Consider the following 119,837-nt stretch of genomic DNA (forward strand, 5'->3'; position numbering starts at 1 on the left):
ATGGCCCTACCTGGAGCCTCTGGCAGAAAGCACCAGGGGAGACTCGAGGTCGACCCCTAGGGTTTTGGAGTCGGGGATACAGAGGATCCGAGGCCTGCTATACTCCAACTGAAAAAGAGATATTGGCAGCATATGAAGGGGTTCGAGCTGCTTCGGAAGGGGTTGGTACTGAAGCACAACTCCTCTTGGCACCTCGACTGCCGGTGCTGGGCTGGATGTTCAAAGGGAGGGTCCCCTCTACACATCGTGCAACTGATGCTACGTGGAGTAAGTGGGTTGCACTGATCACACAACGGGCTCGGATAGGAAACCCCAATCGCCCAGGAATCTTGGAAGTGATCATGGACTGGCCAGAAGGCAAAGATTTCGGAATATCGCCAGAGGAGGAGGTGACACGTGCTGAGGAGGCCCCACTGTACAATAAATTACCAGAAAATGAGAAGCAATCCGCCCTGTTCACTGATGGGTCTTGTCATCTTCTGCGAAAGCATCGGAGATGCAAAGCTGCTGTATGGAGTCCTATACGACAAGTGGTAGAAACTGCTGAAGGAGATGGTGAATCGAGCCAATCTGCAGCAGTAAAAGCCATCCAGCTGGCTTTAGACATTGCTGAACGAGAAAAGTGGCCAGTGCTCTGTCTCTGTCCTGACTCATGGATGGTGGCCAATGCCCTGTGGGGGTGGCTACAGAAATGGAAGCAGAACAATTGGCAGCGCAGAGGCAAACCCATCTGGGCTGCCGCGTTGTGGCAAAACATTGCCGCCCGGGTAGAGAACCTGGTTGTAGAAGTACGTCACGTAGATGCTCACGTACCCGAGTCGGGCCACTGAGGAACATCAAAACACCCAGCAGGTGGATCAGGCCGCTAAGATTGAAGTGGCTCAGGTGGATCTGGACTGGCAACATAAGGGTGAATTATTTATAGCTCGGTGGGCCCATGACACCTCAGGCCATCAAGGAAGAGCTGCAACATATAGATGGGCTCGTGATCGAGGGGTGGACTTAACCATGGACGCTATTGCACAGGTTATCCATGAATGTGAAACATGCGCTGCAATTAAACAAGCCAAGTGGTTAAAGCCTCTGTGGTATGGAGGGCGATGGCTGAAATATAAATATGGGGAGGCCTGGCAGATCGATTATATCACGGTCCCACAAACCCGCCAAGGCAAGCGCTATGTGCTTACAATGGTGGAAGCAACCACCGGAGGGCTGGAAACATATCCTGTGCCCCATGCCACTGCCCAGAACACTATCCTGGGCCTTGAAAAGCAAGTCCTGTGGCGACATGGCACCCCAGAAAGAATTGAGTCAGACAACGGAACACATTTTCGAAACAGCCTCATAGACACGTGGGCCAAAGAGCATGGCATTGAGTGGGTATATCACATCCCCTATCATGCACCAGCCTCTGGGAAAATTGAACGATACAATGGACTGTTAAAGACCACACTGCGAGCAATGGGTGGTGGGACATTCAAACACTGGGATACACATTTAGCAAAGGCCACCTGGTTAGTCAACATTAGAGGATCTGTCAATCGAGCTGGCCCTGCCCAATCAAAACTTTTACACACTGTAGAAGGGGATAAGGTCCCTGTAGTGCACATAAAAAACATGCTGGGGAAGACAGTCTGGGTTACTCCTGCCTCAGGCAAAGGCAAGCCCATTCGTGGGATTGCTTTTGCTCAAGGACCCGGGTGCACTTGGTGGGTGATGCGAAAGGATGGGGAAGTCCGCTGCGTACCTCAAGGGGATTTGATTTGGGGTGAGAATAGCCAATGAACTGCATGGTATGGTGTTAATTGCTATGTAATACTGGATGTCATCACAACTATGGTTGCTATACGCCGTATCAACGGTATTTCAGTGAGAATCACCCAGTTTAATGAAGAATGAACTTTGATGAAACCAAGCAAAGTGCAGTGGTGATGGAACCAGAACTGGCTTCAGCGTGCAACAATCCAACAGCACGCACCCTCTCTCCTGCCCTGAAGGACGGTTATGGCAGATGGAGCCCAAAGCCATGGACTGAATGAACCCAACGGCCATTTTAGAGGGGTGGCCCATAGACCAAGGGAATGCTCTCTGTGTGTGTGTATCAAAAGGCAGGACAGGGGGTGGAGATTAATTGGAATGTATTGGAAAGGGTAGGACCTGGGCATGGCGTAGATGGTATAGAATAAGGGGTGGATACTGTCCTGGTTCCGGCCGGGATAGAGTTAATTTTCTTCCTAGTAGCTGGTACAGTGCTGCGGTTTGGATTTAGGATGAGAACAATGTGATAACACCCGGATGTTTTGGCTGTTGCCAAGCGGTGTTTACACCGGTCAAGGACTTTTCAGCTTCCCATGCTCTGCCGGGCGCACAAGAAGCTGGGAGGGGGCACAGCCAGACTGGCCCAAGGGCTATTCCATACCATATGGCGTCACGCCCAGTATAGAAACTGGGGGAGTTGGCCGGGGGCAGCGATCGCTGCTCGGGGACGGGCTGGGCATTGGTCGGCGGCTGGTGAGCGGTTGTATCAGTTTTTCCCTGGGTTTTTGTTTTTCTCTTGCTCCCTTGTTGTTTTCCTTCTCATTACAAATTATTATTATTATTTTGTTCCCATTATTAAACTGTTCTTATCTCAACCCCCAGTTTTCTTTTGCTCTTCCGATTCTCTCCCCCATCCCACCGGGGGGGAGCGAGTGAGCGGCTGGGTGGGGCTGAGTTGCTGGCTGGGGCTAAACCACGACGCGTGCACAAAGAACAGCAGGATTTACGCTAGCGCTTCTGCCGTTCTTTCCCGTTTCAACATTAGCAGCTTTCCCTGCACCGTTATACGTTTACCTCTTCCATTTCAAGTTAAGGTGGAGGAAAAAACCCCAAACCCCAGGACACGAGCGCCCCTCGCACGGCAGAGCGGCGTCACTGCCTGAGCACCCAGGGAAAGCCAGGCCAGGACCCCCCGCCAGGTCCCTGCCTGACCTCAGGGCAGGCACCCCACTCGCAGTGGCATTTTCAGAGGTGGGCATCAGCTCAGAGAGACCCAAACCCTGCGTTTTCCCAGCACAAAACTCCCCCGGGGTGCTGGGAGCCGTCGTCCCAACCCGGTAGCCACGCGCTGTTGGTAACACGCTGATCAGCCCTTACGGGCTGGGGGCAGCGCGGTCCCGACGGAGTCGAACACGAAGGAAGCCCCCGCCACGGATGTCCCGCGCCGGGGGGCTCAATCTGCCCGTTACCCGGGGACGTCGAGAGCTTGGCGCTGTCCCCCATGACACGCCGGTACAGCTCCCCCCGCCACGGCGTCCCCCTCAGGGAGGCCGTGAGGGTCGCTGGCTGCCCCCACACAGGCACCGCGGGCTCCTTCGCCGGTGGAGGCCCAGCGCCGCGGGGCAGCCGGGCTCCGGGGCCGCGCTGCTGCGGGCAGGGCCGGCGGAACACCCGCCCGGGGAGGAGCCCGTCTGGGGCTGCCTCGTAACAGGGCTGCGGCAGGAGGCCGCGGGCGAGCAGGGGACGGGCTGCGGCGACGGCCCCGCGCCAGGAGCCCTCCCCAGCGGGGATCGGGCCCCGCAGCCCCAGCCCCGCTCTGCCGCCAGCTCCCGCCGGGCCCCGCCGCCCGCCCGCCCCCGGCCCGGCCCGGCCTCTCTCCTGCCCCGGCGCTGCGTGGGGGAGGCGCGGGGCCGGCACCGACCCCCTGGGCCCCGGGGCAGCCTCGGGGCGGGGAACGGGGAGCGGCGGCCCCGGCCCCGGGCCGAGCCACCACACGGGGCCCCGCCCACCCGCTTCCGCCGGAAGCAGCAGGCCGCGTCCCGCGTTACCACGGCAACCGCGGCGGAAGGGGCGCGTTCTCCCCCCGTAAACATCCGCGTACGCACTTCCGGTGAAAGAGCCCCGCCTTCCTCGTGCCTGTGAGGCACGTCTCGGTCTCGTGACCCGGAAGTCGCGCCGCTGTCCCAGAACTCCCTGCGCCAGCGCCCGGTCTAAACCCCGCCCCGTCCCACGTGATGCCCGCCGGCCGCGCGATTGGCTGCTCTCACCGGCGGCGCCATTTTGTGGCGGCCGCGCTCCTCCGCCGGGCTGAGGCCTGCCCGCGGCCGCCCCCGCCATTGGCGCAGCGCCCCACGTGACCGCGGGGGCGCTCCGCCATTGGGCGCTGGCGCCACCGGCTCCGGGCCCGGCCTGGCCCGGCCGTGCCGGGGGGAGGCTCCGCTGTGGCGGCCGGGCCGGGCCCGGGGGCCCCGGGTGTCGGGGCCGGGAGCTCAGAGCTCGGCCCGGGGGGGTCACCGCCCGCGGGGGCCGTGCCCCGGCCCGCCCTCAGGGCGCCGGAGCAAAGGGGCCGGCTCCGCGGGGGAGGTGGGCCCCGGGCCCGACCGTTTACGCGCTCCCGTGTAATAACGCCCGGGAGATGTTTGTCTCCTCCGAGCTCCCACTGCAGCTTTCCTCGCCAGCCCGTCTCCTCCATCCCAGCGCACTCCTGCTGCTGACGGCTGGGTAAAGGTGGCACCTGGGGGGCGTCCCCCATCCCTGCAAACCTCCCAGACCGTAAGTGACGGAGCCCTTGCCCCTCTCGGGGTGCGTGACCCGGTGTGTGAAACGCCGGTGCTTGCTCAGGGTCAACATCTGTGACACAACCCACGTTTCCAGCCGTTGCACGTGTGAGCCTCTTCCACGGGGGCTCCGCAGCTCTCGGGATCTTGGACAATTCCCTTCGTAACAGCGCTTCGTGCTGTTCTGATCGCTCCCCAGTCGGGCACGGCCGCTTGGACAGCTGGCTCTCATGCCGTGTCATCTGCCCAGTCCTGCGACAGGAAAAGCTGGCAATGATATTTACATCTGTAGGCAGGACTGCACAGCTTCTGGCAGCCTTCCCAAGAGCTTCCTGATGTCATGAGGCTGAGGGACCCGGGGTTGTTCAGCCTGGAGAAAAGGAGGCTGAGGGGAGACCTCATCGCTCTCTACAGCTGCCTGAAAGGAGGGTGTAGAGAGGTGGAGTCGGTCTCTTCTCCCAGGTAACAAGTGACAGGACGAGAGGAAGTGGCCTCAAGTTGTACCAGGGGAGGTTTAGACTGGATATTAGGAAAAATGTCTTCACTGAAAGGGTTGCCAAGCGCTGGCACAGGCTGCCCAGGGCAGTGGTGGAGTCCCCATCCCTGGAGGGATTTAAAAGCCGTGTGGACGTGGTGCTCAGGCACATGGTGTAGTGGTGGGCTTGGCAGCGCTGGGTTAACGGTTGGACTCGATGATCTTAAAGGTCTTTTCCAACGTAAATTAAGTGAAGAATGAAATGAAACAATTCTATATGCAAACACCTTCTCACGACCTCGGTATCACAGTAACATTCATCATGTAAAAGGGCAAAGCGGGTGTTGGGATATTTGAGATTTTTGTTCAGCTTAAAAATCCCCCAGCCCTTCTCCACCTGTATGTTAACGTGAGGCAGATCCTCGGACAACAGGATCTCCCACAGCGTGACCTCCTTGTGCGCGGACCTCCCCGGCTTGGCAGGCAGGTCTTAGGCGCTGACAGCTCTGCAGCTGCCAGATCCCTCAGCACTGTAATGCCACAAAACCACCACCAAAATGGAGGATATTGGTTAAAGTCAGCTGGGCAGAGACAGTCTTGTCAGGTGGCACCTCAAGGTGTTCCTGTGCCTATGCTAGGAGTAATTCCCAAATGGCACTCACGGCAGGATTTACCTTACCCCCAGCTTTGCTATTCCCTTTTCCCTTCTGGGTTGTCCCCCTTTACCAGCCTCATCCCCTCCCAAATAAAAATGCCACTCTTCATTATTCTTTCACATTCACAGAATCACAGAGTCGTTTAGGTTGGAAAAGACCTTTAAGATCATCGAGTCCAACCGTTAACCCAGCGCTGCCAAGCCCACCACTACACCATGGCCCTGAGCACCACGCCTACACAGCTTTTAAATACCTCCAGGGATGGCGACTCCACCACTTCCCTGGGCAGCCTGTGCCAGTGCTGGACAACCCCTTCCGTGAAGTAAAATTTCCTAATATCCAGTCTAAACCTCCCCTGGCGCAACTTGAGGCCATTTCCTCTCGTCCTGTCACTTGTTACCTGGGAGAAGAGACCGACCCCACCTCGCTACAGCCTCCTTTCAGGCAGTTGTAGAGAGCGATGAGGTCTCCCCTCAGCCTCCTTTTCTCCAGGCTGAACAACCCCAGGTCCCTCAGCCGCTCCCCATCAGCCTTGTGCTCCAGACCCTTCCCCAGCTCCGTTGCCCTTCTCTGGACACGCTCCAGCCCCTCCATGTCTCTCTTGTGGTGAGGGGCCCAACACTGAACCCAGCATTCGAGGTGCGGCCTCACCAGTGCCGAGTACAGGGGCACGGTCACTGCCCTGCTCCTGCTGGCCACGCTATTGCTGATATAAAATATTACAAATTCATCCCAGTTTTGCTCTGCTTATACCCAATTTTGTTTTTTCTGATATTACCAGAGTAATCTCAGCCTTGTCTGGAATGAATGTTGTGGTTCCCTGGGCACTGTTGGTCGTGCAAGACTCCTCTCCAGAAGGTCCCAGTCCCCCCTTTCCTCACCCGGGGGGTTCCGCTCCCCCATGACCACTGGCAAAGCCCAGCCGCCCACACAGCACTGCCTGCTGCTGCTGCCCCTTCCCTTGCCGGCATCCTGCACATCCAGCAATTCCTCCTGGCACCTCCCGCGGTTGAATTCGGGGAGCTTCACCTCCTTGTCTGGGACCGGTCTTCTGCCAGCAGCCGTAACAGCGTCCCCGTTACAGAAATCTGCTGAACAGTGGTTTTTTTCAGTAGTTTTAGAAAGAGAACGCTGCAGGGTTCCACGCGGGACATCCCCGCCTGCTTTTATAAGTGATAGCTGCAAAACCTCATCAAAAAACAAAGTCCCCCTTCAACACTGTAGGAGATTAGTAACGCACCCTAAAAATCTCTCTCCATTCAGAATTCTTAAATTAACAGTAGGAAAACCCCAAAAGCCGGGCACGCTGCCTGCATCAGGCAGAGCGAAGCACTCAGCTGGGTCCGGTGCCCCGAAGACCCGGGGGGATTCCTCCCCGCCTGGGCCTGGTGAGCAGCTGCTCCTTTGTTTGCAAGCGCAGCCCGCACGCAGATGGACACACCACGGAGTGTGGCAACACGGACAATGATTTAAAACGGTTTAATGAGAAGACAGGAAAGACCGCAGTGATCAGGCACAGCCTGGCCAGAAAACATACCGACCAGCTGCCTGCTCACACGCGGCTGCCCGTCCTTCCACCTTCGCTCCGTTCTCCCGTGCTTCCTCCTTTATCCACACTGATCCTTCCCCTTCCCTTGGCCTTTTCCCTGAAGCCTCCCAGACAATCCCAGCTTCCCCAGCAGGCGCCGCATACCGAGTTTTATACCCACTAATCCGCCTCCCTACGCCTTTCACAGCGTTTCTTCGCTCAGACCACTTCAGTGTGTTTTGCTGCAGGGAGGAAGGTCCCAACTTCACCTCAACAGACGGAAGAGTCGCTGCTGACCTTCCGCTGACGATCAGCTGTCTATCTGAATGACGATGGGCCAGATATCCTTACGCTGAGAGTAGCCCCCGAGCTCAAAGTTCTGGCATACGGAGTCCAACATGTGGTCGACAGTCCGCATCACCATTTTATACGCATCATGCAGCGATACATAATTTGAATTAACGAGTTCGTGTCCTTCCACATTTTGCTTAGCGTCAGGGCTCTGGATCAGCCGTGCCCTCTGCGCCTCGGGGTGCGTCGCTTCCCTCTTCACCTCCGCAGCTGCATTTGAGGGTGGGGGTGCAGCCGTGGGTTCAAAAGACACCACAGGGGCGTGAAGTGCTTCTGACGTCCCCCCTTGGGACCCGCCCTCGCTCTGAGGCTGGGGGGGCACAGTCTGCTGCTTTGCAGGAGGACAAAATGCCCCACACGTTCCCTTCGTGGGGTCGTCTTCTGCCTCAGCAGGAGGGAGAGTCACTGGGACAGCGGGTTCAGAAAGACAGCCCGTGCTGGAGGAACCCTGGAGAAACTCCAGCCTCTTGCTGGCGCAAGGCTTGTAAAGCCACATCATTCGCTTGGCTTTCCTGATGATTCGCCCTATTTGGGATTTTCGCTTTGCCAGCCTGTGAAGCATGGCCCGAGCCTTCCCGTTAAGACGAACAATTTTATTAACTCTACGCTGATAACGAATCCTTTGCACGTGACAGTATTCGTGGTCCTTAAGTGCTGAGACACCAGCCGTGAGGTTCCTGCAGTAGTCGTGTTCGCTCAGAGGACACGGACATGGGATGCAGCGCAAGAGCTGTGTCTCACTCATCACACAGTAGCAGTGGTCTTTCAAAATACTCTCATTCAGATCCTCAACACACAGTTCCCTATTTCCCTGGAGAAATGTCACTTCTCCCAAGGTGCGTTGACTCTTTTGGGCACTCCTCTGAAACCCCTCCCTAGGGTCACCACGCAGACGCTCCTGAAGATCCGCCTTTTTGTTCTGCTGTTCCATCACTGGATGAAGCGGGAATCCTCTGCTTTGAGTTACATTTGCTGTGACCTCTCGTTCATCCTCTACTTCTCCTTCTTTCCCAGACCAGAAGACTGTCCGTGCCCGGCCTTGGCTTTCCACCAGCCCCACTCCTCTGCCAGCTGCCTCTGATGGCAACTCGCTCCTACCCCCGAGACACTTGAACTTGTTCAGCAGTCTTCTAGACCGGAGACGCCACTGCATGCAACGTCCTCCTGCCGAGAAAAGGTGGGGAAGAGTTTACCTTTTTCCTGGCTGGGGCACGGTGATGGGACAGGGAGAGGGGGACCGTGCTGAAAGGGGGGAGACGCTGACAGCCAGTAAGAAAAATCCATTCTCCTGAGTTCAGGGGCCACCTGGGCTCCACATGCCCAACCTCTGCCTGGATGGGCAGGACAGTCAAGCCCTGCCCGGGGATGCTGCCTGCACAGGGGTGGGAGAAGCCCTGGCAGCAATGACCAGGGGCAGCACAGGCGGCTGGGGACAGGGGTGGGGCTGGACCCCACCTCGGGCTCTTTGCTCCAGAGGCTGGTGGTGAGGAAGGGAGGGGACCAGGACTCACCTTGGCAGGGGGTCCGCGTCCTCTCCTCCAGCACACGGCGCCCGCCAGCACCAGGCCACCAGCCTGAGGGAGGCTCCTCCAGCCAGCTCACATCCCCGTTGTGTCCTGCATGGAACCAAATGGACGTCACCTTCCTGGCGGGGGAAGCCCTTCTGCTCCACAGCCACGGGGCCGGAGGAAGCCCTGTCCACCACCAGCAGCCAGAAAACCACAACACTGCTCACGGGGGACTGAAGAGGGGGAGGATTCTCCGTGGGACGCAGGGGACAAGCAACAGCAGATCAGCAACGTCTCTGCAGAGCTGCAGCCTTTGCGCGGGGAGACAGGCAGCCTCTGTTTCCCTCTGACATTGCTGCTGCCCTGCACGGGGAGGACTGCAGGGCCACAGGGAAATGGGGGAGATGCCTCAAAACAGGCAGCGAGGAGGGGGGGAGGAGGACAGGAGGGCAAGCGGGAACCCCAGAGACATGCTGGTCACAGCTACAGAGAAGGGGAGCTTGGGGTGGCCTTTGGAACATGCCACCACTCCCTGTCAAAGTAAGTGGTCCTACAGGGGTTGGATTGTTCCTGCTCACCTGGAGAGGGGCTGTCAGGTCCATCCCACCTCACTGGGCTCTGTGGTGTGCACACCCATGGCTCTTCCCCACGCTCCATCCGGTATAAAATGTCAGGTTTGGGGCCTGGGTAACCTGGGGGGTGGAGCAGAGCGTGTTGTTCTAACACAAACTGTAGGAATAAATTGTTAACATGAGAAAATAATGGTCTTCTCTGTGACACTCCAAGCTGCACTTCACCGTGACCAGAAGAGCCCAAGCAGAAACAACATCGAAAAGTAGAAAAAAGCAAGAGAGACATCAGAGCTGCTGCCAGAGATTAATTTATTCACAAGGACAACAGCAGAGCCCTGATGGGAGTATGGGAACCGACTCCCAACTCCGTTGACAGGCTTTCCCAGCGAGGGATTACCTGCCGCTCTTCCTAGGAGCAGCTCCTGGGCGTGGGACGTCCTCCCAGGTGCCGGGCTCAGACCCTTTATGCAGGTAATCAGAGATCTCCGTCCTGTCCTGGTGGCAGCGGGCAAGTCCTCTGAAGGGACCTCGCTGGTTCAGGGAGCTCTGCTGTCCTCCGACAAGTCCGCTCCCCTGCACCTTGCCTGGTATGTGCTACTCCTGCCCCGCTACAGCTTGAGCACCCAGGGGAGGGGACAGAGTCGTTGGCCGATGGCCAGGAACCCCTGACAGGTCCCTGCCTGACCTCAGGGCAGGCAGCTCACCGGCGGTTACATTTTCGGAGGCGGCCATCAGCTCAGAGAGACCCAAATCCTGCGTTTGGGTCTCCCAAAGAGTCTGCAGGACACCCAGGACCGCAGGCACTCGGAGCAGTTATCCTGACCCTGCGGCCACAGTTCAAAAGACGCGGATCAGCCCCTTAAAGCGCTGGAAGCAGCACAGTTCTGATGGATTCAAATACGACGGAAGGCCCCCTGCCCCTGCCGTGCCCCCCTGGAGTTAAAACTGCAGGTTTACCCAGGGATGTCAAGAGCTTGTAGTTGTCCAGCATGACGCTGCGGTACAGCTCCCTCTGCCCCTCCACAATGGCGTCCCACTCTGCGCGGCTCAGATAGACAGCGATGTCCTCAAAGGTCACCGGTTCCTGCCACACAAGGATTGCACCCTCGTTCACGCGTGGAGTGGAGCGTGACCGTGGCGCAGTCAGAGCCGCGGGGAAGAAGCATTTCATTTAGGTTTTCTTTCCCAGGTGCTATTTCCACCCGCGGGAGAGCTACCAAAATGTGAGATTTAGAGTGCCGATGGCCAGCGCTTCCCCAGGAGGCCGTGCACCCGGGGGGGGGGAATTATGGATCTTCAGAGAACGCCATCTTGGTGAGACGTTGCCTGGAGCTCAGCTCTGAGCCTTTCAGGGCAGCCCACGGTGACCCCACACGGCCCATCCCACCGACGCCCCAGGGATAACTGCCATCGGGCAGGCAGGAAGGGGCTCTGGCTTCTCTCAGCCACGTGGCTGTCGAAGGAGAGGTATGACAGGGACGGGTGGAGGGGGGCCATGTCACGGCGGGGGAGCCCTGCAGAGGGTTGGGGGGCACCGGGGGCTGCAGGGGGCAATGCCATGGAGGGACCGGAGCAGAAATGTCATGGGGGGCTGGGAGGGGGGTAATTTGGTAATTTCAGAGAGATCCGAGCTGGCGGCTGCTGAGGGGGAGCAGCAGGAACCGCCCCGGAGAGGCGCGAGGGGGGCGGGGGGCTGCGCAGAGCAGGGCATCGAGGGGCCCGGTGGCGGGGAGGGCAGGGCGGGCCGGGCCACCCTCCCTCCGCCAGCGCCCGGCTCCTACCTGCGTCTGCCCTGCCATGGTGCCCGGGGGAGGCCCTGCCGGGGGCCCGCTCCCCTCCGGGGGGGGGATCCGCTCCCCGCCGGGCCGCCGCGTGGGGCCTCAGAGCGGTGCTTCCGGTGCTACGGCGGCCGCAGGCTCCGTGCCGGAAGTAGGCCGCGTGACGTGACGCCCCAGAAGCGGCCGCGCGATTTCCGCGCGGGCATCCTCTCCCGCCGTCGCTCCCCCACGCACTTCCGGCCGGAGCCCCGCCTCTCCCGGAAGTGGCCAGCGCCGACCGGAAGTGTGCCCGGTGTGCACGTGACCCGCCGCTGCTCCCCAAAGGGGCGGGGCCGGGCCGCGCTCCACGTGATGAGCGCGGTGATGTCGGCGCCGCCATTTTGAGCACCGCCCCCCCCCACGTGATCGGCAGCGGCGCCGCCATTGGTCCGTCGGGGCGGCCGCGGGGTGGTGGTGGTGTGGGACGACTTCCGGTGCGGCCTCCTCAGCCGCGGTGCCGCCCGGTTTTTACTTCAGTGCTAATTATTTAGCGGTCATAGTCGTTATTAGCAATGCTGTTCTGTGGTCACGACTGCCAATTATTGCTTTATGGTGAACACCCTCAGTCAGTCTGCAGACCACTCCAAGCTGGGCGGGAGTGCTGATCTGCTGGGGGGCAGGAAGCTCTGCAGAGGGACCTGGACAGGCTGGATCCATGGGTTGGGCCAATTGTATGAGGTTCAACAAGGCTCAGTGCCGGGTCCTGCACTTGGGTCACAACAACCCCCTGCAACGCTACAGGCTTGGGGAAGAGTGGCTGGAAAGCTGCCCAGCGGAGAAGGATCTGAGGGTGTTGGTCGACAGCCGGCTGAATATGAGCCGGCAGTGTGCCCAGGTGGCCAAGAAGGCCAATGGCATCCTGGCTTGTATCAGCAATAGCGTGGCCAGCAGGAGCAGGGCAGTGATCGTGTCCCCGTACTCGGCACTGGTGAGGCCGCACCTCGAATGCTGGGTTCAGTGTTGGGCCCCTCACCACAAGAGAGACATTGAGGGGCTGGAGCGTGTCCAGAGAAGGGCAACGGAGCTGGGGAAGGGTCTGGAGCACAAGGCTGGTGGGGAGCGGCTGAGGGACCTGGGGTGGCTTAGCCTGGAGGCTAAACAACCAGCGCCCAGGAAGGTGGGCATGGCTCCCAAGCACAACCGCTGCGTGCAGTTGCACCCCGGCAAGGCCAGGGAGGTGCAGGGGCTCACCCTGACCCACTGCCAGCGCCCGCTGAGCCACAGCAATGCTTTCGCCTTAAAAAAACCCCATTGACAGGGCCACCCCGCCTGTAATCATAGAATCGCAGAATCATTTAGGTTGGAAAAGACCCTTAAGACCACCGAGTCCAACCATTAACCCAGCGCTGCCAAGCCCACCGCTACACCACAGCCCTGAGCACCACGTCCACACGGCTTTTAAATACCTCCAGGGATGGGGACTCCACCACTGCCCTGGGCAGCCTGTGCCAGTGCTTGGCGACCCTTTCGCTGATGAAATTTTTCCTAATCTCCAATCGAACCCTCCCCGGCGCAACTTGAGGCCATTTCCTCTCGTCCTATCACTTGTTACCTGGGAGAAGAGACCGACCCCACCTCTCCACACCCTCCTTTCAGGCAGTTGTAGAGAGCGATGAGGTCTCCCCTCAGCCTCCTTTTCTCCAGGCTGAACAACCCCAGGTCCCTCAGCCGCTCCCCACATGAACACAGAACTCTTTGCCTCCTCCTCCTCCTTTGCCAGGATTTCCGGCTATTTTTCAGGTAAAGTTTACCTGGGCTGCAGAGCTCTCCCGTGCAGGGATGGTTTTGCAGCATCTGCTGGTTACGCAGAGGCAGTGGAAAGGCTCCAGTCACCCTCCCACTCCCTCTGCTCTGGGAACTGGGCCGTGTTCTCTGCTTACGCCTTACGACAGCTGTCCTGGTTTTGGCCACGATAGAGTTAATTTTCTTCCTAGTAGCTGGTACAGTGCTGCGGTTTGGATTTAGGATGAGAACAATGTGATAACACACGGATGTTTTAGTTGTTGCTAATTACTGCTTACACCAGTCAAGGACTTTTCAGCTTCCCATGCTCTGCCGGGCGCACAAGAAGCTGGGAGGGGGCACAGCCAGACTGGCCCAAGGGCTATTCCATACCATATGGCGTCACGCCCAGTATAGAAACTGGGGAAGAGGAGGGAAGTGGGGGGGACATTCGGAGTGATGGCGTTTGTCTTCCCAAGTCACTGTTACGCATGATGGAGCCCTGCTGTCCTGGAGATGGCTGAACCCCTGCCTGCCCCTGGGAAGGAGCGAATGAATTCCTTGTTTTGCTTTGTTTGCGTGCGCGGCTTTTGCTTTTCCTATTGAACTTTATCTCAACCCACGAGTGTTCTCACTTTTACCCTTCCGATCCTCTCCCCGATCCCACCAGGGGGGAGCGAGCGAGCGGCTGGGTGGGGCTGAGTTGAGGGTTGGGGTTAAACCACGACAACAGCTCTGTCTGCGCCATAGCCCCCGCTGCACAGCTCCTCTTTACCCCGTCCCAGCAGGACCCTGACTGGGCGCCGGTGGCGGGAGACTGGAGCATCCCCGCGGTGCCGAGCTCCGTCCCTGGCTCCCCGGGGGATGGTGTTTAATGGCTGCACCCCCTTCTTTCCATCTGCGCCCCACTCGGCCCCGTCCTTGGGTCCCCCAATAGCACGATTGCCACCAGCTCTGCCTTCAGGGAGCAGCCACTAGATGGACCTCAGGATTCAGTGTTTTCACCTGGGAAATGAGAGCGTTTTTGAGCGTTTTTGAGCCTTACCGGAGGTGCAGCTACTTCATGAAGAGCCTTTATATTTTGGTGTGTGGAGACCCAACCTGGCAACTTTGAAGCCAAAACTTGTTCTCGTAAAAGCCTCTTGGGTCTGATGAACCAGGAAAACTGGCAGCCCTGCTCTTGTGCGGAGGAGGAAGACAGAGCTGATGGGTTGGCTGTGGGCATGGAGCAGCAGGGAGAAGAAGTACCCAACTAAAACGCATCCCGTAGGGAGGAGGTGATATTTTTCTCTCCTTGCCCATTTCTGTCATTATTGTGCAGTTTCTGCTTTGAAGAGCAGAACCGGCTCCTCAGTGACAGCCGATACAAGGCTGTTTGTTCAGCACAGCTGATTTGCAATTCAGAGAAATCTCTTCCCGCACACGGTCTCTCTGACATGCCCTGCCGCACTTCACAGGCAACGGTTAAACTCCAGCTGCTGTATCTGGAGAAGAAAAACCATAACCATCAGAAGCTGCAAAATTCAAACTCCAGGACAAAGTGCACGGGTGCCTTTGGTAAATTGTTTTAAATTCTGCTACTGTTATTCCAGGGGGAGGGGAAAAAAAAAAAAAGATTGTTGTACCTGCTTTTAGGGTGTGGGTTATGATTTTCATGAATAAGGAGTAGTGGCTTGGCCAATATTTCTTTCCAAATGAGAACTGAAACTCAACAGAGATGGAAATTTTGATTGCATTTCCGTAGCGGTAGTTTAACAAACTCCTCGTTTTCAAGTTTGTCTGTGCTGGTAGTACACACGCGTCATTAGAGGAACATTAACTTCTCATGGTTATCTGCACCCTACGAATATCTGGGTCAAAGGAATGCGAAAGCAGTGCTCTGTCCTGCCTGGCTGTTTTTAGAAGGAAATGCCTTTATTTTAACTCCAATGAAGTTTTAAAAGCTATTTTCCTCTAAACTTGTCACGAGTCTTTCGCATACTTTCTGATTATTTAAGCCATTTTTAATTCTTTGCTTATTTTGCAGAAGGGAAATTAGAATAGAAACAGAGTAGAATAGAGTAGAGTAGAGTAGTTCCGTTGGAAGGGACCTACCACGATCATCTCGTCCAACTGCCTGGCCACTTCAGGGCTGCCCGTACCTTGCAGGATTTAGAAATGTCCCAGTTTTTTGTTTTAATTATGGTTTGTTCTGTCCGTTAGTTTTACGATGGCGTCCCCCCGTTGTGACGAGGGCTGTAGCTGGTTCCTTATACCACTGGTTTTCACTGTGATGCTGAGCCCCGGGAGGCTCAGGCGGAGGGCGATGGGTCCCCGCTCCCCAGGGCGCTCAGCGGGGACTGCGCTGGGGGTGTCCTGGGCCACAGGCAGGGGAAGGGCATCCTCCCTCTCGGAGGGCTGCGGGCTGTTTAGGGAGGGCGAGCCAGAGGTGAGGAAGGGGAGCTGCCCTCTGGGCAAAAGCCGAGGTTATCTGTGCTGCCCTTCGCCTGCACTGAGCTTCGTTATCTGCAGTAACGAGCTCGCTGCATCCACGGGAAAAGCCTATTCACGGCACCTTTGGGAGAGGGCTCACACCCTGGGCTGGTTTCCTGCCGAGCCACCGGGCTGGACTTTCCCCGGCTCAGGAGACGTCTCCAGCGCAGGCATCAAGCACCCCAGTGCTGTTCCCAGAGCCGCCGCGGCCGCTGGCCCCAGCCACGGCCCCGCACAGACCCATCGCTCGCCCACTCTGCCGCGGATCCCTCCGGAAGGACCCCCCCTCCTGTATCCTGGTGCTTTGCTGATGCTCTCGGCTCTGCGGAGCCTTTTGCTGACCCTCAAGGCATCTGTGGCTCTGGCGAGGTTGCTGTAATGAAACTGCGTTGCCCAGGGAACCCGGATGAGCTGGGAGGAGGTGGCTGTTGTCTCCCATGCCCGTGCCCCTGGGACCAGCACTGCAGGGCAGAGCTGAAAGCCCCGAGCCAGCAAGGAGAGACCCCGGTGCCACAGGCATTGATGCAGAGGCCCTGCCGGAGCGCCCGGGCTGTCTGCGTGGGTCTTCCCTCATCTCAGCGACCTGGGGAGGAAAACAAAATGTCCCCTGCCCGGCTGACCCCAGCTGCAGCTCCCTGATGGACACCGGCCGCTGGGGAAGGGTGACCGGTCCCAGCGCCGTGCCCCGGGGCAGGCACCGCTTTGGCCTGAGGAACAGCGCGGCTCCCACAGCCGCCCTCGCGTGCCTGGCCTGGCGGCGAAGGGCTTTCACCATCTCTTCTCTCCCCAGCCAGCCCTCGTGTCTCCATCGCACGTGACAAGCAAGCGTTCGGTGGCTTCGCCAAGAGCGGTGGCAGCAGCGGCTGCATGGAGAGCAGTAAATCGGCGTGCCCGGGGCTGCGCGTGGCACTGCGGTAGGACGGTGCCAGGCCAGGAATGGTGGGTTTGAAGTATTTTAGTTTATAATCTCCCTTGGAAATACGTGGTAATTACACGAGGACTCCCTGGGCTGGAGAGCGGCACGTGTCCGTGGAGCAGAGCGCTCCGTGTGCCAGACGGACGTGGACACGCCGGAGCGAAGGGCTGCAAAGACGACTGGGGCGTGGAAGCATCTGACAGGCGGGGAGAGGCTGGGAGAGCTGGAGAAGAGGAGGCTGAGGGGAATCCTGTCCTCACCTGACGGAGAACAAGTGGTGCCCAGTGCCGGGACGAGAGGGGATGGGCCCAAACGGAAACGTGAAATTCCATTTAAACATCAGGAAACTTTTTTGCTGTGAGGGTGAGTGAGTGCTGGCCCAGGCTGCCCAGAGAGGTGGTGGAGTCTCCATCCCTGGAGGTGTCCAGAACCCATCTGGACACGGTCCTGGGCTACCAGCTCTGGGGGACCCTGCTTGAGCAGGGCTTGGACCGGACGATCTCCAGAGGTCCCCGCCAGCCTCAATGTTCCTGTGACTCCGTGATTCATCCATACCGCAAAATACGGAAATCAGGAAAAATAAGGACAATCAGGGAAAACAGAGCAAGGACAAAGAGAATTATCCCGCCACCCACAATTATCCTGCATGGCGTAGCTCTGGACCGCTCCCTCATTTTCCTCTCTGCTTTGTACCTCCCCATGTGATACTCCACTTTCTCTTCCGTTAAACTGGGCTCCAGGTACATGTCGTTGCTGTACCACTTGCCCCCGTTCTCCCGCACCATGCGGTAGACCATCCCCATCAGCTTGGTGACCTGCTGGTCCCGTTCAGCACCGACCGCTCTGTTGTTGAAGCCGCAGTACCTGCTCCCGCACTGCAGGATCAGGTCCTGGAGCTCTCCGTTGCTGCAATACCGCAGGTAATCGTGCAGTGGCCTCCCCGCCAGGTCTTCTGCGTGGGTGAGTACGACGATCGTGTGCCTCAAAACGTCAACTCCAAAAATGTCCTGCAGTCTCTGCACGGCCTCCTTGTCCTCCTCGACGAATTGGCCCAGCTTGGTTACCAGCAGCAGCGCGTGGGGGCCGGGGGAGGACAGCCTGACGCAACGAGTAATTTCTTTGTACACCTCGCTGATGGCAGCTCTTGGATCAAAAATATCGGCCGTGTCAATGACCATGATGTCCTCACCGTCGCAGCGCCCTTGTGCTTGCGCGCAGCTCACGGTCACCGGCGTGGTCGCGAGCTTGGACTTGAACACGCGTTCTCCGAGGAGGGTGTTCCCGGTGGTGCTCTTCCCTGCCCCGCTCTTCCCAACCAGGAGGAGCCTCATCCCCGAGCCCCTGCCGTCCCCGGGCGGCACGGGGATGGGAGCGTGCTGGATGGCCACGGCCACGCTGCACAGACAAAAGCAGACGCGCGCGTCTCCCGTTAGCACCACGGTGCTGCCTGCGCCGCGTCCCTGGGGTGTCCGCGTGGGCTGTCCCCCCCGGGAGACCCTCCCCAGGGCTGCCTGGAGGGGCCGCGGACACCAGTAACATCCCCCAGGCACCCCCTCTCGCACAGCCTGCTCCCCCCGCGTCTTCCTGCCTGCGAAACAGGCACCGCGCCGGCTTTGTGCAGGCAGGATTTCAGCAGGGAGAAACCGGCTCCCTCCCTGCACGGCTCTTCTGGCTGCCCGGGCACGCCTGGACTCCCTTCCTCCCCGCAAAAAAGCTTCCAGCCAGCGTAAAGCCTCGCACGTCTCCCTCCCCTGCCCCTCCAGCCCGGTACCTTTGCGCTGCCTGGCTGGAGCCAGCGCCGAGGCTGGAGTTCCCCGGTGCAGCCGCAGAGCTCGTCCCGTCGCCTCGTGCCTCTCCGCCAGCGCACGGAGCGAGGCCGGATGGGGTCTTGCTCTGCCCGTGGGAGCGAGGCTTGGCCCAGGGCTCGGGCTCCTTCCTGGGCGAGCGGGCAGAGGGCTGGGGGGTGGCGGAGACCATGTCCCCTTGGAGCCGCCGGGAAGTGCCCGTGCGCGGCGACGGCAGCGGCAGCCTGCAGCAACGTCCTCGCACCGCAGCTGGGGCGGCACGCAGACCCTTCGTGGTGGCACCGGCTCCTCCTGCACGGGGCTGCCGAAATGCTGCCGGGGCTGCGGGAAGACGGGCCTTAAAAAGGCAGGGCCGGAGCATGTGGCAGACGCGGGGGAAGGCTCACCAGCCACCCCCTTCCTGCCTGCCCCTCGCCTGTCGTGACCACAAACCTCCGGCCCGCGGCCGCACGTCCGACGTTACCGTTAGAAGCAAAAGCAGCGGGGCGGGCAGGACCGGTGTGCCCCGCTGTCCTGGCTCGCTCCTGGCACCTCTGCACGCCGCCGTCGGTGCCCGTGCCGTGCTCCCGGTGCCGCCGTCGGCACTGGCCCCAGCCCCAGCCCAGCACACGCCGCAGCAGCTCCTGGGTGCGGCCCGGGCTGGCTGAGGCCACCGCGGCCCCGCTGTCCTCGGAGCCGTACCCCAAGGGACGGGCTGCTCCGGCATGGCGCCCCAAGGGAGGGATGCTCGGTGCCGTGCCCTGGTGCCCACAGGGGCGGGAGGGGACAGGGGACACGCCGCTTCGGGACCTTCGCTTCGGGAGCGGTTTGGGTCAGCGGAAAGCAGGCCGGGTGGAAAGAGCAGCCCGTGACGGTGCTCCCACGGGGCTGCCCCACCGGAGCTGCTCCGGCTCGAGTTCCCCGTGGGTCCTGCACGTCCCTGGGGGGTGAGCGGTGCTGCCGTGGGGCCGGGGCGGCTCTGCAGCCGCACGGGGCTGTGCCACTCCAGCACGGCTCTGCCGGGCAGCCGCCGCGTGGGCTGACGTCTCCCCAGCGAGCCGTTTCCCACCGTGGAGGAGATGTGCTCCGGGGTCCCTGGATGCCGCTCTCCGTTCACGGGGTCTCGCGTGTCCCGGCCCCCCCCGCCTGCGGCTCCGCTGGCCCGGCAGGATGTGGGTGTCCCGGCCAGGTGCAGCAAAAGCACCGAACCACACAAAAATGGGGAAGAGGCCGAGTTTCAGCCCCTGTTACTGGAAATGAAGGGGGTGGGAAGGAGAAAGCAAGACCTTGCCCACGCGTGGGATCCCAGCGCGGCCGAGCTGGGGCGGCGATGTCACGTCGGCGGGGCAGGTGTCCCGTCCTGTGACACCGGGGTTTTCCCCCGAAACCTCCCTGGGGTCTCAGATGTTTGTGACTTCTGCAGCCGGGGGATCTTCCCCTGTTCCCATCCCGGCAGGCGTGACCCACCCGTCCTGCCTCTCCGTGGCCCCCCCGGCCCCCGTGGCTCGCTGGGACCTGCCGCGGGGACGTGGATGCTTGAAGGTACCAGGACACGCTGGCACCATCCCTGGGCCCCGGTGCCTGCCCGGGCCCGCTCTCCAGCCACCCCTGTTACCTGCTCGACTCCGGTACCCGACAGCCCCGGTACCCGACAGCCCCGGTACCCGTCTGCCGGGGCACCGCGGGCCCGGGGAGGCAGCACTGGCTGCAGACCCCCGGAGCGGAGCCGCAGCACTCAGCGTCGGCACGGGGAACGGCAGGGCTGGGACACAGGGACATCGGGACCCGGGACGTCGGGACACCACGCGTCAGGGACATCGGGAGCTGGGACACGAGGACATCAGGACCTGGGACATGGGGATGTCGGGACACAGGGTGTTGGGGACATGGGGACGCAGGGACGTGGGGACCCAGGGACCTCAGAGACGAAGGGATCCAGGGACTAAGGGATCCCAAGGATCCCGCAGCTCCAGAGATCAAGGGCCACACGGTCCCAGGGACCCAGAGATCCCAGGGACGCCAGGGACGCCAGGGCCCCCAGGACACGGGGCTGCCCCCCGACACGCGCACAACCCTGGGTGCCGGTGCTGCTGCGGTGGTTTTACCCGCCGGCGAGGGCAGAGCCCGGCAGCAACGAGGGACAGGGCAGGGACGGGAGGCACCGGGCTGGGGCTGTGCTGGGACGGCGACCATGCTGCCTGGGTTTGTGGGGCAGAGACAACCGTAGGGCACCGGGACGTGCCACAAAGGAAGCCTTGTGCCCGCTGCAGCCCAGGCGCCGGCAGCAGAGCTTTGGCCACGCTCCCCACACCGGTGGCAAACGCCCCGTGCCTGCCCCGTAAGCCGCGCTGGGACCCCCCTCTGGCACGTTATCCTCGAAACGCCAGTGACAAGCGGTGTTCCAGGCAGCGCCAAGCACGAGGAGGATTTCCTGGGTGCTCAGGGCCGGCAGCACCCGCAGCGGGGTGCGGCAGGGGCCGGCGGCAGTGCCCGAGCTTGCAGCACAGCCCAGGCTCACCACGCTGGCCAGCAGCCCCGGCCGTGGAGCGGTCCCCAAGCTCGCGTACGGCTTGCGTTGGGGGTTTCCCTGTTCCCGGCCACCGCTCGCCCCAGTTACAGCCCTCCCTTGGGACGGCGGAGGTGCAGCACACGCTCTGCCGATCCCCGGTGCGGGATCCGGCCGAGCCCCGTGGCAGCCACAGCCGGTGAGCCGGGCAAGGAGAGGCTGGGGTGGGCGCCGGCGAGGGGCTCGCTGAGGAGGGCGAGCCGGGGTCTGGCTCCGGCACTGTCCCCCCAGTGACGTGGGGCCTTTGGCAGCCTGGAGAGCGCGGAAAAGCCAACGGGAGACGGGAGCAAACTGCGCTGCGGCCGGCACAAGGCTCAAACACCGGCTCACGAGAGGGAAACCCCCCTCCAAGCCGTGTCGGTGAGGAAGGAGCCGCGTGGAGCCGGTGGCTTGCAGAGCGAGGCCAGGCGGCCCGTCGCTCACCGGCAGGTAACGGTGCGGAGCTGGTCACGCCGGTGCCTGAGCAGCTCCGTCCTTGGCAAGGGGTGGCCTCGATGCGCCCGAGCAGTGGCTACGGCTGCTCCCCGGGCCCCCAGCCCCAGCAGAGGTGCCCCCGCTGCCCTGCAACGCCCGGAGCCTTCACTCCAGCGTGGTTCCCGGCTCGACCGCACATCGTGAACCACAAACACGGAATATAACTTGAGCTTTCTGCTAAATACGCGTTCTCGTGGTTGCATTTGCTCTCCCGGAGATCCCGGCTGGGTCAGAGCACTGGTGGGAGGGCTGGCGCAGCCCCCCCAGCTCTGCTCCGTGCGCCCAGCCCGGGGACGGGCTGACCTGGGGGTGCAGGGACCTGGAGGGGCTCCCCGCGCTCCAGAAGCTCCCAGCGAGATGGAGACGCGGGATTTTCCGAGCTTAATTCATTTAATGATACACATCAAAGTACCTGCATTTCCACACAGCAGCGGCAAAGGAAGCGGCGGGGGGACGGGGCAGCGCGGGGGGTCCCTGTGCGGGCACCCGCACGGGGCTTCGCTTCTTGTCTGAGGGTACCGGAGCTGAGGGGAAGCTCGCGGGCAGCGCGGCGCCGGCCGGCAACCCGCAGCCGCGGGGGCCGAGCCCGGCCGGTGGCCGACGCCGAGACGACCCCGTGCAGAGCGACGCGTTTGGGGGAAAAACATCCCTGGGTTTGGAAAATGCATTTCTGCTGCTCCGGCTCATTGTTACCCACATGGAGCATCCTGCCCGGGGACGGGCGGCGCTGCCGGCGCCGCCGCCGGTGTGGGACGAAGGCCGGAGCGTCGCGAAGTGCCACGCGTCCGCCCCGCGGGAACGCTCACCCCGGACGCTTGTCCTGGAGCCCACGGCTGGCCCACGGCATCGCAGGAGGGGTGACAGGAGGGTGCGGGCAGCTCTGCGGGAGGGAGCCCCGGCCCCCACCTCCCTCAGGATTCGGCAGCGGCTGGGACACTGCTGTCACCAGGAGCCGGGACCGTGCCACGTGCCGGTCCCCGCCGGTGCGGCAGAGAAGGACAGTTTTCCCGTCCCGGCTGCGGCTCGCCTCTCCCAGCCAGGCTCTGGCTCTCGGCCGCGGTTCGGCGCCAGCACATCTCCGGAGCGGAGCCTTCCCACCTGCCGGGTGCTCGCCGTCCTCCCCGCTGCCCCAACCCCGCACCTTCCTGGCTGGGTGCTCCCCGCCGCCTCAGGGCTCTCCTTCGGCTCCTCGCCGCCGGCACCGCGCCGGGACCTCTCCGCTGCCTGGGCCGGGGGTCTCCGCCTCGCCGCAGCGGGGTGCAGCCCCCCGCCTCGCCGCGGTCCCTCCTCTGTGCCGGAGCTGCCGCCGCCGGTGGGGAAGCAGCCTCCACCCTCGAGCTTTGTGTTTCGTTTTATTTTATTCTTATGTCGTGTGATTTCTGTGCCGGCGGGGGCTCTCCGCACAGCCGGGGCGAGCCGCTGCCTCCTCCTCTCCGTGTCCCCCTCCCTGGCAGCGCGGCGGTGCGGCTCCTTCCCTGCAAAACGCGACGTGTGGCCGGCGGCTGCTGGGGTCCGGCTCCGCTCTGGCATTCGCAGCCGTCATTCCCTGGGCGAGCAAGCACAGCAGAGGTTACCCCGCGCCGGCACCCGGCACAGCGGCCACGTGGGGAAGGCGAGTGGGTTCACCGCGCCGGACCGCGGCCGCGCCGGACCGCGGCCACGCCAGCCCGGGCAGGGGAGGGGAACGCGTGGGGATGCCCTGGGGAAACGTCCCTCCTCCTCCTCCTCCTCCTCCTCCTCCTCCATGGTCTCTTGCCCCAGCCCAGGGGGTTTAAGCCGCGGCACAAGGCTGCGCTGCCGTGGCGCCGGGCGAAGGGGAGGAAGGGCTCCCGGGGAACCACGCGGGCTGCGCGAGGCTCCTCCTGGCGCGGGGGACGGGAGGGCCGGAGGCTCCTGGTGCTGTCGGGACCGGCCTCGTGACCGTCAGGAGAAAAAACCCAGCAGAAGGGCGAGGGGCGGGAAGCGGGCAAGGAGCACGGCCGGGGGGGTTCCCAGGCCAAGCCAGGGCTGCCGGTGCCCCGTCACGCCGGGCACGGCTGCCGGTGGCCGGGCTGGGCTGTGGGCCCCAAGCAGGCGTGCCGGCGGCTCCCTGTGCCGTGCCGATGTGGCCGTCCCATGCCCCAAAACCCGGGGGAAGCGTCTAGTGACCCCCAGCTCCCCAGGGACCGAACTCCCCGTTGCAGGAGGGAGGGCGAGCGGGGTGCCGGCCGCTCCCGCAGCGCCCTGGGGGGGAACCGGCTGCGGGGGCGGCGGGGGGAGAGCCCCGGCGGGGCAGCCCCAAAGGCAGGGGGGCGGCACGGGCACCGCCGGGACCCGTGGTTGGAGGGAGGCCGGCACGGGCAGGGGGTGCCGAGGCGCGGGGGTCTCACGTGAGGGCGGCCTCGGCCCTGTGGGCGCGCTGGTGTGCGGTGAGGTTGACCTTCTGGGCAAAGCTCTCGCCGCACTGGGCGCAGGCGAAGGGGGTCTCGCCGGCGTGGGTGCGCCGGTGGATCTTCAGGGAGCCCTTTTGGCTGAAGGTCTTGCCGCAGTCGGGGCAGGCGAAGGGCCGCTCCCCGCCGTGGCTGCGCTGGTGGGCGGCCAGGCTGCTCCTGCAGCTGAAGCCCTTCCCGCACCGGGCGCAGGCGAAGGGGCCGCCGGCTGCCTCATGCGGCTCCGGCGAGCGGCTGCCGCCGGGCTGGACCTCGGCGGCAGCGCCGGGCCGGTCCTCGGCGTGGGTGCGCTGGTGGTTGAGGAGGAAGCGCTGCTCGCGGAAGCGCTTCCCGCAGCGCTGGCAGGAGAAGGGCTTCTCGCCGCTGTGGATGCGCTGGTGGGTGAGCAGGTTCTGCTTGAGGCTGAAGCTCTTCTGGCAGACGCCGCACTGGTAGGGCCGCTCCCCGGTGTGGATGCGCTGGTGGATGATGAGGTTGTGCTTGAGGCTGAAGGCTTTGCCGCACTCGGCGCAGATGAAGGCGCGTTCCCCGGCGTGGTGCTTCTGGTGCCGGGCGAGGCTGGGCTGCTGGCCGAAGCATTCCCCGCAGAGGATGCACTTGAACTCCTTCTCCGCCTCCTCCTCCGCCTGGCTGTGGATCACCAGCGCCTTCTCGTCCCCCAGGCCCTCCTCGCCGCCCGGGAAGGCGAAGGGGTTCTCGCCCGCGGGCGAAGCCAGGTCCGTCATGGGCGCCCGCCGCCAGGCTCACGGCGCCCGCATCCCTGGGGAGCGCAGACGGGGACGGCTGCAGCTCCCGGCACCGGCCCCGGCGCCTCCGGGAACCGGTCGGACCGGGCTACGCCGGGACTGCCAGCACCCACCGACCCCCTGGGGTGCTCCCACCCCCCCCCCCCGCGTCCGTCTCCCGGGCCGGGGCAGCGGGGGCTCCCCGAGGGGGCCGCGCCAGCACGGGCGGGGAGCCCCGAGGACGAAGGTGCCGGGGCTCGGCCTCGACCGCAGCGGGAAGGCGGGCGCGGGCCGGGGCCTCGTGGGCCAGGGCTGGCAGCGGCCTCCCCGCGAGGCGGAGGCGGGGGGGGGGCAGCGGCCCACGGGCACGGAGCAGGGCCGGGCCCGGGGGGGCGGCGGGGACCCCCCCGCTGCGGCCCCGGGAGGGAGCCGGGCTGCGCCGCACTGCGCCGGGCCGGGCCGAGCCGCCGTTACCGGCACCGGGCTCCGCGGGGGCGGCCCGGGCCGCGCTGGGGCTCCCCCGGCGCATCCCGACCCGGCGGGTCCCGCTCCCTGCGCGGCGGGGCCGGGCCGGGCCGCAGCCGCCGCGGGCCCGGGCAGGGGCCGCCCGGGGCGCGGGGGGGGGGAGGTCCCCGGCCCCGCTCCCCACCCCCCCTTCTCCGTCCCCCTCCCGGGGCTGCCCCGCCCCCCCCGCCCCAGCGCGGCCCCCGGCGCTGACCTGCCCCGAGCCGCCGCCGCGCCGCGTCCCGCCGGCCCCGCCCGGCCCCGCCCGCTGACGCACCGGCGCCCGTCACCGCGGCCTTGCGGCGGCTGCGCCCGGGAAGGGGCCGGAGGGCGGCGGAGCCGGGCCCGGCAGCAGCGTCCCCGTCCTCCCCCCCTTCCCCGGGCTGGGGCCCGGCGCGACGGCCACCCGGCCGGGGGGACACCCTGCCCCCCCCCTCCCGGGACGCGTCCGTGTCGTCGTCGTCGTCGTCCCCCGCGCCCAGGATCGGGCACAAATTGCCCCAAAACCAGAGGAACCGGCCCGGCTGCCCGAGCCGGCGGGGCTGGCGGGACGGGGAGCACCGGGGGCCCAAACCGGAGGGGGCCCAAACCGGAGGGGCCCCGCACCGCGGCCCCCGCCGGGCCCCGGCGCTGCCGTCGCCGGATAAGAACGGCCAAAACCCCCGGGTCCTGCCCCGAGCGCCCCGTGCCCTCCCCGCCTTGAGCTCGCCCTGGGCTGGGACCTGGGTGCCCCCGGCCGGGGCGGCCGGGGCCAGGGGCGCTCAGCCGCGTGCCTGGCCGGCGGCACGCGGTGCCCCCGGCGTGCTGAGCACACGGGCCGTGAGCCCGCGGGTGACTCCGGCAGGCGGCAAGGCTGCCGAGCGCCCACACCGCGGTTTGGGGCCGTTTGCACGGGGAGGAGCCCCCCTCGCGCTGGCCGGGCTCCCTGGGTGCACGTGGCACTGCCGCCACGGCCGGGCGACCCTTGTCCGGCACGTGGCATGGCCGGTGTGGCCGCCTCCGGGGCCAGGACACTCCGGCGGTGCTGAGTCACCCTGGCCCATGTGGGAGCAGCGGCTTCCTCCAGGCTGTGGGCTCGTGTGTGCCGGGCTGCCCGTGCCAGCGGGCAAGTGCCCACTGGTGGGACCGGGGGACCCCAGCGCAGCCCCCGGCGCAGGGACCAGTGCCAGAGTGAGCCACCAGCCGTCCCCGGGAGCGCCGGGGTGTGTTTTGGTGGCTGCGTGGCAGATGTGACAGTGACCCTGGCACAAAGCTGGCCGTGCCACCGGTCCTTGAACCGTCACGGCCGAGCCACGGGCTGGCTGTGACCACGGTGCTGTGGTGCCGGCGCCCACCACGCAGAGCCCGGGGCTGCCCTTGCCGGGTACCATGGTCGGGCACCGGGGGCCGTGCAGTGCCCGGCTTGGGGGCCGTGCTGGTGCTGAGCTCCCGCCGTGGATGGGGACGAGGCGTTTCTGCCCGTTGTGGTCCCACGGCATCCCCGGCTGCCGCAGCAGGCGGCCGGCACCGCCGAGAGCTCCTGCTTGGCACAAGCACCTCCAGGCCATGACCAACGCCAGCGCTGCGCAGACCCCGGTGTCCGGGAGAGGCTCGGCGGCCGCAGAGCGCCTTGGAGGGCACCGGGCCCAGCACCGGCTGCGTGGCACGGCTGGGACAGCCCGGGGCACCCGCCAGCCGTGCTCGGCGCAGCGGCTCTCTGCAGGCTGCAGCTTGCCGGTGCTCGGCAGCCGGGCAGCGCGCTTGGCTGGGATGCCCGTCGGCAGAGATCGGTATCGCTCCGTTGCCCGGACCTGCCGCGTCAGGGCCGGGCGATGCCAAAGCACCGGCCCCGTCCACGCCTGCCTTCCCAGAGCCTCTGCCGAAGCCAGGAGCTGGCAGGCGGGGCTGCCTGGGGGGCAACTGGGGACGTGTCCCCTTCCCAAGGGGACCGTGACCGTGGGGACCGGAGCCGGCCGGGTTTGACGTCGCAGGGCCGGGGGGGACAGCCGGGACGTGGCGGGGAAGCCGCAGAGCTGGCGTTGCTCCCTTCCTGGTGGGAGGTGGTGGAGCCGGGGGCCGCCGGGGGACAGGACAGGGGACATCTGTCCCCGAGCGGTGTCAGGGGGACGGCAAGGGGCCGCCTCAGCTGCGTGTCCTCACCGGAGCGCGGCAAGCGGCACGGCTGGGCGCAGCTCGTGGCAAAAGTGTCTGCGGCCCTGGGCGCGGGGGCCGGGGTCGTGCCGGTGCTGAGGGGCCGGGGAGGCCCATCCCCGCGGCAGGACCCGCGGCGCGGTCACTGCTCCGTCTGGAAACGCGCCCGTCTCCGCAGAAGGGCGAGGGCGTCCAGGCTCTCCGGGGACCGGCACCGGGGCGGCAGAGCCATCGCGATGCCGGCTGCGGCGGCACAGGGAGGAGCTGTTGGAAACGGCGGGATTCGTCACCGCTGCTGAACCGGAGCGGTCCCGGCGGCGGCTCTGGCACAGCCGCGGGGCCGGGCCGGGGGTGTTCGCCGGCCTGGGGAGGGTGTGCCCCTCCCCACGTCACCCTGAGCCGTGGATATACGTGGATGTTTAGGAATAAAATAGCAGGGGCGTAGGAGCTGTGAGCAGCCGGGGCGGGGGCGCGGTTGGGAACAGAAACCAGGGTACGGGGGTGCGAGCTGCGGAATCGTCGGGGTAGCGGAGGGTGCTCAGGCCGGGTGCGAGGGTGCGGCACGGCGGGCTTTACTAACAAGACGTTTCTCCTAAAAGAACGCGAAGCTGTAACGCTGCGACGAGCAAAACCGGGAAGGTTGCGGGAGAGCCGTAAGGGTAAAGGGACGCCCCCGCAGCCGTGAGAACAGGACCCGCAGTAACCGGGGGAAGGGGACGGCGGTGGGGGGGGATCGCGACCGCCGACCCAACCGGGGGGCGAAAGGGCTGCGTGTGCCCCCCCCCGGCTTGCGCGCGGTGAATGAGAACCACGCCGTGGCTTTAAATCGAGAGAAAATTCGGACGAACGGAAGACGAGGACGCTGAGCGAGCGCGGGGACGGTGCGTTCGGCAGGCGCGGTGCCCGAGCTTCACCGCAGAGCGGTGCGGTGGGGGCGCGCGGCTGGGGGAGATTTCTCGCCTCGCGCCCCGCGCGGGGTGAAACAGCGTCTCCTCTCCAAACCCCCGCTGCGCTTCGGGCGTTGTTTTACTCCGAGGCAACGCCCGCGTGCTCCCCAGGCGTTGTTCGGTGAAGGGTTTGGGCCAGGAGGACGTTTGGAGCCCGGAGCCGGTGACGTTGGCAAAGGGTTCCTTCCCCGGAGGGGTCCGGCGGTGGACGTCACCGGTGACGCCGCCCGACGCAGCCCCGCGCGGGAGCTCTCCCGTCCCCCGCGAACTCCCAGAGCCTCGGCCGCAGTGGCACGGCGGAGGCCCGACGCCCCCGATGGGCTTTTCCCCAGAGCCCGGCCGGCTCCCTGCCCGTCGGCAGGAGGGAGAGCCGGGATCAGCGCCGGCCCCGGTCCCTCGGCCACGCTGGTGGCCCCTGCGAGGCGGGGGGCTGGCGGCCGGCAGAGCCCCCGGCCGGGGCTGGACGGCTCCGCGGCCACCCCGACCCCAGCTGCAGGAGCGCTTCGGCGAGCGGCTTTGCCAGCAGCTCGACCACGAATTAAACCGCAACAAAACGAGAGGAGCAAAGCGGCCGTGGGGACGAACGACCGGCACGGTGGCCGGGGCTGGCCGGCGCGGCGGCTCCTCTGGGACCGTGGTCCACAGCGCCCCGCGACGCCGTCCCTGCCGTCACCCTCCCCGGTGCCGCGGCCGGCCCCAGCACGTGGCGCGCGCGCCAAGCCGCGGTGCCGCGCCAACCGGCAGGCGCCGAGACGCCGCCGGCTGAGCCAGGGGAGGAGGCGCGCGGCCCGGGGATGCGGCTCCTGCCCTGAAGAGCTCGGGGCTGAGCCAGAAATTCCCCGGCCTTCACCGGAGCCCAAGCTCGGGCCTGGATTTAAGCTCAAGGCAGAGCCCGGTGCCCCAGGCCGGGCTCAGGCCACGGCGCGGCCCCAGTGCTTCCCAGGACAGAGGAGGCAGGAGCCTGCTGTGAGAAAGCTTTTATTTTAAATAACCTCAAAAAAATAGAATTGCAAGGACCCGAAACGCTGCTGGAGCGGAGCGGGGGAGGAGGACGGCGCGTCCGCCCCGGGGGCAGCCGGCGAGGGGGGACGGGGGCAGACGCCCGCCCCAGCCTGCCAGACTCGGGGTGCCGGGACCCCTCTGCCAGGCGGCTCCCACCCGGCTGCTTCGTCGGCTCGGGGCGTCCTCACCCCGGCCGAAGCTCCAGTCGTGACTGTCCCGGCGTCCCCTCGGCTGCCGCCCCGGCCGCTGGCAGGTGCCAAACGCTGCACCCCTTAGGGTACACCCCCGAAACGGACGCGAGTAGCCGGGCACTGGCGGCACGGGGCTCCGGTAACACCATCCCGTGTTTCCAAGGAAGGGCTTTGCGCAGCGGCGGCAGCCGCGATGCTCCGCGGCCGAACGCGGCGAGACACGGCGCCGCGGCCGGGGCGACGGTTTCCCTCGGACGTGGCAGCCAAGATCCGTTTCCCCTTTCGGATAAGGCGCGCGCCGAAGCCGGGACGGCTTCCGGGCGCCCAGGTCCCCTTCCTAAAGCTCTGCCCCGCCGGCCCTTCCCCAGCTGCCTGACCGCGCAGCTCCCGGCGTCGCCTCCCGCTGCCACGGGTTCCGCCGCACCGCCGGGGAAGCGGAGACGACGGCAGGCGAGCCCCGGCGAGCGACCGGCACCTCCGCGCCGGCCGCCCGCCGCCGCCGGGGCAGGGAAAGGGACAGGCACCGCCACCGCGAGCTACCGCAACGGCTCCGGCAGACTACAGCCGCTCCTGCTCCCCCGGCGTGGCTGGGTTACCTGTTCAGGAGTGAATCGAGTACCAGAAAGAGGTGCGGGTCAGAAAGGTTATCCACAGAGCAAGCAGAGAAGCACAAGCTACACCCCCCCCGCCCTGCTCCTCCGGAGCGGAGGAGAGGCTTCTCCCGGGTCCCTTGCGGAAGCAGAGCTGAAGCCGAGGCGCTTCCGGGCCCTTTTCCCGGCTCTTGCCCGTTTTCCCGGCGCTCGCCCAGCTCCTCCGCTCCCCTCCCGCCGGGGCAGCCAAGGCCGGATCCCGCGCCGCTGGCCGGGGAGCGGCACCTCCCGCAGCTCGCTCCTCCCGCGCTGCGAAGCGCTTCCTCCTCCGCCCGGGGCCGGTGGGCGGCTGTCGGCCGGTCTCAGCTCTCCGTCCCAAACGCGGCCTCGCCGAACGACGTCCGGTCCGGCAGAGAAGGACGGAGGGTTCTGGGAGGAGCCCGAGGCCCGCGGAGGCCCCTCGCCGCCCCACGGCTGTCCCTGGGTCTGCGCGTCACCCAGCTGAACGCGGAGGCAGGAGCAGGCAGACGCGCCGCCGCCGGGCCTCGCTGCACGACGGAAGCGGATTTTAAGCCCGCAGACGCCGGCTGCCGAGCTCTTCCCGCTCCCCGCGGTCCGTGCAGCCGGGGCGGAAGCAATCGCCGCGGATCCGGGGCCCCATCGCTGCTCCTCGGCTCCAGCCCCGCTGAACAGTCGGGACGCCGACGAGGCAGAAAGCTCACCCGGCGCATCCGAGCCGGCCTCCTGCTTCGCCCCGTCCGCTGCCCGCCTGGGGGGGCCTCCGCTCCCAAATCCACCGCGCTCCTCCCGAGTCCCCCCCACCGCCGTGTCCCGGCTTTGCCTCGGCACCGTCCTCGTTTGGTCAGCGATCGGCCCCCGGCGCGAGCCGCCGCCTCTTTAGGTTTGGTGTCTTTTAGTGCAAGAGCGACGAGGTCCCGTCCCTCGCCCGGCGGCAGGTTTTCGGCAGCCCGCGCGGGCGTTACAAGCAGCTGGGGCACGGCGAGGGCTTCTCTTCGCCGTGCGCTCTCTCAGGCACTCTCGGGACGCGCTTCTCCTCGAAGCTTCTGCCGCAGCCGCCGTACTTGCACCAGAGCTCCGCTCGGCAGTCGGGCTGGGGCTTCAGGAGCAGCTGCCGCTGGCTCACGCAGTCGGCGCAGCAGCACTGCGGCGGCAGGCTCGGCGGCTTCGGGCTCAAGCCTTCCCCCGCCCCGGTGCACTTACAGGGGCACTGCCCCGCCGGTGCCTCCTGCGGGTGGTGGGAGCCGGAGACGAGGTGGTGGTCTTCCTGCATCAGCTGCAGGAGGATGTCTGCCGCCCCGGAGGGGCTCTCCGGCCCGGTGGGGGGCTGCGCCGCCGGCCGGAGCTCCTCCCGAGCCAGCGATCCGTGAGCGGCTCCGCGGGAGCAGGGGGGCAGCAGCACGCTGGGGGGCTCCGACCCCTTTCCCAGGGGAGCGCCGCCGGCATCCGGCTCCTCCCGGTGCGCCGGGCAGGTCCCCTCGCAGCAGGAGGGCGGGATGCCGCCGGCGTGCGTCCTGCGGTGCCGGAGGAGGTGGGCCTTCTGGCTGAAGCCCTTCCCGCACTCGGCGCAGCGGAACGGCCGCTCGCCGGTGTGGGTCCTCTGGTGAACGGCCAGATTCACCTTCTGCCGGAATCGCTTCCCGCATTCGGCGCAGGCGTGCGGCCGCTCCCCGGCGTGGCCCTGCCGGTGCAGCTGCAGCTCCCCGTGCTCCTCGAAGGCCTCCCCGCAGAGCGAGCAGGGGTAGGGGCTGCCGGGGTGGGTCTGCAGGCCGGGGGCCTGGCCCGGCTCGCCCTGGGGTCTCTCGGCCGCGTGCACGCGCTGGTGGACCCGCAGGGAGAGCTTGCTCTTGAAGCGCTTGGGACACTCCAGGCAGGTGAAGGGCTGCCGGCCGGTGTGGGTCTTCTGGTGGGCGATGAGGTTGGGCTTCTGGGCGAAGCGCTTGCCGCACTGGGCGCAGGCGAAGGGGCGCTCCCCCGTGTGCGTGCGGTAGTGGGTGACCAGGTTCCCCTTCTGGTTGAAGCGCCGGCCGCAGACGCCGCAGGTGAAGGGACGCTCGCCGGTGTGGATGCGCTGGTGGGTCACCAGGTTGGTCTTCAGGCTGAACCTCTTCCCGCAGACGTCGCAGCGGTAGGGCCCTCTGCCCCGGTGGTTTTGCCGGTGTTTTACCAAACGCTCGTACTGGGCGAAGCTTCTCCCGCACTCGGGGCACACCCAGGCCCTCCCCTCCGCCTGCTTCTCCTGGGGAGCTTTGGGGGACAGCTCGTCGCCGGAGCTCTTCTCGTGCTCGGGGCACGGGTAGGACTTCTGCCCGGCGTGGGTCTTCTGGTGGGCCACCAGGGAGAGCCACAGGCCGAAGCTGTTGCCGCACTGGTTACAGATGAAGGGCTTCTCCGCCCCGGCGGCGGCGGGCGCCGGCGCGGTCGCGTCCCCGAGGACAGGCTGCACCCCCAGGTGCCCCAGGAGGTGCGGGCCGTGGCTGAAGGCCGCCGCGCAGCCCCCGGCAGCCTCGGCGGCAGGGCCGTGCTGCGGCCGGAGGAGAGTCACCTTCTGGCAAAACCCCTCCCCGCACTGGACGCAGGGGAAGGTCTGCTCGCCCAGGGGGGCTTGCTGGTGCGGCAGGAGCGGCTCCTTCGGGGGGAAGCTCTTCTCCGTACACGAGTACAGCTCTTGGCCCTCGGGGATCTTCGGGACGGGCAGCGGCGGCACGGGGCTGAAGGGGGCCTCTTGCTCGGCAGCCCCGGGCGGGAGCAGGGTGGGCGCAGCCCCGTAGGGCAAGCCGGCGGCGGGGCTGCGGCCCGGGCAGCGCCGCTGGCGCGGGGCGTGAGTCTTCTGGTGGGCTTTGAGGGAGACTTTGTCCTTGAAGCACTTCTGGCACTGCCCGCAGGGGTAGGGACGGAGGTCGGTGTGGGTGCTCTGGTGCGTCACCAGGTTGGTTTTCTGGGTGAAGCGCTTGCCGCACTGAGTGCAGGCGAAGGGGCGCTCCCCCGTGTGCACGCGGTAGTGGGTCACCAAATTGGTCTTCTGGTTGAAGCTCCGGCCGCAGAGGAAGCAGGTGAAGGGACGCTCGCCGGTGTGGATGCGCCGGTGGGTGATGAGGTTGGGCTTCTGCCTGAAGCTCTTCCCGCACTCGGGGCAGACGAAGGGGGTGTCCTCCTGGTAACTCCGCTGCTGGGATCGCAGCTTCGGCTTGCCGGAAGCGCCGTCCTCCTGCTCGCCCCCCGCCAGCGCCTTCTCCCCGGCGGCGTGGATGCGCTGGTGGGCCAGGAGGTTGGCTTTCTGGCTGAAGCTCTTGCCGCACTGGGCGCAGGGGAAGGGGCGCTCCCCCGTGTGCACGCGGCGGTGGGTCAGGAGGTTGGGCCGCTGGCTGAAGCTCTTCCCGCAGTCCCCGCACCTGTAGGGTTTCTCTCCGGTGTGGATCCTCTCGTGCGTGATGAGGCTTTGCTTCTGCCGGAAACCTTTCCCGCACTGGGCGCAGCGGAACGGGCCGGCGCCGAGCTGCGGCACCCAGCAGGCCACCCGGCCGGAGAGCGGGCTGAGGCCGGCGGCGCCGTCTCTCTCCATGCCCGCCCGCTCGGGCGCACGCTGCCCGCCGTGAAACCAGCGGCTGGAACTGCTGGTGGCTGCGGGATACAGCTCCAGGGAGCCGGCAGCTCCCCCGGGCTTCTCCTCGGGCTGCTCGACTTTGTTCACTCGACCGGGCTCAACTAGATTTCAAAAAGATTCGAGACGTTAATTGCAGAGTCCTTCACAGAACCATACAGCATCTCGAGTTGGAAGGGACCCGCAAGGATCATCGCGGCCGCCCCCTGCTCCCCGCGGGACTGCCTGACGCTGAGGCGTTGCCGGTGTTTTACCGGTATACCGGTAAACCGGTATACCGGTATATCCTATACTTTAGGATACCTCCCTAAAGACTCAGCAGGATCGCAACCCTGCCCAGAGCCGGCTCCACCCCGGCTCACCCAGGCTGGCGCTGGCGGCAGCGGCGAGAGCAAAAACTTGCCCTTAACTGGCTCAAAATGGCTGCAAACTGGCCCAAAATGGCCGCAAACTGGCCCGAAAGGGCTGCAAACTGGCCCGAAAGGGCTGCAAACTGGCCCGAAAGGGCTGCAAACCAGTCTGAAATGGCCCTGAACTGGCCTGAAATAGCCACAGATTGGCAAGAAACAGCCACAAACTGGCCCAAAATGGCTGCAAACTGGCCTGGAATGGCCACAAACTGGCCCCAAATGGCCACAAACTGGTCTGAAATGGCCACAAACTGGCCCGGAATGGCTGCAAACTGGCCTGGAATGGCCACAAACTGGCCCAAAATGGCTGCAAACCGGCCTGAAATGGCCACAAACTGGCCCGAAATGGCTGCAAACCAGTCTGAAACAACTGCAAACTGGCCTGAAATGGCCACAAACTGGCCCAAAATGGCCCTGAACTGGCCTGGAATGGCCGCAAACCGGTCTGAAATGGCTGCAAACTGGCCCAAAATGGCTGCAAACTGGCCTGAAATGGCCACAAACTGGCCCGAAATGGCCCTGAACTGGGCTGAAACAGCTGCAAACTGGCCTGAAATGGCCGCAAACTGGGCTGAAACAGCTGCAAACTGGTCCGAAATGGCTGCAAACTGGCCCAAAATGGCTGCAAATCGGCCTGAAATGGCCGCAAACCAGTCCGAAATGGCCACAAACCAGTCTGAAACAACTGCAAACTGGCCTGAAATGGCCACAAACTGGCCCAAAATGGCCCTGAACTGGGCTGAAACAGCTGCAAACTGGCCTGAAATGGCCGCAAACTGGACCGAAATGGCTGCAAACTGGGCTGAAACAGCTGCAAACTGGTCCGAAATGGCCGCAAACTGGCCCGAAACAGCCGCAAACTGGCCCGAAACGGCCACAAACTGGGCTGAAACAGATGCAAACTGGTCCGAAATGGCCACAAACTGGCCCAAAACGGCTGCAAACTGGCCTGAAATGGCCACAAACTAGCCCAAAATGGCCACAAACCAGTCTGAAACAACTGCAAACTGGCCTGAAATGGCCACAAACTGGCCCAAAATGGCCCTGAACTGGCCTGAAACAGCCACAAACTGGCCTGGAATGGCCGCAAACCGGTCTGAAATGGCTGCAAACTGGCCCAAAATGGCTGCAAACTGGCCTGAAACGGCCACAAACTGGCCCGAAATGGCCCTGAACTGGGCTGAAACAGCTGCAAACTGGACCAAAATGGCCGCAAACTGGCCTGAAATGGCCGCAAATTGGCCTGAAATGGCCACAAACTGGCCCATAATGGCCACAAACTGGGCTGAAACAGATGCAAACTGGCCCGAAACGGCCGCAAACTGGCCCAAAATGGCCGCAAACTGTCCTGAAACAGCCACAAACTGGCCCAAAATGGCCGCAAAGTGGCCCAAAATGGCCACAAACTGGCCCAGAATGGCTGCAAATCGGCCTGAAATGGCCACAAACCAGCCTGAAACGGCCACAAACTGGCCCAAAATGGCCACAAACTGGCCTGAAACAGCTGCAAACTGGTCTGAAATGGCCACAAACTGGCCCGAAATGGCCACAAACTGGCCCAGAAGGGCTGCAAATCGGCCTGAAATGGCCGCAAACCAGCCTGAAACAGCCACAAACCGGCCTGAAATGTCTGCAAATCGCCCTGAAACGGCCACAAACTGGCAAGAAACAGCCACAAACTGGCCTGAAATGGCCGCAGACTGGCCTGAAACAGCCACAAACTGGCCCAAAATGGCCGCAAAGTGGCCCAAAATGGCTGCAAACTGGCCCGAAACGGCCACAAGAGGAACATCCTCCGGCGAGGCCGGTTTCCCACCGCTCCCCGGGGCGCGCGGAGCACCTACCGGCACAGGGGCTGACCAGGATCTTGCTCTCCTCCTGCATCTGCTGGCCTTCGGCGTACGGCTCCTCCGACTGCTTGACGCCGAACAAACCGCCGGGTTTGAAAAACCTGTAGCCTGGTTGAAGGGACAAGAGCCGGTCACCGTGAACCGCGTCGCGCCGCAAAACGCGCGTTCGGCGTCGACGTCGTTACGCCGGAGACGCCTGCGTTAATTCACAAATTAAGCGAAAATTAACGAAGCCTGGGGGCATCGCTTTCATCTATCTTAAGCTGCTGCTGCCTGAAGTGTAATTAAAGATAAAAGGCAACGCCGGCACCAGGCTCCGGCGTCCTGGCAAGGCGAAAGGTGGGAAGGAGCGGCGTTCCTCGGAAAACGACTCTTTCCGCAGCCTTTCGCACGCTCGCCTGGGATCCTCAAATCCGCGTAAGGCTTTTACGGTCGGATTTCAAAGGCTACCACGAAACCGCGAGCGGTTCCGACGCGAGCCTCCCGAGCAGAAGAGGAGTCGCCATCTTCAGCGGAGGAGCTCGGCCGGTGGAGCGGGGCGGGGGGCTTCCTCCCGGCGGTGCCGCGTTTGCATACATTTACATACGATCCTCGGTGTCACCCCCTGCGTCCCCCCGCCCCGCTCGAGAGGAGGCCGTTGCCGGCGGTCGGTCGGACTCGGCGTTACCGCGGGACCGACCGTGCTCCGGAGAACGCGCGAGCGCGTCCGCAAACCCCCCTCCCGCGCCGGCGAAGCCTGCCCGGCACGGTGCCGCTCGCCGACCTCGGCCGTCACCTGTGCAGGGGTCAGACGGGATCTCCGCGCCGACGGCATCCAGCTCGTGTCCGGCTCTCGGCACCTCGCTCAGCCTGGGGTAAGGGAGCAGGTTCAGGGCGTGGGCAGGCTGGTCCGGGAGAGAGGAGAAGCGTTTCAGCAGGCTGCCATCGCTTTTTTGGGGTTTGTTTCTTTGGGTTTTGGGCCAGCAGGAGCAGGGCAGTGACCGTGTCCCCGTACTCGGCACTGGTGAGGCCGCACCTCGAATGCTGGGTTCAGTGCTGGGCCCCTCACCACAAGAGAGACATGGAGGGGCTGGAGCGTGTCCAGAGAAGGGCAACGGAGCTGGGGAAGGGTCTGGAGCACAAGGCTGATGGGGAGCGGCTGAGGGACCTGGGGTTGTTGAGCCTGGAGAAAAGGAGGCTGAGGGGAGACCTCATCGCTCTCTGCAACTGCCTGAAAGGAGGGTGGAGAGAGGTGGGGTCGGTCTCTTCTCCCAAGTAACAAGTGATAGGACAAGAGGAAACGGCCTCAAGTTGTGCCAGGGGAGGGTTAGACTGGATATTGGGAAATTTTACTTCACTGAAAGGGTTGTCCAGCACTGGCACAGGCTGCCCAGGGAAGCGGTGGAGTCCCCGTCCCTGGAGGTATTTAAAAGCCGTGTGGACGTGGTGCTCGGGGCCGTGGTGTAGCGGTGGGCTTGGCAGCGCTGGGTTAACGGTTGGACTTGATGGTCTTAAGGGTCTTTTCCAACCTCATCGACTCTGCGCAGGACGGGCGGTGGGCTTTCGGATCAGCACCCGACGCCCACGGGCCACCAGCAGCGAGACCCCACGAGGCGCGCGCCCTGCCCAGGGGCGGTGGCGTGGCACGCCACCGCAAACGCCCCGGCCCTCAGAAAGCCCTCGCGGCCCCTCGGACCGGAACCGGAGAGCTCGGGGGCTCCTGGCCCCGCGGGATCGCCACCGAGGCGTTCTCCGTGGACTCCGGATCCGCGGCAGCACGGCCGGGAGAAATCCCAGGCCCTTTTCCCTGCGGAGGGCAGGGAAAGGCTGTTCCGGCACCGGAGGAGGTGGATGGAAGGGCCGGTCCCGCCCGGCAGACCGGGCGCAACGCCGGGCGCTGCCGCCCCCGCACCCCGGCCCGTGCCAAGAGGCAGCTCTGATCCATCGGGGAAGGAGCGGGAGCGGGGAGGTACGGGCAGAGCAGGCAGGCAGAGGCAGGAGGGCAGGGCAGGGGCTTGGGGTGACACCTCCTGCTTCGCCACCCACCGGTTTCGGCACGGGAAAGCCGCTTCTCCTCCGTGCCTCAGTTTCCCCATCAGAAACCCTCGAGGGGAGCTCGCGAAGGGCCGAAGCCACGCGCCCGGCACCCCTCTAAGGAGATCGCTTCTTTCCCAAGGGGATCCCCCGCCCGGGTGCCATCGCCCAGCCCCGCTCCCAACCCAGCCAGGGTCCGGAGCGAAGGAGGAAACCCCTGCAAGGAGCCAGAGCGGCTCTTCCCGGGAAGCTCGACACCCAATCCGCCCGTCTGCCCTCCCCAGGATTCCTCTCTTCTTCCCCCAAAACTCCCCCGCAGCTTGGCAGGAGCGCGGGGAGAGCAGATGGCAGAAGACACGGCGCCCAGCCCGCGCTCTGCCGGCTGCCGTAACTTTAAGAGGCGCCAATTTAAAAGAAGTCGTCTCGCAGGGGGCTGGCGCGGCTCCGCGGGCCTCCGTATTTCTAAATACGGGGAGAAAAGCAGCGGAGGAGCTCCCAGCCCCGGGGGAAAACCCCAACGGGCCCCCCTCCCCCCCCAAAATGTCACAGCGTGAAAGAGGAGCGGGGGTTCCTCCCGGCCGCCCCGGCAGCGCGCTCCGCTCTGCCGCGGAGGGACGCGGGCAGAGCCGGCCCAGCTCCGGCCTCTCCCCGGGGACGGAGGGGGAGTCGCGGCCGCCCCCCAGCCCCGCGCGTACCTGGGGCGCTCCCCCCGCAGACATCGTTCCCCTCGGGGCTGCCCGGCGAGGGGAGAGGACATCAGCTCCGGGGAGAGCGCGGGGCGGCGGCGGCGGCGGCCATCCTTCCCCTCCGCCTTCCGCCACGGTCGCGGGCTCCGATCTTCCCCGACTTCCTCCAAATGGCTGCTGCGGGGCCCTGGGGGAGCGAGAGAGAGGAGCCGGTGAGCGGGGGGAGCAGGGCGGCACGCCGAGAGCCAAAGCTGGAGGAGCCCGGCCACCTCGGGAGAGCCTCCGCCGGCGTCTGCATCCCTCCTCCTCCTCCTCCGAGTTATTTTAGGGGAGAGGAAGGCACCGACCCCGGGCTCTGGCCCGGATTCATTCTGTTTACAGCAAAGCTTCCCCGCAGCCAGCGCTCCTGGGATTTGTAGTCCACGCCGAGAGGCCCGGCACCGCGCGCCGAGCGCTGCCTGCGGCTGCGGGGACGGGGGAACTACAGCTCCCGGCAGCCGGGAGCCAGCCCCGGCGCAGCCTCGCCCTGCCGCAGCGAGCGGGAAATGGCAAAGCCTCGCGCCGCGGGGAAGCGAGGGTCGCCCAGCCCGGCTCCCGCGTCGACCGGCAAAACGGTGCCTTCTGCCGCACGGTGCCGCGGGGAGGGGGCGAACGCCGTGACGACGCCTCGGAGAGGAGAGGAGCCCCCCTCGCCCCCGCGCGAGGCCCGCGTCACCCTTCGAAGCCCCGGCAGCCGTCGGGACGCTTTGACGAACGCCCGGGCTTAATCAGAGCTATTTTTGGAACCGGCTGACGAGAGGAGCGCCGGCTGCGGAGCCGTGCCGCGGGGGGGCCGGCTGGGACCCCGACCCTCCCCGGCAGCGTAACCGCGGTCGGGGGCTCGGGGCCCTCCGGTGCGGACCCCCACCGGGGGACGCAGCTCTCCGCCAGGCCAGGCACCGTTAGCCCCTGATCGTTAAGTCCCGCCAAGCGCTGACCACCCCGCGGCCGGCTCGGCCCCGCCGGCGCTTTGCGTACGCGTTTAACCGAGCCACGGCGCTCCCCGGGGCCGGTTACGGGCCCGGCACGGCCAAGGAGAGGCAGGGACGGCGTGCCGGGGGGGAATTCTCCGAGGTTCGCCGGAGCAGCGGGCAGAAGGCGGCAAGGGCGCGGGCAGGGCCTCAAACCCAGGCAGCCCGGCGCCCGCGGCACAAACCTGGGGCCCCGGCGGCCAGCCGCCCGCCGCAGGGCGGAACCGGCTCTGGGGCGGCGCGGGGGAAACCGCGACGGCGGGACCGCTCCGGTCCCAGAACCCGAAAATCCTCCCGGCCCTGAATCCGTTTCCGGCCCGGGTCGCGCTGCGGATCGGCACGGCCGCGGCACCGGTGACGAGGAGCCAGGCCTCCAGGCCAACCTGCCCGGCTCAGCTCAGCCGATTCGGGCACGCGCCCCAGCTGCGCGGCGGGCGAGGCGGCCTCTCCTCGGCTCTCCCCCGTCGCCGTCGGTTTTGCCGTCCCGGTCCCGGTCCCGGTCGAGCTTTTCCCGCCTGGCCCTCGGAGGCAAGCGCGGCCGGGAGACGGGCCCGGCGACGGCGGGGGCCAGGGCGGGCGGGGGGGCTGCCAGGCGCTGCCGCTGCTTCCCGAGGCCGTGCCCGCGGCGGAGCTGTCCCGGGGAAACGGTTTTACCGAGGAAAAGCCCCCCCGGGGCCCGCACGTCCTTCCTGCGGGAGAGCCGCCGTACCGGGAACGGCTCCTTCCCCCCCCGCCCCCCCCCCGGAACACCCAGCGGGGCTTGCCGGGCCGGTTCACCGGGACGGGGGTGAACACGAAGCCCTCCCGCCCCGGGCTGGGCTCGGTCCCGACGCCGGGAACGCGGCGGGAAGAACCCGGGCCCCCCCCCACCCCGCCTCACCGGAGGGCGGGCGGGACCAAGGCCCGGGCTCTGCCCGCGGCGGAAGGCCCCAGGGCGGCACAGGACCGGGGCACCGGCCTCCCGCCCCGTCGCCCCCCGCCCCCGCCTCGCCCCGGGCCCCTCGGCCCGACCCCCCCGCGCCCGGCCCTCGCCGTGAGCCCCGGTCCCCCGGGCTGGGCCGCGCGTTGCCATGGTGACCCCGCCCCTCCCGCCCGCCGGGCCCCGGAGCCGCCTCCCCGGGGAAACTCACGGGCGGGCGACGTCCCGCGACGCGATGACGTCGTCGCGGCGGCGACGCGCCCCGGGGCGGCGGGAGGAAGCGGCCGCGCCCGCCGCTTGGCGAAAGCACTTCCGGGTCAGCGGGCGTGTCCCGCCGCGGCTCCCGTAGGGGGCTGGATGGAGCGCCCTCTGCCGGCGCTAGGGGGCGCCGCACCATCGAGCCGCCGCCGCGCTGCCAGAGCGCCCACCGCTGCCATCATAGAGCGCCCCGCGACGGGCCAGAGCGTCCCCCCCGCCCCCGCCGCCATTGCCCGTGCCACCGCCGGCCCGGGACCGGGAGGGGGCCGTGTCCCGCAGCGGGGGGGGGGGACCCGCATTCGTTCGACGTCGTTTTGGGGACTTTTCCCCGCTCCCGGCACCCGCCAGCCCCCCCCCCCGCCCCCTCCCTGCGCGGGGAGGAGGCCCGGCCCCCGGCGGCACCGGCCGGGGGCCCTGGGTGGGACGGGGACCCCCCGCCCGGTGACCGGGAGGGTGCGCACCCCCCGTGCCCCTCGCTGCCGGCTGGCGGGGACCCCCAGCACGGGGGCTGCCCTCCTTCTTCCGGCTGCTGCGGCTCGGCCGGGAGACGTCCCCCGGCAGAGGTGGCCTGGCCAGGCCGGGTGGGCTCCGCGGCCCCGCCGCCCCGGCCGGGGGAGAGCCAGCAGCCCCGGCAGCGGCACCCCCTCGCCGCCACGCCGCCTCGCCCCGCGTCGGGGCAGGGGAGAGGCCTCGCCGAGGCCCCTGCCGGCGGCGGTGACGTTCGGCTGCCCGGCAAGGGCTGCCGGCACCGGGCCCGAGCTCGGGCTCTTTCGCCCGAGGCGAGAGATCCCGCTCCCCTCCCGGTCCCTCGGCTCCCCTTCCCGGGGGCACGAGGCCGCGGGCGACGCCGGGGTGACGCCGGCGTCCCCCCGCCCGCACGCGTGCCGCGGTAGCCGCGTCCAGCTCCTCCTCCCCGTGGCCGTGCCGGAGGGGCCGTGCCGGGGTGGGCCGCGCAAGCAGGCCGCGGGGCCGGCCCGGGGGCGGAAAGAGGGGCAGTTCCCAGGAAATCGGTTAATGAAAGACCAAAACCCCCGGCGGGTCGATCAGTGAGGCTCTCTGGGGTCAGGCAGCCCCGGCAGCCCCCCGCCGCAGGGATGAGGTTCCTGCTAGCCCTCTGCCTGGGCTTGGTGGCCCTGGCCAGCGCCAGCCAGTCCCCGCTGCAGCGGCGGGTGGTGACGGAGGTGCTGGAGTATTTCCACGGCCGCAGCAACGTGCATTTCCTCTTCAAGGAGCGGGCGGTGGACGGGGCCGTCGAGCGGGTGAGCGCCGGGGCCGCGGGCGCCCTCGGACCCCGGCGGGGGGGCCGCCGCGGCGGCGAGGGGGCGAGCGGGCGGCCGAGCCCCTGGGCCGGGGTGGCCAGGGATGGGCGGGGAGGGGGCCGGGGTGCCGGGGCGTCACGGCCGGCCGGGTGCGGGGACGGGCCCACCGGCCCGGCACGGTGCGGGCAGGCCGGTCACCGGGGGCACGCAGGCGGGGGCCGGCAGAGCTCAGCTACTCATTAACCGTGCCGCGGCCGGCCGCGGGGGCAAGCGGCTGCCGCTGCCCGGCCACCCTGGCGTAGCCGGGAGCGCCGACGGCGGCGGCTCGGACGCGGCCGTGCCTCGGGAGGGGCCGGGGTCCCTCGCCCCACTCCCCTCCGCCGTGCCCTGGCGTCCCCCTCCTGCCCGCAGCCGCCTCGCCTCGCGGCCCCCCGGCACGGCGCGAGCTCTCGGCGGCACCCAGCGCCCCGGCCCCGCGGCGGGTGCCCCGTGGCTGACGGGCCGTCCCCCTGTCCCCCCAGGAAGACCCCTCGGGGACCTTCGTCCAGCTGCGGCTCAGCCTGGTGCAGACGGCCTGCAGGAAGAAGGCGCCGCGGCGGCAGAACTGCAGGACCCTGGAGAACCAGGTGGGCCGGGGCCGCCGGACGGCGTCCCCCTCCCCGCGGCCACGTCCCGCGGGGACGCGGCACCTCCGCCTCCCCCGCGGCCCCCCGCCCGCCCCGGCCCTCCGCCGTGCCGCCGCCGCGCGTGCCGGGGAGGGCCGGCGGCGACGACGGCTCCCGGCCGCGGCGACGCGGCCGCGGCCGGCGCTGCCCCTCCTGCACCGCGGCGAGCGGCAGGGACGTCCCCGGGGCTGGCGGCGACGGGCCGTGCTCTCTCCCCAGAGGAAGCCGGCCTGCCTGGCTTGCTACAAGTTTGACAGCGGCGATGTCCCCAAGGTGCTGGACAAGTACCAGAACTGCGGCCCCAGCCATCACCTGGCGGTGAAGGTAATCCGTCCCCCGGGCCGCCGGCACGGGTCCCCGCCGGCTGCCGGCACCCCGGCGGTGCCGCGGTGGGTGCCAGCCCGCGTCCTCTGCCCCGCAGGAGATCAAACAGCGAGACGAGGCGGAGTGCAGGGCGGTGGAGGAGGCCGGCAAGGCGGCGGACGCGCTCTACCTCCCCGGCATGTACGCCTTCTCCATGGGGCTGCCGGCCTAGGCGCCGGCCCCACGGCCCCGCGCGGTAGGTGCCGGGGACGGCGGGGCTGGGGGGACGGGGGACGGGGACGCGACCCTCTCCCGCCGGCAGAGCTCCGGCATCGCCCGGCGCCGGTGGGATGCGGGCGCTCCTCCGCGGAGCGGAGCCAGGCTGGGGTCCCCCCAGGACCCCCCGGGTGCCGGGGACCGTTCCTCGGCCGGGAGGAATCCCGCGGCACATCTCCAGCCGGCTCTGCCGCCGCCGGGCGAGCCGGCCCCGGGGACAGGGATGAGGCGACGGGGAGATGCGGGCGCGGGGGGGTTCCTCCCGCAGCCGGCCCCTCCCCGTGTCCCCTCTCCAGGCCACCCCCTCCACCAGCCCGAGGAGACGGACGCCGCCACCGGGGACCGGCCCGGCACCCCCCGCTCGCCGCCCCCCGGCACCGCGTCACCACAGGCCGCTCCTGGACGCGTGTCCCCCCCCCGCCCCGCCTGCCCCCCGGCTCAGCAGTAAACCCCGGCTCTGGCTCCTGCTGTCACCGTCGTTATTCCCGCCGGGGATCGCTGTGGGTGGGGGGCGCGGGGGCTCCTCCGTGCCGCCGGGTGCGTCACCCCCTGCCCGTTGTCCCCGGCCCGGGACGCGGTGGGTCCGGGTGGGCGGAGGCGAGCGTCCCCCGGCCGCTCGGGGCGGGGGACGAAGCAGCAGAGCGGGACCTCCGAGCACAGCACGCCTTTACTGCACGGCCCCGCCACGGCCCCGCGTCCCCACGACGGCCCCGGGTCCCCGCGCGCGGCCCGCAGAGCTCAGGGACGGCTCCGAAATCCCGGGGGCCGCCTCTGCTCCTGCCGCGGCTCTGCGGCCAGGACGGCGGTGGCACGGGGCGGGGTGGGGGGTCTCCTCTCGGGGGAGCCGGGGGGGGTCTCGCGGCTCAGAAGACGTAGGAGCCGGGGTCGGGGCGGCCGCTCAGCGCCCGCTCCGCCTGGGCGATGGTGTCGTCGGCGCGGCGGCTCAGCTCCCGGCACTCCCGCAGCACCTCCCCGAACTGCTTGTAGGCCTCCTCCACGACGGAGCCGCGCCGGGGCGGCCGCGGCTCCCAGAAACCCGCTTCCACCCAGGGCTGAGCCGCGCGGGGCGGTTCGGCGCCGGCGTCGACGCCGGCGCCGCGCCCCAGCGAGCCGTCGAGATCCCGGCAGAGCCGGTAGAGCTCGCTGCCGCGGCCGGAGACCCGCTCGCCGTCGATGGCTTTGAGGCCGGGGAACATGTCGGCCAAGGCGGCGCGGTACGCCGGGGCGGCGCAGAGGGGGTTGGCGAGGCGGGCGAGGGGGTCGCGCAGGCGCAGGCTCTCCAGGCGCCGCAGCCCCGTCAGGCAGCGCAGCTGCCGCAGGCTGCTCACCCGGTTACCGGCGACGTTGAGGCTCTGGAGGTTCTGGCAAGAGCCGAGCGGCTCCAGGCTGGCGACGCGGTTGCGGGAGAGGTTGAGGACGGCGAGGGACTTGAGGGCGGCCAGCGGCCCCAGCTGGGCGATGGCGTTGCCGGAGAGGTCCAGCCACTCCAGGTTGGCGCAGTCGCCCAGGCAGCCCAGGTGGGCGATGCCGCGGCCCCGCAGCCTCAGCAGCAGGATGGACTCCAGGGCGAACTCCCCGGTGCTGGCCTTCAGCAGCTCCGGCGTGATCCGCACCCCCGCCGCCGCCGCCGCCTCCTCCTCCTCCTCCTCCTCCCCGCGCCCCTCCATCCGCCCGCCGCTGCGGCAGAGGGGCAGGGGGTCGGGCCCTGCGGGGGGACCCCGCGTCCCCCGGGACCCCGGCGCGGCTGCGGCGCGGCTCGCCCGTGGGGGGGGCACGCGTGGGGAGCACTCGTGGGGTGGTCTGGGTGTGGGGGAACACGCGTGGGGCCCATCTGTGGGGTGCTCTGGGGGGGGACACACGCGTGGGGAGCACTCGTGGGGTGGTCTGGGTGGGGGGACACGCGTGGGGCCCATCTGTGGGGTGCTCGGGGGGGACACACGCGTGGGGAGCACTCGTGGGGTGTCCTGCGGTGGGGGACACGCGTGGGGCCCAGAGCCCGTGGGGACACCACCCCCCCGCACAGACCCGGACCCACCCCCGGTGCCCCCGCTCCCCCGTGTCCCCCCCGTGTCCATCCGTGTCCCTCCGTGTCCCCCCCGTGTCCCCCCGTGTCCCCCCTGTGTCCCCCTTGTCCCCCCTGTGTCCCTCCGTGTCCCCCCGTGTCCCCCGTGTCCCCCTGTGTCCCCCTGTCCCCCCGTGTCCCCCCTCGTGTCCCCCGTGTCCCTCCGTGTCCCCCCGTGTCCCCTCCGTGTCCCCCGTGTCCCCCTCGTGTGTCCCCTCGTGTGTCCCCCGTGTCCCCCCGTGTCCCCCCTGTGTCCCCCCCGTGTCCCCCCGTGTCCCTCCGTGTCCCCCTGTGTCCCCCCGTGTCCCCCCGTGTCCCCCGTGTCCCCCGTGTCCCCCGTGTCCCCCTGTGTCCCCCCCGTGTCCCCCGTGTCCCCCCTCGTGTCCCCCGTGTCCCTCCGTGTCCCCCGTGTCCCCTCCGTGTCCCCCGTGTCCCCCCTCGTGTCCCCCGTGTCCCCCGTGTCCCCCCTGTGTCCCCCTGTGTCCCCTCCGTGTCCCCCCGTGTCCCCCGTGTCCCTCCGTGTCCCCCCGTGTCCCCCCGTGTCCCCCGTGTCCCCCGTGTCCCCCCGTGTCCCTCCGTGTCCCCCCTGTGTCCCCCCCGTGTCCCCCGTGTCCCCCGTGTCCCCCCGTGTCCCCCCGTGTCCCCCCCGTGTCCCCCCCGTGTCCCCCGCTCCCCCGCTCCCCCTGCCCGCACTCACCGCACGGCGGCTCCCGGCAGCCCCCTCGGCCCCGCCCCCCCGTTCCCATGGAGACGAGCGGCCGCCCCGGCCCCGCCCAACCGGCCGAGCCCCGCCCACCGGCCCCGCCACCGGGACCCCGGGACCCCGGGACCGGCCCGGGCCCCGCAGCGGTCGCGGCACCGCGGCTCTGCCGCCAGCGGGGCAGCGGCCCGGGCCACGCTGGGCCCAGAGCCCCCGGGGATGGCCCCGGGGATGGCCCCACACCACGGCTGTGCCCGCAGCCCCGCTGTCCCCGGGGATGGCCCCAGGGATGGCCCCACATGGCCCCACGCACGGCCACGGCCGTGCCCACAGCCCCGCTGTCCCCGGGGATGGCCCCACACCACGGCTGTGCCCGCAGCCCCACTGTCCCCAAGGATGTCCCCATGCCATGGCCATGCCTACAGCCCCGATGGCCCGAGGGATGGCCCCACACCAAGGCCGTCCCCACAGCCCCGCTGTCCCCGGGGATGTCCCCACATGTCCCCACGCCACAGCCATGCCCACAGCCCCGATGTCCCCGGGGATGTCCCCAGGGATGTCTTCTCGCCATGGCTGTCCCCACAGCCCCGCTGTCCCCAGGGATGTCCCCAAGGATGTCCCCATGCCACGGCCGTGCCTACAGCCCCGATGGCCCAAGGGATGGCCCCACACCATGGCTGTCCCCACAGCCCCGCTGTCCCCGGGGATGTCCCCACATGTCCCCACACCACAGCCATGCCCACAGCCCCGATGTCCCCAGGGATGTCCTCTCGCCATGGCTGTCCCCACAGCCCCGCTGTCCCCGGGGATGGGCCCACACCATGGCTGTCCCCACAGCCCTGATGTCCCCAGGGATGTCCCCATGCCACGGCCGTGCCCACAAGCCCACTGTCCCCAGGGATGTCCCCAGTCCCCAAAGGCAGCGAGGGTGACGCCGAGCCCCAGCCGCGGTGCCCGGGGCGCCAGGACGGCAGCCTGGCCCCGGCTCGGTGCAGAGCCCCGGGGGACGTTGGAGCCAGCCCTCCCGTGTCCCCAGGGGGTGACCGCGTCCCCGCCGAAGCCGCCCTCTCCCCAAGCCGCCCTCTCCCCACTTGTCGGCCCAACGTCCCCACACCGTCGCTCTGGGTGCCCACGCGGCCCCGGCAGCCCTGTGCCAGCGTGCTCCCGGGGGGCTGCCGGGGCTCTGCCGCGCTGGGCTCCGGTGCACGGTAGGCAGGGACCCACGGCCCCGGCGAGGGGCTCGGTGAGCGGCTCCTGCCGGCCAGCAGCCGGGCACCGGCACCGGCTGCTTCGGTCCCGGAGCAGCCTCCCGGCACTGGCCCCGGGCCGGCGGCACCGCGGCTCTGCCAGCCCACGCCGCCCTTCTCGCCCCCACGGTGCGGCTTCCACCGGGCCCCGAGACGCCCCCAGGAAAGTTTGACAAAAGTCGGTTTATTGGCAGTTTTTGTTCGTTCCTACCGCGGCCGGCCCCGGCTGGGTCGGTGCCCCTCTGCCCCGCGGCACCTCACCCACGGCCCTGCTGCCCGGCACCGCCGCGGGGAGACCCCCCCTCTCCTGGGGACAGGACGGGGCTCCCCCCGCGCCCCCGATTCGCCCCGTGCCCTGGCCGTTTCAGAGCCGGGGTTTTTCCATCGGCCACCGGCCATGTCCGGCGCCTGCGGAAGCCGCTCCCCGTGCCTGCCCGGCGCTGGAGCCGGCCGTTTGGCACGAGGGCAGCATGAGGGTCCTCCCCGGCCCAGGGGCCACGGGCAGAGCCGGGATCCACGGGCAGGAGCCGGCAGCGAGCCCCGAGGGAGGGTCCCCAGCCTGGGGGAGCGTGCCGAGGACGCGAGCGTCACCGGGAGCCGCCGGGGCCCCCGGCACGCCCTGGCGCTCAGGGGCAGAGGGCGGCGGGGGCCGGGACGGCGGCGGCCGGCCAGCTCTGCCGGGGCACGGTGGCAGCGGCGACGGTGGCGGCGGCGTGGGTGCGCTCGTGGCGCAGCAGATGGGTTTTGCGGCTGAAGCTCTTGCCGCACTGGGTGCAGATGTAGGGCCGGTGGCCGGTGTGCACCGCCTGGTGCCGCGCCAGGTTGGTCTTGGAGCTGAAGCGCTTGCCGCACTGGGCGCAGGCGTGGGGCCGGGTGCCGGTGTGCACCGCCTGGTGCCGGGCCAGGTGGGATTTTCGGCTGAAGCCCCGGCCGCACTGCTCGCAGGCGAAGGGCCGGGCGCCGGCGTGCGCCTTGGCGTGGGCGATGAGGTTGGGGCGGGAGCTGAAGCAGCGGCCGCACTGGGGGCAGGCGAAGGGGCGCTCGCCGGTGTGCACCCGCAGGTGCCGCAGCAGGTGCTGGTTGTGGGCGAAGCCGCGGGCGCAGTGGGGGCAGGCGAAGGGGCGCTCGCCGGTGTGGGTGCGCTGGTGGGTGGTCAGGTTGGGCTTGTGGCTGAAGGTCTTCTCGCAGTGGGGGCAGGCGTAGGGCTTCAGCCCCATGTGCCCCCGCAGGTGCGCCGTCAGGTGCCGCTTGTCGCTGAAGCCGCGGCCGCATTCGGCGCAGGCGAAGGGCCGTCCCTCCCGGTGCAGCCGGCGGTGGGAGGCCAGGTTCTTCTTCCAGCTGAAGCTCTTCCCGCACTCGGGGCAGGGGAAGGGCTTCTGCTCGGGGGGGAGCACCCCGTCCCCGTCCCCGTCCCCCTCGCCCGTCGCCGGCTCGGCGTGCAGCTGCTGGTGCCGGAGGAGGTGCTGCTTGTGGGCGAAGCGGCGGCCGCAGCGGGCGCAGGGGAAGGGCCGCTCGCCGGTGTGGGTGCGCTGGTGCCGCACCAGGTGGGTTTTCTTGCGGAAGCGGCGGCCGCACTCGGGGCAGGGGAAGGGCCGCTCGCCCGTGTGCGTCTTCTGGTGGGACCGCAGGTGGATCTTCTGCCGGAAGCGGCGGCCGCACTGGCCGCAGGGGAAGGGCCGCTCGCCCGTGTGCACCCGCAGGTGCCGGGTCAGGTGCGCCTTCTTCCCGAAGCCCTTCCCGCACTGGGCGCAGGCGAAGGGGCGCGGGGGGGCCGGGGTCCCGCAGCCCCCGCAGGGCTGGGGCTGGCCATCGCCCGCCGGCAGCCGCAGGCCGAGCCGCGCCTGGAAGCAGCTCTCGCAGCCGCCGGCGCCGGCCGGGCTCTGGCCCAGCAGCGGCCAGGGCGGCAGGGCAAAGGCGGGCAGCTCGCCGTAGCCCAGCTCCTCCGGGCACGGCTGCTCCGGCTTGCAGGCGCCCGCGCAGTCCGGCGTGCCGGCGGCGTGGGGGAAGGCGCCGGCCGGGGGCTGCCCCGCCAGCAGGGCTTCGGCGCCGGGGCTGGCCGGCCACTCCTCGTACTCCTCCTCCACCTTCACCTTCCTCACCAGCCAGTCCTCTGCGGGGCACACACGGCGCGGCGGTGGGGCTGTGCACGCTCCCCCCGGCGCGCGCGGCACCTCTCGGCGCGCCCCACGCTAAGGACGGGCAGTTCCGGCACCGCCACCGGCAACGGGGACGGAGCGTTCGGCGCCGTGCGGCCCCAGCGTGCCCGGCGGCCGGGGGGCTGCGGCCGGAGCTCCGGACGCACGGCGGGGCCGTGCCGTGCCGGCCGGCGGGTTTGCCGCGTGCCGGCACCGCCCGCGCGTGCCCTCACCTGAGCGGCTGCACTCCGGGCCCCCCGGCTCCCCCGCGGCCCCCGGCTCCTCTCCGTCGCCCTCGGGGATCGCCTCCGCCTTGGGGACCAGCAGCCGCGCTGGGAAGACAAAGGGGGCAAAGCCAGGGTCCCCCCCCGGCTCCGGGACGGCCCCTCGCCCCGCGGGGACCCCGGCAGACCCCCGGGAGCCCGGGGGCGGGCGGGGGGACGGGCAGCACCGCCTCGGCACCCACCTGAGCCGTCGCGGCCCGGCGCCTCCATCTCCTCCGCCGGCGGGACCGGCTGCGGCTCGGCCGCGGGGGCACCTGGGCGGGAGGGGACGGGACGGGACGGGGCTGAGCCCCCCGCCGCGGCGCCCCCGGAGCCCCCGGCTCCCGCTCCCCCTTCTCCCGGCGCCCGAAGGCCCGCCGCAGCGGCGGGCGGCACCCCGGCCGCCCCTCGCGCGTCCCCCGTCCCGGTGGCGGCGGGACCCTCGGCGGCGGCGGGCGCGGGCCCGGGGCGTCGAAGCTCGCCCTCGTGGCGCGGGCGTGCGGCGGGGCCGGGCCGCTGCGGGGGGAGAACGGGCGAGGGTCCCCGGGGGGCTCCGGGGGGGGCGGGACGGGGGTCACCCCGGGCCGGCACCGGTGGGCTCTCCCGCCCCGGCCCCCGAGCGGCTCCCAGCCCCCCCGGCCCTCCTCCCCCCGCCCTGCGCTTCCCGCCCCATCCCCTCCCGTCCCGGTCCCCCGGTGCCTCCCCCGCCCTTCCTGCCCCCCACCGCCGCTGCCCCCACCCCCGCACCCCGGCCCCGGGGTCGCGCCCGCCTCCCCGCCGGGCCCCGCTCCCGGCCCCGCTCCCGGCCCCGCTCCCGGCTCCGCTCCCGCCGCGCCCGTCGCCGTGGCCTCGGGGCGGGGGCCGCCCCTCCCGCCGCCCCTACCTGCTCCGCCGCCGCCGCCGCCGCCGCCGCGGGCCCCGCCTCCCCCGCGGTGGCCGCCGGTCCCCCCGCCCCCGCCGGTGCCCCCGCCCCCCCGGGCCCGCCCGCTCCCCCCCGCCGGCACCGGGGCTCCGGCCGCGACAGCGGGAGCGGAGCCTCCCGCCCGGCCCCGCTGCCGCACAGCGGGCACCGGATGCCGGGCACCGGGCAGCGGGCACCGGATGCCGGGCACCGGATAGCGGCAGCACCGCACCGGCTCCGCCCGCCCCCCGCGCTGCTCCGCGCCGGGCCGGGACCCCCCGCGTCCCCCCCGAGAACCGGGTCCCGTGGGGGGGAGGACACAGGGCAGGGGGACACGGGACAGGGACACGGGGGGACACGGCCGTGGGGATGGAGGTGGGGGACACAGGGGGACACGGGACAGGGAGACGGGGACACGGGGGACACGGCCGTGGGGATGGGGGCGGGGGACATGAGGGGACACAGCCATGGGGATGGGGACAGGCAGGGGACACGGGGGGCATGGCCATGGGGATGGGGCAGGGGACACACAGGGGGACACAGGACAGGGAGATGGGGACACGGGGGACACGGCCGTGGGGATGGGGACAGGCAGGGGACACAGGACAGGGACACGGGGGACACGGCCGTGGGGATGGAGGCGGGGGGACACAGGGGACACGGGACAGGGAGATGGGGACACGGGGGACACGGCCGTGGGGATGGGGGCAGGGGGACATGGGGGACACAGCCATGGGGATGGGGACAGGCAGGGGACACAGGACAGGGACGCAGGGGACACAGCCGTGGGGATGGGGGCAGGTCTGGGGACATGAGGGGACCTGGATGTGGGGATGGGGACAGGCAGGGGACACAGGACAGGGACATGGGGGACATGGCCATGGGGATGGGGCGGGGGACACACACAAGGGGACATGGGATAGGGAGATGGGGACACGGGAGGACGCAGGACAGGGACATGGGGACATGGGGGACACGGCCGTGGGGATGGGGACAGGCAGGGGACACAGGACAGGGACACGGGGGCATGGCCATGGGGATGGAGGCGGGGGACACACAGGGGGACACGGGACAGGGAGACGGGGACACGGGGGGACATGGCCGTGGGGATGGGGGTGGGTGGGACATGGGGGGACACAGCCGTGGGGATGGGGACAGGCAGGGGACACGGGACAGGGACGCAGGGGGACACAGCCGTGGGGATGGAGGTGGGGTACACGCAGGGGGACACAGGACAGGGAGATGGTGACACACACGGGGGACACGGCCGTGGGGATGGGGGCAGGTCTGGGGACATGAGGGGACCTGGATGTGGGGATGGGGACAGGCAGGGGACACAGGACAGGGACACGGGGGGGCATGGCCGTGGGGATGGGGCAGGGGACACATAGGGGGACACGGGAGAGGAGATGGGGACATGGGGGGCATGGCCATGGGGATGGGGACAGGGGACACAGGACAGGGACACGGGGGGCATGGCCATGGGGATGGGGCGGGGGACACACAGGGGGACACAGGACAGGGAGATGGGGACACGGGGGACACGGCCGTGGGGATGGGGGCAGGGGGGACATGAGGGGACCTGGATGTGGGGATGGGGACAGGCAGGGGACACGGGACAGGGACATGGGGGGACATGGCCATGGGGATGGGGCGGGGGACACACACAAGGGGACATGGGATAGGGAGATGGGGACACGGGAGGACGCAGGACAGGGACATGGGGACATGGGGGACACGGCCGTGGGGATGGGGACAGGCAGGGGACACAGGACAGGGACACGGGAGGGCACAGCCGTGGGGATGGAGGCGGGGACACACAGGGGGACACGGGACAGGGAGACGGGGACACGGGGGACATGGCCGTGGGGATGGGGGTGGGTGGGACATGGGGGACACAGCCATGGGGATGGGGACAGGCAGGGGACACAGGACAGGGACATGGGGGGGCATGGCCATGGGGATGGAGGCGGGGGGGACATGAGGGGACCTGGATGTGGGGATGGGGACAGGCAGGGGACACAGGACAGGGACATGGGGGGCATGGCCATGGGGATGGAGGCGGGGGACATGAGGGGACCTGGATGTGGGGATGGGGACAGGCAGGGGACACAGGACAGGGACATGGGGGACACGACCATGGGGATGGGGGCGGGGGACATACAGGGGGACACAGGACAGGGAGACGGGGACACGGGGGACACGGCCGTGGGGATGGGGGTGGGTGGGACATGGGGGACACAGCCATGGGGATGGGGACAGGCAGGGGACACGGGACAGGGACGCAGGGGACACAGCCGTGGGGATGGAGGTGGGATACACGCAGGGGGACACAGGACAGGGAGATGGTGACACACACGGGGGACACGGCCGTGGGGATGGGGGCAGGTCTGGGGACATGAGGGGACCTGGATGTGGGGATGGGGACAGGCAGAGGACACAGGACAGGGACACGGGGGGCATGGCCGTGGGGATGGGGCAGGGGACACATAGGGGGACACGGGAGAGGAGATGGGGACATGGGGGACATGGCCATGGGGATGGGGACAGGGGACACAGGACAGGGACACGGGGGGGCATGGCCATGGGGATGGGGCGGGGGACACACAGGGGGACACGGGACAGGGAGATGGGGACACGGGGGGACACGGCCGTGGGGATGGGGGCAGGGGGGACATGAGGGGACCTGGATGTGGGGATGGGGACAGGCAGGGGACACGGGACAGGGACATGGGGGACACAGCCGTGGGGATGGGGGCGGGGGACACACAGGGGGACACGGGACAGGGAGATGGGGACACACATGGGGGACACGGCCGTGGGGATGGGGGCAGGTCTGGGGACATGAGGGGACACAGCCATGGGGATGGGGACAGGCAGGGGACACAGGACAGGGACACGGGGGCACGGCCGTGGGGATGGAGGCGGGGGGCCACACAGGGGGACCCGGAATCAGGAGACGGGGACACGGTGGGGGGTCACGGCCGTGGGGCTGGCAGCGGGTGGGGGCGCGGCCCCGTGGCGGGGCCGTGGGGCGGCTCCATGGGGCAGCGGGAGGTGCCCAGGGGTCCCCGGCCCTGCGGGGCGAGCGTGGGGGTCCCTTCCCGGGGGGTGTCCAGGATCCCCCTGGGGGGATGCGCGGGGCGGGGGTGTCCAGGGCCCCCGGCCCTTGCTGGGGGGGATGAGCGGGAGCAGGACGCGGGGGTCACGGCACGTCCGTGTCGGTGGGGCGGGGGGCAGAGCCCTCCCTAATCCCGGGACGTGCCGGATGCAGGATGCGGCCCCGCTCCGGATCCGGCCCCCCCGGCGCAAGCCTGAGGGCTTTGCCCTGGAAACGGGGCGATGGGGGGGCCCCCCTCCCCACAACCGCCAGCCGGGCCCAATCGCCGGCCCCACAGATGGTCCCCGCCGGCCCCTCGCACCCCATAAAACCCACAGCCCCTCGGGGTGGGCCGGGAGGAGGCGGTGGCAGCGCCGGAGCCAGCCGGGACGGAGCGGGGGTCCCGGCGACCCCGGGTAAGAGGGGACCGGCGTGGGGTGAGAACTTGGGGGGCTGGGGACCGTCCCTGCCCGCGTCCCCCCCGTCCCCATTGCTACTGCCCCGACGCCGCGCTCCCCACCGGGGCGGCACGTGCCGGGCGTCCCCGCGGACGGGGGGTCCCCGCGGCACCGGAGGTGCCGCGGGGACCCCCCGTCCGCGGGGACGCCCCAAGGAGCTGCTCCGCCAGTAACACGGGTCCCTCGCTGCCAAGGTGGCCGGTGCGGCATGGCCGGGGTGCCGTGGGTGCCGGGCTGGGTCCTTGCCCCCCTGCTGCTCTGGGTGGCCGCGGCGGAAGCAGCCACCGGGTGAGTCCTCCGTGCCGGGGGCCGTGCCGCGTCCCCATGCCGGTGCCCGGGATGGGGGGGGACGCAACGTGGGGTCGCCGTCCCCAGACTGGTTTTGGGGCGGCTGGGTGGGCGCTGGTGCCGCGGGTGACGGAGTGCCGCGGCAGGCGGTGGTGCGAGCGGACGGTGCAGGTGACGGCGGAGGAGGAGGTGACACCGCGACGGGAGGACGCGGTGCCCTGCGCCAGCCTCTACCACTACAGCCTGGCGGGCTGGCGCATCGACCGGCACCGCATGCGGCAGACCTACGGTGGGGACCGCGGCGAGCCCCACCGCGACGCCCAGCCCGGCTCCGGCACCCCGCTCTGCTACATCTACAAGTGAGCGCCGGGGGGGACGTGCGGTGCACGGCGCGGGGGTGGGTGACGCCGGGGTGGAGGGGCACGAGGGGGCACCCGTCCCTGCACCGCGCACCCCCCCGTCCCCTCCCCCGACGCCGGGGCTCCCTTTGCCGCGCAGGCCCCCGGAGATGCGGCCGGTGGTGTGGAACCGCACGGTGCACGCCTGCTGCCGCGGCTGGAGCGGGCCCCACTGCACCGAAGGTAGGGACGGGCGTCGAGGCACGGTGGCACCGCCGTGCCGTCCCTGCCACCCGGCACCCAGCCGGCGGGCGCTTGGCGCTCGCCCGTGGAGACGAGGCGCGTCCCTGTGCCACAGGCGAAGGCTCGCTGGGACGCTGCTACGGCGCGTGGCGGTGCCAGGAGGCCGTGGGCGGCCGCAACCTCTCCGCCATGAGCCTGGCCGAGTGCTGCCGGCAGCCCTGGGGACACAGCTGGAGGAACGGCTCCACCGCGCCCTGCCTCGCCTGCACCCGCCTGCCCCTCGCCGGTGCGTCTGGGGGTCCCGGCGGGGCACGGGGGGTCCCACGGGGGCGTTTGCCGAGCGGTGTCGCCTCCCCGCCGCAGGAGAGGCGTCCCTGCAGCCGTCGCCTGCCGCGTCCCTGCGGGGAGCAGCCGCCCGGCACCGGGGTCCCTCGGCCGGCTGCCTCGCCTGGGCCGGGTCCCGCTACCGCAGCTTCGACGGGACGCACTTCCGCTTCTCCGGCGAGTGCACCTACAGCCTGGCCGCCGCCACCGACGGCACCTGGGCCATCTCCATTGCCGCCGGCGATCCCCGGGTACCGACCGCCCCCGCGGCGTTCGTGGGCGGGAGGAGGGGGAGCGCGGCCGGGGTCTCTGCTCCCCCCACGGACGGTGGCTCTGGGGGCAGGGGGGCCATCGGCCGTCCCCGCGGCGCGGCCACAGCGTCCCTGGGCGTCCGCGGCTGCCAGCAGCCAGAGGGGTCCCGGCGGCCCCGGCACGCACCGCGGGCCACCGGCCCCCGCTCCGGCTGACGCCGTGCCGCCGCAGGCGCTGCACATGACCTTCGGGATGGACGCGGTGGCGGCCCGGGGCCGAAACGTCTCCGTGAATGGCGTGGTGGTGCCGGAAGGACAGCCGTACCTGCACAACGGTGAGGGCGGCGGGATGCTCCGTCCCTCGCTGCCGCCGGTCCCGGGGTCCTGGGCGCCCGTCCCATCCCCGTCCCTGTCCCTGTGCCATGCTGAGCCGCCCGGCGCGGTGCCGGCAGGGATCAGCGTCACGTGGCTGGGCGACTGGGTGGCCGTGGTGAGCGGGCTGGGCGTGCGGGTGACCTCGGACGGCGGCCAGGCGGTCACCATGACGGTCAGCACCGAGCTGCGGGGCGGCACGCGGGGGCTCTGCGGCCCCTACAACGACGACCCTGCCGGTAAGCGTCACCTCACCGGCGATGCCCCTGCCATCCCCGTGCCGGGGGAGCGGGGGGAGACGCGGTGCAGGGGCAGCCGTGCCGGGGCCGTGTGCCGGGGCCGTGTGCCGGGGCCGTGTGCCGCGTCCCCCCGCCTGCCCCAGCCCTCCCCGTGCCCCCAGATGACTTCCTGCGGCCGGGGGGGGACGTGGCCCCCTTTGCCGCCAGCTTTGGCAACTCCTGGAAGATGCCGGATGCCAGCTCGGAGGTACCGGGGCAGAGCCGGGCGCCGGGGGGGGCCAGGGCTGCCGACCCCCGTCTCCGGCCGGGGGTCCCTGGGGGGGTCACCCCGGCTCTGAGGGTCCCCCCCGGGCTCAGCCCGCCTGCAGGGACGCGGTGGAGCTCGGCCCCGGCTGCGCGGCGGGTGACGCGGCACGGCAGGCGGCCGAGGCCGTCTGCGGGAAGCTGCTGGCCGAGCCCTTCCGCCAGTGCCACGGTGAGGTGAGCGGGTGCCCGCCGTCCCGGGGGGCCGGGGGTGCCGGTCCCACCGCCCTCACCCACCGCCCCTGCGCCAGGTCGACCCCAGCGGCTTTTACGCGGCGTGCCTGGAGGTGCTGTGCCGGGAGGGGGACGCCGGGCCCTCGCCGCCTCCCGCCGTCTGCGACACCTTCGCCGCCTACGCACGGGACTGCGCCCGGCACCAAACCTACGTCGACTGGCGCCAGCCGGGCTTCTGCGGTAGGGACCCGGGGGGCTCCGGCACCGAGCCCCTCGCCGCTGCTCCCCGCCCCGGCTGCGCTGGCGGCTCCCACCGCGCTGAGCACGCCGAAGGCTCGGGCACGCACCTGTCGGTCGTGCGCGGCGGCACCGCGCCCCTCAGTGCCGCGCCGTTGGCCTCGGTGCCGAGCCCGCCGGTGCTGAGCGCCGTGCCTGTGCCGGCAGAGCGGCGGTGCGGCGCGGGGAAGCGTTTCTCGGACTGCGTCTCCTCCTGCCCCGCCAGCTGCGTGGCCGTGGGCAGCGCCGAGGAGGGGCCGTGCCACGAGGACTGCGCCGGCGGCTGCGAGTGTGAGCCGGGGCTCTACCAGGACGGGGGGCTCTGCGTCCCCCCGAGCGCCTGCCCCTGCCTCCACCGCCACCGGCGCTACGCCCCGGGCCAGAGCATCCGCCAGCGCTGCAACCGGTGGTGAGCAACGCCGGGGCGCCGGGGCCGGGTCCCGCGCCGCCGGGCTGGGGTCCCCGCACCCATGTGCTTGGTGTGGCGGGAGGCGCGGCGGCCCCCGCGGTGAGCCCGGCGTCGCCTCCTGTGCCCGCAGCACGTGCCAGGGCGGGCGCTGGCTCTGCAGCCAGGACCGGTGCCCAGGCGAGTGCGCGGTGCTGGGGGGCCGCCACTACGTCACCTTTGACCGCCGGCGCTTCTCCTTCCTGGGCGCCTGCGCCTACACCCTGGTGCAGGTGAGGGTGGCCCCTGCGGTGGCCGGGACGGCGGCCGTGGCGGTGGCAGGGGCGGTGGCCGGGGCGGTGGGGCTCTGCCCCGGGGGACCGCGGCGCGGGGGGGCTCAGCGGGGTCTCTGCCCCCCAGGACTTCGCGGAGGGGCAGCTGCTGATCGTGGCCGAGCACGAGCCCTGCGATGGCCGCCGGCCCCTCGGCTGCCTCCGCTCCCTCTCCGTCGGCACCCGCCGCGCCTCCGCCCGCCTCCGCGGCACAGGTGACCCGCGGGGACCGTCCCCGCGCCCCGGCAGGGTGGAAGCGGGCGCCAGCCCGGCGGCCGTGCCCTGACGGCCCCCGGCTCTCCCGGCACAGGCGAGGTGACGGTGGACGGGCGGGAGGTGACGCTGCCCTTTGCCGGTGCCGAGCTGAGCGTCCGCCGGGCGTCCTCCTCCTTCCTGCTGCTCCAGACCTTCGGGGCCCACGTCCTCTGGGGGCTGGAGACCCCCGCCATCTACATCACCCTCCAGCCCGCCTTCGCCGGCAAGGTGAGCCCCGGTCCCCGGCCGTGCCGCGCCGCAGCGGTGGCGGAGCCGGGCTGGGATCCCGGCGGGACGCGTCCCGGGACCGGGGGTCCGGGGGGCCCGTCCTGAGCCGCGTCCCGGTGCGGTAGGTGCGGGGGCTCTGCGGCACCTACAACTGGAACCAGCAGGACGAGTTCACCACGCCGGTGGGTGACGTGGAGACCGGCGTCGCCGCCTTCGCCAACAAGTACCGGGCGTCCGGCGACTGCCCCGCGCTCGGCCCCTTCCCCCTCGAGCCCTGCGATGCCTTCGCCGGGCGGCGGGAGCTCGCCGAGGCCGCCTGCGCCGTCCTGCACGGCCCGGCCTTCCAGGTGCCGAGCGGCCCCCGCCCCGGCCGGGCAGCGGCGTGCCCGGTGCCCGGTGCCCGGTGCCGGGCGGCGTGCCGAGCACCAGCGCCGCGGCCCAACGCTTCCCTCCCGCCCGCAGCCGTGCCACCGGGTCGTGGAGCCGGAGCCCTTCCTCCAGCTCTGCCTGCGGGACGCCTGCGCCTGCCGGGGCGGGCAGCGGTGCCTGTGCCCCGCGCTGGCTGCCTACGCCCGGCAGTGCGGCCGGGAGGGAACCGCGCTCGCCTGGAGGAACCAGAGCTTCTGCGGTGCGGGGCCGGGGCGGAGGATGTGGGGCGGCTGGGGAGGACCGGGCGCGGGGGGCTTCGGTGACGTCCCCGCGTCCGTCCCGGCAGGCGTGCCGTGCGGCGGCGGGCAGCTGTACCTGGAGTGCGGCCGTCCCTGCGGCCGGACCTGTGCCGACCTGCGCCCGGGCGGCACCGGCTCCTGCCCCGACCTGGACGACCTCTGCGTCCCCGGCTGCGACTGCCCCGCCGGGCTGGTGCTGGCCGAGGGCGGGCAATGCGTCCCGCCGGCCGCCTGCCCCTGCCGCCGCGGCACCGAGCTCTACCCTCCCGGCGGCCGGATCCGCCGGGGCTGCGAGGCCTGGTGCGTGGCTCAGGCGGTGCCCGGGGGGGCGGCGGGGACGGGGCGGGGGACGCCGGGGCGGCGGGGGCCGGGCGGGCCGAGGGACGGCGACCCAGCGCCGCGGGACGGGGCGAGGCGGGAGACGTCTGATGAAATCCCCCTACGGCCCGCGTGGGACGGCACCGCGGCATAGGCGGCTTTCATTGCCCGTCCCTGCCGCGGGGCGCCGGGGCGGCGAGAGAGCGCGAGCCTGGGGACCGATACTGGGATGGACTGGGATGGGATGGGGTGGGATGGGATGGGGATGGGATGGGAGGGGATGGGGTGGGATGGGATGGGGATGGGATGGGAGGGGAGGGGAGGGAGGGAGGAGGGGATGGGATGGGGAGGGAGGGGAGGGGATGGGATGGGGAGGAGGAGGGATGGGATGGGGAGGGGATGGGATGGGGATGGGGATGGGGAGGAGGGGATGGGATGGGGAGGGGACAGGATGGGATGGGGATGGGGATGGGGATGGGGAGGGGAGGGGATGGGGTGGGGAGGGGAGAGGATGGGATGGGATGGGGATGGGATGGGGATGGGATGGGGAGGGGAGGGGAGGGGATGGGATGGGATGGGATGGGATGGGATGGGACAGGATGGGTGCTATGGATGTGGGGACCCCAGTGTGGGGCCGGCTGTGTGGGGGACTCCCCGGGCCAGGGCTGCTGTGGGGCTGCCCTCACCATTCCCCTCCCCGCAGCGTCTGTGCCGGCGGGTCCTGGCGCTGTGCCGAAGCCCCCTGCCCCGTGGCTGCCCGCTGCCCCGGCGGGCTGGTTCACGCCCCGGGGTCCTGCCTGCGCCGCTGCGACAGCGCCGAGCCCAACGGCACCTGCGCCGGCATCGCCGACGGCTGCGTCTGCCCCCCCGGCACCGTCTTCCTGGTGGGTGACCCCCTCTTGGGGGGGAGTCCCGGGGGGCCGGGGAGCCAGGGGACCTGGGGGAGCGGGGGGTTGGGGGTCCAGGGGACTCGGAGCAGCAAGGGTGTGGGCGGTGGGACGCTGGCGAGCGGCACCGGGGGTCCCAGCCCCTCTGCTGACGCCTGCCCAGAGCCCCCCATGCCCCAGGGGCCCGGCAGCCCCCGCTCCCCCCAGCCCCGGCTCACCGGGGGGGTCTCGCACCGGCAGGACGGGCGCTGCGTGTCCCCGGACGAGTGTCCCTGCCACCACGGCGGGCGGCTGTACCGGCCCAACGACACCATCGTCCACGACTGCAACACCTGGTGAGAGCCCCCCCCCCGGTGACGCCGGGGACGCTGCGGCCGCGCCGGCGCTCAGCTCCGTCCCCCGCAGCGTGTGCCGGCGGCAGCGCTGGCATTGCGGCCGGGAGGAGTGCGCGGGGACCTGCGTGGCCACGGGGGACCCCCACTACGTCACCTTCGACGGGCGAGCCTTCTCCTTCCCCGGGGACTGCGAGTACCTGCTGGCGCGCGAGACCGCCGGCCTCTTCGCCGTCACCGCCGAGAACGTCCCCTGCGGCACCAGCGGCGTCACCTGCACCAAGTCGGTGGTGGTGGCGATGGGCAACACCGTGGTGCACATGCTGCGGGGTGAGCGGGCGGGGGGCGCGGGGACGGGTCCCCCCCGGGGACGGGGACGTGCCGGGGGTCGCCGCCCCTGACAGCCCGCCCTGTGCCGGCAGGGAGGGACGTGACGGTGAACGGGGTCTCGGTCCGACCCCCCAAAGTCTACAGCGGGAGCGGGCTGACGCTGGAGCACGCCGGCCTCTTCCTCCTCCTCCTCTCCCGGCTGGGGCTGGCGGTGCTCTGGGACGGAGGTGAGACCCGCCGGCGGGGCTCGGGGGGGTCGCCGGGCCAGCCGTGCCGTGGCGGACCGCCGGCGCCGAACGTCGTGCCGTGCCGTCCCAGGCACGCGGGTGTACGTCCGGCTGGAGCCGCAGCACCGGGGCCGCGTGGCCGGGCTCTGCGGCAACTTCGACGGCGACGCCGAGAACGATTTCACCAGCCGGCAAGGGGTGCTGGAGCCCACCGCCGACCTCTTCGGCAACTCCTGGCGCCTCAGCCTGCTCTGCCCCGAGGTCGACAGCGCCGACGCGCGGCACCCCTGCACCGTACGGACGGGGACGGGGAACCGGGGCTGGCGGCGCGGGGACGGTGGCGGGAGGCAGGAGGCCCCGGCACCGAGCTGGCCGGGGGACGGCGTCTGATGGCGGTGCCGGCCCCCCCAGGAGAGCCCCCACCGGGCGGCGTGGGCCCGCCAGCGCTGCGGCGTCCTCCGGCAGCGGCTCTTCGCGCCGTGCCACGACGTGGTGCCGTGCCAGCGCTTCTACGACTGGTGTGTCTTCGACGCCTGCGGGTAAGCGCGGGGCCGGCGGCAGGCGGGGGGGCTCTGCCCGGGGTCCCCGAGCCGGGGGGGGGGGTCCCGCCACCCCCATCCCACCAAACCCGGCGCCCACCCGCCGCGCTCTGCCGGCAGCTGCGACTCCGGCGGGGACTGCGAGTGCCTGTGCACGGCCATCGCCACCTACGCCGAGGAGTGCGGCCGGCGCGGCGTCCACGTCCGCTGGAGGAGCCAGGAGCTGTGCCGTGAGTCCCCAGCCCCGTCCCCGTCCCCGTCCCCGCGGGCTGCCGGTCGAGGCTGGGGGGTCCGGGCTGTGTCCCCCTTGGGCTGTGCCGGGGTCCGGCTTCGGTCCGGGGGCTGATCCAGATGAGCGAAGGGGCCGGGGGGAGGGGGGGGGGCTGGGACCTGTGGGGCAGGAGCCCCCCGCGGGGCCGTGGGGAGGGAGCGGGGCCCGGCGGCTGTGGGGCAGGGGGGTCCCTGCCCTGCCCGACCCCCGTCTCCAGCCCTGCAGTGCGACCGGGGGCTGGAGTACAGCGCCTGCGGCCCCCCCTGCCCCCCAACCTGCCGCGGCCTCGGCCGGGAGCCCCCCGAGAGCTGCCGGGCTCTGTCCTGCCTGGAGGGCTGCTTCTGCCCCCCGGGGAGGGTCCTGCACGGTGAGGCCTGGCGACGGCGTGGGGCCGGTGTGGGGCCGGTGTGGGGCCGGTGCGGGGCCGGCGTGGGGCCGGCGTGGGGCAGCTCGCACCCGACTCCCCTCTCCTGGGTGTGGGGCTCTCCCGGCACACGGCTCCGCTGTGTGGCGCAGGGTCTGACCCGGCTTTGGGTGCCGGTGGCTCGGCCCGGCTCGGCCGCGTGCCGGTGCCGGTGCCGGGTCACCGCAGTCCGACGGCTTCTCCCCTCCCCGCGGGCAGAGGGCGGCTGCGTGGAGCCCACCGAGTGCCCCTGTTTCTGGGACGGCTTCGCCTTCCCGGCCGGCAGCGCGGTGCAGCAGGGCTGCAAGAACTGGTGAGTCCCCGCCGGGCACGGCACCGAGCCGGCGCAGCCGTCTGGCACCCACCGGCAGCCGAGCTCGCCGACGCCGCGACGCCGGGACGGCAGGGAGCACCCCGGGGCTGAGCCGTTGCCGTCCCCGCAGCACGTGCTCGGCGGGTCGGTGGCATTGCCCGTCCTCGCCGGAGCCCTGCCCGGCCGAGCCGCGTTGTGCCGAGTGGGAGTTCGCCTGCCGCGCCGACGGGCGCTGCGTGCCGGGCGCCTGGGTCTGCGACAACGAGGAGGACTGCGGGGACGGCTCGGACGAGGTCTGCGCCCCGCGCTGCGCCCCGCACCAGCACCGCTGCGCCGGCGGGCAGTGCCTGGACTGGGCCGCCCGCTGCGACGGCGTGCCCGACTGCCCCGACGGCTCCGACGAGGGCGGCTGCCCCCCCCCGGCCTGCGCCCCCCCCGAATTCGGCTGCGCCAGCGGCCGCTGCCTCCCCCCGGAACGCGTCTGCGACGGGGAGCTGGACTGCGGCTTCGCCGACGACTCGGACGAGGCAGGCGAGTGGCCCCGCGGCTGCGCCCGGGGGGCTCGGGGGGGGGGGGGCGTGGTGGTCCCGGGTCCCAGAGCAGGGGTGGGCTGCCAGCGGGCGTGCCCCACGGCAAGGGGGTCTGAGCCCCACGGCGAGGGGGTCTGAGGCCCACGGCGAGGGGGTCTGTGCCCCACAGCGAGGGGGTCTGAGGCCCACGGCGAGGGGGTCTGTGCCCCACGGCGAGGGGGTCTGTGCCCCACAGCGAGGGCATCTGAGGCCCACAGCGAGGGGGTCTGAGCCCCACGGCGAGGGGGTCTGAGCCCCACGGCAAGGGGTTCTGTGCCCCACGGCGAGGGGGTCTGAGCCCCACGGCGAGCGGGTCTGAGCCCCACGGCGGGGATCCCTGACCTCTGCTGCCGCAGGCTGCAGCCCCAGCTGCGAGGCGGGCGAGTTCCGCTGCGCGGTGGGCCGGTGCGTGCCGTACCCTCACCGCTGCGACGGCCACAACGACTGCGGCGACTTCAGCGACGAGCGCGGCTGCGTCTGCCCCCCCGGCCACTTCCAGTGCCCCGACAGCCGGTGCCTGCCCCTGGCCGCCGTCTGCGACGGCGACCGCGATTGTGCCAACGGCACCGACGAGGCGTTCTGCCCAGGTGAGGGGCTGCGGGGCTGAGCCCCCCACGCCGGGACCCCCTGCCTGCGGCGGCTTCGCCCCACGGGACCGTGTCCCCCCCCCCAGACCGGGTGACCTGCGGCCCCGGGCAGCTCCCCTGCCCCGACGGCTCCTGCGTTGGCGAGGCCGCGGTCTGCGACGGCATCCGCGACTGCCGGGACGGCTGGGACGAGAGCCCGGCGGGGTGCGCGGCGGCACTGCCGGCTGCCGTGCTCACCACACCGGCCAACGGCTCTGCAGGTGAGGGGCGGCGGTGCCGTGGGGCAGCCGGACCCCCCGCACGGCTCCGCACAGCCCCGGCGCTGGCACGGGGGGGCTTGCCGGGAGCACCGTGCTCTGTGCCGGGATGGCACCCGGTGAGGACGGGGCTGCGACGTGGCGACCCGCCACGTGGTGACCCGCCGTCCCCAGCACCGGTGTGCGGCCCCTACGCCTTCTCCTGCGGCAGCGGGGATTGCGTGCCGTGGGGCTGGCTCTGCGACGGCGAGGCCGACTGCCACGACGGCAGCGACGAGCTGGGCTGTGCCGGCGGCTGCGAGCCCGGCCACTTCCCCTGCGCCCACGGCACCGACTGCGTCCCCAACGGCCAGCTCTGCGACGGCGTCCCCCACTGCCGCGACCGCTCCGATGAGAGCACCGACCACTGCGGTGAGCCACGGCGGGGTCCCCCCGGTGTCCCCGTCCCCACCGGCGCGGTGGGATGGTCTCGGTGGTCCCCCCGTGGCGTCGTGCCTGACGGTGCCCAGGCCCCGGCACAGGCTCTACCGCCATCCCGCCGTGCCCGGGGCTCTTCGCCTGCGATGACGGCGTGTGCCTGAACGCGTCGAGGGTCTGCGACGGTGCCACCGACTGTCCCCATGGCGAGGACGAGCTGGCCTGCGGTGAGGGCGGTGGCGGTGGGACGGGGCGGCGGCGGCGGGGGGCTGCGGCCGGGGGGGGCCGCCCCACCACGGCCACCCCGTGTCCCCTCCGCAGAGAGCCGCGTCCCCGCCGGCACGAGCAACCGGACCGGGGGTCCCTGTGCCGAATACGCCTGCGGCGAGGGCGAGTGCGTCGCCTTCCAGCAGGTACGGGGGGGGGGGCACGGGGCCCCCCGCCCGACCCGGTGCCGCCGCGGGGTCCCTGCGGCACCGTCCCCTCCCCGCCGCCCCGGCTCAGCGTCACCCCGGTGCCGCAGGTGTGCGACGGGGTGCCGGACTGCGGGGCCGCGGGGGAGCGGCCCCGGGACGAGCGGGACTGCGGGGTCTGGGGGTCCTGGGGGCCCTGGGGTGCCTGCACCCGCTCCTGCGGCCCCGGCCTGCAGCGGCGCACGCGGGGCTGCCGGCAGCGCCGTCCCGGCGTCCTGCACCGGTGCCACGGCCAGGCCGCGCAGGAGCGGCAATGCTTCAGCGTCGCCTGCCCCGGTGAGCGGGGCCGCCGGCGGGGCCGGGGGCTGCGGGGGTCCCACCGCCGGGGCTGCCCGGGGGGCCGGGGGACCCCGTGGCCGGGCTGCCGGGGGAATCTGGGGGTTCCGCCCGGGGGTTTGGGGGTTCCCATGGTTGGGGCGCCCGGGAGGTTTTGGGGTGCCTACGGCTGAGGCTGCCGGGGGAGTTTGGGGGTTCCCGTGGCTGGGGCTGCCCGGGGGGGTTGGGGGGTTCCCGTGGGGTTCCCAGTACCCCCCAGGGACACGCCAGTCCCCCCCCACGGCATCCTGGTACCCCCTGGGTCCCCCCAACCCCCTCTGGGACACCCCAGTGCCCCCCTCCAGGACCCCAGTGCTCCCCGGGGCACCCAAACACCTCTTCAGAGCACCCCAATACCCCCCTAGATCACCCCAAGGGGCTGCCCGGGGGGTCTGGGGGGCCCAGGGGGCTCCCATGGCTACCTGCCCCGGGCGGCCCGTGGCCCTGGGGATGCCGGGGGCGTGGGCAGGGGCTGTGGGCAGGGGGTGCGGGCAGGGGCTGCGGGCAGGGGCTGCAGGCAGGGGGTGCGGGCAAGGGGTGCAGGCAGGGGGCACGGGCAGGGGGCACGGGCAGGGGCTGCGGGCAGGGCTGCCCACCCTCACGCCGCTGCCTCCGCCCGCAGTGGACGGCGCCTGGAGCGAGTGGGCGACCTGGTCCAACTGCACCAGGGGCTGCGGTGGGGTGCGGCTGCGGCGGCGAGATTGCCGGCCCCCCCAGAACGGTGGCCGCCACTGCGCCGAGCTGCCCGGCACGTCCCCCGCCAGCCTGGAAATGGGTGGGTGCTGGGGGGGCTGGGGGGGGGCTCCAGGGGGGGTCCCGGTGGGGTGCGGGGGCTCTGTGGGGCCTGACCCCGTCCTCCCGCCCCAGCCCCCTGCAAGCCGGGGGGCTGCCCCAACGCCTCCGCCTGCCCGGTGGGGCTGCGGCCCCGGCCCTGCGCCCCCTGCCCCGCGTCCTGCGCCGACCTCGCCGCCGGCACCGACTGCCGGCAGGACCGGCCCTGCAGCCCAGGTGAGGCGAGGGGCAACGGGGGGGCTGCGGGGATCCTGGGGGGACCCCGCCTTGGCGTGGGCGAGGGGCTGGCTGCGGCGCGCCCACCCACCCGCTCACCCAACGCCCACCCACCCGCTCGCCCGGCGCCCACCCACCTACTCGCCCAATGCCCTCCCAACGCTCACCCAACACCCACCCACCCGCTCGCCCGGCGCCCACCCACCACTCACCCAACACCCACCCACTCGCTCACCCAGCGCCCACCCACCCGCTCTCCCGGCAGGGTGCTGGTGCGCGGCGGGGCTGGTGCTGGATGCCGGCAGCGGCCGGTGCGTGCGACCACGGGAGTGCCCCTGCCAGGCCGGGGGGCTGCGGTACCGGCCGGGGCAGCCGGTGAAGGTGAACTGCCGCCTCTGCACCTGCCTGGACGGGCAACTGCGGCGCTGCCGCCAAAACCCCGACTGCACCGGTGGGTCCCGGCACGCGGCGGCACCGCGACGGTGGGCAGGGGCTGCCGGGACCCCCGCTGACCCGGTGCCCCCCGTGCCGGCAGTGCACTGCGGCTGGTCGGCGTGGTCGGCGTGGGGCGAGTGCCCGGGGCCCTGCGGTGCCCAGAGCGTCCAGTGGTCCTTCCGCAGCCCCACCAACCCCAGCCAGCGCGGCGGCGGCCGGCACTGCCGCGGCATCTACCGCAAGGCCCGCAGGTGAGGCGGCGGGCGCGGGGGGCGGTGGCGGGCGGGTGGGCTCCGCGCCGACCTCCCCTCTCCCGCAGGTGCCAGACGGCGCCGTGCCGGCAGTGCCAGCAGCAGGGCCGGCGGCGTGCCCCGGGGGAGCGCTGGCGCGGGGGGCCCTGCCGCGTCTGCCAGTGCCTGCCCAGCCTGGCTGTCCGGTGCTCGGCTTACTGTCCCCACCGCGCCGCCGGCTGCCCCCAGGTGAGGGCTGGGGGGGTGCAGGGGCATCGCCCGGGGGGGGGCGAGGGGACCCCTCCCTGCCGGTGTCGGTGTCGGTGACGGTGTCGGTGACGGTGTCGGTGACGGTGACCCCCCCGCAGGGCCAGGTGCTGGTGGAGGGCCGCGGCGACGCCTGCTGCTACTGCGCCCCGGCAAGTGAGTCGGGGGGAGCGGGTGCCGTGGCGGCGGGGGGGGGGTGGGTCTCCTCCCCGCGGCGCCCCAGCACCGGCTGCACCGTGGCCGTCCCCGCTGCAGGCGACAACGGGACGGCCGTCCCCCCCGCGCTGACGACGGAGCCCCCCTCCGCCGCGCCGGCAGAGCCCCCCGGCAGCCCCCTCCTCACCTTCCCGCTGCCCGCCCCCGGCGGTAAGCGAGACCCCCCCCCCCCTCCTCGCCGCGGGGCTGCCGGCCGTGGGTGCCGGCAGCCGGGGGCCGGGGCGGTGACCCCCCGCCCCCCGTCCCGGCAGACCCCTGCTACCGCCCGCTGGGCATCGCCTCCCTGCCGGACAGCAGCTTCGCCGCCTCCTCGGAGCAGGCGGGGACCCCGGCCCGCGCCGCCCGCCTGCGCGCCGGCCGCCCCGGGCAGGAGCTGCGCGGCTGGGCCCCCCCGGACGAGGCGTACCCGGCGCTGCTCTCCGAGCCCCCCTTCCTGCAGCTGGACCTGCTGGAGCCCACCAACATCACCGGTGGGTGCCCGTCACCGGTGGGTGCACCGGGTGCCGCCGGCGGCGGCGGTGACCCGGTGCTGTCCCCCGGCAGGGGCGGTGGTGCAGGGAGCCGGCTCCTCCGACGCCTTCGTCACCGCCTTCCTGCTCCAGTTCAGCGCCGACGGCACGCGCTGGCACAGCTACCGCGAGGTCACCGCCGGCGCCCGGCACAAGGCCAAGGTGCCGCCTGCGCCGGGCCGCAACCGCGGGCGGGTGTCGGGGGGCCAGCACCGGGCGCTCACGCGCCCCCCTGCCCGTCCCCATCCCCGTCCCCCGTCCCCCCCAGCTCTTCCAGGGTAACTGGGACGCCGGCACGCCGGCCGTGCGGCTGCTGGGACGCATGGTGCAGGCGCGGCACGTCCGCATCCTCCCCCAGGACTTCCACAACCGCATCGTCCTGCGCGCCGAGCTGCTGGGCTGCCCCCCAGGTGCGGGGGGGGCGGGGGCCGGGACCCCCTGCGCCCCCCCCCCCCGCCGCAGAGCCCTTCCCCCACCCCCCGCACCGCTGCCCTCTCCCCAAAGTGCCCCCTGCCCGGCTCGGGGCCGTGACGGAGCCGGTGGTGACGGTGACGATGCCGGCGACGCCGAGCCGGCGCCCCTGCGGCGCGGGGGAGTTCCGGTGCGGGAACGGGGGCTGCGTCCCCGGGGGTCCCCGCGGCGCCCTGTGCGACGGCGTCGACGACTGCGGGGACCTCTCCGACGAGCTGAGCTGCGGTGAGCGGGACGGGTGCCGCGGCGGGTGTCCGGCACCGCCACGGGTCCGACACCCGCCGTCACCGTGCCCGCCCCGCGCAGGCCTGGCCCCCCCGGTGACCCCCACAGTGCCAGGGCCGTGCCCCCCACCCCGCTTCGCCTGCCCGGGCTCCGGCGGCTGCCTCCCGGCATCCCGGCGGTGCGATGGCGTCACCGACTGCCCCGGCAGCGCCGACGAGGCCGGCTGCGAGCCCCCCACCAGCAGCAGGTACCGGTGGCGGGACGGTGGGGGTCCCACGGGAGCCGGGGGTGTCGGGGCGGGTGACCCCGAATCGCTTCTTCCAGCCCCACGGCCCCCGCGGCAGCCGGCGTCCTGGCGTCCCCGACCACCCAGCCGCCATCGGCGCCGCCGGCCGCGGTGAGCCCGGGGGGTGGGGGGCCGGGGGCGGGGGGGCCGGGGGTGGCGGTGGGTGACGGACCCCGGTCTGTGCCGGCGCAGGCGCCCCCCGGGACGGGCACCCGGCTGCTCCCCGCAGGCGCCGAGCCCACCCCCGCAGGTACCCGCCGTGGGGCCGAGCAGGGGCTGGGGGGCAGCGGGGGGCTCGGGGCTGGGGAGGGGGTCCCGGGCTGGGGGGGTCGGGGCTGGGGGCTCCGGGGAGGAGCTCCTGGGAGCGGGACGGGGACGGGGGTCCCTGGGGCAAAGGGACCCCGCTGGCTGCCATGGGGCTGGGGTGCTGTGGGGCTGGGGGTGCCGTGGGTTTCGGGGTGCCGTGGGGCCGGGTGCTGTGGGTTTCGGGGTGCTATGGGGCTAGGGCTGCTGGGGGTGCCGTGGGGCTGGGTGCTGTGGGGCTGGGGGTGCCGTGGGTTTCGGGGTGCTATGGGGCTAGGGCTGCTGGGGGTGCCGTGGGGCTGGGGGTGCCGTGGGTTTTGGGGTGCCGTGGGGCCGGGTGCTGTGGGTTTCGGGGTGCTATGGGGCTAGGGCTGCTGGGGGTGCCGTGGGGCTGGGGGTGCCGTGGGTTTTGGGGGGCCGCGGGCCGGTGCCGCGCTCAGCCCCACGCGTGCCCCCGTGGCCCCCTCCCCCGGCCCAGCCCTCCCCGGTTGCCCAGCCCGGGGGACCGGTTGGGGGTCCCAGGCTGGGGGGGCTCCGGGGCCGGGGGGCACCGCGGGGGGACAGGAGCCGGTTTGGGGAGGGGCGAGCAGAGGCCCCGGCAGCCCCAGGGGATCCCCGCGCCCCCCAGCAAGGGCGCCGTGGGGCCGGGACCCCCCCGCTGTGGGCCCGGGCAGCCCTGACCCCCGCCCCCCCCAGCCGACTGCGTCCTGTCCCCCTGGGGGGGCTGGGGGCCCTGCGGCCGCTCCTGCGGGCTGGGGGTCTCCCTGCGGCGGCGGGCGCTGCTGCGGGGGGCCCTGCCCGGGGGGGGCTGCGCCCGCCCCCGCCTCGACACCCGCGCCTGCTTCCTGCGGGCCTGCCCAGGTACCCGGGACCCCCAGGGCCGGGACCCCCAACAAGGGCCGGGACCCCCAACAAGGGCCGGGACCCCCAGGGCCGGGACCCCCAACAAGGGCTGGGACCCCCAGAGCCAGGACCCCCAGGGCCGGGACCCCCAGGGCTGGGACCCCCAACAAGGGCCAGGACCCCCAACAAGGGCCGGGACCCCCAGGGCCAGGACCCCAACAAGGGCTGGGACCCCAGGACCGGGACCCCAGGGCCAGGACCCCCAAGGGCTGGGACCCCCAGGGCCGGGACCCCAGGGCCGGGACCCCCAACAAGGGCTGGGACCCCCAGGGCTGGGACCCCAGGGCCAGGACCCCCAACAACGGCTGGGACCCCCAGAGCCAGGACCCCCAGGGCCGGGACCCCAGGGCTGGGACCCCAACAAGGGCCGGGACCCCCAACAAGGGCTGGGACCCCCAGGGCCAGGACCCCCAGGGCCGGGACCCCCAGGGCTGGGACCCCCAACAAGGGCCGGGACCCCCAGGGCCGGGACCCCCAGGGCTGGGACCCCTAACAAGGGCCGGGACCCCCAAGGCCGGGACCCCCGTCACGGGTTGGGACCCCCAACATGGACCGGGATCCCCAAAGGCTGGGACCCCAAGGGCCAGGACCCCCGTCACGGGCCGGGACCCCCACCCCTGCCGGGACCACCGCCACCCCCAGGCCGGCCGGGGGGTCCCCAGCAGCGGGGGTCCGGGGGGGGGCCGTGCCCAGGCTGGGGGGGCGGCTGGGGGTCCCCGCGCCCCCCCGCTGCCCCCCGCCCTCCCCCAGTGCCCGGCGGGTGGGCGCCCTGGGGGTCCTGGTCCCCCTGCGACGCCGAGTGCGGGGGGGGGGTGCGGAGCCGGGCGCGGAGCTGCAGCGACCCCCCCCCCAAGAACGGGGGGCAGCCGTGCCGGGGGGCCCCCCTCCAGAGCCAGCCCTGCGGCCTGCAGCCCTGCGGGGACCCCCCAGGTACGGGGGGCCGGGGGGCCGCGCTGGGGGGCAGGCGCCCGGCGCGGGGGGCGGCGGCGGGGCCCCCCCCACCCTGAGCACCCCCCGCCCCCCCCAGCCTGCGCCCCACCGATGGAGCTCGTGGGGGACTGCGAGGGGCGGGGGGTGCCCCCCTGCCCCCCAACCTGCCGGGACCTGAGCACCGAAAGCGCCTGCCCCGGCGCCTGCCAGGAGGGTGAGTGCCGGGGGCGCGGGGGGACGCGGGCGGCCGGCGCGGTGCCGGTGGGTGCCGGCGCTGAGGCCACGCTGCCGGGCAGGCTGCCGGTGCCCGCCGGGGCTGTACCTGCAGGACGGCGGCTGCGTCAACGCCAGCCAGTGCCGGTGCCACCTGCCCCGGCAGCACCGGCTGCCCGGCGAGGTCTTCCGGCAGGGCTGCCGGCGGTGGTGAGTGCCGCCGCCGCGACCCCGGCGCTGCCCGCGGGCCGGGCTCGCCGGGGACCCCCGGGGTGTTTGGGGCGTCCCTCGCCCGTCCCCACGGCTGAGCCCGGCGCCCGTCCCCAGCGTGTGCCAGAACGGGACGGTGACGTGCGAGGACGCGGCCTGCGCCGTGGACTGCGCCTGGTCGGCCTGGTCGCCCTGGACCCGGTGCGACGGCGGCTGCGGCGCGGGGACGCAGGAGAGGTTCAGGTGTGGGGCTGGGGGGGGGCGAGGGCCCTGCCCCACGGCGCCGGCGGTGCCCCACGGACGGGGCGGACACGCGGCGCCGTCCCACAGGTCGCCCTCCAACCCCGCGGCGGCGGCCGGCGGAGCCCCCTGCGCCGGGGAGGCCCGGGAGGCGCGGGAGTGCCACGAGCCCTGCGGCACCGGTAGGCGCCCACCGAGCCCCGCGGTGGCACCGGCGATGGCGGGGGCCGTGCCGGGGCCGGCCCGGCGACCCCCGCGCCCCGTGCCGCGGCGGCCCCGCGAGCGCCGTGCGTCCGTCTGTCCCGGCAGAGCCCGGCACCGGCTGGGGCGCCTGGACGCCCTGGACCGAGTGCTCCGCTCCCTGCGGCTCCGGCGAGCAGAGGCGGCGCCGGGCCTGCGCCCCGACGGCACGCGGGGAGCCCGACTGTGCCGGCCCCCGCGTCCAGACGCGGGACTGCAACACCCAGCCCTGCCACGGTGGGTGCCCCGCGCCGGGCAGTGCCGGCGGCGGCCGGCGCTCGGCGGTGCGGGCAGCGGGCGACGCCCAGCCCCGCCGCCCGCTCTCCTCGCAGCGCGGTGCCCGGGGGACATGCTCTACCGGACGGCGGAGGAGTGCCGGCGCGGCGGGGGGCCCTGCCCGCGGCTCTGCCTGGACCAGGGCGTGGGCGTGGAGTGCGCCGCGCTCTGCCGCGACGGCTGCGCCTGCCCGCCCGGGCTCCTGCTGCAGAACCGGAGCTGCGTGCCGCCCGGCCGCTGCCCCTGCTACCACCACGGCCGCCTCTACCGGCCCGGCGACGCCGCCGCCCTCGACGCCTGCAACAACTGGTGCGGACGCGGCGGCGGCCGGGCCCGGGGGTCCCACCGGCGCGTGCGTGTGGGGCGCGTGGTGCGGCCCCCCCCGCTGACGCCCTCTCCCGCAGCACCTGCACGGCCGGGGCGATGGTGTGCGGCACGGAGCCCTGCCCAGGTAGCGGCCGGGCGCGGAGGCGCCGGGGTCGGTGGGGCGGGGGGGGGTCCCGGCGGGCGCCCGCGCCATCCCGCTCTCCCTCCCGCGTCCGCAGAGGCGCCGTGGGGCACGCGGTCGCCGTGGGGCGCGTGGTCGCCGTGGGGCGCGTGGTCGCCGTGGGGGCCCTGCAGCGTGTCCTGCGGCGGGGGCGAGCGGCTGCGCCGGCGGCAGTGCCACCAGCCGCCGTGCCCCGGGCTGGGCCTGCAGAGCCAGATCTGCAACAGCCACGTGTGCCGGGGTGAGCGCCGCCCCACGGCCCGGCCCCACGGCCCTATCCCTTAGCCGTGCCCCACAGCCCTGCCGCATTCCCCTGCCCCATAGCCCCGCCCCACACCCCTGCCCCACAGCCGTATGCCTCAGCCCCGCCCCACAGCCCTGCCCCATGGCCCTATCCCTTAGCCGTGCCCCACAGCCCTGCCGCATTCCCCTGCCCCATAGCCCCGCCCCACAGCCGTATCCCTTAGCCCCGCCCCACACCCCTGCCCCACAGCCGTATGCCTCAGCCCCGCCCCATAGCCCTGCCCCACGGCCCTATCCCTTAGCCATGCCCCCCACCCCTGCCGCATTCCCCTGCCCCATAGCCCCGCCCACACCCCTGCCCCACAGCCGTGCCTCAGCCCCGCCCCATAGCCCTGCCCCACGGCCCTATCCCTTAGCCATGTGCCCCAGCCCTGCCCCACAGCCGTGCCCCACTGCTCTGCCCCGTGGCCCTATCCCTTAGCCATGTGCCCCAGCCCTGCCCCATAGCCCCGCCCCCAGCCCTACCCCTTAGCCCTGCCCCCAGCTTTATCGTCTCTCGGTCCTGCCCCACTGCCCTGCCCCATTCCCCTGTCCCATGGCCCTATCCCTCAGCCCCGCCCCATAGCCCCGCCCCACACCCCTGCCCCACAGCCGTATCCCTTAGCCCCGCCCCATAGCCCTGCCCCACAGCCGTATCCCTTAGCCCCGCCCCACACCCCTGCCCCACAGCCGTATCCCTTAGCCCCGCCCCATAGCCCTGCCCCACAGCCGTATCCCTTAGCCCCGCCCCACAGCCCTGCCCCACAGCCCTATCCCTTAGCCCCGCCCCACAGCCCCGCCCCATAGCCGTGCCCCACTGCCCTGCCCCACGGCCCTATCCCTTAGCCCCGCCCCCAGCCCTATCATCCCTTAGCCCCGCCCCCAGCCCCGCCCCCGGCGCTGACCGCACTGCGCAGGCGCCGGCTGCCCCCCGGGCCGGCTGTACCGCGAGTGCCGGGGGGGCGGGGCCTGCCCCCACCGCTGCGCCCACCTGGCCGGGCGCGTGGGCTGCGTCCCGGGGGGCTGCGTCGAGGGCTGCGCCTGCGCGCCAGGGACCCTGCTGCACGGCACCGCCTGCCTGGCGGTGAGCCCCGCCCCCCGCCCCGCCCCCCGGCCCGGCCCCGCCCCCGCCCCGCCCCGCCATGGGGCGGCCCCGGGCTGCCCCTCCTGCACGGGGTCCCCGCGGCCGTGGGGGTCCCCGGCCGGGTCCTTGGGTGCTCCCCGGGGCCGTGGGTGCTCCTTGGAGCTGTGGGCGGAACCCAGGGCCACGGGTGCTCCCCAGGGCGGTAGGGGCTGCCCGGGGCGGTGGGTGCTCTATGGGGCGGTGGGCGCTCTATGGGGTGATGGGTGCTCTATGGGGTGATGGGTGCTCTATGGGGCGGTGGGTGCTCTATGGGGTGATGGGTGCTCCCGGGGCCGTGGGGGTCCCAGAGCCGTGGGTGCTCTATGGGGCGGTGGGTGCCCCAGAGCTGTGGGTGCCCCTGGGGCCGTGGGCGCTCTCTGGGGCGGTGGGTGCTCTATGGGGCAGTGGGCGCTCTGTGGGGTGGGGGCGCTCTATGCGGCGCTGCGTGCTCTATGGGGCAGTGGGGGGTCCCAGAGCCGTGGGTGCTCTATGGGGCGGTGGGTGCCCCAGAGCTGTGGGTGCCCCCGGGGCCGTGGGCGCTCTCTGGGGCGGTGGGTGCTCTATGGGGCAGTGGGCACTCTGTGGGGCGGTGGGTGCTCCCAGCGCTGTGGGCGCTCTCTGGGGCGGTGGGTGCTCTCTGGGGCGGTGGGCGCTCTATGGGGCGGTGGGCGCTCTATGGGGCGGTGGGTGCCCCAGAGCCGCGGGTGCTCCTTGGGGCAGTGGGCGCTCCCTGGGGCGGTGGGCGCTCTATGGGGCGGGGGGTGCCCCAGAGCCGTGGGTGCTCTGTGGGCCCGCGGGTGCGAGGCGGGTGCGGCGCAGGCCTGTCCCTGCGTGCTGACGGCGGAGCTGCTGCGGGAGCTGCAGGCCGGCCCCTCCCCCCCCGGCCGGGGCACCCCGGGGCCCCCCCTGGCACCCGGCCAGGAGCTGCCCCCCGGCACCACCATCCGCACCCCCTGCGCCAACTGGTGAGCGCCCGCGCCCCGCCCTCCCCCGCCGCCCGGCACCCCCTGCCCTTCCCCGGCACCCCCTGCCCTCCCCCACCACCCATCGCTCTGCTGCCCTCCCCGCCGCCCGGCACCCCTGCCCTTCCCCGGCACCCACCACCCCCTGCCCTCCTCTGGCACCCAGCACCCACCGCCCTCCCCCACCACCCATCGCTCTGCTGCCCTCCCCCACCGCCCGGCACCCCCTGCCCTTCCCCGGCACCCACCGCCCTCCCCCACCACCCGTCGCTCTGCTGCCCTCCCCCACCGCCCGGCACCCCCTGCCCTTCCCCGGCACCCACCGCCCTCCCCCGCCACCCATCGCTCTGCTGCCCTCCCCGCCGCCCGGCGCCCCCTGCCCTTCCCCGGCATCCCCTGCCCTCCCCCACCGCCCGGCACCCCCTGCCCTTCCCCGGCACCCACCACCCCCTGCCCTCCTCTGGCACCCAGCACCCACCGCCCTCACCCACCACCCATTGCTCTGCTGCCCTTCCCCACAGCCCGGCACCCCCTGCCCTTCCCCGGCACCCCCTGCCCTCCCCCACCACCCAGCACCCACCACCCTTCCCTGGCACCCAGCACCCACCGCCCTCACCCACCACCCGTCACTCTGCTGCCCTCCCCACCGCCCGGCACCCCCTGCCCTTCCCCATCACCCACCACCCACTGCCCTCCCCCACCACCCCCTGCCCTCCCCCAGCCCCCAGCCCCCACCTCCCCGCCCTCCCCCGGCCCCCAGCGCCCCTGCCCCTCCCCAGCACCCCTGCCCTTCCCCAGCACCCCTGCCCTCCCCGGCCCCCAGCGCCCCTGCCCCTCCCCAGCACCCCCTGCCCCTCCCCACCCCCTGCCCTCCCCGGCCCCCAGCGCCCCCTGCCCCTCCCCAGCACCTGCCTCCACGGCCGCCTGCGCTGCTCGGGGCCCGGGTGCCGGCGGGACGGGGCCTTCGGGCCCTGGGGCCCCTGGAGCCCCTGCTCGGGGCCCGGCTGCGGGCGGCCGGGGCTGCGGAGCCGCTGGCGGAGCTGCACCAGCCCCGCGCCCGCCCACGGCGGCCGCGACTGCGCCGGGCCCCGCGCCGAGACCCAGCGCTGCCGGAGCCCCCGCTGCCCCGGTGCGTCCCGGCCCGGCCCCTCCGCCGTGGGGCCCGGCCCCATCCCAGCCCCTCCGCCGTGGGGCCCGGCCCCAGCCCCATCCTCTCCACTGTGGGTCCCAGCCCCATGTCATGCCGCGGGTTACCACCCTCCGCCGTGGGGCCCGGCCCCATCCCAGCCCCTCCGCCGTGGGGCCCGGCCCCAGCCCCATCCTCTCCACTGTGGGTCCCAGCCCCATGTCATGCCGCGGGTTACCACCCTCCGCCGTGGGGCCCGGCCCCATCCCAGCCCCTCCGCCGTGGGGCCCGGCCCCAGCCCCATCCTCTCCACTGTGGGTCCCAGCCCCATGTCATGCCGCGGGTTACCACCCTCCGCCGTGGGGCCCGGCCCCAGCCCCGTGTCGTGCCGTGGGGCCCGGCCCCAGCCCTGCCCCTCCGCCGTGGGGCCCAGGCTCAGCCCCGTGCTCTGCCCTGCCGTGGGTCCCAGCCCCATCCCAGCCCCTCTGCCGTGGGGCCCGGCCCCTCCGCCATGGGTCACAGCCCCAGCCCCGTGTCGTGCCGTGGGTCACCACGCTCTGCCGTGGGTCCCAGCCCCATCCCTGTCCCCTCTGCCATGGGTCCCAGCCCCATGCCCAGCCCCTCTACTGTGGGTCCCAGCCCCATCCCCGTGTCGTGCCGTGGGTCCCGGCCCCATCCGCATCCTCTCCACTGTGGGTCGCAGCCCCATGTCGTGCCGTGGGTTACCACCCTCTGCCGTGGGTCCCAGCCCCATCCCTGTCCCCTCTGCCGTGGGTCCCAGCCCCATCCCAGCCCCTCTGCCGTGGGTCCCAGCCCCTCCACCGTGGGTCCCAGCCCCAGCCCCATGTCGTGCCGTGGGTCACCACGCTCTGCCGTGGGTCCCAGCCCCATCCCTGTCCCCTCTGCCGTGGGTCCCAGCCTCAGCCCCACGCTCCCTGCCCTGCCGTGGGTCCCAGCCCCTCTGCCCCACGGGGCCGTGGGTCCCACCGCCCCAGCCCAGCGGGGGCCGGATCCCGCCGGGGGGGATCCCGCGGGGCTCTGGGGGTCCGGGGCCGTCACCGCCTTTGCTCCCCCCGCAGCGGAGCCCAGCCCCACGCCGGAGCCCGGCCCCACCACCCCGGGTAAGGGCACGGGCCGTGCGTGGGGGGACGTCGCCTCGGGACCCCCGATCCCGGGGGGCTCCGGGACGTGGCGGGGGGGGGGGGGGGGGTCGCGGCCCTGGCTGGCCCCGCTGATGCGGAGCCTTCGTCCCGGGCCAGGCGCCGAGGAAGAGGAGGGCTTCGGGCCCTGGTCCCCCTGGACCCCCTGCTCCAGGACCTGCACCCGCCCCGAGGCTCCGGCCACCAAGAGCCGCAGCCGCTCCTGCGGCCGGGCCGGGGGCTGCGGCGGGGAGAGCGTCCAGCAGCGGCCCTGCAACCTGCCCCACTGCGCGGGTGGGAGGGCATCCCTGCCCCACTGCGCGGGGGGTGTGGGGGGTCCCTGCCCCACTGCGCGGGTGGGAGGGCGTCCCTGCCCCACTGCGCGGGGGGTGTGGGGGGTCCCTGCCCCACTGCGCGGGTGGGAGGGCGTCCCTGCCCCACTGCGCGGGGGGTGTGGGGGGTCCCTGCCCCACTGCGCGGGTGGGAGGGCGTCCCTGCCCCACTGCGCGGGGGTGGGGGGGGTCCCTGCCCCACTGCGCGGGTGGGAGGGCGTTCCTGCCCCACTGCGCGGGGGTGTGGGGTCCCTGCCCCACTGCGCGGGTGGGAGGGGGTCCCTGCCCCACTGCGCGGGGAGGCTATGGGAGTCCCCGCCCCACTGCGTGGGTGGGATGGGGGGTCCTGTGCCCCACTGCATGGGGTGGCTACGGGGGGGTCCCTGCCCCACTGCGCGGGTGGGAGGGCGTCCCTGCCCCACTGCGCGGGGGGTGTGGGGGGTCCCTGCCCCACTGCGCGGGTGGGAGGGGGTCCCTGCCCCACTGCATGGGGCGGCTATGGGGGTCCCCGCCCCACTGCATGGGGGGTTGTGGGGGCCCTGCCCCACTGCATGGGGTGGCTATGGGGTCCCTGCCCCACTGCGCGGGAGGCTATGGAGTCCCTGCCCCACTGCGTGGGTGGGATGGGGGTCCTGTGCCCCACTGCATGGGGTGGCTACGGGGGTCCCTGCCCCACTGCGTGGGTGGCCTAGGAGGTCCTGTGCCCCACTGCACCGGGGGGTGTGGGGTTCCCTGCCCCACTGCGCGGGTGGCGTGGGGGGTCCTGTGCCCCACTGCATGGGGGGGTGGGGGGGTCCCTCTGCCCGGCGCGGCGGTGCCAGCCCCCCGCCCTCCCCAGCCGTGCCCCCCTGCCCGGACGAGGCCTGCGCCGGCCGGGACTGCCGCTGGACGCCGTGGGGGCCGTGGGGCGGCTGCTCCCGCAGCTGCGGCGGGGGGGTGCAGCTCCGGCTGCGCGCCTACAGCCCCCCCGCGCCGGGGGGCCGGTGGTGCCCCGACATCCTCAGCGCCAACGCCCAGCACCGCTCCTGCGGGCTGCAGGCCTGCAAGGGTGGGGGGCTCGGGGGCTCTGGGGTGCTGGTTGGGGGCCTGAGGGCAGCGTGGGGGGCTCAGGGGTGCTGGTTGGGGGCTCGGGGGCAGCCTGGGGGGCTCAGGGGTGCTGGTTGGGGGCCTCGAGGGCAGCGTGGGGGCTCGGGGGTGCTGGTTGGGGGGCCTCGGGGGGCTCGAGGGCAGCATGGGGGGCTCTGGGGTGCCGGTCAGGGGGCTTGAGGGGCTTGGGGGGCTGGAGGCGGGGTGGGGGCAGCACGGGGGCTCTGGGCCGTGCCCCCTCCCGACGCCCTCTCGCCGTGGGGCAGTGGACGGCGCCTGGTCGGGCTGGAGCCCCTGGTCGCGGTGTGACCGGACGTGCGGGGGGGGCCGCTCCGTCCGCAGCCGCTCCTGCACCCGCCCCCCCAAAAACGGGGGGCAGCCCTGCCCCGGCGGGCGGCACCACCTGCGCCTCTGCAACCCCCAGCCCTGCGGTGCGGCTCGGGGGGCCGGGGGGCTCGCTGGGGGCTGTGGGGCTCCCTGGGGGCTGTGGGGCTCGCTGGGGGGCTGTGGGGCTCCCTGGGGGGCTGCAGGGCTGTGGGGCTCAGCAGGGGGCTGCAGGGCTGTGGGGCTTGCCGGGGGGCTGTGGGGCTCCCTGGGGGCTGTGGGGCTCACTGGGGGCTGTGGGGCTGTGGGGCTCAGTGGGGGGCTGTGGGGCTTGGTGGGTGACTGTGGGGCTCGCCGGGGGCTGTGGGGCTTACCAGGGGCTGTGGGGCTCAGTGGGGGCTGTGGGGCTCGCCGGGGGGCTGCGGGGCTGTGGGGCTCGCTGGGGGGCTGCGGGGCTCGCTGGGGGGCTGTGGGGCTCGCTGGGGGCTGTGGGGCTTGGTGGGGGCTGTGGGGCTCGCCGGGGGCTGTGGGCCTCGTTGGGGGGCTGTGGGGCTGTGGAGCTTGCTGGGGGGCTGTGGGGCTCCCTGGGGGGCTGCGGGGCTCAGTGGGGGCTGTGGGGCTCGCCGGGGGCTGTGGGGCTCAGTGGGGGCTGCAGGGCTGTGGGGCTCGCCGGGGGGCTGCGGGGCTGTGGGCCTTGCTGGGGGGCTGTGGGGCTTGCAGGGGGCTGTGGGGGCTCCCTGGGGGGCTGCGGGGCTCAGTGGGGGGCTGTGGGGCTTGCCGGGGGCTGCGGGGCCGTGGGGCTCAGTGGGGGGCTGTGGGGCTGTGGAGCTCGCTGGGGGGCTGTGGGGCTCCCTGGGGGGCTGCGGGGCTGTGGGGCTCCCTGGGGGCTGTGGGGCTCAGTGGGGGCTGTGGGGCTCGCCGGGGGCTGTGGGGCTTACCAGGGGCTGTGGGGCTCAGTGGGGGCTGTGGGGCTCGCCGGGGGCTGCGGGGCTGTGGGGCTTGCTGGGGGGCTGCGGGGCTCCCTGGGGGCTGTGGGGCTCAGTGGGGGCTGTGGGGCTCGCTGGGGGCTGTGGGGCTTAGTGGGGGCTGTGGGGCTCGCCGGGGGCTGTGGGCCTCGTTGGGGGGCTGTGGGGCTGTGGAGCTCGCTGGGGGCTGTGGGGCTCCCTGGGGGGCTGCGGGGCTCCCTGGGGGGCTGCGGGGCTCAGTGGGGGGCTGTGGGGCTCGCCGGGGGGCTGTGGGGCTCAGTGGGGGGCTGCAGGGCTGTGGGGCTCGCCGGGGGGCTGCGGGGCCGTGGGGCTCGCCGGGGGCTCAGCGGGGACCCCCGGCCCCACGCCGGTGGCGGCCGACGGTGACGGTGTGCCAGGGGAGGGCTGCCCGCCCGGCATGGCGCCCGTGGCCTGCGCCAACCGCTGCCCGCGGCACTGCCGCGACCTGCGCGAGGGCCTGGCCTGCGGCCCCGAGGAACGCTGCCGGCCCGGCTGCCGCTGCCCCGACGGTGAGCGCCTGCCCCGGCCCCCCGAGCGCGGGTGGCCCCCGGGGGTCCCTGCCCGCGCCCCCCCCGTCACCGCGTCCCCGCAGGCACCCTGGAGCAGGACGGGGGCTGCGTGCCCCCCGCCCGCTGCGAGTGCACGGACGCCGAGGGCCGCGGCTGGGTGCCGGGGAGCCGCCGCCGCGACGGCTGCGCCGACTGCGCCTGCACCGGGGGCCGCCTGCGCTGCCGCCGCCGCGGCTGCCCCCCGAGCCCCTGCCGCTGGAGCCGCTGGAGCCGCTGGGCGCCCTGCAGCGTCACCTGCGGGGACGGGCGCCAGGCCCGCTTCAGGTGACGCCGCGCCCGGCCACGTGCCGCCGTGACCCCGCGCCGCCCGCGCCCGGTGACCCCCGTGCGTCGTTTCCCCCGCCAGGACCCCGACCCCGGGCGACGGCGACGGCGAGTGCGGGGGGCCGCAGGAGCAGAGCCGGGGCTGCGCGGCGGGGCCTTGCCCGCCCCTCTGCCCGCGTGCCGGCGGCGAGAGGCGCCTGGGGGAGAGCTGGCCGGAGGGCGCGTGCCGGCGATGGTGGGTGCCGGGGGGCCGGGGGCCGGGGGCCGGGCCGCCGCCCCGAACCCACCCGCCCCTGTCCCCCCCGCAGCTCCTGCACCCCCGAGGGCACCCAGTGCCAGGACGTCCCCTGTGCCGGTGAGTGCCCCGCCCCCGCCGCCGTGCCGAGGGGCCGGCGGCACGGGCGCCGCCGGCATCCCCGGTGGGTGCCAGGACCGTGCGGGGCCCCCCCCTCCCCCCCCAAACCCCGAGGGGCCGACGCGAAGCCCCCCCGGGACCCCCAAACCTCCTGGGAGGGCCCGGGGCAGGACCCCGGCGGGACGGAGGGGCCCTCGGCGCCGCCGCGGCGGCTCCGGGGTGCCGCGTCCCTCCGTAAGGTGCCGGCCCCCCCCCCCCCAGGGTCGGGGGGCTGCGCCTGGGGCCCCTGGGGCCCCTGCTCCCGCTCCTGCGGCACCGGCCTGGCCGCCCGGGAGGCCGCCTGCCCCTGCCCGAGCCCCGGCGTCGCCTGCGACCGCAGCCGGGCCCTCGGCGCGCGCCGGGAGGCGCGGGCCTGCTACCTGCGCCCCTGCCCAGGTAGGGTGCCGGGGCGGGGCGGGGGGGCTCGCGGGGTCCCCGCCGTCACCCCGTCCCCTGCCCGCCCGCAGCCGCCTGCCCCTGGAGCCCCTGGAGCCCCTGGAGCCCCTGCTCCTGCCGGGCCCCATGGCAGCACCGGCACCGGCACCGGCAGGGCCCCGCCGGCTGCGCGGGGCTGGACGGGCAGAGCCGCCTCTGCGACGCCTCGGGGTGCTCGGGTGAGCGAGGGCGGCCGGGCCCTGCCCTTCCCTCCTGCCCGCGCCCTGCCCACGCCGGCGGGTCCTCGCCCACCCTGAGCCCTGCCCGACCCTGCCCCTCCTGCCGGCTCCCTGCCCGGCCCCTGCCCGGCCCCTGCCCATCCCTGTGGACCCCTGCCCGCCCGTCCCGTCCCCATGGACCCCTGCCCGTCCCCATGACCCCTGTCCATCCCCTGCCCGTCCCATGGACCCCTGCCCGTCCCCTGCCTGTCCCCTGCCCATCTCCATGGGCCCCTGCCCATCCCTGCTCGTCCCTGCCCATCCCCATGGACCCCTGCCCGTCCCCTGCCCGTCCCCTGCCCGTCCCATGGACCGCTGCCTGTCCTCATGGGCCCCTGACTATCCCTGCCCGTCCCTGCCTGTCCCCTGCCCATCCCCATGGACCCCTGCCCATCCCTGCCCGTCCCCATGGACCCCTGCCCGTCCCCATGACCCCTGTCCATCCCCTGCCCGTCCCATGGACCCCTGCCCGTCCCCTGCCTGTCCCCATGGGCCCCTGCCCATCCCCTGCCTGTCCCCTGCCCATCTCCATGGGCCCCTGCCCATCCCTGCTCGTCCCTGCCCATCCCCATGGACCCCTGCCCGTCCTCATGGGCCCCTGCCCATCCCTGCCCGTCCCTATGGACCCTTGCCCGTCCCCTGCCTGTCCCATGGGCCCCTGCCCGTCCCCTGCCCGTCCTCATGGGCCCCTGCCCGTCCCTGCCCATCCCTATTGTCCCCTGCCTGTCCCCTGCCCGTCCCCACGGACCCCTGCCCGTCCCATGGACCCCTGCCTGTCCTCACGGGCCCCTGCCTGTCCCTGCCCATCCCCATGGACCCCTGCCCGTCCCCTGCCTGTCCTCACGGGCCCCTGCCCATCCCTGCCCGTTCCTGCCCATCCCTATGGACCCCTGCCCGTCCCTATGGACCCCTGCCCATCCCCTGCCCGTCCTCACGGGCCCCTGCCCGTCCCTGCCCGCCCCTGCCCGCCGCTCTCCCGCAGAGCCCAGCTGTGCCCCCCGTTCCAGTACCGGCCCTGCGGCCCCCTGCGCCCAGCGCTGCGCCGGCCGCCAGCACCCCCAGCTCTGCCCCGCGCCGGAGCCCTGCCAGCGCGGCTGCGCCTGCCCCGAGGTACGGGGGCTGGGGTCGGCCCCACCCCAAGTCCCCCAGTGTCCCCCCAGTGCCCCCCTGTCCCCACCATCCCCCCCAGTGTCCCCCCAATGTCCCCCCCAACATCTCCCCAATGCTCCCCTGTCCCCCCAATGCCCCTCCACCGTCCCCCCAATGTCCCCCCATGTCCCCCAATGCCCCCTGTCCCCCCAATGCCCCTCCACCGTCTCCCCAATGTCCCCCATGTCCCCCAATGCCCCCTGTCCCCCCAATGCCCCCCACCATCCCCCAATGTCCCCCCATGTCCCCCATGTCCCCCGTCCCCCCAATGCCCCCCATCCCCCAATGTCCCCCATGTCCCCCAATGTCCCCCGTCCCCCAATGCCCCCACCGTCCCCCAATGTCCCCCACGTCCCCAGTGTCCCCCAACATCCCCAATGTCCCCCATGTCCCCCAGTGCCCCCCAACATCCCCCAATGTCCCCTTGTGCCCCCCACCGTCCCCCCACCGTCCCCCCAATGTCCCCCCATGTCCCCCAGTGCCCCCCACCGTCCCCCCCAACGTCCCCCCAATGTCCCCCCAATGTCCCCCCATGTCCCCCAGTGCCCCCCAACATCCCCCAATGTCCCCTTGTGCCCCCCACCGTCCCCCACCGTCCCCCAATGTCCCCCCATGTCCCCCAGTGCCCCCACCGTCCCCCCCAACGTCCCCCAATGTCCCCCATGTCCCCCAATGCCCCCTGTCCCCCCAATGCCCCCCACGTCCCCAGTGTCCCCCAACATCCCCCAATGCCCCCTGTGCCCCCCCCCCCTGCCCCCCCCCCGTGTCCCCCCCCGTCCCCCACCGTCCCCGTCCGGCAGGGGCTGCTGGAGCAGGCCGGGGGCTGCGTGCCCCCCGCGCAGTGCCGCTGCCTGCACCCCGCCGCGCCGGGCGGCCCCCGGACCCTGGCTGCGGGCGACGCCGTCCTGCTGGGCTGCCTGGCGTGGTGAGCGGGGCCGGGGGGCGGCCCCACGCGTGGGGGGCCGGGGGGCAGCGCCGGGCCGGGGGCGCTCACCCGCTGCTCCCCTGCCAGCGCCTGCCGGAACGGGACCCTGCGCTGCGGCGGCGAGGGCTGCCGGGGTGAGTGCGGACCCCCGCCACCGCCGCCCTCGGCCCCTTCCCTCCGCCCGGGGACCCCCGGCACCCCCTCCGCCCCCCAGCCGTGGGGCGGGGGCCGCCCCGTCCCCCACGGCCGGGGGGCCCGGGGGTCCCCAGCGGCTCCGCGTCCCCGTCCCCCCCCAGGGCTGCTGCCGCTGAGCCCCTGGTCGGAGTGGACGCCCTGCGACCCCTGCCCGGCCCCGGCCGCGCTCGGCCCCGGCACCCCGGCCCCTCCGGCGGGGGTCCCGGCCCCGGCCCCGGCCGCGGTGCAGCACCGGTACCGGCTCTGCCTGGACCCCCAGACCGGGCTGCCCTGGGCCGGCGAGGGGGCCGCCTGCTCGGCCGAGCTGCGGCAGCAGCGGCCCTGCCCGGACCCCCGAGCCTGCCAAGGTACCGGGGGGGTCGGGGTGCCGCGGGCGCCGCGCCGGGACCGGGGCGTCGCCGCGGGGCCGGTGACGCCCGCGTCCCGCAGACCTCTGCCTCTGGAGCCCCTGGGGCCCCTGGGGCCCCTGCCGGGACCCCTGCGGCGGGGGCTACCGCCCGCGCCACCGCCGGCCCTGGCACCCGGCGAGCGGCCGGCGGTGCCGCGGCGCCCGCTCCCAGACCGAGAGCTGCGCCGCCGCCTGCCCGGGCAGCCCCCCGCCGCGGCACCCCGGGGACCCCCCGCTCGCGGGGTCCCGGACGCCGGCCCCGCGCCCAGGGGAGGCGTGCGAGGAGCGGGGCCGGGCCTTCGCCGCCTGCGCCGACGGCTGCCCCCGCGCCTGCGCCGACCTCTGGCCCCACGTCGAGTGTCTGCAGGGGCCCTGCACGCCGGGTACGCGACCTCCGCCCCACGGCGCGGCCGCCTCCCCATAGCACGGCCCCCTGCCCCATAGCATGGCCCCCTGCCCCATAGCATCACCCCCTTGCCCCGCAGCATAGCCCCCTGCCCCATAGCACGGCCCCTTTCCCCATAGCATCGCCCCCTTGCCCTGCAGGACAGCCCTCTGCCCCATAGCACGGCCCCCTGCCCCATAGCATCGCCCCCTTGCCCCGCAGCATAGCCCTCTGCCCCATAGCACGGCCCCCTGCCCCATAGCATCACCCCCTTGCCCCACAGGACAGCCCTCTGCCCCATAGCATGGTCCCCTGCCCCATAGCACGGCCCCCTGCCCCATAGCATCGCCCCCTTGCCCCACAGGATAGCCCTCTGCCCCATAGCACGGTCCCCTGCCCCATAGCACGGCCCCCTGCCCCATAACATGGCCCCCTTGCCCCATAGCATGGTCTCCCACCCCATAGCACAGCCCCCTGCCCCATGGCACAGCCCCTTGCCCCACAGCACAGCCCTCACCCCGTAGCACAGCCCCCGCCCCATAGCACGGCCCCCTGCCCCACACACCCCCATCGCAACCATGACACCCCCGCCCCATGGCACAGCCCCCTCACCCCATAGCACAGCCCCTGCCCCATGGCACAGCCCCCTCACCCCATGGCACAGCCCCTCACCCCATAGCACAGCCCCCTGCCCCATGGCACACCCCCTCACCCCATGGCACAGCCCCTCACCCCATAGCACAGCCCCCGCCCCATGGCACAGCCCCCGCCCCATGGCACACCGGCGCACCCACACCCCGCTCCGCGCACACCCGCGTGGGAGCCCCCCCCCCCGCCGGGGCTCGGCCCCACCCCCGGCACCCATGGGTGCCCCCCGCCCCCGCAGGGTGCCGCTGCCCCCCGGGGCGGCTGCTGCAGGACGGGGCCTGCGTGCCGGTCGCCGAATGCCGCTGCGGGCTGCCCACCGGCAACGGCAGCCGGGAGCTCCGGCCGGGGCAGGCGGCCGAGCTGGAGTGCCACAACTGGTGGGTGCCGCGGGGGTCGCGGCCGAGGGCCGCGCACGGCCGCGCCGCGAGGGCGGGATGGACGCTGACGCCGGCGTCGCTCCCGGCGCAGCACCTGCCGGAACGGCACCTTCGCCTGCCCGGCCGCGGCGTGTCCCTCCTACGGGCCCTGGTCCCCCTGGGAGCCCTGCTCCCGCAGCTGCGGCGGTGGCAACACCTCCCGGCACCGCAGCTGCCAGGAGCGCGCCGGCGGGGTGCCCTGCGGTGCCGCTGGCACCGAGGAGACGGCCGAGTGCAACGCGCAGGCCTGCCCCGGTGAGTGCCGCCGCGGTGGGACGGTGGGTCGGTGGGACGGTGGGTCGGTGGGTCGGTGGGAGGGATGGCGGGACGGCACTGAGCCCGCGCTCCCGCCGCAGCCGGCTGCCGGCTGAGCCCCTGGTCCCCGTGGAGCCCCTGCAGCGCCAGCTGCGGCGGGGGCACCTCCGAACGGCACCGGGAGCCGCTGCCGGGGCCGGGGGGCCGCGAGGAGCCGTGCCCCCTCCTGCCGCTGCTGCGGCTGCACCGCGTCTGCAACGCCCGCAACTGCTCGCCGGGTAGGGGGGCCCAGCCGGGCCGGGGGTCCCGTCCCCGGGGTGCCGGGGAGCCGCGGCTTTGCCGGCTGAGCCGCGGGACGGAGGCGGGCGCTCGGCCGGGGGGGCTCTCGTGCCGCAGCCGCCCCCTCCTCGCCCCGCAGAGTGTCCCGGCGGGCAGGTGTACGGGGACTGCGCCAACGCCTGCCCCCGCGCCTGCGCCCACCTGCGCCCCGGCACGCGGTGCCTGCCGGAGAGCTGCCAGCCCGGCTGCGCCTGCCCGCCCGGCCAGGTACGGCTGCACCCCACCGGGCCCTCCCCGCGGCCCCCCGGCACCCCGCCGCCACGTGCCGCCCCGCTCCTCACGGGTCCCGGCGGGGGGGGGGGCTCGGCACGGGGCGGTGGCCGGCGAGGCGGCGGGGGGTCCCCGGTCACCGCTGGTGCCCCCCAGGTGCTGCAGGACGGGGCCTGCGTCCCCCCCGAGTCGTGCCGCTGCCGCCTGCCCCCCACCCTGCCCGGGGCCTACAACCTCTCGCGGGCGCAGCGGCAGCAGGAGCACGCGCCGGGCAGCCGCCTCCGGCTCCGCTGCAACAGCTGGTGGGTGCCGCGGCCCCCGGCATCGCCCCGGCACGGGTCCCCCCGCGCCGGTGGCCGAGGCGGGCGGCTGGGTGGGCGCTGACCCCCCCCCACCCCTCTCTCCGCAGCGTCTGCGTCCGCGGCGCCTTCAACTGCTCCCAGGAGGACTGTGACGGTGAGAGACCCCCGGCCCCGGCCCCCTCCCCATGCCGCGGTCCCCGTGCCGCGGTCCCCGTGCCGCAGCCGCCACGTCTGCCCCCCCGCCCCCGCAGCGGACTGCCTGTGGTCCCCGTGGTCGCCCTGGTCCCCCTGCTCGGTGACGTGCGGGACGGGCGAGCGACTCTCCCGCCGGCACCCGCTCCGGCAGCGCCTCTACGAGGGGGCGGAGTGCCTGGGGCCCCCCGCACGCCGGACCCCCTGCAGCCTCCCCGAGTGCCGTGAGTGCCCCCGCAGCCCCTCGACGCCGGGCGGTGGCAAGGGAGGGGACAGAGCCGTCACCCGCAGGGCGCCCGGGTGGGCTCGGCCGCGTCCCGCGCCGTGCCGGTGCCGGTGCCGGTGCCATGCCCTGTGCCACGTGCAGCCTGTCCTGCGGGCGAGCGACGGCAGGGCCCCGACACGCCGGCCGGCTGCGAGCGGAGCTGCCGGCACGTCTCCGGCGAGCCGCCGCACAACTGCAGCGGGCCCCCGGCCCCCGGCTGCGCCTGCCAGCCCGGCCGCTACCGCAACAGCACCGGCCACTGCGTCCCGGCCGCCCTCTGCGAGTGCTGGCACCGGGGGCGGCTCCACGAGGTGAGCGGTGCCGGGGTCCCCTCGTGCCGCCGTCCCCTCGTGCCGGGGCACCCCCGCCCGCCCAGCCGGGCTCAGCCCTGTCCCCCCCCTCGGCCAGGCCGGCAGCGAGTGGCAGGACGGGTGCGAGACGTGCCGCTGCGTCGACGGGCGCGCCGCCTGCGCCGCCGGCTGCCCGCCCCTCGCCTGTCCCGAGGTGTGGGGCGCGCGCGGGGAGGGGGCGCGCGCGGGGAGCGGGCGCGCGTGGGCAGGGGGCTGAGGCCGCCGTCTCGGCAGGGCGCGGTGAAGGTGCGGGAGCCGGGCGGCTGCTGCCCCGTCTGCCGGGAGGAATGGCCGGGTAAGGTCCCCGCGGCCCTCGGCCGGGCCGGGCGCCCACCGGAACCCCACGGCCTCGCCCCAGGCGCGGCGGGAGCGGGCGTCGGGGCGGTGCCGGCGGCGTGGGCAGCAGCACCGCCGTGCCGCCCCTCGCAGAGGAGCCGTCCTCCGCGTGCCGGCGCTTCACCGAGCTGCGCACCATCGCCAAGGGGCCCTGCGCCCTGCCCGCCGTCGAGGTCAGCTACTGCGCCGGGCGCTGCCGCTCCCGCACCACCGTCACCGCCGAGGTCAGCCGGCACCGGGACCTCGGCCGGGCTCCGCCGCCGGGCTGGGGGGGGGCCGGGAGCTGGGGAGGGGGGGGGGCGGGGGGGGTCTCCCCGGTTTCGCCGCCCAGCAGCCGTGCGTCCCCGCGGCAGGAGCCGTACCTGCAGAGCCTCTGCGAGTGCTGCAGCTACCGCCTGGACCCCGGCAGCCCCGTCCGCGTCCTGCGCCTGCCCTGCCCCGGCGGCACGGCCGAGCCCGTGGTGTTGCCCGTCATCCGCAGCTGCCAGTGCAGCAGCTGCCAGGGTGAGCGGGGGGGTTCAGGGGTGCAGCCCCGCGGTGCGGCAGCCCCCCCCTCACCCCCTCGCCCGCAGGTGGGGATTTCTCCCGGCGCTGAGGACCCCCCCCCCCCCCGCCTTCGCCTGCCCCGGCCGCGGCGGCAGCCCCGCGACGCTCCGGTGCTCCGGGCCCTGCCCCGGTCTGCAATAAACCTGCGGGAAGAGCCCCCGCGCCTGGCACCGGGGGGAGCGGGGGGAGCGGGGGGACCGGGGAGGTGGGGGGCACCGGGGCGACCGGGGAGGGCTCAGGGTGGCTCGGGGGGACCGGGGAGAGCTTGGGGGGGACCGGGGGACGAGGAAGGGCTCGAGGGGGACTGGGAGGGATGGGGAGGGCCTCGGGGGAGCTGGGGAGGGATCGGGGGGACCGGGAGGGACCGGGGGAGCTGGGGAGGGATCGGGGGGACAAGGGGGCACCGGGAGGGACCGGGGAGGGCTCAGGGTGGCTCGGGGGGACCGGGGGGTCTCGGGGGGGCTGGGGGGGACCGGGAAGGGCTTGGGGGGGCCGGGGGGGGACCAGGGTCTCCAGAGCAGCCGCGGATCCACGGCCGGGGCTGCCCCTCGTCCCGCCGCCTCCCCGGCACCCGCCCGTCCCGTCCCGCCCCGCCCGCAGCAGAGGGGTCTCCGGAAGGTTCTCCGGGGCTGCCGGGCAGAGGCCGCGGCACCAGGCTGCGGTCGCCATTAAAGCTGTGGGGTTGGAGCAGAGTTTGAGCGTTGGAGCGGCGCGGGGTTTGGGGGAGGGAAGGGGACCCGGGGGGGGACCGGCCGCTCGCGGCGCCCGGCCGCTCGCCCTGGAAACCCGCGCCGCTCGCGCCCACCGGAGCAGGGCACCGGCCACGCTCAGCCGCCGGCGCCGCGAGGGGAAGGCGGGGGGCTCTGCCGGGCTGGGGGCATCCCCGGGGCCCGCGTCCCACCGGCATCGGCAGGAGCCGGGCCCCCGGTCTCCCTTTTCCCGGCGGACGAGGCCGCCGCAGCTCCCCGGGGCCCCGGGCGGGCGGAGCCGGGACCCCCGCGCTCCCCCCCGGCACCGGCTGCCGGGCGGCGACGGCCACGAGTGGGCCTGGGCGACACCGGCAGCCGGCCGGTGACGCTGCCTTGCCGAGCCGGTGCCGGGCCCTGCCCCGCTGCCTGCACCCGCTGCCTGCACCCGCTGCCTGCGCTCAGGCTGCAGAGGCCGCGGCCACTCGCACCCGAGGCCACTCGGCCCGACCGCGTCTGGGGGGCCGAGACCCCGCAGGAGGGAGCCGGGGTCCCGGAAAGCCCCGGGGACGAGCGGGGAGGGGCTGGGCGTCGGGCAGGGGACGGGTGCCCCGGCACGCAGCGCGTCGCGGGCGCGCCCCAGGCCGAACCGAAGCGCCGGGTTTTGGCCGACGCGGCCGCCGGCGCCGGCTCCAGCCTTTTGGGGGCAGAGAGGGAAACTTTGGGCACAAGCGACCGTGGGCTCCTGCGCCGGCTGACGGGAAAAAAACGGTTAAAAGCGGCTGACGGGAATCGCTGCTGGTTCCAGCGAGGGCCGGCGGCCCCGGCACGGGTGGCACCTCTCGCCGGGACGAGCCCACGTCCCTGCGGCTCCCTGCGGACGCTGCTTCGCCCGGACGCCGCGTCCGGGCCGGGGAAGGGGCTTCTAGGGACGAGCGAGGGGACAGCGGCCCCGACGCGGGCACGGGCAGAGCGGTGGCACGCGCCGCGCTGCCATGGAGCTCGCCGCTTGTCACCGGCATGAAGAAGCTTTTTATTTATTATCCGGGTGGAAAAAATAAAGCCGCGGCCTCCCCGCTCTCCCGTAACCGTTCTGACCGCGCCGCCATGCATTTACGGCGTCGCCCCTGCCCCGGCAGCCAGCCCTGCGCCCGCGGCTCTCCCGCGGCCGCTGCCGGCACCGCAGGGCCCAGCGCGGCGGGAAAGGGGCGCCGGTGACGAACCCCCCGGCCGAGGAGGTGTCCCCAGGGAGCGGCCGAGGAGGGTCCTGCCCGTGCCGGCGTGGATGCTTCTCGCGGCCGAAGCCGGTGGCGGAGGGGGCCGCGGCCACCGCTCGCTCCCAGCCCACGCGTGGCTGCTCCGGCAGAGGCGGAGGTCGGTGCTCTGGGTCACCCCCCCGCAGCCGCCCCCGGCGCCCCGTGGGCCCCTCAGCGGCAGTTTTGGGGGGTGCCGGGCTGCGGCGGCGGCTGCAGGCCGGGGGTGCCGTGCGTGCGCTGGTGAGCCAGCATGATCCCCTCGTCCCGAAACCGCTTCTCGCAGCCGCCGCACTGGTAAGGCTTGGCCTCCGCCCGCCCCGCCGCCGCCGCCGCCGGACCCCCCCCGTCCCACCGGCCGCCCTCCGGCACCGCCGGCGGGCCCCGGTGCACCCGCTGGTGGCTCTTGAGGTGCTGCTTCTGGCTGCAGGTCTTGCCGCACTCGCCGCACTTGTAGGGCTTCTCACCGGTGTGGACCCGCTGGTGGACGGTGAGGGTCTTCTTGTCCCTGAAGGCCTTGGGGCAGCGGGCGCAGGCGAAGGGACGCTCCCCGGTGTGGATGCGCTGGTGGCTGACCAGGTGGTGCTTCTGGCTGAAGCGGTGGCCGCAGTGGCCGCAGGCGAAGGGCTTCTCGCCGGTGTGCACGCGCCGGTGGCTCAGCAGGTGATGCTTCTGACCGAAGCGCTTGCCGCAGTCGGCGCAGCCGAAGGGCTTCTCCCCGCCGTGCACCTTCTGGTGCGACGCCAGGATCTGCTTCAGCCGAAAGCGGCGGCCGCACTGCGGGCAGGAGAAGGGCCGCGCCGCCGTGTGCGTCTGCTGGTGCTTCTTCAGGTCCCGGCTCTTGCCGAAGCTCTTCCCGCACTCGGCGCAGGCGTGGGGTCTCCTGGGGGCCGGGGGGCCGCGGGAGGGCCGGGCCGGCAGCGGCTTGGCCGGGAGCCCCGCGCCGCTGCCGGGGCGGGGGGTCTCCGGCTTCCCCGCGTGGGTCTTCTGGTGGCGTTTGAGGTCCCCCTTGGAGGGGAAGCCCTTCCCGCAGCGGGGGCAGCCGAAGGGCCGCTCGCCGGTGTGGCTCCGCTCGTGGATGGCCAGCGCCGTCTGGCTCTTGAAGCTCTTGCCGCACTCGGGGCACGTCGGGGGGGGCTTCTCCGCCGGCCGGGGGGCCGGGAGGGGGTGGAGGCCGGGGCGCCGCGCCGGACCCCCCCTGCTCCCGCCCGGCCGGCTGCGGGCCGAGCCCCCCCGCCGCCCGCCGCCCCGTGGCGCCGTCCCCCGGAGCAGGGCGGCGGGTGCCGGCGGCCCCTCGGAGACCCCCCCGGCCTCCCTCTGCGTCCGGACGTCACCGGCGGCTGGGGAGGAGAGGCCGGGGTCACCGCCGGGGCCGGGCCGGGCACGAGGGACCCCTCGCCACGGGCAGCGGCGGGGGCACCCTTCCGAACCCGGAGCACGCCGGGCCGAGGCGCCGGTGCTGCCGGAACCCCCCCCCCCCCCCCGCGGCCCCCCGGGACCCGCCTGGCACAGGGCTCCGGTGCCTCCGCCGCGCCCCGGGGGGCTCCGGCACGCACGGCCTCTCTTCTCGCTCCGGCTCGCGGACCACCTCCGGCTCGACGGCGGGCCAGCCTGTCCGCGGCAGAGAGAGAAGCCCCCGCTGCCGCGCTGCCGCGACGGCGGCACCGGCCCCCCCCCGGCCCGGCATCGCCCCCTCCGCTCCGCTCCCCTCTCCGGCCTCGCCCCGGGGCGCGGGGCCGGGTCAGCGCCGGGCCGCTCGGGCCGCGGGGGCAGGCGAGCGCCGAAAGAGGCCAGGGCGCTGCAGGCGGCTCCAGCCCAGCCCCGCCCATTCTATTCCAGTTCATTCCAGTCCAATCCATTCCAGTCCAGTCCAGTCCAGTCCACTCCAGTCAATTCCAGTCCATGCTATTCCAGTTCATTCCAGTCAATTCCAGTCCAGTCCATTCCATTCCAGTCCATTCCAGTCCAGTGCATTCCAGTCCATTCCAGTCCAGTTCATTCCAATCCATTCCAGTCCAGTCCATTCTATTCCAGTTCATTCCAGTCAATTCCATTCCAGTCCAGTCCATTCTGGTCCATTCCGGTCCATTCCAGTCCAGTCCATTCAGTCCAGTCCGGTCCACTCCATTCTATTCCATTCCAGTCAATTCCAGTCCATCCCAGTCTATTCCATTCTATTCTATTCCATTCCAGTCCAGTCCATTCTATTCCAGTTCATTCCAGTCCATTCCAGTCCATTCCAGTCCATTCTATTCCAGTTCATTCCAGTCAATTCCAGTCCATTCCATTCCAGTCCAGTCCATTCCAGTCCAGTCCAGTCCGGTCCATTCCAGTCCACTCCAGTCAATTCCAGTCCATTCTATTCCAGTTCATTCCAATCCAATCCATTCCAGTCCAGTCCATTCTGGTCCAATCCAGTCCATTCCGGTCTAATCCAGTCCATTCTATTCCAGTTCATTCCAGTCAATTCCAGTCCAGTCCATTCCATTCCAGTCCAGTCTGGTCCGTTCCAGTCCATTCCGGTCCAGTCCATTCCGGTCCAGTCCATTCCAGTCAATTCCAGTCCACTCCAGTCCACTCCATTCTATTCCTTTCCAGTCAATTCCAGTCCATCCCAGTCCAGTCCATTCTATTCCAGTCCACCCCAGTCCACCCCATTCCCTTCCCCTCCCCCCTCCACCGGGACGCTCTCCGCGGCCGGCGCCCTGCCAGGGTAAAGCCCGCAATCGTCCCCCGCCGTGCTGCGGCAGCAACGGCGACAGCGGCCCTGCCGCCTCCCGGGGCTCCAGCTCAGCTGAAGGGGGGAACCCCGGCTCGAGCCAGCCCGGCGGCGCCGGAGAGAGCCCTCACCCAGCGAGGCGACCGCCTGGTAGTTCTCCAGCATCACCTCCCGGTAGAGCCGCCGCTGCCAGCCCGCCAGCTCTGCCCACTCCTCGGGGGAGAAGTAGACGGCCACGTCCTCGAACGTCACCGACATCTGCGGCGAGAAGCGCGACCGGCTCAGCGCGCCCCGCCGCGCGCTCGCCGAACGCCGCTGCCGAAGCCCTGCCGCTGCCGGTCGGGGTCCGGGCGGCGCCGCGGGCTCCGGCATCCCGAGGGCGGCGCCGGGAGCGTGCCGGGCAAGGGAAGGGCAGCGGGGCCGCGGCGGCACGGGGGGTGGCCCGGCAGGGCCCTGGGCAGGGGACGCCCTCGGCTGCCCCCGGGGAGGGCAGACCCGTGCCGGAGCGGCGGGGACTGCGCCCTCCCCCACCCGCGCCGTAAGCCGGAGCCCCTGCCGGGGCAGGGCACGGCACCGCGACACGAGGCTCGGCCTGCGGCCTGGCAGCAGCCATGCTCCTGCCCGCTCCTGACTGCTCCTGCCTGCTGCTGCCCACTCCTGCCTGCTGCTGCCCGCTCCTGCCTGCTCCTACCTGCTCCTGCCTGCTCCTGCCCACTCCTGCCTGCTCCTGACTGCTGCTGCCCACTCCTGCCTGCTGCTGCCTGCTCCTGCCCGCACCTACCCGCTCCTGCCTGCTGCTGCCCACTCCTGCCTGCTGCTGCCCACTCCTGCCCGCTCCTGACTGCTGCTGCCCACTCCTGCCTGCTCCTGCCCGCACCTACCCGCTCCTGCCTGCTGCTGCCTGCTCCTGACTGCTGCTGCCCGCTCCTGCCCGCTCCTGCCCATTGCTGCCCGCTCCTGCCCATTGCTGCCCGCTCCTACCCACTCCTGCCCGCTGCTGCCTGCTCCTGCCTGCTGCTGCCTGCTGCTGCCTGCTCCTGCCCGCTCCTGCCCGCTCCTGCCTGCCTCTGCCCGCTCCTGCCCGCCTCTGCCCGCTCCTGCCTTCTCCTGCCCGCTCCTACCCACTCCTACCCACTCCTGCCCGCTCCTGCCCACTCCTGCCTTCTCCTACCCGCTCCTACCCGCTCCTGCCCGCTCCTGCCTTCTCCTGCCCGCTCCCGCCCGCTCCCGCCCTGCCCCCGCGGGTCCCCGGGCCTCCCCTCCGGCCGGAGCGGCCCGGGCCCGCCCTGCGCTGGCTCCCGGCGGCGGCGGCCGAGCCGGGGCGCGGGGGACGCCCGGGGCCCGGCCCAGGCCCTGCCCTGCCCGGCGCCAGGGCCGCCTCCCAGAGCCCGCGGCCGGGGCCCGCTTACCTCCCGCGCCCCGCGCCCCGCCGGCCCCGCCGTGGGGCCCCGCCCGCGGGCGAGGCCCGCGGGCCCGGCGTGGCGGGGGGGGCCGCCGGGACGGGGCTGCCGGCGGCCGCCGGCGCCCGGCCGGGCCCCGGGGCCGCGGGAGCGGGGCCGGGGCCCGGCGGGGGCGGCGGCGGGGCTCGGCGGAGGGGAGAGGCCGGGGCCGGGGCCGGGGCAGCGCCCATCCCCGGGCCGCGGGGCCGCCGCCCGGCCTGCAGCGGGGCCGGGCCCGGACAAAGGCGGCGCCGGAGCCGCCGGTGCGGGGGGGGGAAAGCGGCGGCCGCGCCGGGCAGCGCGGGAGGTGTAGTCCGGGAGGAGGGAGGGGAGGAGGAGGAGGGATGGGGATGGGAGGAGGAGGAGAAAGGGAGAGGAGGGAGGGAGGGAGTGGGAGGAGAGAGGGAGGAGGAGAAAGGAGAGGAGGGAGGGAGGAGGAGGAGAGGAGGGGAGGGGAGGGGAGGGATGGGGAGGAGGAGGGGTGGGGAGGGGTGGGGAGGAGGGGATGGGGATGGGAGAGGGAGGGAGGAGAAAGGGAGGGAGGGAGGAGGAGGGGAGGAGTGGGGAGGAGAAGAGGGAGAGGGAGGGAAAGGGAGGAGGGAGGGAGGGGATGGGGATGGGGATGGGAGGAGGGGATGGGGATGGGGATGGGAGGGGAGGGGAGGAGAAAGGGAGAGGAGGGGAGGGGAGGGAGTGGGGAGGAGAGAGGGAGGGGAGGAGAAAGGAGAGAGGAGGAGGGAGGGGAGAGGGAGGAGGGGAGGGATGGGGAGGGGAGGGGAGGAGGGGTGGGGAGGGGTGGGGAGGGAGGGGGATGGGGATGGGAGAGGAGGGGAGGAGAAAGGGAGGGGAGGGAGGGGGGGAGGGAGGGGAGGGAGTGGGGAGGAGAGAGGGAGAGGGAGGGAAAGGGAGGGGAGGGAGGGAGGGGGATGGGATGGGGAGGAGGGAAAGGGAGGAGAGAGGGAGGGAGGGGAGGGGAGGGGATGGGGATGGGGATGGGAGAGAGGGAGGGAGGAGAAAGGGAGGAGGGGAAAGGGAGGAGGAGGGAGGAGGGGAGGGGATTGGAGGGGAGGGAGAGGGGAGGGGGAGGGGAGGGGGGTGCCCGCGGGGGTGGGGATGCTCCCCACGAGCCCACCGTGAGGATATGGGTGTCCCCCCACGCCTCCACCCGTGCGCATGCAGGTGCCCCCCCCGCCCCCACCCACGGGGATGCGGGCGCCCCGTTCTGGTTTGGGTGGGGGCACTGGGGTCACCCCCCGGGGGGCCGCGTGCCGGCGTGGGGACACCGCCCGCGCGGGGCCCTGCCAGCGGCGCGGTGACGGCGGGGCCGTCCCCACTGCCCCCTCCCCGGCCGAGCTTGGGGACCCCCGGGAGCGGCCACGCAAGCGCGGCCCGGGGGGGGCCTCGCTCCGCGCCCGGGGGGCACCCGCCACGCGTGAGGCTGACGCCCGCCACGCCGGAGAACGGCCGGCTCCGGGGCCGCGGTTCGGCCGTGCCGAAAACGGCGGGGATAGCCCGGGCGCGGCCGCTCTGCTCCTCGCCCGCGAGCAGGCCGGGGGCCGGAGGGGCCGGGAGCTTACGATTGGCTTTGTTATTGTTATTTTTTCGACGTTACTGAGCGATTTATAATTTGTTTTTATCTCTCGGCTTCACCCCGTCGGGGCGCGGGAGCGGCCGCGTGGCGCTTCGCGGCCGGCCAGGTTAACCACGACGGCGCATTGAGCGCCACGGGCAGCAGACGAGCAAAGCGGGGAACCGCAACGGGCGCGCTGGGTCGGTCCACCGCACCCACGGCGCCGCGGCCGGCACGGCGCCGGCGGCGTGGCCAGCGGCGCCCACCCGGCCTGAGCTTTGGCTCCGGCTGAGCTTTGGCGGCGCGGGCGAGCGGAGGCCTCGCGTGCCGGAGGAAGGTTCCACGGCAGAAGCGCCTGACCCGACCCGGCGATGACGGCAGAGCCGGAAGGGCCGCGGAGCCGGCCGAGCGCCGCCCCGGGGATCCGCGTCTGCCAGGGAGCGGAGCCACCGGGGCTTTGGTCCCCGAGACACCGATCCACGACGGAGCTGCTTGCTCTGGTGCGCGAGCCCACACCGGCCGCCGGCTCGGCCTCGCCGTGCTCCAGCACCGAGGAGCGGGGCCAGGCCGAGCTCCCGGGCCAGGGGCTGGCTCTGCCTCCCGGCCGATTTTAAGTCTCTGCCGCCCTGGCAGCTGCCGGTGCTGCCGGGAGAGGGTGGCCGTGCCCAGGACCCACCTGGCCACCGTGCCACCCGTGGGCAGTTCTGACACCCCCGGGCACCCCAAGTGGCGTTAAACACCCGGGCGAGGGCAACTGCACGGTGCGGCAGCTCCGCGGTGACTGCGATGGCAGCTCCCCGGTGACCGCGATGGCAGCCCAGGCACCCACATACAAACACCGACCCGTGGGTGTCGGGGTCACCCACAGACGACGCTGGGGCGAGGCGGAGGCGGCAGAAACCCCCCGGCAAGGAGGGACGCGGGGTCCCGCAGCTCCCACGGCGAGGGACGGCGAGCCGAAACAAGCACCAGCAAATTGTACCAGACAAACGGGCGCCCTGGTGTTTGCTTCCGCTTTTTATTTGCTTCTCGATCAGAAAAGAGAAGAGTGGAGCTATAAATACACGCGGTCCTCGCCCGCCGCAGCTCAGGGGCTCACGGGAGGGATTCTCGCACGTCACCGAAGCCACCCCCGGTCCCCAGCAGCGGTGACGGCCCCCGGCCCAGCACTCGCCACCCCCCGGGGCTCTGCGCGGTCAGGAAGGGGTTAACCCTCCCGCCGCCCTGCAGCAAGTGGTATTACCCCCATTTTACAGACGGGGAAACCGAGGCAAGGAAGCGATGAGCGTCGCCTCGAGCCACGCGGCCAGTCGGAGAGACAGCCGGGGGGCCCTCTCGCCTCCACGGCCCCCCCAAAAACACCGCAGAGCCGACGGCCGAGGGAAGAGCCCTGCCCGGCCCCGCCAGCCCGCTCCCCCCGCGCCACGGCACCGCAAGAAGGAAAAGCCTTCTGCCGGCCGCGTCCCAGCTCGGGCGGGAGCAGGGCGAGGGGCCGCCGGGAGCCGTGCCGGCGCCGGGGATGCTCCAGGCCAAGCAATAAACCCGGGGAAGGAAGGCTCCCAAACCCACGGCTCGGTAAACCGTGGGGGGAGTGGTGGGAAAGAAAGGGGGGTGCTGAGCCGCCCCCGAGCCGGGGTCAGCCACGCCGCACAGAGCCTCACGGCAAGGGGCTGCGCCCGGGGAGGGAAGGGCTGCGCCGCACCGGGGCAGCCGTCGGCTCTTCTCCGAGTCCAGCGTCTGCGCGTCGGAGAGGGACACGGAGAAACGAGGACCCGCGGCTCGAGAATTGCCCCTTCGGGGCCAGCGGCTGACCGGGGGTCCCTTTGCACGGGACAAGGGGGGGCCGTGTCTGCCACGGCGCCGAGCACCGGTGCCCGAGCCAGGCTGGACGCGGCACCGGGGACAGAAAACCCGGGGAGGGGGCAGCCCGGTGCTGGCGGGGCGGGAGAGGGCGACCCCCGTCCTCACGTCCACCCTCTGCGATTCGCTTCCGAACAGCGAAGGAGCCGGCGGCTCTTGGGACGGGGACGACGTCTCTTGCCGTAAAGCCCCCCGTGACCTGGGGACGCCAACGGTGCCGGCGCGGGGCCCGAGCGCCGGCCCCGCTCGCTCCGAGTCCCAGCCCGGCCGTGTGTCCCCATCAGCGGCCGCCGGCCCCAGCCGGAGCTGGAAAGCCGGCAGCATCCCCGGCCGGCGCTTCCTCCCCGGGGCTCCACCACGGCACCCGACCGCCGGGAGAACCACCGGCCCCGATCCGCCGCCGGCCCCGCAGCAGGCCTGAGCTCTAGCGATGGTCCCGTTCCTCCCGTCACTGCTCCAGCCGCAGGGACGTGCCGCGGGCAGGACGCCGGGCTCTCCCCGCCGCCGCCAGCCCTCCTACTTGTACTTGGCCAAGGCTTCCAGCGGCACCGGGAGCTTGGCGCAGGACACGAGAAGCGGGTGCACGGGGAGGAAGGGGCGGAAGGACTCGCCCTCCCGGTAGCAGGAGAGGATCCTCTCCTCGGTGTGCACGCCCTGGTGCACCGTCAGCTCCTTCTTGTGGCTGAAGACCTTGCCGCACTCGGTGCAGGGGTAGACCCGCTCCACCGTGTGGGTGAGGTGGTGGGTCCGGAGGTTGCCCTTGTACTTGAAGCTCTTCCCGCACTCCAGGCAGGTGAAGGGACGCTCGCCCGTGTGGATGCGCTTGTGCTTCATCAGCGTGGTCTTCAGGTTGAAGGTCTTGCCGCACTCGGGGCAGACGAAGGGGCGCTCGCCGGTGTGGATGCGCTGGTGGGTGATGAGGGTGCCCTTGCGGTTGAAGCTCTTGCCGCACTCGGTGCAGGTGAAGGGCTTCTCGCCGGTGTGGATGCGCTGGTGCTTGATCAGCTCGCCGTTGTGGCTGAAGCACTTGCCGCAGTCGGCGCAGGCGAAGGGGCGCTCGCCGGTGTGGATGCGCTGGTGCCGCGTCAGGTCGCCGTTGCGGCTGAAGCTCTTGCCGCACTCGGAGCAGCCGAAGGGCCGGTCGCCGATGTGGATCTTCTGATGGAGGATGAAGGTCTTCTTGGCGCAAAAGCCCTTGCCGCACTCGGCGCAGATGAAGGGGCGCTCGCCGCGGTGGATCTTCTGGTGGGTGATGAAGTTGGCCTTGCGGTTGAAGCTCTTGCCGCACTCGGTGCAGGAGAAGGGCTTCTCGCCGGTGTGGATGCGCTGGTGCAGGATGAAGGTCTGCTTGGAGCAGAAGCTCTTGCCGCAGACGGTGCACTCGAACGGCTTCTCACCGGTGTGGATGCGCTGGTGCCGCATCAGGTCGCCCTTCTGGCTGAAGCTCTTGCCGCAGACGGTGCAGGCGAAGGGCTTCTCCCCCGTGTGCACCCGCAGGTGGGTGATGAGGTTCCCCCGGTGCTGGAAGCTCTTCCCGCACTCGCTGCAGGCGAAGGGACGCTCGGCCGAGTGGCCGCGGGGACGCCGTGCCGGCTCGGCGCCGGGGGCCGCGGCGCTGCCCGCCCCGCAGGCAGAGGGGGGTTTCTGCCCGGCGCTGCTCACCGGCACCGCCAGAGCCGTGCGCTTCTCCAGGCAGAGCCGCCGGGGCTCGGGGGTGGCCCGCGGCCCCCCGGGCGCTGCCGGGCTGCGCCGGAGCTCGGCCACGGCGCCCTGCGCCTGCCGCACCGTCCACTGGCTGACGCGGGGCCAAGGGCCGAGGGAGCCCCTCGAGGCGGCCCCCAGGCTCTGCTCCGGCTCAGCCGCCTCCGGTTTCACCTCCTCCGGCTCCTCCTTGGGACGCCGCTCGCCGTCGCCGTCTGCCAAGAGCAGGGGAGCCCCGCCGTTACCTGCCGCGGCTCCGCGCACCCGAAGGTGCCGCGCGCGGTCTCTCCAAAGCCCAAACCGCAGAGATTCCCCCCACGGCTTCAGCCCGAGAGTCCCGTTTCCGCGACGGGAGGCACCTCCGGAGCCCCGGGGAGCAGAAGGGCCCCTGAGCCGGGCGGCACCGGCACCGGTGAGCGGGAGCGGCGAGGCCGGCAGGGGCCAGAGCAGCCTCGCTGGGATTTCCTGACGGAGGAGGCCGGGGAGCGATGCAAAGACCCGGGGGATTTGAGCCGTGGGGTCCGTTTCGGGAGCTCGGGGCAGGGGACGCCAGGCTGCCAGCCCCAGCACCGCCGGCTGCCCCGGCTCACGCCGCAGGGCCGGCATCGCTGCCAGGGACGCCGGGGAGGTGCTCGGCCCTCTCCTGCGACACGTGCGAATCGTGCAACGATTTCTGGCTGCCTGAGCAAGCAGAAGAGCGGTGCGAAGCTCTGCCAGGCCCAGCACGACGAGCGGCTCACCCGGCTGGCTGGCGGCGGCACCGGGGGTCCCTCCCGGCGGCTTTCTGCCGGGTTCGGGACGTGGCCGGGAGAGGGACGGGGGGCTACGGTGGCCGTGGGAGCGGCGTCGGTTGCAGCCCCAGCCCCGGGGACGGTCGCTCCCCCGACCGCCGAAAGCCAGCGGCGAGGCTGCCCCGAGCTCGCCGGGCAGCCCAGGCTTTGCTCCCCGGGCTGGGAGGCTGCGGTGGGACCCGCGAGGCTGTGGTGGGACCCGCGCAGCCGCCTCCACCCGCCCACCGCCTCCCCGCAGCCGCAGCCGGCTCACGGCTGCCCCGGGTACGCAGGGCAGGATCCCGCACCCCGGGCTCTCGGCGGGCTGACCTGCTCCGACGCTTCGCGTGTCCGGGGCGCTCGCCCCCACACCCACCTCTCCCCGTCCCGCCGGACCCCCCGGAGCCGCCCCGGTGCTCACCTGTGCCGCCGCGGTGGCCGGGAGCTCTGGGGTCACCCAGACCTCGGGGGCACCCGATGAACGGCTCCTCCTCCGGCTCCACCTTCACGATGATCTCGGGCTTGGCATCGCCTGCGGCGGTGAGCGCGGTGCTATGGCGGGCGCGGGCAGGGCCAGGGGAGCCGCGGGTGGGCTTTTGACCCCAGCTGCCGGCACCGCCGGTGGGCTGGGCTCTCGTGGGACTCCCGCGGAGTCTCACCGTCCCCGGGGTGGCACGGGAAAGCGTCACCGTCCCCGGGGTGGCACGGGATGGCCGCCTCCGGCAGCCCCGGCAGGCAGCAGCGCTGCCGTGGCAGAGCGGGCTCCGAGGGGTGACAGGGCGGGCAGCAGCAGGGCACCGAGAGCGGCGGCTCTTCCAGGCCCCGTGCCCGGCCGGGTGCCCTCTGCCGAGCTCGTCTCCCGCCCCAGCACCCAGCACCCCTGCACGGGCCCCGCGCCGCCGGCAGCCCGCAAAGCGTCCGGCCGCCCCCGGCCGCGTCCCCGCTCCCCTCCCGGCCCCCCAGCCCCACTCACAGGCAGCGGGGGGGGGGTCGGGCACGGCCCCCTCCTGGGTGCCGGGGCAGTAACCGCCGTACGCCGCGTCCTCGGGCTCGCTTTTAACGACGACCTCCGCTTTGATGCCTGCGGGAGGAGAGGCGCGGCGCGCGCGGCCGGCTCGGGGACGGACCGAGCGCTCGGGGACGTCCCCACGCTCCGCCCGTGCCGGCACCGGCTCCGGCTCGCCGCTCGTTACTCCCAGGTTCCCGGGAGCTCCCTGCAGCCACCGGCCCAGTCCCCCGGGAAACCCGGGGGGGCCCAGCCACAGAACCGCGGGGACCCGGAGCACCCAGAGTTATTAAATATTTGTTACGCAAGAGACGGAACCGCTCCTCTTCCTGCAGAAGGGAATTCCCAGTTACCGAACGGCACCGGGCACGCGCTGTCCCAGCAAAGCTCCCCGGTGCAACGGCCTTTCCCACGTCCCCACCCGGACGTCACCCGGCGCAGTCGGTACGGGACAGGGGACTCGGTCCCCGGGTCTCGCCGAGCTCCCAGCCCTCCCGCAGCCGCCCGCTCTGCTCACCAGTGCCGGGGTAGCCGGGGACGCCGGGGACGGTGGCTTCCAGGCCCTGGGGACACCCAATGTAGGACTCGTCCTCCGGCTCCGTTTTCACCACGATCTCACACTTCACGCCAGCCCAGCCCTTTCCTGCGGGAGGCAAAGCCGCTCGCGGGGTCCCGGGCAGCGTGGGCAGCCTGGCATCACGCCGGCGGCTGCGAGCGGCGACGCCGCGGGCTCCACGCTCCCACCGTAGCCCTGCGCCGGGCGCGGGGGCACGAAGCCTCCCCCGCGGGTACTACGGGGGGAAACCAGGGGCCGGAGGCACGGACCCCCACCCCGCCGCGGGCAGCGACGGCCCCAGTCCCTCCCTGCTGCCCGGCGGGGACCCTCACCCGACTGAAACCAGCCCGGTGCCCGGCGCCGGGCCACGCCAACGCCCCGCGTGGCTCTGCAGGACGCGGCAGCTCAGCGCCGGGGGTCCCGGGGCCTGGCAGGGGGGGAGGGAGGGCGGGGGTCTGCGAAGTCCCCACGGTGCCAGGGCAGCCAGGTCCCCGCGGGAGCTTTCGGCAGCCTCACCTGGGCCGCAGGGGTCCGGCGTCCCCCGCAGCCTCGCGTCCTGTGGATCCCCCCCAAACGGCTTCTCCTCTCGCTCCATCGCCGGGGGTCCCGGGGTCCCTCCTGAAGACCCTGCCCGAGGGACGGGAAAGTCTCCTTCCAGCCTGCCCCGGTCGCAGGGAGCGCCCGCAGGCACGCGGCTGCTCCGGAGGACGCTGACCTCCGGCCTCGCCGCGCCGGCACGGCCGGGCTGTGCCGATTCCCCCCCCTCCATCCCTTCCCAAACCCCCATCGCCCCACGTCCACCCCGGGAAGCTGCCGCCAGCAGCGGGGCTGCGGGGGGCGTCACGGGGGCTACGCGGCGCAGGGCAGCACGGGACGGGTGCCAGGTCACCCCGTCATCGCCCAAATCGCCGCCCCCGGCCGCTCCTTCCCGCCCGGCAGCCGCGGTACGGGGTCAGAGCGAAGCCGAGGGGAGCTGCGGAGCCCGAGGGGGAGGGTGGCACGGGGGAACCTGGGCGACGGCGGGGAGCCGGGACGGCACGGGCACCGGCGCCCGTGGGCAGACGGGCAGAGCGACGCCGGGAGCGCTGGCAGCGGCACCCACGGAGGCACCGGGCAGTCTGGGCCCCCGCTCCCGAGAAAGAGAGATCCAGGGGGAAAACGGGGCAGAGGAGGGCGGCTCATCCCGGGGATGAAGAGCGAGGAAGAGGGGAGTCTCGGCAGAGCCCGCCGGCAGCACGGGCGCCCGAGGGGAGACCCGGCAGCACCCAGGCGTCGCCGGGCGGGAAGGAGGGGAGAGGTGCCGCAGGGGCCGAGTGGCACGAGCGGCACGAGCCAGGCCCGCCGCGCACGTGCCACGTCCCCGACGCCTGCTTGCGGCACGAGCGCGGGCAGGCAGGGATGGCACCGGGGTCTCAGCCCACCCCGGCCCTCCTCCAACTCGGGGCTCACCGGAGCAGCCCGCCGGCTGCCAGGAGCAGCCCCGGCGGGGTTTGGGAGGAGAGGAGGAAGCCGGCCACCCTCCTCCTCCTCCTCCTCCTGCCCGGGCTGCCCCGCCTGCTCCAAGGGCACCCTGCTCGGCGGGCCGGGGTCCTGCCGAGGGACCCCCTGCCAGCGCCGGGGCCAGGAGGGCGCGTGGACGGTGGGTGCTCGGGGCTCGCCGGGGCTGGGTCGCTCCCGAACAGGCTTCCACCGCCACGGCTTCCACCTCCCCGCACCCCTGAGACCGCAGACCCGCGACTCCCCGCCCCGGCGCGTCCCCCGCTCCTAGGCCCTGGGGAAACCAGACCCCGCCGTCCCCCCGCCGCGCCGCGGCCCCTTCCACGCCCGCCCGCCCCGGGGGGCCGAGGGCCGCCGGCCCCGGCCGCGCCCCGCCGCAGGCAGCAGGTCCCGGAGCCGCCGCGGGGCTCGGCGAAGGGCCGGCACCGGGGGCTGCTGCCGAGAGCGCCGGCTCGTACCGGGCCCCGGCCCACGCCGGGCTCCAGCGGCCCGGGAAACGGACCCGCCAGCGGCCCGGGCCCGGGAGCCGCCCGGGAGCCGCCCGGGAGCGGGGATCCCCGGCTGCGGCGGGGTCGGCGGCCGGGTCCCCCGGCGGCCGCTGCAAGAGGAAGGCGAAGGCCCCCGGCTCCGCCACCCCCCCCCCCCGCCGCTGCGCGCCCCGGGAGGAGCCCGCGGGGCTGCGGCAGGGTCGGGGCCGCGTTCGCCCCGCGGGGCCGTGGGTGCCGGCGCGGCGGGGGCTCCGCGCCCCCTCGGCAGCCCCGGGCCCCGCCGGCGTGCCGGGGCTGGCAGCCCCCGCCCGGGGGACGCGGCCCGGGGGAAGGCGGCCCCGCGGCTCTGCCGGGGCCCCCCCCTCCCGGCGCTGCCCCCCGCGCCCCCTCCCGCCGCACCCGCCCCGGCGGGGCCCGCTGGAGCCGGGGCTCCTCCGGGGGGGGGTGTCCCGCGGTGCTCGGCCCCAGGACACCACCCCCCGCGTCCCCATCGCCGCTCGGCCCCCGCCCCTCGCCCCGGTGCCCCCCCCGGTGCCCCCGCCCCGCTCTCACCGCCGGCGCGCAGCGGGGCGGCAGCGCGGGCTCCGCCGCCGATGGCCGCCGCGGGCGGGAGCGCAGCGGGCGGCGGGGCAGACAAAGGCTGCGGGCCCGCGGGCTGCCGGGAGCTGTAGTCCGGCCCCCCCGGCTCCGGGGTCCGCCGGGCCCCGGCGGGCGGGGCGACCCAGCCCCCCGGGTGCCCCCGCCCCGGGGGGGGCGGTGGGGGGGGGGGGGGGGGGGCAGCCGGTCCCGCCGGGAGGGGGGTGTCACCGGGACCGCGACACAGTCGTGAGCGGTATTGGTCGTGATAAGGGGGGAGGCAGCGGGGGATGAGCCCCAGCGGGACGAGGGACGGGGGACGGGGGACATGGGGACGTGGAGATGTGGGGACATGTGGACATGGGGACGGGGGGACGTGGGGACATGGGGACGTGAGGACGTGGGGGACATGGGGATGTGGGGACACGGGGACGTGAGGATGTGGGGACATGGGGATGTGGGGACGTGAGGACGTGGGGACATGAGGACATGGGGATGTGGGGACACATGGACATGAGGACGTCGGGACATGGGGATGTGGGGGACATGAGGACGTGGGGACACGAGGACGTGGGGATGTGGAGATGTGGGGACATGAGGACATGGGAACGGGGGGACGTGGGGACATGGGGACGTGAGGACGTGGGGACATGAGGACATGGGGACGTGGGGACACATGGACATGAGGACGTGGGGACATGGGGATGTGGGGGACATGGGGACACGAGGACGTGGGGATGTGGAGGACATGGGGACGTGGGGACACGGGGACGTGAGGACGTGGGGACATGCGGATGTGGGGGACATGGGGATGTGGGGACATGAGGACGTGGGGACATGGGGACGTGAGGACGTGGGGACATGGGGACATGGGGACACGGGGACATGAGGATGTGGGGACACGGGGACGTGAGGACGTGGGGACACGGGGACATGAGGATGTGGGGGACATGGGGACACGAGGACGTGGGGATGTGGGGGACATGGGGATGTGGGGACATGGGGACGTGAGGACGTGGGGATGTGGGGGACATGGGGACGTGGGGATGTGAGGACATGGGGACGTGGGGACACGGGGACGCGAGGACGTGGGGACATGCGGATGTGGGGGACATGAGGACGTGGGGACACGGGGACATGGGGGCGATGAAGCAGCCAGGGGAGGCCAGCAGGGAAGCCTGGTGTCGGAGCTGGCGGGAAGGGGTGCAGGGTGCCGGGTCTGGGTGCCAGCAAGGGCAGAGGGAGAGATCCGCGGGGCGACGGGACGAGGGGGACGTGCCACCCGCTTGTCACCCACCCGGCGGCGGGGCTGGGGACAGCCTCGACAGGGCGGGGGCTGGAGGGCAGGGGGGCTTCGGCCGGGGCGGGTGAGCCGGTCGAGAAGCGGGGACCGGCCCAGAGCGGGCAGAGGGCCCCGTGTCCCACGGCCCAAGCCCCCAACGCCCTCCCGCCGCTCTGGCACCCTCTGCACCCTCGGCTTGGCGCAGCCGGGGGGTCTGGGACGGGATTGCGGAGGGGAACGGCCCCCACCGCTGCAGAGGCAGGAGCAGGAGGAGCGGGGCCTGAGGCGGAGGACGCCGGTCCTGTGGGTGCTGCGATGCCGAACGCGGCGAGGCCGTCGCCTCCCACGAGCTCCGAGCGTTTAAATCCACGCTCCGAGCCAGCCGCCGTGCCAGCGAGCCAGGTTCCCGGAGCTTCGGCTCTCACAGAAGCGGGGCCGGGGCCACGCCTGGCACGGCACAGGGTGTGCCAGCTCCCTGCCAGCCCTGGCGCGGCTCCACGCGGCACCACGACTGCCAGCCGGCGCGGCCCGGGCACGCCGTCCCTTCTGCTCCCACCGGTGCCGGCCCCAGGACCCGGCTCCGGGGCCGCGGCCCAGCCTCCCCCTCATCCCCTCTCCCTGCTTGCTCCCGGCGAGCAATGGCTCCGGCCGCTCTTCTTGGCTCCTCTGCACCCGCAGTTCGGGGACGGGCTGCAGGGATGGGGACACCGGGCAGCGCCGGGCACCCAGCTGCCGAGGGGACGGCGGGAGGGACCCGGGACCCGCGCTGCGGAGAGCTGTCGGCACCCGGGACCCGCGCTGCTCGTGCCCGTGCCCGTGCCCAGCCGGGGCCTCGCAGCCCCCCGCGGTGCCGGGGCGCAGGCCGAGCATCCCGCCCGTTCGTGGCCGGGGCCGGGCAGCGAGCGCTGGTCCTGCCACACCCCTGCCCCGCGTGTCGGGGCTGCGGCCATTCGATTAATGCGGCGACTTACAAAGCCTTTGTCCGAGACCCGACGTGACTCGACGCTTCTCGGCAGACCGTGAGGGCGGCACAGCCCCGTGCCGGGAAGCAGACGGCTCGGCCGCGGCTGGCCGCGGCCCCTCTGTGCAGAGCTGCAGCTCCGCCTGCGGTGTCCCCGACGGCTCTTCGAGCGGAGACGGGGAGCAGCACCCGCCGAGCGGGGCCCTGGGCACCGTCAGGCGAGGGGCTGCATCTCCCCCGCCGGCACGGCACCCTCCTGCCCGTCCCAGCCGCGACGAGCCGTGCAGCGCCACGCTGGGCGAGCGTCACCTCTGCTTCGAAACGGCGCCCGCGGCCAGCAGCACGAACCCATGGGAGCCGCGGCACGTGCAATCCCTCCAGGCCGCGTGTTCATCGCAGCGTTCGCCTTCGCGTCCCGCATCGGGGCCGAGGAGAGACGTCCCTTCCCTCCCGGAGGCCGCTGCGTCTCCCGGGCACGCTGCGTGGGCTCGGCAGCTCCGCGCCCGTCCTCGGCCTCACCGGGAGCGCCGCGATCCCAGCGTCCGATCCGAGCGCCGCGATCCCATCCATCCCCGAGCGTTGAAGCGCCGCTGACGCTTGTCCCAGAGGCTTCGCCGCCTCCGCTGCCCACAGACGGCCTGGATCCTGCCGCCGCCTGCGCCGGCCCTGACTCACGCCGGCTCCCGCTGACGGTGACGCCCGCGAGATGCTTGTCGAGTCTCGCCTCCTCCCCACCGTGCCGGCTCCAGCCCTGCCGGCGCTTCCTCAGGGCCCTGTCCTTCCTCCCTGCCTGCCCCGGCACCGCTGCCTGTGGGAGAAGAGTCCGGCCGGGACCAGGGGTGCCGGGAGCGGGACCCGGCTCAGCCCCGGCAGCCCCGCGCCCAGGGCAGAGCGGCCCCTTGAGCGTCAGCGGACGGCAAGGCCCCGGGCGGGACGTCCGTCTGTCTGCAGCTGCCCCCTGCCTCCGACTCGGGCCGTGCCATCGCCCGAGCGGGGTCTCCGCACGTGAACCACCCCGTCCCTCCTGCGGTGCCACGTGAAGTCCCCCAGCACCGGGAGCGGCCTCCGGCGAGACGCGGGCGCGGGTGCCATCCACCCCCTGGGCGCGGGTGCCGCAGGGCGGCGGGGACACAGCGGGCTCCGGACCTCAGCCCCGAAAGCGTCCCTGGGACGGGTGCCGGGGCTGGGCGAGGGCAGGGTGGCCTCGTGCACCGCGGGCTGCGGCTAGCCTCGCCCGGGGGCACGAGCCACAGGACCCGGCGCGCCCGCCAGCGCCGCGCACGCCTCCTCCTCCTCGCAGGCAGCAAACGCCTGCCCGCCCCGGCTCGGCCCCCGAGGTGCTGCCAAATGGCCGGCGGCATTTCGCCGGCCTCTCCCGACCTGCTGGTCCTTCCGAGGAGCCGACGCAGCGGCTTTGGTGCTTTCCCAGCCTCCTTCCAGCGCTGCTCGTGCTTTGCCGAGCTCAGCGCCGGCGGCTCGCTTCAGCCCGCGGCCCCCTCCCACCGCTCAGGGGTGCCCAGGCGGCCAGGATCTCCGAGCCCAGGAGCTGCCGTTTCCCCTCTTCTGCTCCTTCGCCCTCCCTCTGCAGACGCCCTCGCCCACCCTGCCCGGCTCCCGGCCGCTCCCCGACCAGCGCCGAGCTGCTCGCAGGGCGCTGCCGTGGCACGGGCAACCGCTCGCCCAAACCAACAGCCACGCTTCTGCAAAAGGGATTTATTCAACCGTGAGAGATCAGCGACAACGTGGTGCTCCGTGACTTCAAACGCGCCGACGGACCCCCACGCTTACCCGCGGACAGGGGAACCGCTGCTGTGCGGTGCCCAGGGGAAAAGCCACCGGCCACGAACCGAACCGGGTGGCCACGCTCCCCAGAACTGGGCGAGGCGGCCCCTCCTCCCAGGCACGGCTCCCCGTGCCATTTCAAGCTAAGGTACGAAGGGGTTCAGAAGAACGCGGCGGGTCCCGGGGAAGCAGCACAGGGACGGGTCGGGTGCCCGGCACGGCTCAGCCCTTCGCGCCGGCGGGGCGGCCAGGCCGCGGGCGCAGTCGGCACCCACCTCCCGCCCCGCGGGAGCAGGGGCCGGGCGACGCGGGTGCACGTCCCCGTCCCGGGGCCGCTCCGTGCAGATGCGCTCGCCCTTCGCCTCCAGATGTCGCGGAGGCTGCAGCGGGCCGGTGGTGCCGGCCACGGCGGCGTCCAGCCGGGCTCCAGCCTGCCTTCAGCTCCACCACCCCCTGCAGCCGAATTTCTCCCGCGGCCTCGATACGGTGTCACCAGCCGGGGCCGGGGGGTCGGCAGGGTCCCCCAAAGTGACCGCGGGCACCGACGCACCGTTGAGAATGACCGTCACCACGGGACCCGCCCTTGACTTGCCCACACCGGATCGGCTGGCCACGGAGCGGTAGCAGCCCGGGGTGGCCAGCTTCCAGGTGACGATGGCCGCCCGCTCCTGCCCAGGGACGGGTTCCCGGAGCTGGCGAGGAGGAGAGAGGCGAGCGGCAGGCAGAGCTGGCGAGCCGCACGCCACAACGGCTACAACCGGCTCTCAGCCCACGGGGGAAGCCCGGGGCATCACACGCCCGCTCCTAGAAGGGGTCTGCACCCCAAAACGCGGGGCATGGCCAGCAAAGGGGCCAGGCACTAACGGCGAGCCCCACGGCGTGACCCTACCCCGGGACGGCGCGGCCGAGCCGCAGAAAGCACGCCGTGCTCTAGCTCCCGCCAGCGAGCACCGGGACGCGAGCTGGGCAGCGGGCAGCACCGTCTCCGAGAGGAAAATCCTCCGTGGGAAAGTGCTGGCTCCCGTGGCGCTGGCACCCGCCACTCGGGAGAGCGAGCGAGAGCTCCGCTCCTCCCAGGAGAATCGGGCAGCCACGTCCTCGAACGTCACCGGGACCTGCGGCGGCGCAGGGCCCCGCTCAGCGCCAGCAGGAGAACGGACGGGCGAGACGAGCCCGGGGGGTCCTGCCCGCAGCCCCACAGCGCCTTCCCCGCTCCCACCCCGGCCGCCCAGCTGCCGTCCCCTGCTTCGGGCAGCGCTACGGGGCAGGAACGGCTCCAACGCGCAGACGCGGCGGGACCCGGGGACATCTGTACGGGGACAGACGCGTCCCCGCAGGGACCTGCCAGGAGCTGCCCCAGCCCCAGGGAGGGATCGCGGCCCAGGGGCCGGGCAGAGCCAGGGCAGCCCACCGGCCCCGGCAGCCCTGCGGGGTGGGGGACGCGCTCCGGCAGACGGGGGTCCCACCAGCCCGGCACGCGGCCACGCTCCGCGCCCCAGCGCCCCGGGCACCCCATGGCCCCGGGCACGGTTTCACCGGTGCAGCCCGCGCTGGGTGAGCTGGGGAAGGGGCCGGGGGGCCGGGGATGGGGCGGCTGCCCTGCCCCACCGCCCCGGCTTCACCCCGCCAGCGCCCGGCGGCGCCCGCTACGCCCAGGGGAGTGGGTCGGGGCGGGGGTCCCGGGTGCTGTTCATCCCCCAGAGCCACCAGCCCACCCCCAGCAGCCCTCTGAGGGGAAGACCGGGGGCCGAAAGCTGGGCAGCGGGGAGAGGCTCCGGCCCAGGGAGGGCTCCGGCCCTCGGGCTGCCTCCCCCGGCGCGGGCATCGCTCTCTTCCGGCTTTAAACGCGGCGGCGAGGAGACAGCCCCCCGCGGGGGCAGGGCACTGGTGGGACTGGGAGAACTGGGAAGCGCCCTGCAGGGATATTCCAAGGTCTGAAGGGAAAACGGAGAAGTGGCCCGGAAGGAATTTTCGAGGTCCGAAGGGGCGCGGAGCGCGGGGCTCCCAGGTCCTGGACGTGCACCGGGCCAAGCCCCGGGGAGCAGGCAGCGGGTGCCGGCAAAGCCGCGCCCGGCGGGCGCAGGATGAGCCCCCCTCCAGCCCTCCGGGCCCCTCCGCAGGGGGATAAGCCCTCTCCCGCGCCGGAGAGCAGCCGCAGCTACTGCTGGCAGCCCGCCGGGTCGTCCCCCGCCCGGAGGGTCCCCTCGTCCCCCTCCCCGTGCGCCCGCTGGTGCAGCAGCAGCTTGCTCTGGGAGCTGAAGCCCAGGCGGCACTGGGAGCAGGCGAAGGTCTTGTAGCGCCGGTGGAGCTTCTTGTGCGTGATGAGGTTGGCCTTGTTGCAGAAGGACTTGTCGCACTGGGGGCAGGCGAAGGGCCGCTCGCCCGTGTGCACGCGCTGGTGCACCAGCAGGTTGCCGCTGCGGCTGAAGCCGCGGCCGCAGACGGGGCACTTGTGGGAGCGCTCCTGCGCGTGGCTGCGCTGGTGGATGATCAGGCTCTCCTTCCAGCTGAAGCTGCGGTCGCAGCGCCTGCAGAGGAAGGGTCGCTCCTCGCAGTGGGTGGCCCGGTGCCGGCTCAGGCTGGCCTCGTCCTCGAAGCGCTCCTCGCACTCGGGGCACTTGGGGCGCGCGTCGCCGGCGTGCTCCTTGCGGTGCGCCTGCAGGTCGCGCTTGTGCCGGAAGCTGTCCCCGCAGAGCGGGCAGGCGTAGCCGCCCTCGCCGCCGTGGCTCGCCCGGTGCCGCAGCAGGTCCCCCTTCAAGCAGAAGGTCCCGCCGCACTCCGTGCAGGCGTGCCAGCGCTGGCCCCGGTGCTTCTTGTGCGTCAGGAGGTTGCGGTGGTGGCGGAAAGCCTTGCCGCAGGCGCCGCACTGGTAGGAGGGCGCCGGGCGCGGGTGCTCGCCCTGGTGCGCGCTCAGCCCGGCCTCGTCCTCGAAGCTCTGCCCGCAGGTGCCGCAGATGAGCGGCCCCCCGCCCCCCGCCCCGGGCGCCTCCAGCGGCGGCTCCCCCGGCTCCCAGCCCGGCAGCTCCCGGGGGGCGTCCCCGGCCCAGAGCCCCGGCTCCGCGGCGCGGCAGCCGGAGCAGAGCCCGCGGCAGCCCGACTCCTCGGCCGTCCCAGCTGGCGACGCGCACGGGGCCCGGCGTCCCCGGTTGTCGTCCTCAGACAGGTCCTCGCCGTCCGTCCCGCCCCCGGCAGCTGCGGGAACAGGAGCGCAGTCACGGCGGGGGGTGTCCCGGGGCGGGGGCACCGCCAGCACGGACCCGCGGCAGTCCCCGTGCCCGCGGCACCGGCTCCTCGCCCGCTGCGGCCTCCCCTCGCTCCTGCGACGCCCACGGGACAACTGGGCCGGGGGGGCCGAGGTGGGACACCCAAACCCACCCGGTGAGGACGCCAGACGGGACCCCGTCTGGGGTGGGGGTCTGGCTGGGACCCGCCGCCTCGTCCCACGCTCGGGGCTTCCCTCTCTGACTTACTAAACCCGCGCTGATTTCCCAGCCCGGTGCCCCCGGCCACGCGGGGCGTCCCCACGGTCACTCACAGGTGCCGGAGGTGTCGGGAGCTCCGCCGTCCCCCCCGCCACAGGGGACCCCCTGGTGCGACTCCTCCCCGGGCTCCATTTTGTGGATGAGCTTGGACTCAGGGCCTGTGCGGGAGAGAGAAACCTCAGCATCCGCGGAGCCGCCCGAGGAGCGTCACCGTCACCGGGGGACGGGCCCAGGGGACGCCGGCTGCGGGAGCCGTGGCAGTGAACCGGGGCGCGCCGGGGTGGGGAGCAGCGGGGCCGGGGTACCTGGAGCCGTTATTCCTCACGCACCAGGGTCGGACTCGGCGAGCCCGGGCAGGGCAGCGGGCGCGCTGCCGCCCCGCTCTGCGTGGAGAGACGGCAGGTCGGGCTCTGCCCGCGCACAGCCGGCCGGAGGGGCTCGGGCTGCGGACCCCCGGCTCAGCCTCCGGACCCTGGCTCAGCCCTGGACCCCAACTCAGCCTCCAGACCCCCAGCTCAGCCTCTGGACCCTGGCTCCGGACCTCGGCTCAGCCTCTGGACCCTGGCTCAGCCCTGGACCCCGGCTCAGCCCTGGACCCCTGGCTCTGGACCCCGGCTCAGCCTCCGGACCCCGGCTCAGCCTCTGGATCCCAGCTCAGCCCTGGACCCCCGGCTCAGCCCTGGACCCCGGCTCAGCCTCTGGATCCCAGCTCAGCCCTGGACCCCGGCTCAGCCCTGGACCCCGGCTCAGCCTCTGGACCCCGGCTCAGCCTCTGGACCCCGGCTCAGCCTCTGGATCCCAGCTCAGCCCTGGACCCCCGGCTCAGCCTCTGGACCCTGGCTCAGCCTCTGGACCCCGGCTCAGCCCTGAACCCCGGCTCAGCCTCTGGACCCTGGCTCCGGACCTCGGCTCAGCCTCTGGATCCCAGCTCAGCCCTGGACCCCGGCTCCAAGCCCTGGCTCAGCCTCCAGACCCCGGCTCAGCCCTGGATCCCAGCTCAGCCTCTGGACCCCCGGCTCAGCCCTGGACCCCCGGCTCAGCCTCTGGACCCTGGCTCCGGACCTCGGCTCAGCCTCTGGACCCCCGGCTCAGCCTCTGGACCCCGGCTCAGCCCTGAACCCCGGCTCAGCCTCTGGATCCCAGCTCAGCCCTGGACCCCGGCTCAGCCTCCGGACCCCGGCTCAGCCCTGGACCCCGGCTCAGCCCTGGACCCCCAGCTCAGCCCTGGACCCTGGCTCCAGACCCCGGCGCAGCCTCCGGACTCTGCCCGAGTCTCCGGACCCCAGCTTAGCCCCGGCCCCGGCTCAGCCCCGGCGCGGCCTTACCCAGGCTGGCGACCAGGCGGGCGTTCTCCAGCATCACCTCCCGGTGCAGCCGCCGCTGCCAGCCGGCCAGCGCCGCCCACTCCGCGGGGGAGAACTCCACGGCCACGTCCTCGAACGTCACCGCGCCCTGAGAAGCGGAGCCGGGGCTGAGGGGGCCGGGGCCCGGCGAACAAGAGCCGCGGCCGAGGCGCGGACCCGCGGGGACGGCGGGTCTCGGCCTCGGGACCGGGACCGTCCCCCGCCCCCCGCCGCTTCCCGCGCGGCCTTACCGGCTGCATCGCTGCCCGGGGCGGGGGGGGGGGCCGCCCGGGGGGGGGCGGGGGGGGGGGGGAACCGGCACGGAGCCCCGCGATGGCGCCGGCGGAGCCACCACCGGGGCGGGGCCGGAAGGGGACGGCGGGGGCGGGACCGCAGCGGGCGGGCGGCCCCGGGCACCGGCAGCCCCGGGGGTCGCGGGGAGCACCAGCCCCGGGCACCGGGAGCTCCGGGAGCATCAGCCCCAGCAATGGGGAGCACCGGGAACGCCAGCCCCGGGCACCGGGAGCCCCGGCCCCGGCAATGGGGAGCACCGGGAGCATCAGCCCCGGGCTCCGGGAGCACCGGGAGCCCCGGCCCCGGCAATGGGGAGCACCGGGAGCATCAGCCCCGGGCTCCGGGAGCCCCGGCCCCGGCAATGGGGAGCCCCGGGAGCATCAGCCCCGGGCTCCGGCAGCACCGGGAGCCCCGGCCCCGGCTATGGGGAGCACCGGGAGCATCAGCCCCGGGCTCCGGGAGCCCCGGCCCCGGCAATGGGGAGCCCCGGGAGCATCAGCCCTGGCTCCGGCAGCACCGGGAGCCCTGGCCCCGGCTATGGGGAGCACCGGGAGCATCAGCCCCGGGCTCCGGGAGCCCCGGCCCCGGCAATGGGGAGCCCCGGGAGCATCAGCCCCGGGCTCCGGCAGCACCGGCCCCGGCTATGGGGAGCCCCGGGCTCGCCGCGGGGGGAGCATCCGGGCACCCCAGATGACGGGGAGCATCAGCCCCGTTTCGGGGAGCACCAGCGCCGGCCCCGGGAGGAGCGGGGAGCCGGCCCCGGCTGCGCTCGGTGGGCCACGGGCCGGCCAGCAGCTCCCAGGGGCCAGGGGTCCCCTCTGCCGCCGGACACCCTCAGGGCCGAGCTCTGGGGTCGGCGTCCCCCGGCACCGCTGTGCCGGACCCGCCGTCCTCTCCCGCCGCCCCAGCGCTCCCACCTCCGTCCCGTCGGGGCCCCCGGCCCGTGGGCGCGGGTGGGAGAGCGGCCTGTCCTGGGTGCGGATGAAGGCGACCCCCAGGCCGTGCCCCGCGAGAAGCGGGGGCCGCCCGCCGTGCCGGGGTTGCGGCGGGTCCCCGTGGCACGGAGGCTCTGCCGTCGCCCCTGGCCTGCCACGGCTGCTGCGCCGCGGCGGCGTGGCCCTCGAGGCTGCTCTCCAGCCGAAGCCCTTGCCGCCTTCCCCACGGGGTCCCCAGCTCCCGGCGCCCCGTGCACCCAACCACGCTGGCCCCCGCGGGCTCTCGTGCCGCTGGTGTCAGAGCGGGCTCCGGCCCCGTGGGTGCTTCGCCGTCAGCGCCGGCCCGGGGATCCCCTGGGGAGAGGAGCCGGGGGGTGGCTTCCTGAGCCGGGGCTCCCCCAACTCTGGGGGGAAACGCAGGTGGGAACTTCTCCAGGCGGAGCGAGGTTTGGCCCCTGCTCCTCTGCCCCCTCGGTGGGTGCGCCTGTCCCCAGGGAGGGACCCCCTCTCCCGCGCTCTCGGCGGGGGGCAAATCCTGCCCGGCCGCACCGGGATCTGTGCCGGGAACGAGCGTCCCCCGGCGCACCCCGGGACACCCACCGGCCTGTGCCCCCCGAGGCGAGGGCCTGCGGCCGGGGGGAGGGAGGGCGCTCCTGCAGTGGGGAGAGCCCCGCCGAGGAGCCGGGAGGTGCTGGGCAAGGACAGGACGGGGACCCCCCGATCCCGCCTCGGCTGGGGAGCCGGTGCTGCTGGGTCAGGGGGGCTGCGGGTGCTGGGCAGGGGCAGCGTGGGGCTGCAGCCTCTGCCCGGCTTCGGGAATCCCCAGCCCACGTCCGGGCAGCCCTGGCCGTCCCCGTCCGGGCTGCAGGGACCCGGCAGGGGTCTGCCCCGCGTTCCGGGGGTCCCCGGCACACGGCTCCCCCCGTTCCTGGGGGTCCCCGGCACACGGCTCTCCTCCCACCCCAGCCGGGAGCCATTTCTGGCGCCTCCAGTCCCTCCCAGCTGTGGGTGCTTGCTCTCACCTTGCCCTTCTCACCGGAGCCTGCCGCAGCCCCGGCGAGCTTCGGCACAGGCACCTGCGTTCGGCCGGGTGAGCCCCCACCATCTCCCGCTCCTCTCCGCAGCCCGAGCAAGAGCAGCCCCGCGCGGGGCTGCCACCCCCCTCCTGTGGGCCAGTCCCACCCCACGGGCGTCCCCTGCCATCAGGGCACAAACCCAGCCCCGGTGCAAGGGACGAGCTCCCGGGCAGCGCCACGCTCCCCTCCCCACCCAAAGCCCCAGGAGCCCCTGGCCAGCACAGCACGCCGCGCCGCTCCCCGCAGCGGAGCCCTGGGCCACCCGGGGCGGGTGGAAAGGTGTGGTGGCCCTCAGGCCAGCGCAGGCGACAGCCCACGGACAGGGACAGCGCAGACACGTCCCTCCTGTCCGCTCCACCAGGAGGCCGGGGCTGATTTTCGGCCGCAGCCCATCCCGGCCCCTCTGTCACACGGAGGCGGCGCAGCTCGGGCACCGGCTGGAACGTCTCCGGCTGCACCGGTGTCGCCGCGTGTCGCGGATGGAGGGAGCGTGCACTTCACTCGTAAGAGAGAAGTAAAAATATACTTTATTGACACAGAACAGGGGGTTTACAAAGCTCAGCGCGACAGTGACTGATGGCAAGGCACACTCGATCATTTACTGCACGGAGGACGGGGGCAGACAACGCTGCCCGGGAGACGCTCCCGTGGCGTCCCGAGGCTCGGAAAGGGCCCCCTCGCTTTCTGAACTCTGCGAACAGAGAGGAGTCGAGGTGCGGCTGGGTCCAGTCCTGGTCCCAGCCTTGGCCGACGGTTTATGCCTAAAGGACTCCATGTGCGCAGTCAATCCTCTCTATCGCTTAGCTAAGGTTTCAGAGTTTAGCACACTGTTAGTCCCTTACCGAGGATCTGTTGCGGCGAGGAATCTCTCGGCCTCGAGGAGTAACCTTGCGAGGCGTCCCTGCCCGAGGGGAGGTCCTGGCGTGCAGCCCGCGGCCGGGCAGGAGAGCTCCAAGGGCTCTCGGGCTGCTCGCTACTTATGGGGCTAAAATGATTGACCCACAGTCATATTTGCACGCTGACCACAGGTTTTGGTTTCTCCGGTGGGCGCGTTGCACGGTAGCCCTCGGCTGTTGTGCTGTTACCCGTCTCCCGAATCCCCTTTGAGCCGGCGCAGCCATCGTGACCAGACGCATCCGTTCCGACCGCCACCGGTGGTTATCGCCTGATAAAGGCCGGGGCGGGGGGAGCACGCCGTCGCACCGCGCCTGAACACGCCGACGCCGGGGAGGGCTCGAGGGACTGGGGTAATTCCCTAAGAACACCGCTCGTTACGTGGTCGCTGCTAACGAGGCAGCCGGGGCCAGCGAGGCCGTGAGGCGGCGTTCTCCATCGCGACGTCCCAGAGCAGCCCCTCCGCCGCTCTGCCCGCGCCTCGAGGAGCGATAAGCGACCACGTCCCCGGAGGCCGCGCTCGGGGCGGGCAGGGCGCAGGCAGCCCACGCCACGCTGCCCTCGCCTTAGCAAAGGGCTCGTGGTGCTGCCCGCACCTCTGCCCGCTTCGGCCCATCCCGGCGAGGCCCATCTCCAAGCCGAGGGTAGGGACGTGTCACCGCGGGCTTGGCACCGTGCCGGTGCCACCACGGGTCTCTCCTTCAGCCCCGAGCGCAGCCTGAGCGAGCCGAGCCCTGCCTGCACCGTGCCGGCGCGGCAGGACCCCTCTGTGCCGCCCTGGGCGCTGTCCCCGCGGTGCAGGGACAGACCCCGGTGAGAGGGTCTGGTGCCAGGGGAGGCAGCCGGCGCCCCGCGGCTCACCCCTGCACCCAGCGGACCCCGGGGAGGGGAATCCCTGGCAGGGGGGACCCCGGGACGGTGCCTTCCCGGCACCGAGGCACGGCCGCAGCCAGCACCCAGGCTGTGCCGGTGCTGAGCACTGGCCAGCCCTCGGCAGAGACCAGAGCAGAGGGCGGCCGGCCCCGGGGCTGGGTTTGCCAGCAGAGTCCTGCCGGCTGCTCACCGGGCAGGGACGCCCGGCTCACCGGGGGCTGCAGCGTGGCACGGCCGGGAGAACCGCGGTGCCACAGGGCACCTTCCCCCCGGCACCCACCGAGGTCCCCGTCTCCCCTGCGCCCTCGCCCCGGGCGAGCCCAGGCGGTGCCGGGGGGCCGTGCTGTCCCTGGGCGCCACGTCCGTGACCCTGCGCCGCGCAGCTCCGTGCCGGTGGGGCCCGAGGGGACATCCCGGTCCCACGGGGTGAGGCTGCCGGCCCGGGACCACAGGGCGTGCGACGGGCACCTCCTGTACTGCCGAGGGGTGGGGACAGAGGGAGGGGGAACACAGAAATCCCCTCAGCAGCCGGACGAACGCAACAGACCCCGCGTCACAGGAACGCCCGAGAGCTCCCAGGCCCCGCGGGCGCCCCGGTGCAGGGCAAGGCCCCGGTTTCACCAGCAGCACGGCCGCTGCCTGCAGCCCCGCCTGCCCGGCGGGAGATGTGGCACCTTGCGGGGGCACCGGGACGATACGGCAGGGCTGGTGGCACAGGACAGGACCGTCCCCTCCCGGGGCCGCGGCCCGTGCCCCGGGAGCCTGCCGGGAGAGGGGCTCGGAGCCGCGGGGACCGGGGGCTGCCACGCCGGGACGGGCACCCACGGGGCCGCCTCATCCCACCCCAGCCCCGGAGCCTGGAGGCGCCCGGGGCCACCTCGGCTGCGTGGGACCTGGAGCGGCCGCTGGCCTCCTCCCTGCGGGGACCCCGGGGAGAGAGGGGAGCTCTGCTTTGCCCCGCGGATCTCCCGCGCCAGCCTCGCCCGAGCTTTTCCAGCGGCTTCTCCGGGTGAGCAAGCCGAGTTCAGCCGCCAACCCAAGCCAGAGAGCGGCGGCTCCCTCGGGACGCGCAGGGCCGGGCCGGGAACGACGGCTTCGTTCGAACGACGACGCGGCCGGGGAGAGCGTCCTTCGCAAGGGGGTGTCCCAGAGGGGGGCACGGCGCGGCCCCCCCCCGAGCATCCTTGCTCCCCGCAGCCCCCCCGCCCCTCCCTGCGCGGCAGCCGCTCCCCGTCGCCCGCACAGCACGGGAACACCGCCAGCCCCCAAGGACCCCCCGCCCCGGGCAGGGCGAGGGGACGCGGCAAGGTGCCGCTCCCAGCGAGGTGCTGCAGGATCCGTCCCGCACCCTCCGTCCCTCCTACTCTACCTAAGGCCACCAAGGCCCCGGCACACACCAACCTCCCGCCTACGGCACCGTGCCGGGCACGTAGCCGGTGCGCGCCGGGAGCGCGCCCTGGGCGGCCTCGGCCACGACGGCCGTCCGCAGGGTGCCCCCCGGCTCCGGCCGCCGCTCCCAGGGGTACGCCAGCCCGCGGAGCTGGCACCACCTCACGGCTGCGGACGGCCCGGCCAGCGCCTCGGCAGCTGTGACGGGGCTCCCGGCCTCCAGCTCACCCTCCTCCTCCTCCTCCTCCTCCTCCTCCTCTTCCTCCCCACCCACAGCCCCTGCGTCCCACCGGCCCCGCTGCTCCGGCGAGCGCTCCTCGCCCACGGCCGGCTCCGCCGCGTCCACGCTGACGAAGGCCAGGAAGTCCCGCTCGCTGACGAAGGGCGGCCGCGGCACGTCTGCCAGCGGCGGCAGGTCGGCCTCCCGCCGCTCCAGCGGCACCAGGTGGAAGCCGGCTTTCCAGAAGCAGCTCTGCACCGTGGCCGGCTGCACCCATCTCCAGGCCTTGTGCAGGAAAGTAGATGGCGTCCAGCAGCGTCACCCGGCTGGCGATCTCGGCCGCCCGCCCCACCCGGGCCAGTGCCGGGTCCTGTGCCGCCCTGGCCAGCACCAGCGCCCAGCAGTAGCCCTTCGGGTCGGGGATGACGCCCACGTCCATGGGTTGGGTGATGCCGGAGGCGGTGGGGGAAGAAAACCAGCGCGGTGTTGCACAGCTTGGCCCTCAGCTCGGGGGGGTGGGCGCTGCTGCGGCCCACGAAGAGCACGACCCGGCGGCAGTGGCGGCAAAGCTCCCGGTCCCACCGCAGGATCCGGTCCTGGAAGATGGGCACCGTCACCCACGCGTCGGCCGAGCTGGCGTAGGTGACCGGCAG

At 72.7% G+C, this 119,837-nt stretch overlaps 9 protein-coding genes and 1 long non-coding RNA gene across 21 annotated transcripts; 3 read left to right on the top strand and 7 right to left on the bottom strand.

Moving 5' to 3' along the window:
• The first annotated feature begins 4,038 nt into the window (after positions 1-4,038).
• On the top strand, positions 4,039-9,640 carry LOC140648656 (uncharacterized). The gene is made up of 3 exons (XR_012041308.1): positions 4,039-4,530; positions 8,560-8,722; positions 9,088-9,640. It is a non-coding gene; the product is annotated as an uncharacterized lncRNA (long non-coding RNA).
• On the bottom strand, positions 7,129-11,675 carry LOC140648645 (uncharacterized). Of its 3 annotated transcripts, XM_072854977.1 has the most exons (5): positions 11,407-11,675; positions 10,583-10,709; positions 9,632-9,745; positions 9,057-9,161; positions 7,129-8,709 (listed from the first exon to the last, which is right to left on the bottom strand). In XM_072854977.1, the coding sequence occupies exons 1-5, from the start codon at positions 11,422-11,424 to the stop codon at positions 7,505-7,507; spliced, it is 1,569 nt and encodes a 522-aa protein (XP_072711078.1). In that variant the 5' UTR covers positions 11,425-11,675; the 3' UTR covers positions 7,129-7,504. The 3 variants fall into 3 exon arrangements, with proteins under 3 accessions (XP_072711078.1, XP_072711079.1, XP_072711077.1); XM_072854978.1 differs by lacking the exons at positions 10,583-10,709; positions 11,407-11,675 and adding an exon at positions 10,023-10,488; XM_072854976.1 differs by lacking the exons at positions 10,583-10,709; positions 11,407-11,675 and having other exon boundaries at positions 9,632-10,488.
• A 1,890-nt stretch (positions 11,676-13,565) lies between these two features.
• LOC140648648 (GTPase IMAP family member 3-like) lies at positions 13,566-20,705 on the bottom strand. 2 transcript variants are annotated; one of them, XM_072854987.1, is made up of 3 exons: positions 18,324-20,705; positions 17,417-17,947; positions 13,566-17,082 (listed from the first exon to the last, which is right to left on the bottom strand). In XM_072854987.1, the coding sequence occupies exons 1-3, from the start codon at positions 18,716-18,718 to the stop codon at positions 16,809-16,811; spliced, it is 1,200 nt and encodes a 399-aa protein (XP_072711088.1). In that variant the 5' UTR covers positions 18,719-20,705; the 3' UTR covers positions 13,566-16,808. The 2 variants fall into 2 exon arrangements, with proteins under 2 accessions (XP_072711088.1, XP_072711087.1); XM_072854986.1 differs by having other exon boundaries at positions 16,949-17,947.
• A 1,397-nt stretch (positions 20,706-22,102) lies between these two features.
• LOC140648652 (uncharacterized) lies at positions 22,103-35,786 on the bottom strand. 3 transcript variants are annotated; one of them, XM_072854997.1, is made up of 3 exons: positions 35,768-35,786; positions 23,746-24,565; positions 22,103-22,922 (listed from the first exon to the last, which is right to left on the bottom strand). In XM_072854997.1, the coding sequence occupies exons 2-3, from the start codon at positions 24,528-24,530 to the stop codon at positions 22,916-22,918; spliced, it is 792 nt and encodes a 263-aa protein (XP_072711098.1). In that variant the 5' UTR covers positions 24,531-24,565; positions 35,768-35,786; the 3' UTR covers positions 22,103-22,915. The 3 variants fall into 3 exon arrangements, with proteins under 3 accessions (XP_072711098.1, XP_072711097.1, XP_072711096.1); XM_072854996.1 differs by lacking the exon at positions 35,768-35,786 and adding an exon at positions 25,249-25,391; XM_072854995.1 differs by lacking the exon at positions 35,768-35,786 and having other exon boundaries at positions 23,746-24,874.
• Positions 29,056-50,477, bottom strand: LOC140647276 (uncharacterized). Its single transcript, XM_072851636.1, has 10 exons — positions 50,453-50,477; positions 49,773-50,120; positions 49,540-49,638; positions 47,800-49,281; positions 40,613-40,754; positions 38,482-38,659; positions 36,789-36,935; positions 36,537-36,657; positions 35,768-35,881; positions 29,056-33,617 (listed from the first exon to the last, which is right to left on the bottom strand). Exons 2-10 carry the CDS (start codon positions 49,798-49,800, stop codon positions 30,874-30,876), a joined length of 5,055 nt encoding a protein of 1,684 aa, XP_072707737.1. The 5' UTR covers positions 49,801-50,120; positions 50,453-50,477; the 3' UTR covers positions 29,056-30,873.
• Positions 41,171-43,624, top strand: RARRES2 (retinoic acid receptor responder 2). 2 transcript variants are annotated; one of them, XM_072854999.1, is made up of 5 exons: positions 41,171-41,918; positions 42,440-42,544; positions 42,803-42,907; positions 43,005-43,142; positions 43,459-43,624. In XM_072854999.1, the coding sequence occupies exons 1-4, from the start codon at positions 41,754-41,756 to the stop codon at positions 43,116-43,118; spliced, it is 489 nt and encodes a 162-aa protein (XP_072711100.1). In that variant the 5' UTR covers positions 41,171-41,753; the 3' UTR covers positions 43,119-43,142; positions 43,459-43,624. The 2 variants fall into 2 exon arrangements, with proteins under 2 accessions (XP_072711100.1, XP_072711099.1); XM_072854998.1 differs by having other exon boundaries at positions 43,005-43,624.
• Positions 43,812-44,962, bottom strand: LRRC61 (leucine rich repeat containing 61). The gene has a single exon (XM_072854994.1). The coding sequence runs from the start codon at positions 44,827-44,829 to the stop codon at positions 44,026-44,028; it is 804 nt and encodes a 267-aa protein (XP_072711095.1). The 5' UTR covers positions 44,830-44,962; the 3' UTR covers positions 43,812-44,025.
• A 3,759-nt stretch (positions 50,478-54,236) lies between the features above and the next one.
• Positions 54,237-88,581, top strand: LOC140647277 (SCO-spondin-like). The gene is made up of 88 exons (XM_072851637.1): positions 54,237-54,316; positions 54,463-54,675; positions 54,815-54,897; positions 55,013-55,183; positions 55,261-55,472; positions 55,705-55,807; positions 55,925-56,083; positions 56,245-56,330; positions 56,441-56,563; positions 56,638-56,800; positions 57,005-57,245; positions 57,376-57,514; positions 57,642-57,768; positions 57,864-58,036; positions 58,162-58,383; positions 58,499-58,664; positions 58,752-59,004; positions 59,726-59,906; positions 60,150-60,244; positions 60,315-60,571; positions 60,664-60,798; positions 60,890-61,092; positions 61,210-61,337; positions 61,458-61,567; positions 61,826-61,975; positions 62,231-62,324; positions 62,455-62,855; positions 63,250-63,480; positions 63,567-63,740; positions 63,912-64,148; positions 64,259-64,381; positions 64,476-64,567; positions 64,678-64,903; positions 65,565-65,717; positions 65,810-65,950; positions 66,216-66,401; positions 66,486-66,636; positions 66,705-66,864; positions 66,984-67,038; positions 67,138-67,248; positions 67,350-67,568; positions 67,642-67,739; positions 67,876-68,019; positions 68,144-68,216; positions 68,457-68,550; positions 68,628-68,700; positions 68,782-68,839; positions 69,589-69,753; positions 70,546-70,725; positions 70,823-70,939; positions 71,022-71,148; positions 71,266-71,391; positions 71,479-71,570; positions 71,698-71,865; positions 71,961-72,213; positions 72,309-72,355; positions 73,591-73,757; positions 74,616-74,761; positions 75,664-75,891; positions 76,974-77,005; positions 77,144-77,317; positions 78,194-78,403; positions 78,708-78,872; positions 80,129-80,260; positions 80,344-80,584; positions 80,667-80,819; positions 80,893-80,939; positions 81,201-81,374; positions 81,446-81,592; positions 82,614-82,741; positions 83,581-83,705; positions 83,793-83,839; positions 84,002-84,247; positions 84,330-84,488; positions 84,558-84,671; positions 85,560-85,698; positions 85,790-85,992; positions 86,094-86,270; positions 86,411-86,538; positions 86,698-86,843; positions 86,951-86,997; positions 87,095-87,259; positions 87,403-87,611; positions 87,709-87,804; positions 87,885-87,945; positions 88,080-88,210; positions 88,340-88,490; positions 88,559-88,581. Exons 1-88 carry the CDS (start codon positions 54,237-54,239, stop codon positions 88,579-88,581), a joined length of 13,053 nt encoding a protein of 4,350 aa, XP_072707738.1.
• Positions 88,582-90,227: 1,646 nt separating this feature from the next.
• LOC140648647 (uncharacterized) lies at positions 90,228-94,706 on the bottom strand. 4 transcript variants are annotated; one of them, XM_072854984.1, is made up of 4 exons: positions 94,600-94,706; positions 93,322-93,448; positions 91,975-92,082; positions 90,228-91,811 (listed from the first exon to the last, which is right to left on the bottom strand). In XM_072854984.1, the coding sequence occupies exons 2-4, from the start codon at positions 93,446-93,448 to the stop codon at positions 90,646-90,648; spliced, it is 1,401 nt and encodes a 466-aa protein (XP_072711085.1). In that variant the 5' UTR covers positions 94,600-94,706; the 3' UTR covers positions 90,228-90,645. The 4 variants fall into 4 exon arrangements, with proteins under 4 accessions (XP_072711085.1, XP_072711086.1, XP_072711083.1 ...); XM_072854985.1 differs by lacking the exon at positions 91,975-92,082; XM_072854982.1 differs by lacking the exon at positions 94,600-94,706 and having other exon boundaries at positions 93,322-93,699.
• A 2,495-nt stretch (positions 94,707-97,201) lies between these two features.
• Positions 97,202-113,861, bottom strand: LOC140648639 (uncharacterized). 3 transcript variants are annotated; one of them, XM_072854962.1, is made up of 6 exons: positions 104,630-104,754; positions 102,609-102,719; positions 102,054-102,179; positions 101,504-101,611; positions 100,952-101,062; positions 97,202-99,975 (listed from the first exon to the last, which is right to left on the bottom strand). In XM_072854962.1, the coding sequence occupies exons 2-6, from the start codon at positions 102,685-102,687 to the stop codon at positions 98,576-98,578; spliced, it is 1,824 nt and encodes a 607-aa protein (XP_072711063.1). In that variant the 5' UTR covers positions 102,688-102,719; positions 104,630-104,754; the 3' UTR covers positions 97,202-98,575. The 3 variants fall into 3 exon arrangements, with proteins under 3 accessions (XP_072711063.1, XP_072711065.1, XP_072711064.1); XM_072854964.1 differs by lacking the exons at positions 100,952-101,062; positions 101,504-101,611; positions 102,054-102,179; positions 102,609-102,719; positions 104,630-104,754 and adding exons at positions 110,985-111,870; positions 112,214-112,318; positions 113,486-113,612; positions 113,755-113,861 and having other exon boundaries at positions 97,202-99,632; XM_072854963.1 differs by lacking the exon at positions 101,504-101,611.
• Positions 113,862-119,837: the final 5,976 nt, after the last annotated feature.

Source organism: Ciconia boyciana, chromosome 2 (assembly GCF_034638445.1).
Source record: "Ciconia boyciana chromosome 2, ASM3463844v1, whole genome shotgun sequence".
NCBI lineage: Eukaryota > Metazoa > Chordata > Aves > Ciconiiformes > Ciconiidae > Ciconia > Ciconia boyciana.

What these genes read in the sequence shown, in the direction of transcription:
- LOC140647277 (XM_072851637.1), top strand. Translation starts at nt 54,237, where the DNA reads ATGGCCGGGGTGCCGTGGGTGCCGGGCTGGGTCCTTGCCCCCCTGCTG. An exon ending in CTACAACGACGACCCTGCCG is followed by an intron (nt 56,084 to 56,244) that starts GTAAGCGTCACC and finishes CCGTGCCCCCAG; the next exon opens with ATGACTTCCTGCGGCCGGGG. An exon ending in CCACGAGCCCTGCGGCACCG is followed by an intron (nt 71,571 to 71,697) that starts GTAGGCGCCCAC and finishes CTGTCCCGGCAG; the next exon opens with AGCCCGGCACCGGCTGGGGC.
- LOC140647276 (XM_072851636.1), bottom strand. Translation starts at nt 49,800, where the DNA reads ATGGAGGCGCCGGGCCGCGACGGCTCAG. An exon ending in GCCGGGCCGCGACGGCTCAG is followed by an intron (nt 49,639 to 49,772) that starts GTGGGTGCCGAG and finishes TTGTCTTCCCAG; the next exon opens with CGCGGCTGCTGGTCCCCAAG. An exon ending in CCTGGTCAGCCCCTGTGCCG is followed by an intron (nt 33,618 to 35,767) that starts GTAGGTGCTCCG and finishes TTTGAAATCTAG; the next exon opens with TTGAGCCCGGTCGAGTGAAC.
- RARRES2 (XM_072854998.1), top strand. Translation starts at nt 41,754, where the DNA reads ATGAGGTTCCTGCTAGCCCTCTGCCTGGGCTTGGTGGCCCTGGCCAGC. An exon ending in GCAGGACCCTGGAGAACCAG is followed by an intron (nt 42,545 to 42,802) that starts GTGGGCCGGGGC and finishes CTCTCTCCCCAG; the next exon opens with AGGAAGCCGGCCTGCCTGGC. An exon ending in GCCATCACCTGGCGGTGAAG is followed by an intron (nt 42,908 to 43,004) that starts GTAATCCGTCCC and finishes TCTGCCCCGCAG; the next exon opens with GAGATCAAACAGCGAGACGA.
- LOC140648647 (XM_072854982.1), bottom strand. Translation starts at nt 93,562, where the DNA reads ATGCCGGAGCCCGCGGCGCCGCCCGGACCCCGACCGGCAGCGGCAGGG. An exon ending in CCAGGCGGTCGCCTCGCTGG is followed by an intron (nt 92,083 to 93,321) that starts GTGAGGGCTCTC and finishes TGCCGCGGACAG; the next exon opens with GCTGGCCCGCCGTCGAGCCG. An exon ending in GCACCGGAGCCCTGTGCCAG is followed by an intron (nt 91,812 to 91,974) that starts GCGGGTCCCGGG and finishes TCTCCTCCCCAG; the next exon opens with CCGCCGGTGACGTCCGGACG.
- LOC140648639 (XM_072854964.1), bottom strand. An exon ending in CCGCCTGGTCGCCAGCCTGG is followed by an intron (nt 112,319 to 113,485) that starts GTAAGGCCGCGC and finishes TCTCCCGCACAG; the next exon opens with GCCCTGAGTCCAAGCTCATC. An exon ending in CTCATCACGCACAAGAAGCT is followed by an intron (nt 99,633 to 110,984) that starts CCACCGGCGCTA and finishes GCGTCCCCGCGG; the next exon opens with CCACTCGGCCGAGCGTCCCT.
- LOC140648652 (XM_072854997.1), bottom strand. Translation starts at nt 24,530, where the DNA reads ATGACGGACCTGGCTTCGCCCGCGGGCGAGAACCCCTTCGCCTTCCCG.
- LOC140648645 (XM_072854976.1), bottom strand. Translation starts at nt 9,911, where the DNA reads ATGTCTCTCTTGCTTTTTTCTACTTTTCGATGTTGTTTCTGCTTGGGC. An exon ending in ACCTGACAGCCCCTCTCCAG is followed by an intron (nt 9,162 to 9,631) that starts GTGAGCAGGAAC and finishes GGTTCCATGCAG; the next exon opens with GACACAACGGGGATGTGAGC. An exon ending in GACGCGGACCCCCTGCCAAG is followed by an intron (nt 8,710 to 9,056) that starts GTGAGTCCTGGT and finishes TTTTCTCGGCAG; the next exon opens with GAGGACGTTGCATGCAGTGG.
- LOC140648648 (XM_072854986.1), bottom strand. Translation starts at nt 18,718, where the DNA reads ATGCTCCGGCCCTGCCTTTTTAAGGCCCGTCTTCCCGCAGCCCCGGCA. An exon ending in TCCAGCCAGGCAGCGCAAAG is followed by an intron (nt 17,948 to 18,323) that starts GTACCGGGCTGG and finishes TTGTCTGTGCAG; the next exon opens with CGTGGCCGTGGCCATCCAGC.
- LRRC61 (XM_072854994.1), bottom strand. Translation starts at nt 44,829, where the DNA reads ATGGAGGGGCGCGGGGAGGAGGAGGAGGAGGAGGAGGCGGCGGCGGCG.